Below are 115,492 nucleotides of genomic sequence, written 5' to 3'. Positions count from 1 at the left end.
ATATATATATATATATATATATATAAAAGATACGACTCGACATTGTACATTTGTGCATACAACAATACACTGCAAAATAGGTAGGTATATTTCGGTTCACAAAGAAGATTACATATTATACAAATTTACAAACCCATCAACACATACTTATCTTTTGCAGTTTTGATTACACGACTATTGAAAATTAGCAACAACAAAATGTACTACATTTGATTTACTCTTGAAACAAGAGAGTGACATGTATATGACAGCCACCAGTTTAGTAGCTGAGGTGAAAGAAAAATGCTGCAGATTATTCCATTCGAACTATCGTACTTGATCGCCAAAAAATTCGTTCATCATGTGTACTTGGACTTCCGCGCAAGTAGGATGCGGATTAAGCGAAAATATGCCAATTTTTTTCTGAATGGATTAGAAGCAATAGTATGAGAAAACCGATGACGACGAAAAAATATTTCAAAGCAATTCGTTTCCATTCTAGATGAGTGGACTCATAATGATGAAAACCATGGAAGTAACCTCCCTGAAAGGAACTAGAGAACAGATATGGAACTCTCGATGTTGATCCATACACAGTAGCATCATGGAATCCATGCATCTGAAGGTTAAAAATCGCAGGCATCACACCAAAAAAAGCAGACAGCGTGAGATCACCAAACCTTGTTGCAGCCATTCCCGGGATGGAATCCAACTCATCTTGTTGGATATGCCTTAAATCTACACGTGGGGCAGTTTGTGGTTGCTGAACCATTGCTTGACCGCGAATGCCAGCTCTAGTTACAGATCGAGATCGAGGGTCATAACTTGTTTTACCCCTCCCATATATCGGGATTAGTTTCTCCTCATGCACAAGAGCTTTGCAAACTGGGCATTCATGAGAATGTGAGTGGATTTGAAGCCATTGGTAAAGGCAGGACCGACAGTAAAGGTGGCCACATAGCTTAACAGTAGGCTCTTGCGCCAATTCAAAGCAGATATTGCACTCGAAATTCCCCGTGTCACAAATTGTATCAGATGAATAAGAAACATCATTTGATTCATGAACACCCTGAGTTCCATTTCTCGATCCGGAGCCTCCGAGCTCTATTTATTATCCAAGAGGAACAAACGTGTACTCAATCAATAACTAATGTACAAACATCAATTCGAAACAATACATGCAACATCCAAGAAACACCATTTCCAGGAGGGAAACATTCACCAGCAATAAATCCATAAAATAAGAAGGCGTTGAACTCAACAAAATCAACAACCAACTACAACAGTATCATGCAATCAACATATCTATTTTAAAAAGAACAATACCAAACTGCCCAACACTTTAAATGTGTATCTTTTTTACTCAAAAAACACCACATGTTTTTATCTTTTGGATACATAACAGAAACAGCAAGATCAGATTCACGTGAAGCTGAAATACGTAGATTAGTCTAAAAGCAAATGGAAAACGAGAATCAATTAATGTCAGATCCTTACACCACTAACAACTTATTCAAATGAACACAATTTATCGATCTAATCCCAAATCATCGACGCCAGAAGGTTGCAGCTAAGCCCTAAATTATAGCGCAAATATCAACAAAACTAAATAGAATACAGACATTAATTAGTTCAGAAAAAGATACTACTCACCATAAAGCAATAAAGGGAATCCAGAATTGAGGAAATTAATGCACAATTAGGTATAATAATGTTCCACGAATAATAACTTAGAATGTAAAGTTCATTGCTAAGTTGATTCGTCTAAATAAACAAATGAATTTATTATTATGAATTTGAAATTCTTATCTATCTAATTGTTAACCTGAGAATCTGTACCCTACATGCAATATATTTTCACAAAGTCAAATATTTTTACCCCTCAACGACAAATAAGAGGAGTTTCAACTTTCCACCCACACCTTTTTATTAACATTAAATAAATGCAATATGTGCCAATTAACTAGTAATTATAAATTTTCAATTTAACGAAAAGACTTCTAATTAAAATTTTAAAAGCTGAACCAAACACCATTATTCAATCTAAAAGAGGTTTTTGGGGGAAAATAATTAATTCAGCTTTTCCATCCTAATATAAAATCTTTCTACCAGTATTATGTCTTCTTCCACCACCACGTACGTCTAAAAAACCTACGTAAGTCATGAATATGGTAACAAACATTTAGTTAATATTTTGAACAAATTTTTTGTTTGAGCCCGGCCAATTAATATTATTTCAATGTTCTATAGTTTGGCCCACCAAAAAAAAAAATTTAATAAATAAAGCAAGAGATCTCCCCAGAAAACTGAAACCTTTCTTGATACGGAAGCATCTCAGAAAATATTACTAAATATGGCCTACACATTTCCGGGTGTGTACATATTTTCAAGTCTCTCAAGCACTCGCAAGTGACTCGCTTTTGGTGTCATTCTGGAAACAAAATAAAACCTTGCAACCACGCAAATGAAGAACTTTTTAATGGTCGTCTTCCACATTCAACTGCAGAAAATTTGCGAAGGGTCCAGAAACACAGATTCAACCCTGTATTGCCACCAATTCTATGTCAGCTCCAACTTCAGCTATCTTAGTTTCTTTAGACGCTTTTGCAGCTCTGGCCACACTGACAACATCAAAATCCAATGCCACTTTTTTCACTAAGCCTTCAAGCATCTGTTACAGAAAAAAAAGAAATAATGTAATGTAATAGAGGAAAAACTTGGAATCCAAACAGAGATTAATGATACAAGAATTATGGTCTAATTGTCATTGCAAACTATGTAGTGCAATGTCATTCTCATGTTACTATGTTACATCCGCAAATTGTCTATCCATACATATTTTAAAAAGCCATATTAAAGTGAGAATTTTTTAGATGCCATAACAAATTCAATGCCGGAGATAACCAGAAAAAATTGCATGCACACAAGGGTGACTTCAAGACTTGGGCGCATTAAAGCAGATATCAAACATAGGGCTGAGTCCTTGACAGAAAACTTTATCCACACATCAAACTATTATAATTTTTTTTCCGAGGAACCAAAATATCATAATCGTGTGCAAGGGATTGGCCTCTTTTAAGACATGGAATGCGTCGCTCAATAATGATATTGCCATATAGGGGAACTGTTGCGGTGTTAGATATCATACCAGTGAGCCAATGGCCACCAAAGCTCGGAATCTTGAATCAGAATCAACAGTTTCCTCTTCTGCCATCTTCAGGAGATAAAAAGGCAGAAATACAACAGATGAATTATTAATAATTTAACATCATAACCATCAGTTTGATGATATAGTCACGTCATCCTTGAGAGGACAAGGGTGTGTCATTTATTTTTTAAATAACTTTGCCTACAAAATTATACCTCCAATGCAGCGGAAAGAACTTGAGACTGCCCTACCTCATCATTCATCTCAATCAAAAGAACAGAATAGCTGAAGAGCACAAAAAAATGCAGATAATGACTAGGGAAACAAATGAATAAAGCCATTGTTTAAGGAAAAGACAAATAAACAGATCTAGGGTAAAATTTGTTTTTTTATGGTAACCATAGGGCTAATAACTTGGCGAACATCGGTCATCCCCAATCAACTACTTACTTGAGTAACAATGTTGCATAAGATAATTGCACGTTCTTGTTAGCAGACAGCCAACAACTTGAGAAAGCATCAAGAATCTACAAAATCAATAATGGAGAAGTATCCGTTTACTAACCAACCAAGAATAAATAATAGGTTAGATAAATTACGGCATTTGCCACATACATCCAGAGATACTAACCTCTGCTCGATGTATTTGTAACCATCCGTTATGATATGAATTTTTGAAAAGATTAGTCACTGCACGAAGGCTGGTCAGTAAAGTTGAGGGGAGTGGAGTTGAAGTTACCTTCTTGATCAACTCAACAATAACATCTGAGGATAGATGGGTATTCAACATCAATTTACATTAAATTTATGGGTCGCAACATGAAAATGCAAAATGAATATCCAAATCAAGAGACATGAGGCTCAGCCATCTTTCTCCGAGTATCACAGCAAGTTTTTACTGAACAATCAAGATTATGAAAAACAAACAAAAAAACTAATCCCAACTTCCCAACCCATGCATGGAAATGTTGTTAGGATATCTAATTGAGTACCATTGCCATCCTGTGATAGCTGGATAATCTTAGTCGCTCCATCAGGATGCAGCACAATCATCCTCACAACATCAATGGCTGCAAGCAACATAAGAGAAAATTACCAAAACACCACAATGTTCGATCTTAGTTCAAGGAGGGTCACTTCCAAGTTCCATCACAGACAATCGAACCAATGGATATATAAATAATAAATCATATGGCAAGATTCTGCGATAAAACACCACAATGTTCGATCTTAGTTCAAGGAGGGTCACTTCCAAGTTCCATCACAGACAATCGAGCCAATGGATATATAATTAATAAATCATATGGCAAGATTCTGCGATAACTATATAAAGATAACAATGTAGCTCAACTTGTAATCCATAAATACTTAATTTACCGACATTATAGTACAAGTGACAGCAGTATTTTCATCAGGTAAAAAAGTGCTAACATGATAGAATGGCGGTTGTGAGTTTAAATGCCTCAAGTCAAGGTAAAACAATATCCTAAAATTTCCTACGTTACGTTGATGTAGAATTAGAAGGAGAAGTAGAACAGGAGAGGAAAAGAGGAGTAAAAGAGAGAATGGAGACAGAGATGGTGCGGTAAGGTGGCTACGAGGGAAGAGAAAAAAGAAGAGACAAAGAAAATCAAAATAATATTATTAATCAAATATGTCCATTAAATGTAATAATAAGCCAATTTATAGGCTTGTTAGATCAACAAAAAAGAAACGTGGATAACTGAAAATAAGTATTAGATAAAACAAAACAAATAGAAGCTTGTTTATAATCCCGCCAAATCAAATTTCAACTCTTCTATTATATTATTTTTCACGTCAACAATTCTCTGCCAACAGAAAATATTATCCATGTCGTAAATAAACTATATGCCTATGAACATTTTGCTTTCAAAAAATTATATTGTATGATACAGATTAATTCAGGTTCTGTCTGTCTCAATCTTTTATGGATTAGCACTGACATAAATGGCATAACAACCGCCATGAAGCTACAATTATTCATAGTGTTTCCCCACTCATCAGCAAGTCCTATGTAATATTAGAATAACCAGGAAATCTACAAATCATCAAGTTCCGACTAATATACTTCAGAAATTTTCCTTGCACAATCCAACTAACATGCCAACACGGAAGGAAAGATGATTGCATGTGAGAGTGAAAACAACTATAACTATTAGTCTAACTACAGTTACCTGGAAATAGTATGTCAAGTGGCCATGTCTTCAACAACTTCAGCAATAATGCGATGTCAACATCTGCAAATCTACTGCTGTGATAGTGTGAGGTGTCCTTCAGAATTTTAACAATGGCATTCAATCTCTGGAGATCACCCTCATTCAGTTTCAAATGTATACTCGCCTTCAGGAAAGAGTGATACAGATAAAAGTCATGCAAAAAGTTACATAGAACCACCGATCGAAATGCAGTCACCAACATTTAATGAGAGTAAGAATAATACTGGGTGTAGAACATTTCAAATCTCAGTGAACATACATCATTTAATGAAAAGTAAAATTTGACTATTTAACAAATATCATAATTACAAGGAAAAAGAAATATCCAAAATTGAAGAAAACAGAAAGCAAGCATTTTACCTGGTCAGACAGCATTGTATTGTTAAACTCCGATATTTTTTTGAGGATTCCATCAAACTGAGCAGTGTCAAATACAAGCATTCCTTTCTGGATGACAGAATAACTTTTGTCCTCAATTAATTTGTCGAAAGCTTCAACACTAGAAAAGGCGAGTGACATCTATATTGAACCGCATGATAGAGTAAAGAAGCAACAGTATAAACTCTACACTATAGGGTTCAACTACTATTATACATCAATGAGATATTTTTTTTTGTCATGTGTGTATAGCACCGGATACAAGTTCAGGAAAAAAAGAGCTCACAATAGGTAGAGATGGGGAATCCCTGAGTTAGCCCATCTATGAAGGTGTTTCCCACCACTTAATGGCCAAATGCTCAAGTCCCAAACATTACTTTAGTTCATCAAACAAATTGAGACCTCTACATAAATTCAAGAATTAAGTAGAACTCTAAAGGTGCTTTAATGGGTGTTCTATATCTCTCTCTTTCTCCCTACACACAGTTCTTGATCAACCAAAATTAACATTTGTGAATTCGTCTTTTTATTACACGTTTTCTACCCAGTTACAGTAGACCATCAATTCCCATATACTATCCATCAGGATAATATTATTCGTGGGGTACAAAAAAACTTAACACCCTTCTGATTCCATCAGATCAACATTCATGATATCACTAAGTAGCTCACTGTGTTTGCACGAATATAGCACAAAAAATCTTGGTGACAAACTGAGTCTTCGGTTCTCAGAAAAAAAGTGAAGACTAGCCTGTTACATAAATAGGATGTATCATATTATGAAGAAACGCATGGAAGCCAAGAACAGAAAAATTCAACCACAAAACGAAAGCGAAAATGAAAAAGTGGATACTAAAAAATTACTTTGGGAATGTGTTTGTAAGAAGGCTTTGATATAACATCTGCAATTATTCAAGCAATAATCACAATCTCTCTATGAATAAAAACACAGTTCATGAAAATAGAATGCAAAGTCAACAATAAAAATTACCTGACGATTTAGATGGTGCTCCTGGTATATAAGCACTGGCTGAAGTATTAAAATGAGAAGGGAAAACATATAATTAAGTGGCATGTACAAAACTAAGTTCAGGATTGTCGTGAACTGATGAATGTTTAACTCACAGCCAGTGTAAGGGTCTCGAAAAGATGGATCAAGGGTAAAATCCTTTTGCCTTGTATTTTGCAGAATAAACTCGACAATTTGTTGCCGGAAAGAAAGAGGTAAATCTTCCTTGAGAAGCCACTTATCAGCCGCAGCATATGGATCATCTGTCATCAGTCATTGCTTACAACAGTATGGAATTCAGGCTAATAGTGCAAGGCTATATATTTGGCAAATTATATCTCCTAATGGAAGAAAATCATTAGAAGGAACGATCAAATCATAACACGTGCAAGAATGTTTAATCTTGTAATACTCTCAAATTCACCTGTACGGGGCTACGAGCATGATTTTAATGATTTGGATCTAAAAGTGGCCCGTACAGTTCTCAAATGACTTCCATGGAAAATAGAAAAATACCTGCACGATTGTATGGCAATTTACGCATGGGCCCACCATCGCCAATGTCGACATCGAATACTGAAGATAGTTCAAATGGTCACTGGCAGTGAAATGGAACACATATATGAAAAGGTGAATTAAGAAAGAAAAAGGCTAACCATAATCATATTGAATTCCATCAAGAAGAGGGCGATTCGTGTTATCACCAGGTCCATCAACCACTTCACCAATCTGGATGTAACATAATGATTAAGAACAAAAATGAACATTAAAATCGAACAACCAGACATAAATTAGATAAAAGTTAAATTACATGCTTTGAACAGAACTTTACTGATGTGTAATCCTAATCCGAACTGCATTGCCAATGACAAAGTAAATTCAGGTAGGCTAATCGTACAAACCTTAGTCACAAAATGCCTAGATGCTAGATTTGGTTATGATGTATAAACCACTGAGAAGACATCAACAAAATTATTTTATAAAAAAAATTTCAAGAAATGAAATAACACATCACAAAATGAGGCCACATGGTTGTCCAACCATCTAAAAAGGAAAATTAAAGAGGAACAAGTTTTTCTTAGAGTGAACCGAGGGAGTAAATGAGCAAGGTCATGAATGTGCTCGTCTCATACCTTATCCCACTTGTGCTCCCTCATATTCCATGCATAAGCCACACCATTGTCTCCTTCTCGAACGACCTTTGTCTGCCCATCACTATTTCCTGATAATCATAGAATTGAAACAATTGGCATGTATTTTATACCTCTGAAACTTTCTAGTTCATGGTTCCTAAACTAGCCAACACATTGACAAGAAGAAATTTACTTTGCAACTCATACCTGGAATTCTTAATGCATCAAGTCCAGGTAGATCTTGTAATTTCAGTCCCCCAACTCTTTTCCTATAGCAAAATAAAAAATTGTCTGAAAACCACAGTAAAAGGACACCTAAATCAACAAGAAGCTAAAAAATAGCATCTTCCAACTGAAATCTATGCATCATCCATGATGATGATCTTGAAACATGACCATCCCTGTGTTTAATAGTTATCAGTCACGAAAATCAACTTCCCAGTTATCCAACTTAAAAATAAACAGAATTATGAATTCGAGAAATTTAACAAGAACAGATGGTGTATTACCTACTGAGCTTGTACTGAGAGACTTGACTCGCAAATGAATCGAGTTCCACAGTATCGGCAAACTTATCATGATTAGAAGTCCATATACGAACAATGCCATCAGAACAAGCTGTCACAACATCGCCATTTTCCAAGAACTTGGCATCCCAAACACAACCAGGATGCTCAATGCTTTGGACACAAACACCATCTGCACTAACATGTTTTCACGTAGAAAACAAACAACTTCAGATCATTACGTTAGTCCTTTCAAAGCAGAATAAAAATTCGAATAGTGTTGTAGAATATGATGCCTTAAGGAGCTTCAGAACTTAGATGCTTAATATAGCTGAAACCGAAATGAAATTTTCTTTGTCACAAAAACAGTACACAGGGGAGAAATTTAAAGAATAGTGGAAATTTTTGGTGACCTAAAGAATATTTATTTACATGTCCTCCCCGGAGAAGCAATACACATAGAAGCTAAAATTTGACCAGCCAGAGAATCTGAAATTTGATTGTTGCTCATAAATTATATTTTCTAAAGGATTATGACCAAAAACCCTGGTTAATTTAACCAGGTATAACGACTGCAAGAAACTGGCAAATAATCTCCAATGCTCAAGGATCATTAGAAAAAAGAAAGTCAAACCCAACAAATATTTAAATGTGGTCTCGATAAATGACAAGAGGAAGTGACCTTTCCATATCTTTGCGGAGCAATCCTCGCTAGCACTGACTATAAGCCCAGAGGCATGAGCATCAATTGAATAGACTATAGATGTGTGACCAACCATCTCCATCAGATGTTCTCCGCTAACTGCCCATAGCCTGATGGAACTGCAATGAACAACAAGAATTTAGATAGCCAAAAACTTGAGAAAACTTAATTTCCACATCAAAAGGGAGAATCAAACAAAAAAAACTAAGGAGCATATGCCTCTTTGGTCCACATCGCTTCAATCACAAAAATATTTGTTTTTTCATCTATCGAGATAGTGTAAATACATTCTTCTCCGTTCGATATTTTATATAAATAGAGACCAATCTACGATGCGCCCCAAATGATTTCTGGAGCAACACGACACTTTCATCAAATTCTTTTCTTCTATTTTGCTCAAACAAGAACTCGATTTTGAGTTAAACAGCAGTGTTGAGGCCAATTCCTTCTCAAGCATAAAATGGCTAGGTTTATCATTCTTGAGCTCAAAGTGTAAAGTTCAAACTAGGCATTACTCTTGACTTGAATTGTTTGCACCCACACATCTATGAACTTGCTATAGTCTGTATTTTAGGTTACATGAGTACGTAAAAGTGCATACAGGCACACACTGATTAACTTATCTATGCAGGCCCAACTTCTCAGAACAAAACTTTCTTGTGGAAGGGGTTTCATCCATAGTTGGCTTGACAAATAAACAAAATAATCTACAACTTCACTACTATTAAAAAAAATTATATACGTGACGAGAAATATTAGATGCTCAAGTGCAATGAGTTCAAATGAAAAAATGATTCATCATTCACAACCATGAACCATCACAAAACTCAACAACAGACAAACTGCATGTATTTAATAGCAAGCACATTGTGTAACTGAACGTAGACGACGTGCCTAACACCGAAAGAAAGTAAAATCTCACCCATCATGAGATGCCGAAAGGATTCCTAAACCTGGCATAACAGCTAATCCTCTAATCGTATCTGCAAAACACCAAAGTTTCTTAAAAACAAGCAGGGCACAAGTATTTACATAAGAAGAATGAACATCAGCTAGTAAATCCACATGCAGTTACATTCTCTAAGGAGAAGCTAAAGATTGTGTGTTTTCCTTAACTACATCCAAAGATTTGCTAGCACAACAAGTTTAATAGGTTCCTTGGAACTGGGAACAAAACAACTAAACATGAATGTGCATCCTGATATGTATTCATGGGTTAGACCCTATAATAAGATAAATCCATGTAGTCCATATAATAGAATACATATGGAGACACTGATTACGTCAATGTTTTCATCTGTGAAAAAAATGCATAAAACAGATCCACGTGCAGCCAATTCACAAAATAACAACTATATAAAAAGGAAAGAATAAAGAAAAGCAAATGTTTTCGTCTGTGTTTGCGTAAAACAGATTCACATGCGGCCAATTCATGAAATAACCACTATACAAAAAGGAAAGAACAAAGAAAAGCATTGCCAACCTAAACTGTGGAACAAGAGTAGAAAACAAAGGTGTATGTACCCATGGTCATCAACTTACATGCACATCCAAAGTATAAGATGCTTGTGTTAGAACTTCAATTTCTTCCAGAGCGTGTACAAAAAGAGGGGGAGTGCAAAGTCATAGAGAGTAAACAAGGGACAAAAAAAGACCTGTATGTCCAAGAAAGGTATGTATACAAGACTTTTCTTTCCAAAGCTTCAAGGTCATATCACTTGAACCTGGATTAAAGCAGAAGTAATTGAAATTTAATTTATTGAACAATATCTATGGCTGATCCTCAAATTTGTAACCAACTTTTAATATTTTTGCTCTTAAATACCACACTAGACGTTTTCACGATTGTAAACTTCGAGCTAGATTTTCACCATTCTATACTTCAAGCTAAATCCAGAAAATATTGCAAGACAGTAAATATAGAGATGATTGAGGTTTTTCATTTTTGCATTTCAAGCCAGCTTAACATAATATTGTTTGACCACAAATATAAGTCAAAACAAGGCACTTTCATGTTCTTCATAGCACTTGCATGGAATGAAGAACCCTGAGAAAATCTCACGGAGAAAACCCGCTATATGTTTACGTCCAGACCACCAAAAAATTTCAATTAAATTTTATTATGATCTGGCCAAAATGTAAAGCACATCAAGTTGAACGAAATTTTAAATTCCTAATGAATCATGAAAAGGATATATTTGGAACTGGAGATTTATAGATAATGATGAATTAAAAAATGAGGCAAAAAGTTTGAATTACAGCATACACCTGTTACAAGCTCGCCGGAAGGTAACTTAATAACTGCCTGAATTGGTGCCTTATGAGCTTCCCAGACCTCAATCTGTTTACCCTTCCTCCAGCGGCACAATGTACTAAGTTGAAGCCGTCACAAAAGAGAAGAATCAGAAAATGAGAAGCACATTTCATCTGTGAGCATCAGAAATAGGATATATTCTTGTCTCCATAAACAATAAAAAGTTAAATGGTCTAGGTTAGGAGCACTTGTTTCAAGAGAAACTATAAACATAAGTATTTCAAAACTGAGATAAAAACAAATGTCATGACAAATCAATGGACATAATGGTCACCAGCATATAATCTGACAATACAGATATTTAGCGACTAACAACTGTGTACCAACCACAACTAACCATCAGTGCGCATGCATTTTGAATTATGATATTTATTGATCAAACTAATTACATATTTACAGCACAATTATTCAAGCACAGCATCAATGGATAATCCAGAAAGTACAATAATCTGTATCACTTGGTCTGCACAGGTGTGGAAACAGAATTGTTCACAAGCAGGCTCAAAAAGTAATTTTTTTCACAGGCCAGATTGTCCATCCTTGATCACAAAGCACCTTTGAGGCCACCTTTTTGCATGCCAGAAAAATATAAGAAAGGGACAGAACTAATAGGAGCAATGATATTTTGAGGCAGTAACATCACCGTAGAAGTTTGTGTAACCAGAACTTGAATTTGATGAGGGGAAATATTAAATAAAATAAAGATAGTGCTCATACAGAGTTAACATCAAGACTTCCCCTCTCTTCACGCCATCCAACAATTATAAACAAAAACCATCCATACAGAATAGAGATATGACATACCAATCAACTGATGTTGAGACAATATCTTGCCCGTCCAATGCAATACCAGTGACTTGCAATTTATGACCCTTAAGAGTCTCAAATTTCTCTCCATTGGCCAAATTCCACACTAGGACAAGAGTATCCATTCCTCCTGATACAATCCCACCCTCCGGAAACTCCTCATTTGGTGAGATCCAAGCCAAAGGGCCAACAAAACTAGTATGGCCTAACAATATTTTTGACATGAAGAACTCACGCTTATTTGACTCATCCAGTGTCCAGAAACGAACCGTTTTGTCCCTTGAAGAAGTGGCTATACCCATATTGCCACATATGCAAATCCCACGAGCCTACAGATCACGAATTCAGCCAAATGTATCAATTCAATTCACACCAAAACTATGCACACTCTTCAATAAGTTAACCCAGTAATTATAACAGGGCATTAGACTCTGGATTGAAAACCTATGCAATGCATATCTTTTATATTCTGAAAAAAGATCGAATTTTTCTAACAAGTTTTTGATCGAGCAAACCACACTAATAGCCAAAAAAAATAAATGACAGATATGCAAAATAGTAATGCAAGAAAAAAAACTCAACATTAGGATGGACTGAAGATAGTGCCAACGACAAGAATGCCAGGAAACAATTCAAGGATCATAACTTGGCACTGAAAATAAATTATTAACAGAACTCAAGAAAGAGGAAACGAGCAAATCGAAATTATCGTCAAACCAAATACTTAATCCAACTCAAGTTCACTCAAAAATGGAGCGCTCAATCTAATTTCCTAATAAAACTCGTAACAAGAACTGATGGGTTACAAGCAGGCTTAAACAAATAAAAAAAGATAAAAGAAGTAACATGTAAAAAGTTTACATCGTCTTCGTGGCCTCGAAGTTGGCATCTCAATTGATACTCCTTATTATCGATTTCCATGTCAAATAAATAATTCTTGATTCCTATAAAGTAATACCGAATTTCTTGATTCTGGACACAAATCTAGGGTTTAAGGAGGCTATTTTTCTTGTGGAAAAAAATCTCAATGCATCAACCATCCATCAAACAAATAAATGACTGGAATCTGAATGGCTTGTCTTGCAAGGTTTTCGCTCTAGTCATGATTTTGTTAGTAAATGCAAAACACTCAGATTTTTTTATATTAAAAATCGAATTAACTATTTCAAAATTAGTCATTGATTTTTTTTTTTTAAATGAAATTAGTCATTGATTTTTAAAATGCCTTTCAAGGGGTTTTCCAAACAATACATCTACTGTTTTTAAGTTTCATTTTATGGATGGATTTGGCTTAAATTAAATGAGAAATTTGAAATTCATCTAAATTTTTTAATAAAAAATCAGTAATAGATTTCAAATACTTAATCCAATCACTCTTAATTAACTAAAATTTTGTAGCAATATATATTTTTAATGGAACACAATATAGTCTTGAGCAAATGAAGGAGGTGAGCGAGCGACCAAGCTTCGTCGAGCTCGGCTCGTTTAAAGCATATATAGACTAGAGCTCGGCTCGATTTGAGTTTTTATCATGAGACTTGAGCTCATGAATAGTTTAAGTTTGTTTCATCAATAGATCATTGATCATGTTTAACGAGTATGACTCGAGTTTGGCTCATTATGGAGCTCATTAAACAATACAATTTTCGAGCATGCTAAAAAAGTTCATCGAACATTATTAGTAAAAAAGTCAACTAAAATATGAGAATTTAAGGGGTAAACATCTCATTTTATAACATTTCAATCATTTTCCTTACACTTAAATTTCGACGTGGGACAATGCAATTTATTATTGTACACTCAAGATCCGAAAAACTGGTCGAACTCGAGCTTGCGAACAGGCTCGTAAGCTTACGAGCCGAATATCCTTAAACTCGAGCTCGACACGATAAAATTGTTGAGCTCGATAAGTTTAACAAAAGATTTCGAACAAGTTTTTTACTATATCGAGCTCCGAGTAGCTCGCGATGGATTGATTTGTTTACGTCCGGAAGCAACTTCAAAATAGTTTTATGAACAGAAATTCTGCGACAAGAAATAAAAATTATATCGTATTGAAGAACTATTCATACGAGCAAGGCAAATAATATAGATATCTAGCATCTAGCTTCTCCACTGCCGCCTACGCTGTCTCATTATTGGCCTCACGTGGAATGCTGTCTACCTAAGCAATATCTTATTATCTTGTTTTAGGCGTGTATGTCAGGTCTCGCTGCTTGACCTACCAAATATAGAACTTGAGGTAAGTCTTTGGTTGTAGAGCATATATCTCAAATCCCTGCTGCATTTTCATTATTTTGGACTGAAACATGACTTGATGACGCTCATCAAGCTTACAGATTCAAAACGACCCAAGTTTCTGGATCCGTAGGCGTTGAAATTCTTACGAATTTGTCGTGGTGACTAAGACGGAGAAGTTTGAAATAGTTACATTGTGCAATATGATATTACTCGTGGCTTCTAGGTGATCGGGTCTAGTGTTCATATCTTGATGTCATTGCTTCATTTGAAATTGGAAGATTTTACAAATGAGAACTTTTTAATAGAACATAGATTATTTTGTTTAAAATATAGAACAAGTTTCCAAATTCAACTGTAACTTTGTTTAAAATCGAAGAAACAATCAAATTACCCACGTAACATAAATTTAACTGTGTATCACGTTTACTTAAGTAATTATCTATATGAAACTTCGATATATAACACATTTTTATTACTGAAACAATCAAGTGTTATAATATCAAACTGCCCAAATAAAACATTTGATTTGATCCATAAAAGCTATTCTCATACTTTTATTTGAAAGCCTGGTAAAGAAAGATACATCAGTAACATATAAACTGCAAAATAAAAGCAAACTATGTCGGTACAAGAGAACGGTACAAATGCCTGGTTAAAATAGAGCTTCTTATCATTCCGAGCCATCGGGGAACGGAGTCAAGGCATCTAGCTTACCGTTCACATAGTAATCGACAACGGCCTTCATTCTCACAAGCTTGTCTGGATGATAGTTTACATGAACTATAACAGGCTTAATCTTGCTGAGTTTAGGATCCTTTCTAACGGTTTTGAAAAGAACTTTGCTGTTCATGAAGAGAAAGTAATCCATAGTTCTTTTTGAGGCATGAAGCCCCTCATATCCCGGATGTGATGGAAAGAAAAGCTCCTCGTTAAATACGGCTTGGTCCCAGGCATTCTCACGAGCTAAACGAGCAGTCACACGATCTAAAAGCTCTATTGATGGGATAGTTGGCCTTATGTAAAAAAACCCAGAATTGTACACCCATATCCTTATCGTGTGAGCATATCTTGCCCAACCCATTTTTTGTTCGTCAAAAACGTCATCGTATCCATAAGCCGTCGAGTTGTCGTGACCATCAGTCATGGACTCCACATCTGAGTCCCGGTAAAGATTTTCAAATGGATTTTTCAAGTAGACTATATCGATATCTGATAGAAGAACGCTATAGCCTAGCTGCAAGAACTCCCTCAAAAACCGAAACTTCAGTCCTGAAACAGCATGGTTTCCTCCCGTTTTTGCAATGGATTCGATCCCCTTATCTTCGTCTCCCTTACTAGTGTCTCGTTTATACACTGGGACACCGTTTGACTGACAGAAACTGACAATTTCATCATCCAAAGCAACAACTAGATAATTAGGTATACCCACTCTCTTGATACTAGTGAACCAAATTTCCAATTCTTCCTTCACATTGGAATTTGCAAGCGCAACAATAAGTTCTCGATTTACAGCAATTTTTTCCAAGATCTTGGCCAAACTCGGGTTCACTGACTCATCGGGTACAACGGTTGGGTTGGTTCGTAATCCTTTCACAGTGCCAAACGCTCCGGTTTTATGCTGTTCACCCAAAACCAACACCTGTTTCTGAGCACTGTCTTCCCCCTGTTCAGCCAATTGAAGCTTCTCCTTCAACTTCCGTATTTGCTTTTTCAACTCTGCGTTCCTCTCTGAAGCAGCTACAAACTCTGCCTTCAAAATGTTAATGCGTTCTGACGACTCGCACTGAGAGAAAATAACCTAGAACAGAAACTTAGACCAAGTTGAGAACCTCATACTCAGACAACAAAATACCACAACTTTATAATTTACAACCTCATGTAAACACAATCACACCAAAATATCANTATGAAAGTAGTCAAATAATCATCCTAGCGAGACTTAAAAAATGTAGACTTCTTTAACGTAAAATATTGGCTATTCCACAGCCATCAGTGGCAACAAACTCCCCCCAAATCGGCAGAAACAAACGATATAACTGTATGGGAGGACCCAAGAAATTGGAGAAGGGGGAGCGAAACAAGCTCAGTGATGATGTGACATATTTTAGGGGGCGAAATATGGATTTGTAGAAAAATTATATATAAACTTTGAAAATAACTCAGACGAGGGGAGGCAATTGTGTCTCCTGTTGGGAACACCTCTGTACAGAAAAAGCCACGAGTCCTCATGCTCCAGTAGTCAGTTTGACCTCCAAACTCTGATACTTATCCCAAATGCTCAATCTCATTGAATAGAGGAATCGATAGTTTTATGTTAGAATAATATCACTCATAGTATACCAAAATCGAACCTTTCGAATTTTATTTGTGTTAGTTTCAGATCCTATTTAGGTATAATTATATTTAAAGCATCATATGAGATATTTAGCAACTCATAAGATGTCTGGACAGTATTTTGTAAGTCCAAACTCCACCCACCCCTCCCCCACAAAAACAAAAAGAAACTATTCACCATAAGTTAATAAACCTGAGAAATTGCGATCAAGACTTCACATCACATCATTCTAGTGAATTAAAACAAGATCCTGAAGTGAAAACACGATTTTCAGTCACCCAACAAAGTTGACCACGGATCAACTGTAAGAACATATAGTATAAAATGAACTTGGGACCTGCGAGTTAGATTCCGCGATGAGGTGGTTGACGGGAGGTAGGGGGACCAAGAATCCGTTGGGATAAAAGAAAGCGAAGATGCAACCGGCAATAACTCCGGCAGCTACTGAGGCGACGACTCTGGATCCTTTCGGCGATAGGCCACCGCCGTCTTTCTTCATCACTATTCCGTCTCTGCGAGCGCCAATCATGGCGGAGTAGCACGAATATTTTAATGCACCATGGAAATGGAACCAGACAGCGAGTGGAGCAGACCTCTGCATATTTACGAATTATTATTATATATAATATAATATAATTATAAATATTACACGAAATGTGACAAGTCAACCGTTGTAACTAATATTGGATTTTAAAGAAAATAATATATTGTAATTGTTAATGACAAAAACATGTATGAAACGGTCTCACGAGTCGTATTTTATGAGACAGATCTCTTATTTAGGTCATCCATGAAAAAGTATTACTTTTTATTGTGAATATCAGTAGGTTTGACCCGTCTCACAGATAAAAATTCGTGAGACCAACTTACAAGAGACCTACTAATTGTTAATAGGCACTTATTGCTATTTTTAAGTTGCATTTGAGTGATGAATTCGAGTAAATTTCAAATTTTAATCATCCAAACAAATCAAAAGATTTCAAATAATTTAATCCAAACACACACAATTAATTTTAAAAAAAATTTGTTTGAACATATTTTTTTTATGGGAGCACAATACAATCTTTGGAATGAGCAAATGAAATATGTAAGATAACATCTTTTCATCTTAATAAATGTAACGTGTGCGTGGAACAAATTTGCTCCTCATCCGAGTACCTGTATAGAGATTCGAATGGATTTTGCAAGTGGACAATATCAACATCCGATCGATAGAAGAACGCTATAGCCTAGCAGCAAGAACTCCCACAAGAACAGAAACTTCAGTCCTGAAACAGCATGGTTTTCTCCTGTTTTCGCTATGGATTTGATCCCTTTATCTTCGTCTCCTTTACTATTGTCTGGTTTATACACCGGGACATCGTTTGACTGACAGAAACTGACGATTTCATCGTCCAAAGCAAACTACTAGATAATTAGGTGTACCCAATCTCTTGATATTAGTGAACCAAATTTCCAACTCTTCCTTCACATTAGAATTTGCAAGCACAACAATAAGTTCTCCATTTACTGCAACTTTTTCCAAGATCTTGGCCAAACTCAGGTTCACAAACACCTGTTTCTGAGCACTATCTTTCCCTTGTTCAGCCAGTTGAAGCTTCTCTTTTTTCAACTTCCGTATTTGCTTTTTCAACTCTGCGTTCCTCTCTGAACTCTTCCTTCAGAATGTTAATGCGTTCCGACGACTCAAACAGAGAGGAAATTACCAAGAACAGAAGTTGAGATCGAACCTCATATTAACCCAACAAATTCCCCCGATCCCTTGTTATTTTAGACTCATTATTTGTGATATTACAAATTACTTAATTTTTTGATTAAAAAAAATTAAGTATTTAATTTTGACAAGACTAAAAAGTATTATATATGTATAGCCAAATATTTTCTAGATTTTTATTTATTAGGGACACGATTAGTAATTGGGGAAAATGATTTTTTTATTTACCAACTTTTCCAATTTTGAGTTTTAAAATTTTTATTTTGATACAATAATTTTTATTTTTTTTATTTTGTTCCAATTGTTGTGACAAGTTAATAATTTTATTATCATGTCTACATTTTTCGAAACCATGTCGTTATATTATGGTGTTATACCAACATTTTCCGATGTTATGTCAGCACTCCGAAAAAATATGAATGAAATCTAAAAAATCCAAAGTTATTCTTCCAAACCCAAAAGTTGAAAAATTGGTAAACCAAAACCAAAAATAGACAAAGTTAGTGGAATAAAAAAATTATTTTTTCTAATAATTTAAACAATAATTTTAGAATAGTAGGAAATTATATCTATTATTTCATAAACTTCTATCTTAGAATAACAAAGATTCCCAATGCATTTTGCCCATGTATCTTGTTAGTTGCTATAGGTTTATCAAAGAGGAAAAGTTAGTAAGTTGGTCATAGATGCCGTGCACACCATGCAACACAAAGATATGGACCAAACATCACTCTAATTCTACTTAGTTTTTTTTTATCTACTTATTCTTTTTCGCTTTGAATTATCATCCTTTTTTTTGTGTGAAGAAAAGGAATCTATATCTAAAAATTAATATTATATGAGGTAAAAATAAAGAGCGACCTTATAAAAAAATATTTCTTCGTATCTAAACCCTTCAAGATACAAAAGGGTCGTTTAATTCGACAAGAGTTAGAAGAAATATGCCAATTTTAATAGTCTACGTACAATTATAACCTATAAGAACCAAGCCAAAGTAAATACTTGTGGCGTTGAATATATTATATAATTTATTCATTTTAAAGTAACAAATATTTGCAAAATAAAAAACATGATTTCAGTAGAGTTGTCAAAGAGGTCGTCAAATTTGCGTGTTATAATGGATTGGGTTGACAGTTTATTGATCCGTCCAAACGGCGAACTTTTTTATCTCATCAAATGATGCGTTATGGCGGGTTGCGCAAACCCATTCCAATCCGCTAAATAAAACTAAAAAAATTTGCATAATTATTTTCATTATAGTTTTTAGCAAAGCGATAAATGATCGTTCCTATCATGATTTACACAAATAAATTATAATAAACTTATAATTATTTCATACATCTACATACCAATTTTTTTTAATAATATAGATTTCTAATTAATAAAATATACTGTATTAATATTGATAAAAGGAAGAAATGTGTCATGATTAAAATAGGAAAAATATTGGTAAAATATCAAATATAAAATGGACAAAAAGTATTTTAATTTAATCCATTAATGTATAGAAAAAGGAAAACTGTCAATTAATTACATTTATTATTTTTAAGAAACAGTTACTCCCAAACAACATCATCATGATATCATCTTTTTTAAAGCAAAAAAAAAAAGGAGACCAATTTCCATCTTTCACACAGAAGATATCCATATACAACAGCAACATACTGAGAAATGGCTTCAATTTTCATCCCCATTCTGCATTTTCAGGAAATGAAATGGGATACTAGTTTTTTTTAATTATTATTATATAACAATTAATCAAATAATTTATGTCTTAGGAATAAAAAACAACAATAAATTGTATTTTAAATTTTAAGAATACCCAAACATAAAAATAAAATATTTTATCTATGTGACATCACTCGCTGGACATATTTTCACGAGATTTACCATTTGAAATAAAAAGAATCTCTCTTTTGCGAAAACAAAACAAATTTGCATCAAGATCTTTAACATATTTTCCAAAAAAAATTATCAGAAAAGTTTGTTTCGCAAAAAAGCACACAAAAAAAATTCTATACGGATTTCAAGTACGTTCAGTATTGAAAATATGGAACGATTTGGAAACAATTGCAACTGTTAGGCACAAAACTCAAAAGTTTAACATGAAACATGGAGGATTTAAATCCACATAACTACAATATATCCAAACCTTTACGAGAAGAATTAGCATAAAATGTCCTTTGTATTCCCATGTTAAGCTGCAGCTCATTTTTCAGCTGACTGGCATGTGTGGTTGTAAGTGATTAATTATCCTGATAATCCAGACATACACGACCGGATGCATAATCTCATGCCATCACATATGAGTGTTTTCGTCGGTAGCAACTTGTTCCTATTTCAATACAAACATATCGTCACTCTTCATCTTCTGATTCTGAAGTGTCCCCAGTTTCGGGAGGAGCTTCTATAGCAGCATAATTAACTCGCCTTTGCCCCGGGTGAATAATTTCCTTGACCACGTCATTAGCTGTAAGATGGAGCGAGTGGCATGAGAATTAATGTAATGGAAATTGTACCCCCCAAATAACAGCAACTTCATATTAATGAGAACACCTGATAGTAGAATCTTGAAAAGTAGCTTCTTTGCAAATTGGATTTCTGCTTCATGATTGCTTACAAATTTAGCCTGCAAGATACAGGCATAGCTGATATGAATTGGGAACTAATACATTCAGTCGCTAATTTCTGTGAAAGTTCCTCAAAAAAATGCATGTATATGAAGTGGCCGGAATTCCTACTAATAAGAACACTACACTTCCCGTTCTGCCTGCGTAAATTTCACAAGAAAAATTAGAGGTCCTTTAGGAGAAAGGGGAAGGGAGTAACACAATCAAAATGAACTAAAACATCATCTGATGGCCGAAGATAAGTATTCACCATTTCACCGTATATGAAACCCACAAGTTGATCTAGTCTTGGCTGATGCCTTTGGAGAAAAGGGCGCAGATGATTCATATATAATTTCCTTGCTCCCTGTCAAAAGAAGAGACAGAAGCGAAAGATTCACAAACAAAAGTGAAACATAATCATACAACTATTCATGTTAGAAACATTAAAATATTTAATACCTGCAATGTAAACCACAGGAATCTTTTCACAAAAGGAAAACGAAAATCACAGGGAAAAAAACACCACCATTATAATGTATTTTACAATCAACAGAACCACTCATTTGCAGTCTCGTGAACCAATAAAGGGGTATACATGGTTCCTTGGCTAGGTAAGCTTCTTACAGATGAATTATTTCATAATTTCAGGTTAATATGCAGCAAAGTTCCATCTTCCATTGTGAAACATATTTATCATGAACATGATATGGTGTTAGAACTGATGGGTAATTCCACAATTCAAATATAACTTGAGAAAAGAGCAAAGTCAAATAACATTGCAAGTGAAACAAGAAAAGTGAAATGCATGAGCTTACGTCGACAGATGGCAGTTGAAGCCATACGAGAAATGCAAACTTCATATGATAGTAGAGAGGAAACCTGAAAAGACCAAACAAACATCTAAGATTACCAAACGATCGAGAGAGACAAAGAAATATTATATTGAGGTTTCGTAAGCGTGGGCAGTGAGCCTTAATCAGATGGAAATTGAAGCAAGAAAATAGGTCTAAAATTACCAATAGAGAAATTTATCTGTGAACAACTCGACAACACTGAAAGATCCATAAGCTGCAAACATGTGATCAACTATATTCAGTTAAGGTAATAAACAGGATAAATCAATAAGATTACATGATTTCAAGGTTTCAACAGATGTAAGTTTAGTTTTAGTTCTGGAAAACATATAAGTCTGTCATCCCATCCTACAAGCTAAAATTATAATAAAAATTGTGATAGAACAGCATTCTTGAGCAACAATAGACATAAGGAACTAAAAAATTATATAATTTTTTTTTTCGCAACTCAAACACCAGGCAACAAACTATACAACTCTATTAACCTGGATATTTTAAAAAACACGAGCGTAACTCTGAAGATAGGACTAATTTGATCTTATTTGACCATAAATGTGTGGATAATAATTTTAACAATTTAACTAACCAGCCCAATACAAAAGCCATTTCTGCTGTTCATCTTGATCTTTTGCCTCGATGGCTTTAAATGTAGAATATACAGGCAAGACAATCCCCACAGAACAGCTACAAGAGACATGCACATCATCAATGGATTATCAACATTCCAGATCCCACGAGCAAATAAAAGTCTAACTCTTAACACTGAATGTGGAGAAAATTTCAGCTCCACAAATCATTGCTATAATTTTTCTAAAATTACAACTTATATAGCACAAGGAATTGAATGAGCAAACTGTACATGTCGGTGATGTCACCATGTGAGTGGAAGTAGACTTATGGTAAGAGATTCAAAGCTACATTTCTTTAACTAACACAAAATTCAAAGCTCACCATGCGGTGCGAACCACAATATTAGAACCCAGGGGACAGAGAAGCAGTCGAAGCCCAGCCTGGAATTATTAGTGTTGTGAGCAATATATCACAATACCAAGCACCAATCGCATTACTACGTAGAAAAAGAGAGCAGTAAATCACTCAAACAATATTAAATGCCAATAAATCCAACTCGCTCTTCCCTCACACTAGCACAGGAAATACTAAAACACAAACTCTTCCAAATTTCGAGCCATACCACAGCCTACCCTTCACCAATTCCAACAATCATATAACAGATCCAAAAAGGGACATATTAATTTTTATAGTTTCACATGCTTGTCAACAGATAAACCAATATCACTTGATCGACTCCAATTAGGAAAAAAACGAACAGAATATGCAAGCATCCAATAGTTCTATATAATAAGCTGAATTGAAGAGTATTCCAACAAAATTCTAACCCAACACAGTATTTCCACTGAACACCACAATATGACCTGATTATATGATCTCCGAAAACCAGCAGAAATTCAAAAGCCTTGAAAAACAAACCTCGCTGGACATGCTGGATGCGAATAGAGCCATTTTCACGATTCAATTCACGGTTAAGGCAACGTCGTTTAATCCCGAATCAACGTCGTCTATTTTGCTCCAGAGAAACAGGATCTCGTCGGAAGGATTTTTGACTCAAAAAGGGGTGGCTTAACGACAACTCTTTGTTTAATGTAAAACCCTTCTGGCTCGAATCGGAACTCGCGTGAGTACTCGAAGAAACGAGAAAGCACCAACCAGGCTTCGGATTACCCTCTTTCGATTCAGGCTCACGTGGATCCGTGTGGTTTTAAAACCAAAAAAAGAAGAAGAAATCAGAACCGAGTTATAAAGTACGGCTCGGTTTGATTTGTTTCCTCTAAACCGTGGTTTATTAAGACAATAAGAACTGTACCCAAAAACATTTTAAAAACCTACGTCATTTATAAGATTCTATTATTATTAAAGTATTATCCTTGCATAAAATGATTCTTATTCATTATAATAGGTGAAGGCCATTATTTTTTATTGATCTCAAAGGAAAAAATAAAATGATTGGATACATACTTCGGACGATAAATGTATGTTTAAACTCAACCATGTATGTGCATGTTTTGGTTAAATTTCCTGAAAACGATAGCATTTTTGGGAAATATAAATATATTTTAAGTAAAAATTTGTATGAGACGGTCTCACGGATCATATTTTGTGAGACGGGTATCTTATTTGGGTAATCTATGAAAAGGTAATACTTTTTATTGTGAATATCAGTAGGGTTAACCCGTCTCACAGATAAAGATTCGTGAGACGTCTCACAACTCTATAATTTATGGTGTTTCTCAATGTTACATCTCATATATTCTACATCGCATAACTTTTTAAAAATCACTCTTTGCGTGACTTAATATATTTCCATCCTCTAATTGAAGGGTAACAACAGGTTGCCGTGCCCACGGAGCCTCGGGAGAATAACCGGAAATAAGCTTTTAAAGTTTGCGAGATGTAAGTTTGATGATTAATTGATCAGGTCTCTAAGATTGTTTGATAATTTTACGAAAAATATTCATATGATTTCTCATATTTTATACACATAAAAACAAAAATTTTCAATTTATAGTTGGAAACGTTTATCTTCGTCCACACTTTCATAGATATTGATAGAAAATAAACACACATTACATGTGTAAAATTATGATCACAATACAATAGCTATAAATCAAGTGATAACATGAACACAAAATTTTACAATGTCGTTATTTTTTTATGTTGATCAAATGATACTAAACAATAACAAGAAATTGTTTCCAAAATAGAATAGTTGTGTTCAATTTAAAAATGAAGTTTTTTTAGATAATTTTTTTATATGTAAAAGACGGTGAAATTTTTAGTGAGACAATAGATAAGAAGTTTTTATTTAATATATAGAATGGATTCTTATTATTAATTTGGAATCATATCCATTCTTCGCTAACTGGTTACCATCATAGCTCACCGCGTCATGCTTGTCGAGCGAAGTTCAAAAGGAAAATCTGATAGCCACAGTTGGTTGACAACTAACTCTATTCTTGGCTAGCTCTTCCAGACCTATGTAATACGAACTTGCTCACCAAACTCACTAACCAAGGGACTCGTCCGGAGATAATCCTTTCAGTGGTTGCTAAAGCACGAGTAAAGATAGTTTCTTCAATGGTGCTGGCCACGCCTTTTGGTTGCCCCAGCATCCTGTGTGGAAGTGTACAAATCATAGTGATCAACATGTGACAACTTGTGGTCTTGTACAACTGAAAGAAGGCCTATGTGTAGCAAAACCGGATTTTATATTATAGAATGACCCGTAAGAGATTGTCTTCTAAACAGCCGATCACTTGAGAGCTGATCTGTGACATGTGAAATTTTCAAGAATGAGATCGATATCAACAGAAAGGTAATGAGAGAGAGACAGAAATACAGATGATAACGATTATGTACCTGTAAATACTCTTGTTCTTGATTCATATGACTCATGCGTAAAGCACGTATTCAAAACTCTGAGTTATCCACTTTCAAAGACAAACGTGAGAGCAAGAAACAACATCATTACCATCAACCACAGTTTTTGTTATGGCAATATATGCTCGGTTATATGCCTATTATGCCATTTGATGAAAGCAGAAATATTTAAAGACACATGTCCAGATAAAGATCATCGAATGTCTGAGTCTTTTTTGTCGAGGCATCTGTATCATAAATTTCATGAGTCAAGTTTCCTAGGGTATAATATATAGCCTTGGCATCTGAGTGTGATCTGTCCCCCGAGGTAAAGATATGAACTCCAGTCCCGACGTGCAACCAACTGCAACCAGTGAGCTTCTTAACTTCGTTCCCTCTCATCTTATTCATTACCCTCCCCATTTCATCCCACTTGCCCCCCGATGCATATACACTGGCCAGTTGGACGTATCGTGCTCCATTATCACCTTCAATTTCTAGTAGCTTGCTCTCTGCCATTTGTGCAAGTTCATGGTTTCCATTACCCTGGCAAGCATTCAAGAATGTGCTCCACATAACAGAATCAGGTTTAACATCTACCTTTCCAATGAAGGTTAAGGCCTTTTTGAGTTGATTTGACCTCACATACAAGTCAACCATACAAGAATAGTGGTCGATTTCAGGTGGTATTCCATAATCTCTTGTCATTAGTGAAAAGTACTTTTCTCCATCTTCAACTAATCCTCTGTGGCGGCATGCCGATAGAAGTGCAATGAAGGTGACTGCATCAGGTTGAAGGCCTCGCTCCATCATTTCCTCAAATAAATTTATAGCTTCATTTTCATACCCATGATGGGCACAACCAGCTATCATCACGTTGTAAATGACAGAATCTCGTCGGCTAATTCTTTCGAATACCCTCTGTGCATATATTATACTGCCACATTTCGAGTACATGTCAACCAAGGCACATGAGGCTTTCTCATCCATTTTTACTCCGGTTCTTATTGTATAGGCATGGATTTGCTTCCCAGGTACCATGCTGGCGAGTATAGCACTTGCTCCAAGCAAACTAATAAGAATCAGAAGATCTGGAACAGTTTTCTCCTCCGCTGTAAACTTGCGGAAGAGAACAAAAGCATCCTCACATTTTTGTAATTTTGTATAACCAGTAATGATGGCGGTCCACATGACATAATTTTTCTCCTCTGACAAATCGAAAAGCCTTCTGGCTTTTATCATGTCACCTTCTGCAGAATAACCGACAATCATTGACGTGGTAGAGAATAAGTTCCCCATTCCAAATGATTCGTGAACAATCTCAGCATACCTCATATTACCACACTTGCAATAAATATCAACAATGCCACTACTGATAAATGGATTTGAAAGCATTCCTTCTTTCAAAACCAATGAATGAACTTCCTTTCCTATCGCCAAACTCTTTAAAGTAGAAGAAACCAATAAACTAGCAAAAGTGTGCTCATTCCACTGAAATCCCACCTCTGCCATACACTTAAACGACTCAATAGCCTCCATCTCGTGCCCATTCTGTAAATATCCCGAGATCATCGTGTTCCATGACACATTATCGTTTAACTCTGGTTTGATCATGAATATATTCTGAGCCATTTCTAGCTCGCCTTCTCTAAAACAAGCAGCCAACATAGTATTCTTCACAACTAAATCCATCAATGACCCATCTCTAAAAATCCAGCAACAATCAAGAAAATTCCCACATTTAGAGTACATGTCTATCAAAGAACTCAACGCGAATGAACTCAAGTCATTTCCACTCTTTACCATGAATGAATGTAGCTGCCTTCCATAATCAAAGACCCTTAACTTTGCGATTATGTTAAGCATTGTTGTCAATGTAAACTCATCAATTCGACCCGCATCGTCATCACATTGCATCTGAATAAGCAATTCAATAGCCTCATTCTCATGTCTGCCGGAGCGTGCATAGCCAGAAATCATTGAATTATACGTAACCGTATCTCTACACGGACAAGAATCAAAAAGGGTCCGTGCTTGGCTCAAGTTTCGAGACTTGATGTAAGCGTTTATGATAGTGTTCCAAGAATACACATTTCGCTCCGACATTTCATTGAACAGTTTATGAGCAGCTTCAATCGAGCCATGGTCGGAGTACAAACCGATGAGGTTATTGGTGATGAAAATTGCATTGACAAAACCATATTTTATGGCGTGGACATGGCATTTGAGAGCCTCTCCCAGGGCTCTCATGCCCTGAATGTAAAATATGGAACAAAAAAGAAAATTTGTCCCAAGACGAGAATTTATCCGGCTAACTTCTTCACAGTACAGTTTCCCGATCCATTGCTTTCTTTCGCATATACGTATTAAACCAAGTAAAGTGGTCCGTTTATCAGTCTACTCAGTTAACTATCCGGCGGTTGTTCGTGGTGCTTGTAAATGGCAAGGCTTAGGAAAGAATTTTGATAGTATTCCGGAACTAAGACTTATCGGAACCGGGGAGAATGGCATAGTTTGGCTGAGAAGTAGCGCGGGAAGGGAATTAGTTCCTCTCTCTTTTTTTTCCCTTAATTAGTAAGCGTGANAATACCAAAATTATAAAAATGCGGATATATGTGACCAAATTGCAAGTTTCACATATGTGACCAAATTGCAAGTTTCACATATTACGCCTTGTGAAGAAATCCATCGAGCAATTTTTGCACGAATGCTAAGAAAAGACTTTCAGGTAACTTTATATATGTTTACCAATACGTCAGTAGCTTTCATGCTGCTTCACTTGATCTTCAGCTATGTTTTTACAACGCAAGGAACTAGCCATTGGAATATGACAGAGCAAACTAGTCGTAGAAGTTTTTCTAGATATTTGTTTTTCCTAGATATTGTCCCAACATAATAACAAGTTTTATATTATTCAAAACCATCACTTGGGTAACTCAGCAAATATATTGTCTCATTTTCGTTGCAGTAGACCACCAGTGGTTGTCCATTGATGTTTTCTTTAGTCGTGTTTCCGACATGATTTGTATCAAGTTCTTCGTTTTAGTTCATGAGTATTTAGTATTATCCTACATGTACGGTCTTCCAGATTTTTTCTTCCTGTATAGATATGTATTTTTCCAGTCCTCAACTTCAAAGTGTCTCAGTTTTCATGTTTTAGCTATGATCTGGACAGACTAACATTGAATGAGATGATTATCAAAGAAAAAAGATCAAGTTTCTCCAAATACGTTCCGAGAACTAAAATTTGTGATTGTGTGTTGTGATTGTTGGTGAGCTGCATGGTTGGTGATGGCAACATGATTTGTCAAAAGTAGTAGGTCGAAAATAAAGGAAAATTGTGGGAATTGAGATACTCGGTACATGCACAGGAGCTCTATAAATAGATTTCCTCTTCTTTGGTTGAGATGCATCCCAAGCTCAAGAGAGCAACTCAAGTTGTGTGTGTAAATATATTTTGAACAAAGAAAAACGAAAGTAGTTTTCAAATGTTAGATCTAAAGACAAATGTGCGTAGACAGCTGACTTTGCAACAATAGTATCCCATTTTAAAGTCTCAGAATGTCAAATTTGGGCTTATAAGGTTTTGTCGTTGCCGACATGGCTGATGACCTAGATGGCACAAAAAGTACTATTGGGTGTGTGTTTATATTAGGTGGCATGACAGTAAGCTTGGTATCTAAGTTACAAAAGATAGTTGCACTTTCGACTACTGAAGCTGAGTACGTTGAAGTTACAAAAACTAAAAAGGAGATGAATGATATGGTTGAGATCCTTTATGGAGGAATTGTGTCAGAAGCTTGAGGGGAGCACATTCTACTATGACTTTTAAAATGCTACTTATTTAGCAAAAAATCATGTTTATCATGCTAAGACAAAACATATACAGATTCGGTACCATTTCATTAGATTTGTACATGAAGATGAAGTTTTGATGCTTGAGAAGATTCATGGAAGTAAGAATCTAGCATATATGCTCACAAAGACCGTGAACATTGACAAACTGAAGTTATGTTCAACTTCAGTTGAACTCCAGTCTCCATATATAAATGAAGAGATAAGAGTAGTTGCATTAATGATGTGAAGTCATTATTGAAATCGAGTTTTCAAGTGAAAGAAATGTTAAGTGAGCTGTCATCATCCTACATTTATAATGGTTGGTGGTGGCAGCATTATTTGTAACATTAGCATGCAGAAAATAAAGGAAAATTGCTGGAATTGAGGCATTTGGTACATGTATGAGAGCTCTATAAATAAAGCTTCTCTTCATCGGTCGAGATGCATTTCAAACTAAAGAGAGTAACTCAAGTGAGAAAAAAAAAATTGAGTGTTATTTTTGAGTGAGTTAGAGAATTATTTTTTCGTTTATAATCGGGTTGAGATTGTGAGATATTGATTGTTTTGTATACACTTGTAAGTTTCTCCCTATAATAAATATTTGCAGTTGTTAAGTGAACGTAGTCTATATTGGATAAACCACGTAGATCTTTATGTTATGGATGATTATTTTATTTAATATTTTTTTGTACTATAGTATCATCACGATGACCGTTTTTATAAAATTGTTCCTACAGACCATGAAAGTTGAGCTTTTACAAGCTACTTCACCTTTCCTTTACTCTTTCACATAAAATAAAATGAGATTAAATTGGTATGGGCATTATGGGAATTGGTGAATTCATATTTTATGATTATTAATTTTCCTCAGATTTTAAAGAAGGTGGTTTTAGTGGCTTCCGGTAGTTCTTCCTCATAGTTTTCACAAATTGTCTTTTCATACGCGACAGGAGCACGTCCGAATTGGAGCTGCAAGGTTTTGCGAGCAGAACAAAATACAGTGGTTGGTTCAATATCAACTGACTATCTCAAATATGGAATTCGGTACTCGTAGTCGAAAGATGATTTCTCTGGATGATATGGTAACTGTCAGGGAAAAGAAAACGGATATAATTTTAAATAAACTTGGAGCTTTAAAAAATATCATTGTAAGCATCATGATGAGAATTACAGAAGAAGGTTATCGGGGATGAATTTGAAGTATTGTTGCAGCATTGTAAGAATGAATGGCAGGGCAATTCTCCTTTGGCAAGGAAAAGTAAGCACATGCATGGCTACCTTGCCAAAGGAGGATCGCACAGTCATTCTTTTTTCCCACACAAATCTGCCTTTTGTACTCGAACCAGGCTGCGTAGCATGCCCTTACATGTTTCAGATGCAGGAGATAACAGTTTATATATCCAACCTAGTCTGGCACCTTCACAAGTATATGCTGAAGGACATGGCATATACTTTGGACTATTCCTTCATTAGGGATTCCCTTTTGCTTTTCTAAGAGCCAAGGTCCCAATAATTTCTGACCTCTCTGCATCTTCATGTTCTTTGGATATGCTTTTTTTAATTTCTCCCTTTAAGTTACCTACGTACTTATTAGACAAGAAGTGATTAAAACATGTATAATGTGCTTTACAAGATTCTTGTTTTATAATACTACACTAAATAAGATTGATAATGGCACAAAATAATCTCGGATAGTGTGTTTTCTCACATTAGTTCCATTATGATATATGAAATCAAAATGTTTGTTTATATTTTTGTTATGAGTAAAGTTAGCCTAATTTGTTCTTATCTTTTGATGAATGATATATTCCTTTAATTTGTAGGTGGTGATCCCCCATAGTAACTAAGAATCTCGCGCGCTTTTCTGCAGAATGTGCAATGCGCTGTTCAAGATAAGCTTAAGTCCCTGATTATTTGTTCATCTTACATCCATTCAAGGCATTCGCTTTTGCATCATCTCATTCCTTTTTCCTACATAAACCGAAATTTTCTTGACTGGCTTTGTTGTTGTGTAAAATTTGTTTCATTCTTTTTTCACAGTGAAGATTCTTGTTATAGCACACCGCATGCAACTCAACAGATACTGTGAGAAAAATATTGGATTATCAGTCTCTGATGTATAGGTGAATTATTTTGCTGTCTTCTTTCAATGATTATCGACGACGTATCATCCTTTGAGTAGCAGGAAATTAAACGCTCTATCTTTATGGTAAAGCTCAAGATTGCAGTACATGCCATGATTCATAGACATTCAAGGGGGAATTGAAATATCAAGAACTTGCAATTAAGTTTTTAAGTTATCTATTGTTGTTCTAGGTCTAGATGTGTGATCTCCTTGTAAGATAAAGAGGAGAAGCCGAAATTGAACAGCTGGCAATAGTCTTAATTTTGGACAAAAGATGCATGGATCGTCTGAACTTTAAACTTCTGATATTTCTATTTACTTGTTGATAATACGATAATACTTATAAATAACATCTAACATTGATGCAACAAATCGATTCTATTTATTTCAAGACTGATGTGGAATAGTTATTACATACTAAGTAAAACCAAAAAAAAAACTATGGAAAAACCCTCTTATCAGATTGATTTTCTTGTCCATCTGCTGTCACTATTTATTCCAAAAAATATCAACGTTTTCAAATAAAATATTAAGATTTTCTACTTGACAAGATTGGACAGCCCATGTATATATTTATCTTTAATGGATCTGAAAATTTGGGTTACAATAATTGTACGTGGAATATGCTTGTCTCCCCTGAGCAAGGCCCAATAACATGGGTGCAACGCAATAATATTTGAGGGATATTTAATCTGTATGCAGGGACTGCTATATACAAATGTTAAATCTAAAATCTTTTCCTTAGAAACATGTAAAACTCGAGAGATAACATGTTATCTATTTATTTTAATATATTTTTATTCACGTATAACTATAATATCTTATCCATTTCAAAATTCTTAAAACTATCAAAATATCACTTTATTTGTATCGAAATTTTCGAATTTTTACATGATAATATAACTCCTGGATAAAAATTATTTGAAAATTCATAAATTTAAAAGTAACAAAAATCATTTAACCGAATGGGATATATACTAAGAAAATTTGGTATAACTTTATGACACCAATTAATTTTTATATAAATTCAAATACTAACACATTATCTCCTCCGGACATATCCATTTTTTAAAAAATTTAAATATTCACACATTATCTTCTGTATATGATTGCGATCCAAATAAAAAATAAAATATAACAAAATAATCACAAATCATAATTAAAAAAAAAGAAGAAGACAAATTATACAAGCACGCAATGTGATCACATGAACTCTGGTGTATATATTTATACACACACGCTTCAAAATCACCTTAGCTTGTAAAATAAATCAGTCGACAGTCGACACTATCTTGGATTATATGCACAAATTAAATATACGAAAATCAAATACCTGTTCTTCGTGGCGTACTAGTCAATTACACGAAGATGCATGCATGATTAATTTCTGCGTGCAATATACTAAGGGGCACCGCACCATCTCCTGGCTACCACAGACCCGTGGATTGATGTTCATACCAACTTCTGCATATTTGTGGGTGTAACCAGAATTCAAACACACGTGATTTGGACATTGTTTGTATTACCTTGTACATGCATGTATGTTGACCGTAACTAAAACACTCTTAACATAGTATCAGAGCTCAGGTTCCACCGTTATGTGTTGGACTGCTCACAGTTGGGTCACTCATTCTGCCCATAGTTGGGTCATTTGTAAACTTCAAGCTACAGATGTTCATTCTTGGACGTGATAAAGTATGTAATTAGTTGTCCAACATCGGTTGGATAAAATACATGGGAGTTGAATACATAGGCTTTAACAATCCTTCCCCCAAAAGCTAGCTCAAGGGGAGGATTGTCCAAGCCCATATATGCAACTCCCATGCATTTTATTCAACTGATGTGGGACAATTAACACAACCCCCTCATGCCCAGGAATGAACTCTGGAGCTTAAAGTTTACAAATGACCCAACTATGGGTAGAACATGTGACCCAACTATGGGCAGTCCAACACATAACGGTGGAACCTGAGCTCTGATACAATGTTAAGATTGAGACTTGGACATAATTCAACCCCAAAAACACTTATACTTACCGATAGATTCAATATTTACCAAAATCAAATAATCCTTTGGATGATGGAATATTTGACAAATAAACCCAAAAAGTTTACACAAGATAGTAAAATCAAACCAAATGATGCATGCACGGTTGAACAAAAAAGTTTACACAAAATAGAATGATTCAACGACAATTAAATCACCTGTAGATGCATGCAGCAGCATAAAGTAATGATCAAGTAATTTGTATTATCGATCGAAAGGTCCGTCGGGATTAAGCTGTTTGCACAATCCCAAGTAGGTCAGATAAAGCACTCGATCTTTAGCACCTGTACGATGATTCTTCGTGTGTTTGCAAAAGTACTTGAGTTGACCTAACGTGCAGAAACCCAGCATTTGGCCAAGAAGCAAGAAAAGCCAATTAACTGTCTTTTTCTTATCGGAAACTATAGGTTTCACGCAGTTTTCTTCTTTACAGAATCTGCATGGAGGTAAAGTAGGGTTCATCCAAGCAGCGGGGGCTCGATCGTACATTTGGCTCTTGTTTGCGATGATAAATCGGAAGATTTCAAGTAATTTCTGCCGCAGGTCGAACCCCATCTCGTAGTTTCGCTCGCATCTCTTGCATTGGACTTCTCCTGTTATGATGTGGATCTGGATGGAAAGTAGGTGCTGGAGGCTGTGCACCGTGGCACGGCGGTTGGTTGCCCAAGGGTACGGAGGCGCGATCTCGAGGCTCTTTCCTCCTCGGGGAAGTTGGGAAGGGTTCCGCCGAGAGCGTGGCGGCCCTGGGTGGCCATCTCCGTTTCCAGAAGGTTCTTGAGAGAGTGACGGTGGTGGCGGAGGCGCAGATGAAGATGGTCGTGGAGGGAGTACTATTGGAGAGCTGAGGGTTGCGGTGCGGAAAAATTGTTGACAAACTGGCCGTAACGATGGAGATGGAGGCGGGTATGTTGGAGAGCTGAGGTTCGGGAAAAAATTCAAATAAACTGGTCTCGACGGCGGTGGCGGAGACGAAGACCGAGGTGGTCGGTCTAGAGAGATTCTTGAAAAGTTTCCATTAACTAAAACCGGCGTCGGTGGTGGATCCGGCATCGGAATGAAGGGTTTGAGGGACAAAGAAAGGTTTAACGTGTCATTGGTGTCCTCTTTCAAGAAATCCAAATCCTGGCCGTTGATCTTTCTCTTCTTGTTGTTGATATGATCATCACCGTTCTCCATCTCTTCTCTGTAATTATTACTGGGAACAGGTCAGTAAAAACATGGAGTGAAATTCTGAAATTTATGGTGTTATAGATATAGATTTTGGTTGAATGGTCCAAGTCCAGTCCACTGGAGAGAAACACCTCTGTCTTTTAAAATTCCATCATCTCTGTCGGTTTGAGATGTAATTTTATAAATATTATAAGATAAAAACATGATCGGATCATCAGAGAGGCTCTATCGCTTGGAATTTTTTAAAACAAAAAATCTTATTCCCGTTAAAATGAAAAGTCATCCAANTCAACTTATACAATTGAAGAGTTTTTTTCTATAATAATAATAATAATAATGTAGAAAAATGTGTTATTGCGACAAAAAAAGAAATAAATTAGGACAAATACGTGCTAATTTTTATTTTCGTTTTTACTTTCAGTCCACCATAAAACTAACACTACAAGAAAAAAGGCCTACGACAACGGTTTTTCCCCGTTGTTGTAGGCCTTTTAAAACCGTTGTTAGAAGCCCTGTGGTTAAAGGGTGTGCTCAAAGACAACTGTGAAAAACCATTGTCGTAGACGTCTAAAGATGACGGTGAAAAACCGTTGTCGTAGGTATACAAAACCGTTGTTAAAGGTCATGTGGTTAAAGAATTCGCTAAAAGACAACGGTTCTAAAGTGTTGTTGTAGTTACAATTTGCGACGGTTTTAAAACAACCGTCGCAAATTAAATCATCGTTACCCGTTGCTAAAATTAGCGACGGTCGTAATTAAAATAGTCGCTAAAGAGCGACGGTTTTATACACCGTCGCTAAATTTAGCGACGGTATTTATTCAATTTCGTCGCTAATATTAGCGACGGTGTTTTATGCTTTCCGTCGCTATTTTTGTCAGAAAAATAAAAAAAATTTCAGTCGAAAATATTATATTCTTGATTTTAAAAATTTATTAAACTTTAAAAAAAACGAAATTAAAATTGTGTAAGGGACAAAAATTTTAAGTGTTGTGAAGTGGTCACAATTTATTAATCTTTAAAGATACAAACGATATTAAAATTGTGTAAGGGAGAAAAATTTTAAGTGTTGTGACGTGGTAGGGTAGAAAATGGACTGAGGGTTGGGATATTTATAGACTGTTTGCGACGGTTTTGATTAAACCGTCGCAATTAGCGACAATTATTTTTTCAACTGTCGCCGATTTAAAATTAGCGACGCTTTTATAAGAACTGTCGCTTTATTTAGCAACAGTTATATTTAACTGTCGCTAAATATAGCGACGGTTAAATATAAACCGTCGTTAATTATAGATCGGCGACAGTTTACCAAAACGGTCGCTAAATGTAGTGAGGGTTATACAAAAACCGTCGCTAAATTTAGCGACCGTTTTTGGAAAACCGTCGCTATATCTACATCGGCGACAGTTTTACTTAAAACCGTCGCAAATTTTAGCGACGGGTATACTTAAACCGTCGCAATATTTAAATTAGCGACGGTATAGTATAACCGGCGCTAATTTTAGCGACAGATTTTACTTAGGCCGTCGCAAAATCTAATATTGACAACAAAATTTGTAGAATAACCAGTTGAAAGACAACAGTTTTTTACAAACCGTTGTCGTAGCTTGAAGAAAAACGCTAATACGACAACAGTTTAAAAACCGTTGTCGTAGTCCAAAAAAAAAAACGCTCATAGACAACGGTTTTTAATAACCGTTGTCGTAGATATATCAAAGACAACGGTTTTAAAGAAACGGTTGTCTTTGAGCGGATTTTTTTAGGCTACGACAACGGTTTTTGTTATAACCGGTGTTAATGGTAAAGAGACAACGGTTTTTGTTAAAACCGTTGTCTTTGATGTTTTGTTAAATAAGATTTTTGTTGTAGTGTAAATTAACATCCAAAATTCTGACATGAGATCGTAAAATGTTGACATGTCTCATCACATTAAAATCTGATCAGAATATCCAAAAGTTAAAATTTGATCGGACGCATGTTTGTCTAAAATATATATCTTTCGTCTTTGAGATTTTGTTAACTGACAGATTAGTTTTTCCTATTAATTATAACTATAATAATGCAGAAAATTTTATTTTAGCCACAAAAAAGAAATCAAATTATGACAAATAGAAAATCATTTTTTTGCACTAACTTTGAATATTATTTTTTACAGTCTTATTTGGACGGAATATTAAAGTGAAATCGAGAAAAGATGACATGAGATCGAAAATTGTGAACATGTCCTACCACATCAATAATTAGATCAAAATAACAAAAATTTAAATTTTATCATACAAAAGTTAAAATTTGAAGTATGCATGTTTGTTTAAGATATACATAAATATGTTCAATATATCATCTTTGAGATGTGTATGCTGATGCAACGGAATAATTTTTCTTGTTATAAGTGTAATAATGTAGGAAAATGTGTCGTTGCCACAAAAAAAGAAAATAAATTAGGAAAAATAAATACGGAAACCAAATTTTAATTTTTGTGCACGAATTTTGATTTATTTATTTTTTCTTATTTCGAAATACTGAAATTACATTGAAAAATGTTACGTGAGATAAAAAAAAATTATTTACCTATCGTGCACTACAAGCAAAGTGGTTATTTGCGTTGCAGCATCAACTCCCTACAATAAAAACCTATCAAGGTAATTGAAATGAAAAAAGTCGGTGTGTTTGGTCGCAATTTCTCTAATTTTTGTTTTTCCGATGTTAAAATTGAGTTGCAATAATATAATGATAAATTGGAGTGCGAACTGGAGAAATTAAGTTGTTCTTTGGAATTTATGGAGACAGGTCATGTTGCATGACATTTCCAGATTTAAATATATTGACTGTGCTTTGCTGTTTATTAAATTGTTCAAAATCAAAAGTTTTTATGGTTTATATATATATGAACACTTGCTCTGTGTTTTGTTGCTATGGTTTGTGTTCTATATATTGCAACTTGTATTTTGTACTGTTGAAATGAAGTATAATTTAAAGCTACGATGCTGAGATTTTGACTTAAACTTTGAATCTTCATGTCCTAACCAAATAATGGGGCTTCATGTATGGCTACGGTTTCTTGATATTAATAGAGCAAAGCCTCTACCTATCATTATATCGCCTCTATCTATCATTATATCAGATTTGGATCATCTGCTGTGGCTGAACACACAGCATCTAGTACTGTACACTTTTTATATCAATATTATTTTTCACGCATGCTGAAGCAATGTAAGGCAACTGAAGAAAGATGATTTGAATGGACGGAAGCACATACCCTTTGCATTTTAAAATTAGTTCAAAGAAATTGAAGGGGACTTGAAACTAGTTGTATTACATTAACTTTGTGGTCAACACGACCTCTCTAATGGAAATGTGGTTTGTCGTAGTTTGTGTCTTAAATATCTGTGTTTATATGTTAGAATTTCTGCTAAAAACTTTTTGTCCATGGTGCAGAAACTTAAAAGTCTGTTTCCGGCCCTCGCGATGCCTCTGGATGATTAGTTACATGTGAAATTCTCTCACACAATTGCAGCTACAATATTGTAGCACATGACCTTGATATCTAAGTTATTTGACATATAATCCCCATGAGAAAAATTATTCACATATTTTTCTCATGGGTTCTATGAATTTTTGTCCAAATTGTTAACAAGTTCTATTTATATCCCATGTAGAAACTTTGTATTAATAATCAATTGCATTGTTGAACTTTTTATTGAAATTTTGATGTGCCAAATGTGGCTATCGATCCAAATTCCACTTGTGTGGGTAGCGTACTCAATTTGTTACGAAATATTTCTCCTTTCAACGTGCAGCCAAAATTTTATATTAACATATAATTATCGCACAATCCATTATAAAATAATATTCATGTTCAAAAAATTTAAAGTATCAACATATTAAAATTTTAGATTAACATATAATTATAATATAGAAAAAAAATATAATTTCATCATTTTTATTTAAATATAATAATAATTCCATTACACCACATTTTACCCTTCTCTCTTCGAAGGGGACAGCTCACTCAACTCGGTAAATCAGATCTGACGGTCTACGTTGAGCGAAATAAGATCCCACATGTTTTGCTCAATGCATACCGTCGGATATGCTCTCCCTTCTCCACTCGTCCTCGCATCCTATGATAAAACATGAAATAACTCCGTTTTCAGATCAGAAGAACTGCCCTCCCTAACATCCGTATATGTAATAGCAGCTAACACAGCAATCAATTCTATCCAAGTTTTTTCGCTTGAAAACGCAAAGATCTCAGTACAATGGCGCAGCCAATAGTTAAGAAAGACGATGATCGCGACGACGAAGGTGCATTTCAGAATTTCGATTTGGATATGTGTTCTTAATTTCGTTTTCAACGGTGAAATTTCTAATGATTGGATTACAATTTCAGTTCTCATTTATCTTCACCTGATTTAAAGTCGATTTCAGATCTGCGGTTATGTGGAGATTGGAGATTGCGGGGTGAATGATGTAGGACTGATTAGAACACTAGAGAATTACATCGAGTAATCCATTAGTATGTGGGATTCGATTTTCAGTTACGGATCTTTTAGGCCCGTGGTAAAGGCTGGATTTCGCGTGATTTTGTTTAAGTACTAGTCTTTTGGAGAAGGAACTTATATTAGATTAGGTTCGCGCACTCCTAATGTTAACTGATGGTCAAATCGGATGATAAACATGAAGCAATTGTAGCATTATATCATTGATTCGGTTGGATCATTTAAAATAGAGGAGATGATTTTTATTGAGGTTTATGCGATATGAAATGTTTGTTAACCTGTTAGCCTGATTCATGTTGTAATATTGAAACTTTTATGCCCTCAGTGGAGTACTCTCCCTTTTTGGGGATTGAGAAGGGTGCAGTATTACAGGAAGCTAGGGTTTTCAACGACCCTCAGCTGGATGCTAGGAGATGTTCACAGGTACTCTGTACTCTTAATTGTTTTAATATCAATTTATTCAACACTTTGTATGCTCTAGGAATTTGTTGATGAAAAGGAAAGGGCAAAGCTTTGAATATAGTTCTTATTTGTTGTACATTCAGGCATGTGTAACGTAGTTATGTAAATATTTTAAATTTAGCGAATTATTATGAAAAAGAGTTATTTGGAATGCCTAAAGCATAAAAAAAATGTCTCTGTGTATATGATTGCATGAGTTGTACTCTATATTTTCCTTGAAAACCCAGCCAATGATTTTATCATTTAAACTTAAAGTTTGACACAGAATTTGTGATTTGGATTTACTATTGTATGTCTTTTGTAAATAATTAGTTCCTTGAACTTTTTTTGACTTTTCAGGTGATCACGAAGCTTCTATATCTTCTCAATCAAGGTGAGACATTCACAAAGGTGAGAACCTATCTCTCTCTCTCTCTCTCTCTCTACCGCACAGGCATATAATGTGGGGCCCTAGGTCCTTTCCATATTTAGCTTGCAATTGGATTGAAATTTAATTTGCATTAGCAAATTCTAGTTTAATATTTTCTTTTCTTTGGACCCAAAAATTTGATGGTCAGTTTCAACTGCTAAAAATAATAGTAGTAGAATATAGGAATTACTCCGAAAGAACCATCATACTAGTTAGATTAGCCCATTTCAAAATACATACCATATACGGTAATAGATATATTCCTCAAGACGAGCCTGTTATAAACAAAATAGTACTAGGACATGAGCTTTGTGCTGAAAGAAATGTAAATGCATGTCTAGAAAACAACCTGAGATTCTCACATGATCTCATTGGCGGCCGCCTCCAGATGATCCCTCTCCTGGAACCAAATTTCTCATTGGCGACCGCCTCCAGATGATCCCTCTCCTGGAACCAAATTCCTCATCTTCCTTGTTATAGTCCACATAAAAAGAAAGTAATAGCCTCCTGAGATGTGAATTCAAACCAATATAAAATGGTCATTGTAAAAACGACAAGTAACTGTAAGGGAAGCAAGATAAATGCAATGCATGATCTGGCTATATCAAACCAAAATTTGCGTAACATAGCATACTCGAAATATCAAATCTCAATAAACACGAGGGTCAACAAAATCAATTAATTTATGCATGGGCTTCAATGTTTTCGAAGCTTTAAATTTATTTCTTTGTGGCGTAGCAAAGGTGCTCTGTTGTATTTTAAATGTTCATTGTTACATAGTTTTTATGACGTTTATTTGATATTTAATTTCACTGAGAATACTCAAAGTGAATTCTGACGGATGTTGCACTAATTAATTTGATTTGTAGGTTGAAGCTACAGAAGTATTTTTCGCAGTAACAAAGCTGTTTCAGTCTAAAGATAATGGCTTGAGAAGAATGGTATATCTTATGATAAAGGAGATTTCACCCTCTGCAGATGAGGTAGATCATGTGCATTTGTCACCTTCCCTTTACTTTCTTTTTTTATATATTTGATTTTTTTAGATCAATTCATACTTTCGACGTGGGAGGAATGAACTTGGATTTTTTATGATCAAAGGTTATCATCGTCACAAGCTCCCTAATGAAGGATATGAATAGCCGAACTGATATGTATCGAGCAAATGCTATCCGTGTCTTATGTCGAATCACTGATGGAACGCTTCTGACGCAAATTGAAAGATACATAAAGCAGGCTATTGTTGATAAAAATCCTGTGGTTGCCAGTGCTGCTCTTGCAAGTGGTATTCATTTGTTACAGGTACAAGATGATGTTTGGGGAATCATATCAATCTATCATAAATGAAGATTTCAGCGTTTAAATTATTTAAAATATTTATAACAGACAACCCCAGAGATAGTGAAAAGATGGAGTAATGAAGTGCAAGAAGCTGTTCAATCACGAGCTGCACTTGTGCAATTCCATGCACTCACTTTACTCCACCAGGTACTTGTTTTGTCGTTCGTACTTGTTTTGTCGTTCATTGCATCTGTTTGATAGTTCTATCACCGTATGAACCTTTTGTTTTGCCTGGACCATGTTGCGGGACAGTGATACTATTCCAGTTCTTATAATTAGAAAAATTTACAGAAGTACTTTTCAACAATACGGATTTTGAGCTGGGAGCTAAAATTTGAATTTTTAAGTATTGTGGTTCTGTATACTGGTCCCATGTAAAATTTTGCTTAGCAGTTTGTTTGGCTTCATTTCCTGATTTAATCATGAGTAAATCAAATTCTCTTCTAATGTTTCGCCTTCTGACTGTATTGATGGGCATAGCATTCAAATGTTAATCTGTCTCAGAAGCATGAATCATGTCAGATTAATTCTTGTTGTTCCTTTTTCACTGCCCATGAAAAGGGGAAAAAATATTAAACTCAGTTATTCTTTTGCATGGTCGCCCAAAAAAATTGTTGGTTTTTTTAATATGTCGCCCAAAAAAATTGTTGGTTTTTTTTATATGTTTATCAATTTATAAGAGTGAATAATCTTGCACGGCAATTATTCAACTGGCAAATTTTTCTTGGTTCGTGGGGTCATTGTTTTGTGGAGTATTTTCAATGTGGAAGCAGTCTCAATGTGATTCAAGTGGATTGACATGTCTGTTATTGAGTTGCAGATTCGACAAAATGACCGACTGGCTGTCAGCAAGTTGGTTACCAGTTTGACCAAGGGGACTGTTCGTTCTCCTTTAGCTCAGTGTCTTCTAATTCGTTATACTACTCAGGTGTTTTTTTCGTGATATCGTTCTTAATTGCCTTGTTTTCTTGGTTTCATTTGACTTTCGTTTCAGTATTAGGTGAGCATTTGCTTCATTGATATATGTAGGTCATCAGAGAGACAGCTGTAAACACTCAAACAGGAGACCGCCCGTTTTATGACTATCTTGAGGGCTGTCTTCGTCACAAAGCTGAAATGGTTATCCTTGAGGCAGCTAGGGCAATTACAGAATTGAGCAATGTGACTACCCGAGAGTTGACTCCTGCCATAACTGTTTTACAGCTCTTCTTAAGTTCTTCTAAGCCTGTGCTTAGGTTTGCTGCTGTACGAACTTTGAACAAGGTTTGTATCTACATGAGGATTATCATATGTTATCTTTACACCAGTAATTGATTTTCTCAGTTATGCATGAGTTGATGATGACCCGCCATTCTTTCCTTTCGATTTCACCTCTATATTCTCCATATTGGATGCACACTGCCTGTCTTCTTAAGGAAGGAATTAACTAGTTTTCATCTAATATAAGCTTCAAACTACTACAGGTGGCAATGACACATCCTATGGCTGTGACAAATTGTAACATTGACATGGAAAGTTTGATTTCAGACCAGAACAGAAGTATAGCAACACTTGCCATCACCACTCTACTGAAAACAGGCAATGAATCTAGCGTTGAACGCTTGATGAAGCAGATCACCACCTTTATGTCTGATATTGCTGATGAATTCAAGATTGTTGTGGTAGATGCTATTCGATCCCTGTGTCTGAAGTTCCCCCTCAAGTACAGATCATTGTGAGTGATTATAGAGTTTCCCTGGAAAATGTGATTAATAAATTTACAAGTTCCTTGTCTTCTCGGAATGTTTTCTTTCTTCATATTGTTTGAATACAAATTTCACTAATTATGTTAATCATCTGGATTTACTTAGGATGAATTTCTTGAGCAACATTTTGAGAGAAGAGGGTGGATTCGAGTACAAAAAGGCAATTGTTGATTCAATTGTGATTTTGATAAGAGATATTCCAGATGCCAAAGAAAGTGGACTACTGCACTTGTGTGAGTTCATTGAGGACTGTGAATTCACTTATCTTTCCACCCAGGTTGAATTTATCTTCTTAGGATATCGATTCATCCCTTCTTCGCGGTCATCTTATTTGGATAAACTCTCAGTTGATTTTTTATTGTTTGATGTTCAATTAGATACTTCACTTTCTTGGGAATGAGGGACCCAAAACTTCTGATCCAGGTAAATATATTCGCTATATTTACAACAGAGTGATACTTGAGAATGCAACTGTCCGTGCCAGTGCTGTTAGCACATTGGCAAAATTTGGTGCCATGGTTGACTCCTTGAAAGTAAGTCTAAACTCGAAATTGTCTATCTCCTTTAATATTGTTGTTAAGAATCTAGAGCGATTAACTGCAAAAAACCATTTATTCTTGCTACAGCCCCGAATATTTGTTTTGTTGAAGCGTTGCCTATTTGACAACGATGATGAGGTTAGTTTTATGTCCATATGAAACTTGTAACTAGTTTTGTTTCATTCTTCAATCAATATTCAGTATTTCATGATACATTAATATTGAGATCATCTATTTAAGTTGAGGTTTCTAATTTTATGTGCTGATTGTAGTATAAACTATTTTCTGCATTCAAATGGGAATGTTCTGGTAGAACAACAGTTTGCAGTTTTATTGTCATCAGTAATCTGAATATTGAAAATCTGTTTGCTGCTGGATGCTGGCCAATTGGATGGCGTACCTTCTTTATTGAGCTCACTCCAATGTTCTCCTCACCTTTTAGTTCGTATTTTTTCTTTCTTTACTTCAAATTTTGGTTGTGCTTGAGTATGGCACTCATTTACCCTTTGGTGTGATTATGCTCGTCTATGTGTCCTGGTTGCTGATTCAGATAATGGAAGACTATTTAGGTCATGCTTTTAGTGATCGAAAAAATGATGAGAAATGTAGCCGAAAGAAAATCTTAGTGGTCACCCTCCGATGTTGTAGACAGTTCAACATAGTTGGTGCTTACTGCACATTTGCTGTTTCATATGTTAGTCTGCTTTCTGAAGCTATGCTCAAGTTTTGCTGTCATCTTATAGGTTCGTGATAGAGCTACTCTGTACTTGAGTACCCTTGGTGATGGTTCGGTTACGGAAACTGCCAAGGACGTGAAGGAATTTTTATTTGGCTCCCTTGAGGTACCCCTGACCAACTTGGAGACAAGTTTGAAAAACTATGTAAGTTTCGATACTTAAATCGGTGCTTGTTCTGCTGTTATGCCTTCTGGATTTGTTTTACTTATTGTATGCTAGAGGCCACTCATTTGTTCATTTGGAACAGATACAGGATCCCACCGAGGAGCCCTTCGATATCCAGTCTGTACCGAAAGAGGTTAAATCTCAGCCTCTTGCAGAAAAGAAAGCCCCAGGCAAAAAGCCTGCTGGCTTGGGTGCACCTCCTGCCACCCTTTCCTCTACGGTCGATGCTTTTGAGAAGCTCCTCTCTTCCATCCCTGAATTTAGAAATTTTGGAAATCTTTTCAAGGTTTGTGTTTCGATGTATTTGAACTTGCTGTATTGTTTTTGATTGATTTCCATAATTTCTGACCACTTGAGCTCTCAATAAATTTTTATATACCATGGTCAGTCATCAGCACCAGTGGAGCTTACAGAAGCTGAAACTGAGTATGCAGTTAATGTTGTCAAGCACATATTTGACCGCCACGTGGTATTCCAGTACAACTGCACAAATACAATACCTGAACAGCTACTTGAAAACGTATGGACCATATTTTCACAAATATTTGTTTCTTTTGGGCATCCGATTCAGAATTCTTGATGTTTCTTCTCGTGCTAGGTGACTGTGCTTGTTGATGCTTCTGAAGCCGAGGAGTTTTCAGAAGTAGGATCCAAGCCTTTAAGATCTCTACCATATGATACACCAGCGCCGACATTTGTGGCATTTGAGAAACCTGAAGGTGTACCTGCTGTTGGAAAGTTTTCAAACTCGTTGAGATTTATTGTCAAAGAGGTACTTTTGTTCCGTAACCTGGTTCAACTTTGACGTGATATTTGCATTTCAACAGTCTTATATTCTTGACATGCACTACCAGTTACATTCAGGTGGACTTGTGGTATGACGAGAAAAATGTTCTTCTGTGGATGAATTGTTTACTGCTTGAAATGCTGTTTATTACTTTGTCTTGAAAAAAAATTACATCATCAGTTGGAAATTTTACGTCCACCAATAATATGTACACTCAAATGCTTTTTATCTCAGACCTTGCGGATGATAGTTTTGAGTACATAAAAAATGTGCACTTCTAGTACAATTCTTTGAATCATCGTGCCTTTTGTGACCCTCGAGGTGGGGAACATGCCCTTTGTAAACATATGATTGTAGTGATTCTTCTATTACTTGTTAGGTCGATCTCGCAACTGGTGAGGCTGAAGATGATGGTGTAGAAGATGAATACCAACTAGAGGATTTTGAAGTTGTTGCTGCGGATTATATTCTTAAAGTTGGGGTCTCCAACTTCAAAAATGCCTGGGAAACCCTCGGGCCTGATTTTGAGCGTGTAGATGAATACGGTCTTGGGCCTAGGGAAAGCCTGGCTGAAGCTGTTAATGCTGTCATCAATCTTCTTGGCATGCAGCCCTGCGAGGTTGGTAACTTTATCTGATGTGATTTTTTTATTCTCGTAGCGACTAGGATTAATTCAACGAAATTCCTATTATCACTAGCAGATTTTGAAGGCTGACATAAGTCGCATCATCTGCATATAGAAAAAACGGTATATTACATAGCTTTGGTCACTCTTGACCTCCAAAAATCATAAGTATCGAAGATACAGTCCAATATTGTGTTACTGACACTGTGTAATGGAATTCCTGTTGAAAAATTTGGATGTGCAAGGGAAGTTCACTAATCATGAACACTACCCCAGCCAAATAACGTCTTTTTCTGCTAAGAAACTGAATGCATTTTCTTTCATTTGTTGCTACAGGGAACAGAGACCGTTCCTAGCAACTCAAGATCGCATGCATGTTTATTATCAGGTGTATACATCGGTAATGTGAAGGTGCTTGTCCGATTGTCTTTTGGAATTGATGGGGCAAAAGAGGTCGCGATGAAGTTGGCGGTGAGATCCGACAACGAAATTGTCAGCGATGCTATACATGAAATTGTTGCCAGTGGATAACCCAACCGACCCCGTCCTGTGTTTGTTGGTCAAGATTTGGCTTCAGTAACCTTGTAGTTGAGGGTTTTATGGTTTGATCACATAATTTTGCGGTCTAGATTTACTTCCAGCTTTACCCTTGGCGGATTATCTGCCAGCACACGAAGTGATTATAGGTTTCATATAATTTTTATTTAATCACATTCTTCTGAAATTAAGAAAAAAAAATTGTGCTTGATGTGTTACGGGTACTCGATAGATCATGAACTTGGCAAATTGGATTGCGTTATTGATGTCGAACGGATTTTATTTCTCTTTTATGGCAAATAATTCTATTTTATTTTCTTAGATTTCTATTGAGTACATCATTATTTATTATCGAGGATGAGTGACATTTGAAATTTGACGACACTAAAGAATAAACTAAACAAAAGTTCCTGCTTTGATTATCTTTGTTGCTTGCCGCAAAACTAGCATGATTACTCTAATATCCCTTTTTTTTTTATTTTGACCTCTTTTGTCTCCCGTCTCCCACCTATCTACTAGGAGCATTTCTTTCTTCCTTCATTCTTCGTCTCTTTTTTTTTTAGCAACTCTTTCTTTCACCTCATAGAAAAATCCAATTTTGATTATGTCCTACTTTGTTTCGTTTCTTCTTATAAATTTTATACATTTTATGTGTATAACTCAACACTGGTTTGAGTATTTAATTTTTTTAATTAAACATATTTGATCTTATATTTTGTATTGGTGCTTGGTAATATAATTATAATTTATTCAAAATTTTAGTTTATTTAATATAATACATTATGCACCGGAAATATGTATAAATTAATTAGTGAATATATTTAATTAAAAGTATTGTACATAATATAATACTATATATATTGTACGTATGATATATTTTATAATTCATTTGTCACCAGGAAGGAATTCTGTTATACATTATTCCGTGAAGAAACAGACTCAACAATAAATTATATATGCCCATAATAAACTCTTTGACCTCTGTTGATATTTTAGAATTAATTTGCGACAATGCTCTTCGACATGTAGTATTAAAAAAATCTTGAGTCTCACAAATCAACTTGCTTCCAGTTTTACATATCATTCATGATTATGTAACAACTTTCTTTTCCAATGAAATTTTTATCAGAATCAATATAAGAAATGCAATTATTACAAGAAAGATTTGGATGGTTTCGCAAGTTAAAATATTAAAGTCAAACCAAAATCACATGTTTGTGTGATACAGTCGTTCCAGATACCAACTGTTAGCTGTGGAATAGCGATGCGATTGAATGGATTGTCAAGTGGAATCTGGAAATGGAGGGAATTATGAGAAAACAAAATTCAAGGGGAGCGTGGTACTTTAGTTCTTCAGTGTCTGCTCTGTAATTAGCCGGTGTTTTAGGAAATAGAATTCCTTACCGCGTCTGCCTTGAAATGGAGCAAGCAAAACTGCTGGCGGAATCTCTGGTAAAAAACTCCGACAGCCCCAGATTTGCATGGCTACTTTTTAAGCGTACTCTCGTTAATCACAACGTGAATAATCTTTCTTCTTTCCAACGTTCCCTCCCTGTCATTACCCCCATTCTCATCCGCGCCAAAATGTTCTCTGAAATCGAAGCTCTGCACCAACGTATTCTTCGTTTTGATAGAGTCCCGCGACGTGTTTTGTATTACTTGGTTAATGTGTTGGCCAAGTCCGATCATATTGACAAGGCTATGCATTTTTTTCAATCTATTCGAACCCATTTCCTTGACTACCCGCCTTCGATATTCTTGTACAATTTGCTCATTAGAACTTCTCTTCAACACTGTTGTTCGGATTATGTATCGTGGCTCTACAAAGATTTGATTTTTTCCAAAGTAAAGCCGGAAGCTTACACTTTCAATCTTCTGATTTCTGGGTTGTGTGATTCAGGTCGTTTGGAAGATGCCCGTGAGTTGTTTGATAGAATGCCGGAAAAAGGTTGTGAACCTAATGAGTTCAGTTTTGGGATTATGGTGCGTGGGTATTGTAGACTCGGGCAACCGTATAAAGGGTTGGATCTTCTGGTTTTGATGAAGAAAATGGGTATCTTGCCTAATGTTGTGATTTACAATACGTTAATTGCGAGCTTTTGTAATGAAGATAAGAACGATGAGGTTGAAATGTTGATGGAGAAGATGAAGGAAGATGATATTGCTCCAAATGTTGTGACTTTTAACATTAGAATCTCTGCCCTTTGTAAGGCCGGGAAGGTTTTGGAAGCCTCAAGGATTTTTCGGGACATGCAAATAGATGAAACATTTGAACTGCCAAGACCTAATGTTTTGACTCATAACTTGATGTTGGAGAGTTTATTCAGGGAGGGGATGTTGGAAGAAGCAAATACTTTAGTTGAGTCCATGAAAAAGGATGGTATTTTCTCAAATTCTGAGAGCTATAACACATGGCTGTTGGGTTTGTTGAGAAATGGGAAACTCTTGGAGGCTCATAAAGTTATGCGAGAAATGGAGGACGATGGTCTAGAGCCTAATTTGTATTCTTATAATATCATGATTAATGGATTTTGTGAACATGGCATGCTTGCTGACGCAAGAGCCCTTATGTGTTTGATGCTAACTCGGGGAGTTTACCCTGATACAGTCACTTATAGTGCACTGCTCCAAGGGTATTGTAAAAAGAGGAAGACATTTGAGGCTAATAAAGTTCTTCAAGATATGATTAAGGATGGATGTTTTCCAAATACTTATACTTGCAATATACTGTTGCACAGCCTATGGGAAGAAGGTAAAACAGCAGAAGCCGAGAGGTTATTGCAAAAGATGAACGAAAGAGGTGATGTACTGGATACTGTGACCTGTAATATTGTCATTGATGGTTTGTGCAAAAGTGGGAAGGTTGATAAGGCAGTTGAAATTGTGAGTGAAATGTGGAATCATGGAAGTGCTGCTCTTGGTGCTTTGGGGAACTTGTACATTGGCCTAGTGGATGAAAATAGGAAGAAATGCTCACCTGACTTGATCAGTTATTCGACTATCATAAATGGTTTATGCAAGGATGGACGGCTTGGTGAAGCTAAAAAGAAGTTCGTTGAGATGTTGGGTAAAAACTTGTACCCGGATTCAATCATCTATAATATTTTTGTATATAACCTGTGCAAGAGAGGGAAACTATCATCTGCATTTCAGGTTCTTAAAGACATGGAGAGAAAGGGTTGTGACAAAAGCTTACAAACTTACAATGCCTTGATTATGGGATTGGGTAGTAAGAACCAAATATTTGAAATATTTGGGCTAATGGATGAGATGATAGAAAAAGGCATTAATCCTAATGTTTACACCTACAACCTTGTTCTTAATTGTCTATCTGAAGGAGGAAAAAGTGAAGAAACTGCAACTCTTTTAGATGACATGCTGCAGAAGGAGGTAACACCTAACATATATTCCTTTAAGATGTTAATTAAAACATTCTGCAGAGCCGGTGAGTTCAGACCAGCACAGGAGGCATTTGAAATAGCCATCAGTTTATACGGTCACGTGACGATTCTTTATAGCCTAATGTTCAATGAGCTGCTCGCTGGAGAGGAAGTCTTGGAAGCTAGAAAATTAATTGAAACTGCAGTTGGGAGGTGTCTTGATTTGAGCAGTTTCCAGTGCAAGGCATTGATGGAAACATTATGCATAGATGGGAATTTAGAATGTGCCATTGATATTCTTAACAAAATGGTGCAGAAAGGATGTAGATTTGATCCTGCATCATTCATGCCAGTGATTGATCATCTGATTAAGAGTGGAAGTAAGCGTCAGGCCAATAAGTTGACCGAGCAAATGCTGGCGATGGATTCAAAAGATGAGATGGAAAATGAGGTGCATAGAAATGATAAGCACTCTAAAAATAAGATACGACGTAAAGATGGCGAGAGAGATTGGCGAAATATTCTACACAGGTGTGAATTTTTCCAATGGCTTCACAAAGTTTTCTTATATTTATGCTATTCTTTTATATTTATGCACTGAATTGGCCATCTGAAATGCTATGGCTGGAATTGTTTTCTGCCACATGAATATCTTGTGATATCTAATGACTCGATTTTTCAGAGATGATGGGAGTTCAATAGCTATGAAAACTTTGAAACGAGTGGAGAGAGGGTGGGGTCAAGGAGGCTTATCATATTCTCAACCTCCACAAAAAGACTTTCTCGATCTTTCCTTCATGTAGATGGATGAGAATTAGTCGGACGAATGCCAAACGTAGGCTGGGAATTGGCCATGGGGAGCATGGCTCTGGTATGCCACCCCACGAGGTCAGCACTTTCCACCAGAAATTACAACTTCTTTGTTCTTGCCGAGGCTAAAGAGTCAAAGAGTCTTCCGTTTCAGCAGGGTATGAAGACGACGGCCCAACGCTATATCAAACATATTTATCGATTGTGTATGTTGTATTCTTTTATTCCTTTCAAGGAACTTTGGCTCATAACCGTTTTATGTTTTGAATGGGTCGGCCGTACAAAATGGAACTAATTAATACACCTAAATGTTTAAGAATAGGAACTATACATATGTATACTTTCAGAAAATATAAGATATTGTTTAAGTTTTAGCAAAAAATATTTCCAGTTTCTGTTTTTATTGTTGACAGCATAATCGACAAGAATGCATCTCGAATATTAAAAACAAATGCACATTTTTCACACTTCATTTCTGCAACGACTTCTTTATTGTTTAATGATTTATAGTTTGTGCACCATTTTGAACCCTAATAAATAATAATAGATTATAGGATAGAAATTCAAATGGCTAAAAGGATATTAGAGAAGAAAAAAGAAAAAAAAAAGTTCCATTGCCGGGAATCGAACCCGGGTCTCCTGGGTGAAAGCCAGATATCCTAACCGCTGGACGACAATGGAATGTCGAGGAAGGGCTTGTCAAAGTAATTTATATACTTTATAATATTTGGTTTGATTAGTTTATAAACTTTAGCTAGAACATGAATGACATATTTTGAGGGATAAATATTTATTTTTGGTTTAAATAACCATATTACGTGGTAGAGAAGCTTAAATTAAATTGTGAAAATTTTAGTTTGACGAAACTAAAGTATTATACATGTTATAAAATTATAATATATGAAAATATGAGATAAACATAGAGAAAAATTTTTAACATATATTCTTCATGTTTCGTCATATCAATCGGACAAACGATAAACCAAGAAATATGTCGTTTTCTCAAGAAAATGGGAAACTGGACACTAGACTGATATATGCATTTCAACCAAAGGTCACATGTACATACGTAATCTCAGACGAAAATATTATCCCAACAAACATAAAATTTGGAACCAAATGTTATTTACAAGCTCATAAATCATAATCATAGCTACATGTAAAAAATTCAATACATAATAATGTTTTAGAAAGGGCTGGACTGACATGAAAACTTGCCAACACAATGGAAACTGCGCCAATCACAAGTCCTAATTCTTCGCCTTTGTCTTTCTTCCATCCCAAATGAACATTTTTATGGTAATCGAATCCTATTTCCACCAGTTGTCTGTGCTCGCAGGGTAGGTGTTCAACCAGTGGGTCGAGGACTCTATAAGATGTAAGAAAAATACAAGTTTAAGAAGTTCGCATGATATTAAAAAAATCCCATGCCTGAATTCCAGTTCAAAACAATGCAAATTCAGGAATGCACAGGTCATCATATAGTGGGGACTAAAAGGGGTTTAAGATGGCGATTCTGGCTCAAGTATTGCTGACTTTCATTATTTAGCAATCAAATAAATTAAGTACATCAACAAAAGCCAGTTAAGGGAACAGCACCTTCATATTACTACATCCAAATATTTGGAAGCTATGGAACACAGAACAACTACAGGATTAAAAGAGAACGGGCTCCCATACATAAAACCAGAGTGTATCGCTATCTCTTGTCAAATATTAAAGCTCTCTAAGATATTCAAGAGCGGTAAAATTAGCGTTCCTGCACATGTGAAAAGAACTAGTTATGATTCCAACAATTGAGGCAACCTTGATTGTTACATCTAACCAGTCAAATATTGGTTGTTATTTCGAACACAATTCGTTTATACTATTATGAGAATACTGATTACTAACCAGGATCACAAGAACTATCACTAGAGCTTATTTAATAAGTACAGCAATCAGAGAGTCGAAGCTCACCACATGGTAAGGAAATTCATCTGCTTCAAGCATGTGTACAATCTGTCCCATCTTTGGGCGTTTGTCGGCGTCCAAATCAACACAACGAAGGCAAACCAGTAACATTCTCTTCAAAACTCTCGAGGGAGGATGAACATCAATCAAGGGGTCAACCAACTCTTCACCACGACGACTTGTTATCATTCCTTTTACCCAATCAATCAAATTCACCTGAAATTAGGAAAGAGAGCTCTAATTAAAATTAAACATCAAAATATTTTTGAGATATGTAAGACATCCGGTAAGGTTAACATGTAGTCCGATTTCAGAGAACACATTTTCAACCTCTCCAGGTGGTTTCGAATAGTCTACGGGGATCCTTCCAGTGATAATTTCCATGAGTAGAACTCCATAACTGTATACATCATTTCCTTCATTAAGCATGCCAGTACTTGCATACTCGGGTGAGACGTATCTAGTAAATAAGCAAATCAAACTTGTGAGAAATGTTCATAGTATTTTCAGCTGGGTTACTTAACCTAAAATCATTCAACGAAATGTTCATAGTATTTTCAGCTGGGTTACTTAACGTAAAATCATTCAACAAAGGTCAGAATAGAATATACCCAAATGTTCCCATCACTCTTGTTGTAACATAGCTTTTCTCAGATCCCAACAGCTTTGCAAGTCCGAAATCCGATATTTTAGGATTCCATTTCTTATCTAAAAGAATATTGCTGGATTTCACATCTCGATGGACAACTTTGGGCTCTAATCCTTCATGCAAGTACGCAAGTCTGGAAAAAATGAACAAGTACTGACAGGGGTAGAAGTAGAGAGACATGCGGAGATTCACAAAATGAAACTTGATCTTGGATCTTGAGAAGGTATTTGATGGCTTTGAAGTTGCCTCAGTTTGCGCTTAGCTCAGTGGATTTAAATTTCGTGAAAGTATTTAAAATCCATTAGAATGGTTAAGACACAAGCGTAAAATGATAGTATAAGAATTTAAATATCCAAAGAATCCATAGTTATCCAGACAAGAGCTGGTGATTTAAATGATGAATTTGCAATATTTTAATTTCAAATGAATCAATCCAAGCACAACCTCGAGGACCTCTTTCACTGCCATAATTACTTCTCATTGCAAGTAAGCCAAGACAGGATGATGTTACCGATTAAACATAACAAAAAATGAATGAAAACATCAAGCAAGCAAGAATAAAAGCAAAACGCTGCAGATCAATTGTTCAATGTTGGTTTTGGTATCAGCTTCAAGAACACAAAAGAAACCAAACAATTTTGGATTAAATTTTACACAAAAATGACATGCTGAAAAATCAGTCAATACACATTGAACAACAGTAAGCCTCACCCCCTGGCTGTTCCGATGGCAATTTTCATCCTGATCTCCCATGTTAAAGTGCTAACTGGCCCCACCTCACCATGTAACCATTGCTCCAAATTGCCATTATCAACGTACTCATAGACAAGCAAACTGAATCAGAATAAAAAGATCCAGTTACAGTTCAAGAAAACACGGTCATATCTACAATAAATCAAAGTTAATTATGGGTACCTTTGAGCGCCTTCTGCACAATAACCTATCAAGCCTACAAGGTTTTTGTGTCTTACTTTGCCTATTGCTTCAACTTCCACCTTAAACTCCTTCTTTGCTTGGCCCCTATTCACAAGAATAATATATGACATTGATTCACACTCTGTAAGCAAAGTGTTTGTTTTATTTTTTGATAATGCATAAGTTCGTGCATAAAATTGCTGCATTTTCTATGAAGGCATATTCACGAGGATGTAGGAATTTCGCAGCACATCAAGATTGTGATTAAGTCCAATCAAGTTTCCATATAGTCATTGAACTGTCTTTTGTTGAAATAATGGACAGAAGTTATTTTATGCCCCATACACAAGATTCTCATTTAGGAGCACATTTTGCAGCACATCGAGATTGTGATTAAGCTCAAATCAAGTTTTCATATAGCCATTGAGCTGTCTTTGGTTGAAATAATGGACAGAAGTTATTTTATGGCCCCATACACAAGATTCTCATTTATGAGCACATTTAGTAATCCCTAGAGAAATTAAAATATGGTTAATTTTCGACATAGATAATAATTGTCCTCCCTAATGAACTTCTGTGAAAACTATACTCGAGACAAGGATTGTGTTCACGTTCGAAGACAAACTGAAAGCTACTGCTTCAAACTACCCGACATATGTAAAAGAACTAAATCTCGTGCATTTTGAACTAGTTTTCATATATATTTACCAATGCAAAGATATATCAACCGATCCAATTAGCACACTAACATCCTCGTTGTAATCCAAAAATTATTGTGAGGGCTAGCACTATACCTACCCTTTTCCAATACCAATCATAACAAACAAGTCGTGGCCAAATGGTTCGTTCCATGAATAGAATTTTCTCTTTTTGACGCATTCTAGAGTACAGCGGAATATCACTGTAATGAACTAATATATAATAGAACCAAATAATTTGCTTAATTGAGAAAACGAGGAGTTAGGAGTATAATAAGTGAAGTCGGGCAAAGAGCATATAAACGTAGAAATAAAGGCAAAACGACAGAGCTAAGCAAGATTGAGTAAAGTGACAGCCTGATAATGCAACAGCTACAATAGATAATCAGAAGTAAAAAAGGAGGCATCAAGCTTGCGTTCCATAATAGAATATATACAAGAACGGATAAAAGATATAAAGAGAAAAAAAAAATATCATCGTTTTTATTCTTTGTAATTTTATAGAAAAGAGATAAACTCAGTCACCTACCGACTACAAAGTGAAATCAATAGAATCCAGATGTCTGATGCTTTGATCTGCTTTCCAGTAAGCAAAAGAGTAACCACCAAATAGACATACAATATCCCATTTGCAAAATATTAAAAAATAGATAACTTTGTCACAAAAAAAAAAGATTAATTAGAAACGAGGGCTCCATTTCTGAGGGCCCAAGTGAATACCGGAGCACGCCTTCCAGTTTCTCGAGAAGAAATTTATAACCATATTAACTTTTAATTTTATCTGTAGTAGTGATTTTTGTGATGTACTTATTTTTTAAAAAGTACAAAAAAAATAAAAAAAAATGATGGAACCCAACAAGAATTCGGTTTCAACTCAAACTTCAAGATTCTCAGCCTTGCATAACATGCATAATTGTGAAAGTGTTTTCCTATTTAATTCAAAGACGAGTAAAGCGTGATCGTATAATTCTTATCCTTTTTTCGTCTATTTCCGACCCAAGACTTACTTCTTGTTTAGAAGATTTTTGACGGCAACAACGGAACCATCCGAAAGGACACCTCGATAAACAATGCCAAAGCCTCCTTCTCCGATAACGTTCTCATCACAAAACTGATTCGTAGCGATTTGAAGCTCCCTTAAACTGTACCACCGTCCCCACGCGGAATTCCCCATATCGTCGGTAGAGGCCGACAGTGCCGAAGATGACTCGCACTGAGTCAAACTCGATTCATTGCTCTCTGAGCTCCTCTTCTTGCTCTCAGAATCAATTTCCACAATCCTCGCCACAGCACCTACTAGAACTATCGCCTTGCTATTTTCATCCACTTCTTCGGTTGCTTGAACTTTATCGGACGCTTGAACTTCACTGATCTCCTGGAAAACCAGCGGCAAAATCCCCGGGCCGCGTTTCACGCCAATGCTGCTTCGCTTCGACCTCCACTTCAGACTAAGAAAAACGAAAATTATAGAAAAAACGGCGAGCACAACCACAATTGTGGCGATTACAATAACGTACAGTTTTTGGCCGAAAATCGGAGTTTTGGAGTTGAGAATACCGCCGGAAATTTCCATTTTCACGGCGAGATCGTACTCTCCAAGCTCTTTCTAGGGGGAAATGCAGTGTAGACTGAAAAGGTGATGCATTTTGGCAGCTTGGAGCCAGTGGGGATGCAACGGTTAGTCAAGTGGAAGATTCATATTTATTTATAAAATCGAGGACTTCAAAATAATAGGCTTTCTCCCCCAAATTCAGGCCGAAAAATATATATCAATCCAATAAAAAATTTTAAAGTAAAAGCTTGTGTGAGACAATTTCATAAATTATATTTTGTGAGACGAATTTCTTAATTGGATCATACATGAAAAAATATTACTTTTTATATTAAAAATATTACTTTTTATTGTGAATATCGATAAAGTTGACCCGTCTCACGGGTAAAGATTCGTGAGACCGTCTCACAAGACACCTACTCAAAGTTTAAGATGTTTAAAATTTTTAAAATTAAAATTTAATTTATATTTTTAAAAAGACGGAATTTTAAAAAATAAACTTTCAATTTTCTAGTAATAGACAAACACTTAAAATTATTATGGTTCGACTCGAAGTCAATCAAAATTGAATTACATTCAAACTTTGATTGATCGGTTAGCTTCTTTCGAATAATTCAATTAGATTGAGTCATATCAAATTCATGATTTCGGGTGTATCATCCATCTCTGTTTAACATGATAATAATTATAAATGATTTCAAATACACAAACAATTTATGTTTTTCAAAATCCATTATTCATATTAAATCTCTTATTTCGAATCAAATTATCTCATCCAAGTGCTGATTTGTCTCTTTCACAGACAAATAATAAACATGTTTTTCAATCCGTTCGAACATCTCGCGACGAGCGGCTCGATTTGATTCCACTTTGCAGCAAACCATTTGGCCATCATTTGAAATACTTAGTGATTGTTTTATGGATTGATATGTTGTTTTGATAATCAACAAAGTAGGAAATACCAAGTGTCGTGGCAAATAAATCCTTGGATTGCGTAATCAATGTAATTTGTATCATATGTCACCTGTGGCTTAAAATGACCACCACATTGTTCCTTTCTGATTTGTGAAGCTGATTGAATATTTTTGGGTCTTCTTGCACAATTTACAAAAGAGTAAGTCTTATGTGAGGCGCATCAATTATATCGATATTCACAATAAAAAGTAATATTTTTAGCATAAAAAGTAATATTTTTTTATGGATGACCCAAATAAGATATTCGACCCACGAAATTGATCCGTGAGACCGTCTCACGAGAGTTTTTGTGTTCACAAAAAGGTTACACATATAAAATAATTTCATATTTTATATTTTATAGGTAGTGAAAATCCAAATTCATCCATCTAAAATTAACTTATTTATGCGAGATTAAATGTAAAAAAGTTTTCATCTATCCTAATCAATATTATTTTTTTTTCACATATGAAAGCCTGCATTAGAGTGTAAGTGAGTCAAGTAACTCGATGATATGAGAACAAAACAAAGGAAGAAACAAAGAAATATGAAAAGAACTACGTAATTTTATATTTATATAGTGTTTTATGTTAATTATGATAGATTTTAAAATTCAATCAAATCAATAATGAAAGCACTTGCAATACATTTTATTTTATGTAACTAGTGTGTATATAATTAAAATATGAATTTAAGATTTTATATATTGTTTCATTCTTAACAATAAAAAAATAATCAAAATTTATATATTTCAAATTCATCCATCCAAATACAACATGATAGAAGTGAACTTATTTGTTAGTTCGATTCGATTTCTTCCATCAGATCTATATTTGATTATCACATCTACTGAGTGTTTTTGTGTCATCTAGAACCAACTTCATTAGCTCAGTTATTGCTAAAACTTAGTTTGATAATTATATATTCAATTTATTTGATTACAATTATGTGACAAAACTGGTTCAATTTGTTGGGATTTTTATTAATTCGATTATTTCATAAACTTTGTGTGATGGGATGTTATTGGATTTTGGCTCCATTTCAAACATTATAGTACCCAAATAGTAACAATGTCTTACGTTTTGTCCAATTTAAAATCTGTTCCAAATAAATTGGCTAAGGCAAACTAACTGGATACATTGGGCTAAGTTTATGTGCTCTTTTTCTAAATTATTCTAAGGCTTTTAAACTTTTTAAAAAAGGGTTCGATGGAAAAGAGGTTATAAAATTAGAAAGTAAGTTGTTTTAAATTTTAGAAAATATTAAAAATTATAAGTAATTGGGGGACTAATCCCAAAATCATTTCCGTAGCGTCATGGGAACATTGGAGAATATTAGATTTAGTCAAAATGTTTCAAAACAATTGTTTACCTCAAGTGCTTAATTAATTTGTTTTAAAATAATTTTTGTAGAAAAAATTTATTTAATATATTATAATATATTAAATTATTAGCGAAATCATGTAGCCACCACGGTCCCATGGTCTAGTGGTGAGGACATTGGACTCTGAATCCAGTAACCCGAGTTCAAATCTCGGTGGGACCTCTCTCTTTTTATTTATTACCATTTTTTTTTGTAAAGATATTGATATATTCGCAACAAATTGGTCTGTTCCTTTTTTTTTCCAATTCGGAAAGACATAGCAGTGTAATAATTTACAATTCACCAATGGACAAATATAAAAATATCAATAAATTGCCAAAAAATTTCAACACAAATGACTCCCTTGCCACCTCTGCACTCTTAGAACTCTCTCCCAGAAAATAATGGGTCTCTTAAACATGTAAAGAACCTGTTTTCGCCTTCTGAAATCCAGCAAGTCCCTTCCTTGAACATCAATGAACCGGGGAGGAACACACGCCACTAAATTTCAACCCCATACCTCAGAGATGAAGAAGAATGTACAAGGAAACCAGCAATCAAAGATTTCCACCAAGAATCAAGAATAATGAACTTCTGTTTTAATTATCATTCCTTCTCTCTACATCATGCTCGTTCTGAGGTTCTGGGAAAATCTCGACAGAGTGTCGCCTGGTTGAGGATGAATGACCATTACCATTTCCATCAACATTCTGACCACTTCCTTGAGACCCCATTGTCCCCGAGTGTTTGAAACTTCCAGCTCGTTCAACTTTTCGAGAAGTCCCAACTGCCACATCCGACGAGCTGTGCCGCCAGCTGCTGAATAAAGTAGCATGGAACGACCCTCTGGATGACACGGTTCTAAGCCTAGCCGAGCCTGTATTTTCTTCCCTAACGACTTTCAGTGGATTTTCCAAAGCCTTGAGTATATAACGCATCGGTGGGCGTCTAGAAGGCTTTGGATTGAGGCAAGACCTCGCAACAATTGCCATTGCCCATACTTCCTCGAGAAGATCCTCATCTATGACAAGTGATGTATCCACGATATTTGTGACGAGTTCTTTGTTGTTTGTACTGATGTAACGTAGGGTTGATTCCAACCACTCTTTCATGTTGGAATCAGGGGACGAACTGATGTCAAGTTTACCAGTTACGAGCTCAAGCAGAACTTTCCCAAAACAGTACACATCATAGGCACACGTAGCATAAGGCATACCTGGTCATTGAAATCAAAGAGTGAATGACAATACAGAGAAAGGAAAAAGATGATGACACAAACAAAACCACAGTTACAGGAGCTCGCTGATGTACCTTGGTCCAATGACCTGCAAAATATACCGTAAACAAATTGAGTCAGGTTCATAGACAGAAATAAAAGTATTGCATCATATAATATTCTTTATATGTTGAAATCACCAAAAACATCTTATGATTAAGAACTACAAAAATAAGTGAAAAACTCTTATGACTAGTAATAAATAAAAAAATATGTGAAAACCATGAAAAAATATGCACATGTATGTCGAGACAGCTATTATTAACACCACCACAGTCAAAGACTCGAACTTCACTCTTTTTTTAACGTCAAGCAACAGAAAATTTAAAGCAGTTTACTTTACAAGAAAATTACTTACTGTGGCAACCGTAGCAATTTTGTGATTCTGTTTTGATGAGCATCTCCTTCTTGAGCACAAACTTTACTCAAGCTTCCTAATCTTACTTCAAATTTATCATCAAGTAGTATGCTGCTGGCATGTACATCCCTTCAAGAACACAAAACCAATTCCATCATTAGAAGAGGATTGAGGATATAGAATTGCATAGATATCATTCCATTCAAGATAGACAACATATGTGAGTCACTCCGAACTCATACGTAGTATCATGTTTCGTATTTTACATTTCGCTGATATTTTTTCTAAGAAAATATTTTGTACTTATTTACTAGTATAACATTTATGATAACGGAGTACTTTTGCTAGTTCTTTACCCAAACTAGTAAGAAAAGAGCAAAGTTAGTTCTAACGTGTGTTTGTCTACTGACCATTCTACTGGCAAAGAGCTCTAGTTTCAGAGTTCTGATAAGACGACAGAATCAACCATGAAGGCATACAAATAAATAGGTACCTGTGAACAAGTGGTGGGGTGCACTCATGGTGTAGGAAACACAAACCCTCGGCAGCTCCAATCGCTATTTTGAGTCGTGTTATCCAATCCAGTGATTGCAAACCATCATCGTCGGATTTCGTTTTCTTGAACAAAGAACTGGTCAAGTCTCCATTTGGCATGAATTTATAAACAAGAAACTTCTCGTTCTCGTTCTCCAAGCAATGCCCTAATAGTTGTACGAATCGAGGGTGGGATACTTTGTTGAAAAACTCAAGTTCTAACATGTGTGCTTCTTTTTTTACCATTGAATTCAAATCCACTTTCTTGATGACTACCGGGATTCCACCTTCAAGGATTCCACGGAAAAGATCACCAGACTGACCATTCTTGATTAGATTTGAGTCACTGAATTCATCAGTGGCCTTGAGAATCTGATGATAGGCAAATGAATCACCAAGAATTGAAAAATTTAATGATGTTCCGGGAGGTGGTGGACTTCCACTGGCAGGAACAGGCCCCACACCAATGCCACGTCGGTTTATTGTGTCTCTCCTTCTCTTGCAATAAATCAGCAGCACAAATAAAATTACAAGGAGAGAGATTATCCCGACACCACCAAGAACAGCAGCCAAAATGATTAATTTTCTGTGACTCTTCTCATGGGATTCAGCAGGAGGAGTTTCAGTGCCATTTGTTGATCCAAAATCATCAAACACTAAGCCCCTCTCAGAATAAAATGAGGCGCATTCAGATGCACCTCTCTGATTAGTGACGTTCTGGAGGCAATTCAAACCAAGAGAAGTGTTGCCACGAGCATTACTCGGAACTGTGCCTTGGAAATAGTTGCTTGATGCATCGATAAAATTGAAGCTTCTGAATACAACAGGCAGATTCCCGTAAAACATATTATGGGAAATGTTAAGTGCTAAAACACTAGAATTTGTACTTGAAGTCACATTTGGCAGCCCACCAGTAAAGTTATTCACAGACACATCAAGGAACTGCAGTGTAGGGATAGACCACAACGCAGCAGGAAAATCATTGGTGAAACCATTACGACTCAAAACAAGAATCTGTAATCGAGCCAAAGGACGAAATAAATCCTCCGCCAGTGAACCTGAAAGAATATTGTTCCCAATTACCATTCGCCGCAAGTTTCTCAAACCCCTAAAATCCAGAGGAAGCGACCCTGTGAGAGAATTAAATCCGAGATCAAGCTCAACCAGACTAGAAAGATCACCGAGTTGTGCTGGTATTGAAGACGAAAAACTGTTCCCAGAAAGATTCAAGAACTGCAACATAGACATAGTCCCAATACCCGGAGGAATAACCCCAGACAAGAAATTTGCAGACATATCAAGTAAAGTAAGGTTCCCAAGCACCGCAAAAGACTCCGGTATCGAACTTGTAAGCATGTTTCTCGAAAGATCAAGAACAGAAAGGCGAGACAACTGACCTAAACTGGACGGAACTACACCAGTGAGATTGTTATCAGATAAATACAGTTCAGCTAATCTACTCAAATTGCCTAGTGTGGTCGGAATGACACCAGTAATTGAACAAGAACTGAGATCAAGCACTTGGAGTGAGGCAAGCTGCAAGCCCAGCCATCCCGGAATCGACCCAGGAAGCAAGAAATATGACGAGTTAAAAGAGGTCAAAAGGGTCAAATTCTGGAGGGCATCCACCGAGAATTGAGGGTTTTGGCTTCCTCTTCGAGTTCTCCTGAACCCCGAAATGTTGATGCCTGTAACCCGGCCATTGTTGCACTGAATACCAACCCAAACCGTACAGGGGTCGGATTTTACCGGCCACTCTTTAGCCCTCAACCCTAGTGAAGATCTCAGCTGAAGTAAAGCCAATCTATCTTGCGTTGAAACCAAGAATTGCTGCTCTAATGTACAACCAAACAACGACAACAACAAAACTAAAACAACAAAAGCCACCCCGCTCCACCGATCGACCATTTCTGCTGCACCTTCATTGAACTTCAAGAAAAAGCCCCCTCTCATTCATTTACACATACACAGAGCAAAACACCCAATCCCATACAAGAATTCAGGGATTCTTGCCATACAAATGAGCATGCATTTACTTTATTCAAGATTAAAAATAAAATAAGTCGAAGAAAAGCACAGAACTCTCGTTGGTGAGTTTAACTTTCTGAAAATGAATAAAAATGAATCAGAACCTCCGAGTTGATTCTTCAAAATCTATTCTTTTTCCATTTGCTTGAAAAAACAAAACCTCTTTTTCAATTTTCTCTCTCCACCGCACTTCCTCTTCTCTCTCAACCCCCTACAATCTTTTAGTTGACGAAGGATATAAAGATGAAAAGGGTTTGCAAGGAAAAAAAAGTCAAAAACTGAGATTTTAGGTAGGCGGAGAAAGAATTGGGTGACTATACTGAATGCTTGATGGTTGGCACTGATGGTTCGTAGAGAGAGAGAAAGCGTGATTCAAAAAGGCTAGAAATACACCATGGACCCTGAAAACGGATCCGATCAGGATCCAGATCCATATCCGGATCGAATCAGAGTGGTTTGAGTACTGAGCTATTGAGAGAGCTACATGTGACTGTTGACAAGCATAAGTAACATGGTTAAAAGTACGAAAAATACAATTTAAGCACAATTAAAAACGAACATTTGATCAAAAGAATGAAAGAAGCAATCAAGTTTTTGATTAACTATATTAGGTAAGTATATAAAAAACATGAAAAAACTTTACAACCTTATATAAAAACGAAAAACCGACACGATTGTAACAGGGTCAAAAATAGGGGTTCTTGGGTCGGGGCAGATATGGTCGATAAGTATGAAATAAGGCTGTGGAATATGGACTACCGAATCGGGTTTGGATCTGATTAAAACGCCGAAAATCCCGCCCAGTACAGCTAAGCTTTTAAACTACTACCGCTATTCTATATTGTACTTTCTCTCTCTGCATTTAGTTGTACATCATGGACACCTATTTATTACACAATCATTTTTATTATAATAATATATATCATATCATTTCACATAATAAAAAAATTCATATAAACATAATAATTTATTGAAATATTTAATTCAAATCTCTATGTTGTCTATTCAGGAAAGGGCCAATCTACCTTTCCCAAATGGATTACAATTATATAAATTTCATTTATAAAACGAAGTCTTGTCTTTTATAGACATATCGAATAGATTTTTTATAATACATACATTATATATAAAAACTCCTATGAAATCGACTAACGAATGAATTTTGTGAGATAAAAAAGTCGTGAAAAGTACTATTTTTAATCTCTTATTTTTTATTCTAAATATAGATCGGATTGACCCGTCTCTCAGATATAACGGTTCACAAGAAACATACTTTACATTATATTTTTACAATTTAATATAACTTCTGCTCAATTTAATTTAAAATGACAACCATTGTGGTTCGGTCAACACTGTAATGAATCTTGTCACCAATGTCAAATTTGTATCATATTGCATGGAGATACATCACGTTTTTAAAAACAAATCAAGACAATTAAGCAACCCTTTTTTAAATTAAAAATTTTGACAATATATATAGTTCTGATATGTTATCCACAACCGTGTATACTTACGTATACATCAATGAGGTGACTCGTTTATTGAATGTAGTGAAACATATCTAATTCTACATCTAATATGTTAGTGTTACCTCGTTGATGGACATGGTGGGTGGACATCATATCAAAATTAAATATACATACTACACACACATAAATTTGCCCAAAGTTTAAAATTAAACTTAAAAATAAAGTATAATTATTTATAATATAGAGTTCATTTAAAGAGTGTATATGGTAAAAAAAACAATAATTGATTATTATTTTTTTCGAAAAGTTAGTTCGGATTTAATTTGTGCAACACAATAAATATTTTAACAGCCTGTGGCACATGCTTGTTGATTTATTTTACCAATAATATCACAAAAATAGTAAAATTGGAGAGTTTGGTGGAGATGGTAAAAGGAGAAATGTGACAATAATTATAGGAAAACGATCCCATTTATTTTTCACTCAACCACAGTAATCAAGCATCTAATGTTGCCACCTAATTTCCTCTTTTCCATAAATCTATCGCATCAAAATTAATGTTTATTGAAATTATGTGTATTTAACGTAACAATTAAAACTAATTAATGCGTGTATACAGGGGAAATTATCGAGTAGTTTTTTCGAAGAAATTTGTTAAATAACTTATAGCTCGTGCTACAATGTATTAGAAGAAAAAAAATTGTATAAATCACATTATTTTACATGAATAATATATTATTAAATATTATTTGATAATACACGCAACGTGTATTCAGAGAATATTAGCTGGTTATACATGAAAATATGAGGTTGATCTCCATTGATTAATAGAAAATCAAGTGTCTAGATCTAATGCTTAAAAAATTACAAAAATAAAGAAGGGTAGATATAAAATAATCGAGGAAATTTAGATTATAAATAATTAAAAACAGGGAATTAATTCGTTTTCAATAGTAGATCAGATCAAGTGGTTTGATGAAATATTACAACTTGACACTTCAATGCATGTTCAAATCAAACCTTTGAATAATTTTGTGGATTGTATTTAAATCACATTATTTCTACTTTTTAAAATTTTTGCTGTGATTTAACACCTACTTTACAAATAATTCTATTACCCAAATCATTTCGTTGAAGTCGAGAAAGAATTGAAGACAAATAACAGTCTAAAAGTAAAACAGGAGCATTCAACCTTATCTAATATTGATTAAAGTTTGAATTTTGGGATTCAGATCAATATAATTTAGCATTCAAACTTTCGCCAGTATTTATAAAAATAATTCAATTTTTAGCACAAACAAATACTTGTTTGATTATATGGATAAGATACGGTCAAATATTTGTCGTTTTACCAAGAATTTTAGTTAGCTATAATGACATAGCTTCAATATTATAATTATACATGATACAACTCAAGTATTGTTGGTGTCTGGTGCAATATCTTGATATATAAATATGAAAATAAAGAATAAAATTGGACACCGAGATTTAAACATAAAAATTATTATGGTAAAAATCATGGATAAAATGAAAAGAATTCAACTATAATATTTTGTGGTATATAATCATTTACTTGTTTCTAAATATAACACACACTATTAATACATGATAATAAAACACCTTACGAAAATTATAGAATAATACACTCAAATAAGAATGTATTGAGATGAGATAATAACTCGAGAATGATAGGATATGAAACTCATAACTGTGAAAAGCGTTTCACACTAATCGAAACATGTTTTCTTCATCAGCTTTCCCCCAACAGATTTTCCTCCAACCACTCATTAATCTTTAACACCTAATAATTACTGATATTTCTCTCAATTGAAGATTTGATTGAAAATTAATCAAATATTCACACGTCTTTTATGTTTCTTCTAGGCCATTTGAGTATCTACACCACTCAAACTTATCTGTATTCGTTTACTTTGTCAAAAAATCAGATACATTGTTCTTTGTATGAATTTTCTACATATTCATATTTCATTATTCTACTACTTCTCGCACAAAATGAAATTGAACTTCAATGTGTTTAGTCATTAAATGAAAGGTTATTTTCCTTGCGATGTGCAAGACTATATGATTGTCACAAAACAAAAAAACTTTATCTTGTTTGTGCCCGATTTCCTCCAATAATCTTTTAATACATATTGTCTTATTGCAAGTTTGAGTGGTTGTCATATATTCTGCTTCTATTGTAGATAACTCTCGAACTGTTTGCAGTTTTGAAACTCATCTTACTACTCTCTCTGTAAGTGTAAACACATAACCAGTAGTGAATTTTCTCTTATCAGGATCATCTGAATAATCTGAATCGAGATAGCCTCCGAGCGTAAAATCTGACTATCCATAAATAATGTAGCATTTGAGGTACCCTTAATGTATCTAAGGATCCTCTTAACAGTGCTCCAATGCTCACGTCCAGGATATACCGACTAACTGCTCCCACAGCTTGGGCAATGTCAGGTCTTCTACAGATCATGGTAAACATCAAACTTCTCATTGCTGATGCATATGCTACTCGAGACATCTCCACCGTCTTTCCTTTATTTATAGTACACATATCAGTGGATAACTTGAAGTAAACAGGAAGAGAGATAGGAATTGGCTTATTATCTTACATGTTGAAGCGTTGCAAAACTTTCTTTAAATAATTATTCTGGAAAAGCCAAATATTTTTGTTACTTCTGTCTAGGTGAACTTGCATCCATATAATCTTGTTTGTTAGTCCCAAGTCCTTCATATCAAATTCTCTAGCCAAAGTTGCCTTCAATTCTTGGACCTGATATTTGTTGGGGCCTGCTACTAACATATTCATATACAACAGCAAAATGATATAATTAGCATCATACATCTTTAAATATGTACAATGGTCTGTACTCATTATGTTTTATCGAAGGCTCCTGATATATGAATCAAATCTCTTTTATCAACACCCGGCGCCTGTTTTAGACCGTACAGAGATTTGTTCAACATGCAAACTAAGTTTTCTTTGTCTTTTTCCGCAAAAATTTCCGACTTGAACATATAGATTTCTTATTCAAAATATCCATGAATAAATGTAGTTTTCATAACTAGTTGTTTTAGATGTAGGTCAAACATTATACACAATACCAACACTACTCTAATTTTTGTAAGATGAACCACAAGAGAAAATATCTCATTGAAGTAATTGCCTTCATTCTGAGCATATCATTTTGACACCAATCTAGCATGATAATGCTCAACTTGGTTATTGTCATTGTACTGGATCTTATAGACCCATATGTCATCATTGACTTTCCTCTCTTGTAGTAATGTAACAAGATTTCAAGTTTTATTTATGTCTAATGCCTCCAATTCTTCCAGCATTGCTATCATCCACATGAATATATGAGAACTTTGAGTAGCCTCATTGATACTCGATGACTCACCACTCTCTGTTAATAGGCAATATGCAATATTACTTTTAGTGACATAATCTGAAATCCAACCTAGTGGTCTTCTGTCTCGAATTGACTGCCTCACATTGGAAATCTCATATTTAACATGCTCTTGTTCCTCGTTCTCGGGTATTGTTTAACAAGAAATTTGATATTCGTTTGTCTTGTTTTTCACCAGAATTTTTATAGTTTCTGAATTTCGATGTGCATTTGTCTTCATTTACTTTGTCTTTCTCGCATATAACATCTCCATTGATGACAAACTTGTGGACAATATGATCCCACAAGTGAAACCTTTTTTACTCAATCAGCATAACTTAAGAAGATACACTTTCTGGATTTTGAATCCAACTTCGATCTTTCTTGATAATTGTACAAAACATATACACGACTTCCAAATGTATGCACATGAGAATAATCAACAGGTTCCCAGTCCACATCTCCATCATAGTCTTCACATCAATCGCCGCTGAATCAGAACGATTGATGATATAAATAATAGTCTTGATTGCTTCCGTCCAAAATGACTTGACTAGACCCGCAATCCTCAACATGACTCTTGTTCTATCCAATAAGGTCATGTTCATCCGCTCCGCCACTCCATTATGTTAAGGTGTATAAGTCATCATGATCTGTCTTTTGATGTATTCGTGTTGATAAAATACATCAAATTCGTCATCGGTATATTATTTCCATTGTCTATTATCAAACACTTAGATTTTCTTTTTAGAATCAAACTCAACCCAGGCTTTGAAATCTTTGAAGACCTGGAAAACTTATGATTTATTATTGATTGGATACACCACCATTTCCTATAGAATTATTAATAAACGAGACAAAATATCTCGCTTCTCCAAGTGATACAAGCTGTGATTGCCAAATATCATGATAAATCAGCTCCATCGCACTTTTACTTTTGACAGTGGAAATGTCAAGCTTTAATCTGTGTTGTTTACTGGTAACACAATGCTCACAAAAAAGTAGAATCACTCTCATAAGGCCCTAAGAGTAGCTTCCGTTCTGAGAGAATTTTCAACCATCGTTATGACATTTGAGACATGCTCGAGCTTTCTATGTCATAACACTGTTAATTATTCTCTTGAATCAATCGATGTAACATTTATTTCCGTCTCTTTGTGCGTTTTTCTCAAAAGTACATACATATTTGCAACAACATTTTTCACTTTCATGACCACAAGCGCGACCTTCACAATTTTCATGATCATGTACTCAATACGAGTTTTACACCCGATATCATCCAATTGCCCAAAGACAAAATATTATTCATTACCCCTTCACATGTCATATATCATGTATGGTGCGAACAGTGCCATCAAAATATTTTTATTTTGATAATATCAACCCCAAAAATTTCTAATGCATGATCATTTCCTATGAATACATATCATCCTGAAATTGTTTCATACTGATCGAACCATTCTTTCTGAGATGTCATATGACGTGTCGTTCCTGAATCCATAATATGTGTGCCACAAAATTTTTGTATGCCTTCTACAACTGCTGCTTCGCTATTTAATATTTCACCAATGCCTCAGTACTGACCACATTTCGTTGAGATCTCTTCTCGATACTGGTAGAATCTTTCTTGAAGTGTCATTTACGACCACATTTAAAGAATTAAATATTTTTATTCTTAATTCTTAAATTTGATATATCTCCCATTTGGCTCCCACTAGAGTTACGATCCATAAATATCTCTTTTATCATTGGTAAAGCTTATGTCTGCTTCAAAGTTATGAACCTACGTTCCTTATTCTTGTGGCAACTTTTTTTCTAGAAAAACCGAAGTTAAGACATCGTCCAAGTTTAAAAAGTTTATGAGAATATTGTGGGTTAAATTGATGATAGAATACACACTCTTTTAATATATTAGAACAAAACACCTCACAAATATTATAGAACAAAACACTCAAATAAGAATATACTGAGATGAGAGAAAGAATCGGGAATGAGATAATGAAATGAGAGTAGAGAACTCTATTTAAAGGGTTCATTCATTAACGTGAAACACGTTTCACATTAATTGAAATGTGTTTTCTATGTTAGATGTCTCCCAATAGCTTTTTCTCCCAACCACTCATTAATTTCTGACATTCATTAATTGGCGACAAATGTCACATGTCAATCACTCTTATAACATGACAATTATTGCATCTAACAAAACATATATTAATTTTATTTAATTCCCTCCAGCTTTCATTTTCTTTTTTCTTTTTAATTTTTTTTAATTTAATTACTAAAAAAATGCACAAGTATATTGCATCATGCTCCACACTCAGTCACGTCTATGATTATGTCGATGATTACCAGTAAGCACTTGCTTACAAAATTAAAGAATCAAGACATCATTAGCTCACTTTGCTATGGTTTATGAATCATTCAATTATATTATTATTGACCATTAATATTAATGAAGTGATTATGCTCATTTGGTATTTTCTTTCAATAATACCAAATCAAATAATCAATTCAGGATTCTAATTCTCGACCATAAGATACAAATATTTTAGTAGTCAAACTTTGAACAATTTGAATTTTTTTCTCTCTAATTGTATTTGACAAGTTTAATTGTCGGCATCGCAAAGGCTTTCGTCAAAAGTCAAAAGCCTCCTTCCAATTTGCGTACTAAATAATGGTCAAATCTAATTGTTATTTGATTTATAATCACCTAAATTTGGTTTGATTGCGATATAAGACATAATTATAATCCAAATCCATTTAGAATTCAACTTGTCCATAGATAAAGTCGGCATTATTAAAAATTAACTAGACTCATAATATATATGGCTTGTAAATATATATTATCATATAATTTTGATATGTTCACTTATGTGGCTATCACTGATATGATGTTAATTTATTGGACGTGATGAACTATATCGAAATTATACATCCACCAAGTAAGCGACATCTCAGTTGTGGACACACAGATGTGGACACAGTTGGGAGCGTCATATCAAAATTATATATGTGTGTGCAGGGACGATTGTCACATCAATGATAGACACATAAATGAGCAAGATTGATGAACAATATATAAAAATAAAATTATTGCGTGATCTGATTGGTAACTATACTTATCTTAATTGTACATCTTAATTTGCCTCCATCCCAAGTTCGGTTATGCCAAGACTCAATTTTGAAAGGTATGTCTACAAGTGAGACACGATTTCACACGACCCATTCTCTTGTTATTCTTGCTTTATGCTTCCTAACATATAGCTAATACAAACACGATTATCAACGTGTAAAAATCTTTATTGTTGAATTTTATAATATTTCACATATTTAAAACGATGCATATTAGCATTTTTTATCGTAACTTTTTTTGTAAATTCAAAAGTATATAAATATATCAGCAGTATTAGTGTGAAATATGTATCTAATAATTAAGTAAGTCTATTGTGAGACGGTCTCACGAATTTTTATCTGTGAGACGGATTAACCCTACCGATATTCACAATAAAAAGTGATACTTTTTAATGGATGATCCAAATAAGAGATTCGACCTACGAAATTGATCTGTCAGATCGTCTCATAAGATTTTTTTGTACCAATAATTTGTATCAAATTAAAAAGTAAGGAACAACCAAAAATTATTAAAGTAATATATATAATATACATCCAAGAAAAGTCCAAGGTCAAAATCTAAACTATGGATTTGTGCTATTTTTCTTGCGTTATTGGCGTACTTTAATAGATAATAATTAAAAGAGAAGATATTCTCAATCGACCTAACAAATAACAATATGATCCTATCCTATATTCCTATTTGTTTAGGTTTCCAAAAAATACTTTAAACTTTTTAAGTTAATATTATTAATATTTTTTTTTCTTTCCTTTAAATACACTTTTTTTTATATCACTTGATCTGATTATTATTTTTATTTCAAATTTTGAGCAGTTTCAGAAAGTAATATCTTGTTGTACAACATTAAAATAATAAAAAAAACATATTGTAATATTTTAAGAATAATTAAATAAGTTTTGCCATCTACAATAATAATACAAATTCTCTAGGTTACATTTGTTAAAATGAATTTAAATTTTATGGATTTTGAAAAAAGAAAATAAAATAAAATAACACGTATTAAAATAAATAAAGGAAATTTTTTAGAAACAATTAAAAGATTACAAATTTATTCGAAAGATAAATTATCTAATATTTTAAAATAGATATATTTTTCAATTGGTTGATCGATTCAACGTTTTAAAGTGATTTCTTTTAAATTAGTCCACTTACAAAAAATGGGAGTAAGAATTCAAATTAGTTAGTTTGAGAGATCTACACATACAGGCCTGATTATTATTATTATTATTTTTGGAAAACCGAACCAGCCTATATCTAAAGTAAAAAAAAATTGTTTAAAAAATAAAAAGAGCAAAAATGCAAGAATTTTAAGTAAAATAATTCAAGAAATTTCATATTCCAACTATCATTATTAACTTTTTTTATTAATCATATTATTAGTAAAAATAAAACCAACACATATTTAAATAAATAATTTTTTTAAAAAAATAAAAATAAAAAATTTCAAATTTTTTTGAAAGATAAATTACTTTATATTTTACGAATAAAAGATTTTTTGGAAAAAAAATGGTTGATTGATTCACCAATTTTAGGTCATCTATCTTTCAAATTATTAAGTTCGAGCTTCAACTCTCATTTTTAGTATATGGTATCAGGTCCTATTTTATAAATAAGAAACGTGTCTAAGTTCCAAAAAAAAAAACTAATAATAATAATGAATTTTTTTTAAAAATATGGCTATTGCAGCATACGTTGTATATATATAAAAAGAGCGCGCGCACACACAACATGACTTTTAAAAAATCGGCCATTATTATCCTTTAAAAGCTAAAGAGAAATAAAGCAAATTTCCAAGAGAATATGTATAGAATAGTACTAGAGATGTCAATGGGGCGGGTATGGCTAAACCCAAGACCCGCCCCATGAAGAAAGCTTGGACCCATTACCCGCCCCACCCCGGTTAAATATCTTCGGACCCACCCCACCCCGAAAACGAAATGGGGCCGGGTAGACCCGCGAAACCTGTGAGACCCGAATTTTTTTAAATGAAAACAATAATCTTCTTATCATATGACTGAATTATGAAACAAACAATCCTCTAAATACAACACAATAGAAAACTAATTCATGTCTTCGACCACACTTAATAATAACAAACAAATTATTTTTACGACATAATGAATCACATAAAAAAAAAAGAGTTACTAGCTCTCCAATAAAAAAGTCTTGACATCCTCAAAAATAAGTCATAATAGAACTTAAACAGATCAATGTAAAATCAGCGAGTAAACAATCTTTCAGACACATTATTCAGGAACAACTTCCTCTTCATCAAGAATGGTGGGACAAGTTGATAAATTACTTGAAAAATTACTTACAAAATTAAAGAGAGAAAGTACATTGAAAAAATAAAACTGTAATTTAAACCGTAAAAAAAATGTAATTTTAAAGAGAGAAAGTATAGTAACAAAATTAAAATGAAAGTACAATGAAAAAATAAAAATGTGATTTATTTACCTTCCACGTCACCTCACAACCATCTTCGCGAGCACATCAATTTATATCTAAATATATGGGGCGGGTATGTGTTGGGTATTATAGGACCCATGACCCGCCCCATACCCAGACGGGTCTCAAAAATTAGACCCGAGACCCGTCCCATGACCCATTTAGTATGCCCAAACCCGCCCCAGATGGGGTGGGTACATTGCGGGTCTGGATCCGGCCCATACAATTTACTTCTCTTGACCCACTTTCATGCCCAATTTACCGGGCTTCAGTTTCATGTAGCCCAGTCTTAATACTACTTTTGCTCAAACCCATCTAGCTCGTCGCATTTTTTTTTTTTTTAAAATATATATATATCTCAGTGAAGGGTCAGGTGGGCTTTATATACAATCACTATATGTAAAAAAAAAAAAAACATTCATTTCTTTATCACAAAAACTATCTGAGTAGTTCACAGATCAATTTTATGAGATAAATATTTTATTTGGGTCTCCCATTCACAGGTGGACTTTAAATGATTTTTTTTCATATTTGTTTTATTAAAAGTGACTCAATCGTCCAAAAAGTTCGAAAAAATAATGATTATAAACTTATTTTTTGAATAAGATATGTTACACAGTAAAAAGTTAAAAATTTATTAAAATATCTTTTTATGATATGTTGTTTAGTAAAAATATTCAATTTTTGTAAATAGATATGTGCATTTTTTGTACTTAAAACAGGAGCACCAAAAATAGTTGCTAAAGAACATCATGCTGTTGTTTTATTCGAAGTATTATTTTTGTAAAATATATTATTTATTGTTTTTTTATTTTTTGAAAGATATATTATTTATTGTTACTATTAATTGATTTATTAATTAAAAAAATACGTTTTTAAAATGTAAATAAATAATTATATACAATACCGTAGATGTGCTACCCAACAGTTGTTACGAATAAATAAAAATCATTAAATAATGTAATGATACATCGAGATATTGCTAGATTTAAAGCATATATTTTTTAATAAATATAAATAAAAAATTTAAACGTCCCAATCCCAATAGTTTTGTTTATCTTTATATCAGTGCAGCATGTGACTTAGGCCCACAGAATTAGCCAATTCGTCAACTCTTGTTTAAACCATGGTTATAAGAATTGGTTACATCTATTAATCTAATAAATATAAATATCTATTATAATTATTAATTAAATATTTTTTTGGAAAGGATTAAATAAACGATTTTCATTAAAAAAATATCGGATTGTAGAAATTATTTTAAGGAGTAATTGGGGGAAAAAGACACTCCTTAACCATAGTTCCCCGATAAGCCAAGTAACGTAGGCGCAGTGCGCACCCGGCTTACTTTAACTTAGGCACCCCCAAAACCTAGCTCCCCCACTTATATATACCCCGCATTCAACCGGAAATTAACATTTCGAGGCGGCTCCCAATTTCTCATTTCTTCTCTTGAATTATAATAATTTCTGCATCAATGGCGGCCGAAGATGTAGAATTCAGATGTTTTGTAGGTGGTCTTGCGTGGGCAACCACCGATCAAACTCTTGAGCAAGCCTTTTCCCAATTCGGCGATGTCATCGAATCGAAGGTCCGTTGTCGCAGGGGATCGGATCTGTCCCGATTCGATCCGATCTGATCTGTTACTAAAAATGTTACTGTTACTGAGTTACTGTTACTATTTGTGTTACTGTAATTGCTCCTGAAGCGGTACGTTTCATCTTCCTCTTTTTCATCAAAGGGTTGAAGATTGAATCTGCTTTTCAGTTTTTCCTTCGCGTTTGTTTTCCGTTGGATTCGGATTTGTGTTGAATATGTGTGGATCTGACGTTATTTTTGGTGGATCTGTCTAATTCTTGCTCAGGTTGTCAACGATCGAGAAACTGGGAGATCCAGGGGTTTCGGATTCGTTACTTTCAAGGATGAGCAGTCGATGAGGGACGCTATTGAGGGAATGAACGGCCAAGATCTCGACGGCCGTAATATAACCGTGAATGAAGCCCAGTCCCGCGGTAGCTCTGGAGGTGGCGGCGGCGGAGGGTTCCGCGGGCCTAGGCGTGAAGGAGGAGGCGGCGGCGGATACAGTCGTCGTGATGGTGGTGGTTATGGAGGTGGAGGTGGCGGTGGTTACGGTGGTAGTCGTGATCGTGGGTATGGTGGAGGTGGTCGCGGAGGCGGAGGAGGAGGATACGGCGGAGACCGTGGATACTCGAGGGGTGGTGACTCTGATGGAAACTGGAGGAATTAGGTGTGTTGTGTCTAATATTGTCCGTTATGAATTTGGAAAGTGCAGTTGTTGTGGTTGGATTGCGTCGTCGTTTGTTTTTCTTAGGTTGTTGGGTACTGTTCAGCGTTTTGGGTTTCGTGTTTTGTTGTATAAATCAAAATATTTACCACATTTCAGTGGAATGAAGTAAATTGAGGTTTGTGCATTATTACTCTCATCTTATCACTACTATGCTCATATTTAAATCTTATTAAAAAAGAGTTATTTTAAGCTAGAAAAATTGGTTTCTGGGCCATCACAAAATAATGCAGTTTAGCATCCTTCTCAAAATAAAAAAATAAAAATACCTCCTGCAACCTTTGATGTTGTAGATTGAAAATGTAGCTATCAATCAAAAATTAAAGTGAGTAATCAGGCCCCTACTGGTATGTAGCGTTGAAGCTGTTCCAAAAATCGATTGGGCAATCAATAACATCAATAAAAATGCAAAATTCAACCTTCCAAAGGAGGTTTGAAGTGGACTTGCTGTCCCAAAATCAATCGGGGACATCTACATAAATATATGTGAAGATAGAAATAGCTCCTCAGGATTCAAGAAAACTACACCCTTGTTAGCGAGTAGCGACCAATCGTCGCCAAGTCTTTAATTCAATAGTCAATAAATAAGAGTGCTCTGGGCCGGTGTGATTTTGCCATATAATAACTATATTATATATAAAAAAAATTATGGGAATCTTTCGTGTCATCACAGAGAATCTGCACTTTCGTATAACATATGGACCAAGAGTCCCATATATGGGCTCTCTAATCAAAACAATCGTTTCATTTTTTTCGAGAGTACAATTTGTTACATATGTCCACATATATTTTGCTCCAAAAGGTGAAATCGCTCACCTTAGGCGCCCTTGAACTCCGGCCCGACAGGAATGTGAGAGGAGGTAAACCATGGTGACTCAGTTAACCAACAGCAGCTAGACCTTATGCTAAGCCGCGCACATGGAGCTCCCCCACATTAGAGGGAATTAAACTCCCACACTGCCGTTTGCGAGACTCGATCCCTGGTTATTGTTCCAAAATTCACTGCTGCTGACCAACTGAGCTAAGCCTATGCGGACTGTCTACATATATTTTGATTAATAGATGAGCCAATATATTATATTTTACACATATGACAAAATTTTGAATTTTAAAATTTTGAAGAACTTATAAAGGAGACCAAGAAACATTGTTTTCATAATTCGGAACTCTTTCTCAAGTCTTAGCTAGGCTGAGTCAAATTTTTCTTCAGAGTTGGTATAAATTGAATAATAGTAATAAAATTTGTCAAAAGTAATATTTTATTATAAGAATTAGACTCTTTTTTTTCGGTATTTTCAAGGTTTCTCTGAAGGCAAAAACTTGTGTGAGACGGTCTCACGGATCGTATTTGTTAGACGGATATCTTATTTGGGTCATCCATAAAAAAATATTACTTTTTATGCTAATAGTATTACTTTTTATTGTGAATATGGGTAGGGTTGACCCGTCTCACAGATTAAGATCCGTGAGACGGTCTCACATAAGACCCACTCTTTTCTAAAATGTCGATGTTAGATATTTCTAATATGAGATGTTAGATATTGGTTACATATTCGACATCATTATTAACACTCCGTCAGCTTGTCGTACTATGACAAAATTTTCGTCAATTAGATTATCAAAATCCATTCAATCCAATTCTGTGCTAACGAGTAGGACAAAAAATGCTGTTTTCCCGAAATTCATCATCATTCAACTTAGAATATCCCTCAAAATTTTGCACAAACAACTTAGAATATCCCTCAAAACAATAGATTCGTTTAGAATATTCAAACCGAGGTCCCTCGTCTTCTCAAATTGCGACAAGGACCATCCTACGCATGCAGCGAATGTAAGTCATGGTATAGAGATTCACATACGCTATTTCTACAAAAACTATAAACTTGTAAATCATTAAAAATCTTGTAAGGTGTGAAAATGGTTAGTGAAAAAATAGTCGAGGTAAGAGTTTGATTTTTTTTTTTATTAAAACAAAATTAATCTACTATGATGTTCATGGTTGTTGGCGATTCATTTCTAAAAAATACAATGACTATCGACATTAAAATAGTAATACTATAAAATTTAAAGTCACACGAACCATGAAATGTTTAAAATACTATTAAAATGATATACAATTTGTCTAATTTCGGATTATAAACTTAAAAACCCGAATTCAAGAGTTTATATTTTGCATGCTTGGATTTAACCATACTTGTTCAGAAAATTCGAAACTAGAAGACAACTCTCGAATTTAATTCCAAAGTTCGAATAAATTCATATATATAACCTTGAAAAATCCAGACTCAAGATTTTGTGTATTGCAAATTTGAATTTAGAACTAAACTTAAAGAGAAAGAAAAAAATTGCTGTGGAAATAAAAATGAGAACCCTAAATAACCTTATTTTTGCTAGATTATTATCTATATAATCATAAAAAAAACTTATCTTACAATAATGAATGAAAAACTTTGAATCAAAAGACATAATATTTCATGAAATGGTGCCACTTGACACCAATTCAATTGGCCTTTGGGCCAAGTGGTGAGGGCGTGGCGCCTCTTCAATTGATGAAGAGGCGTAATTGAAGAGGCGCAACAACATTCATGCATTCTCACAGCAATTCAATTGCCTGTGTGAATTGTTAGTTATATATATATATATATAAATTTTTTTTATTCAATATTTTTCAAAAATTGGAACTTTTTATTATAATTAATAATCGAGAAATAAAATCGTTTCTTATGTACGTTTGTTATGTACGTATATATAATTCATATGAGAAAAGCTAGGATATGATTACGTAGACATGCACGACCAGATTTTGTTGCTCGCGGTTCCCTAATGTTACATATATATAAAGCATGAATTTTAAACCATGATAATGAAGTGGTGAAGTTGTTAAGATTGGAACTTGGACCTAACTCAACCCCAAAAGCTAGTTCAAGAAGGGATGATTGTCCAAGTCCATATATGCAACTCTCATTGATTTTATCTCATCGATGTGGGATAACTAACACACCCACTTCACGCCCATGAATGAACATCTGGAGAATGAAGTTTACAAATAACACAATTAAGGGCAGAACGGGTGTCCCAACTATAGACAATCTAACACATAACGGTAGAACCTGAGCTCTGATACCATGTTAAGATTGAAACTTGGACCAAACTCAACCCCAAAAGCTAGTTCAAGTGGAGAAGATTGTTCAAATCTCTATATGCAACTCTCAAATATTTTACCTCATCAATGAGGGACAACTAACAAAAGTATCAAACTATACCTCATTCACACACTCGAATGAGCTTGTGAATCTGTCCCAAATCATCACAATTGTTATTACGTGCTCATTATTCATGAAACGTCTGCCTTTCTTTTCCTTAAAACGTGTTAGAATTTTTTTTTTGAACCTCACATAGCATTCGGCCGAACCCTTAATAATACATAAAAATATTTTTATAAAATATTTTGCTTCATTTTAAAATAAAACATCAACTATATATTTGAGAACTACAGCCCATACTATAATCTCTCAAAAACCTCTCAAAACATAAATAAAAGTCGTAAAAATATTCTTAACATAACTTAAAATCATAAATAATAACTAGTGCGGAAAACTAGCGTCGGTCCTCGGGTTATGTGCACCTCCAGTCCAGTCAAATCAGGCATCCAAGCCTCCCTCAACGTCATTATCATACACGCCTGCATCAATCACACCTAGTGAGTCTAAAGACTCAACACGTCATATCCTTGATAACAAGTAATACATAATACAGATCACATGCAACAGTGAAAAATACTTGTACTTAAAATATCGTTTTTATGAAGATGCATAAACTTTAACCATAAACGTTTTCAAAAATATTTTCATGATGCATAAACTTTAAAAGAAAACATTTTCATAATGATGCATCATCTTTAAACATAAACATTTTCATAACCTTTATCATAAACTTTTGCATAAACGTTTTCATATCATCATAAACATATTCATATTCATATCATCATCAACATATAAGTATTCATATTATCATCAACATATACATATTCTTTTTTCTTTTCGTTGAATTCAGATCGTTAATTGTGACTTTCGTGTTCATCTACGTCTACGTCTACGTGTTGGGCGATGGATCCATCTACATGTAACCACAGTACTGGGCGGCGAGGACACCAGCAACACTCTCACCGGTCAACTGGGCCTTGGCCTTACGTATTAACATATTATCGTATACATATACATATCCGTATCCAAGGAAACACGATCGTCGGGCTCCCACTGGGACCATAACCCTCACGACATTTTCAACATATCATCGTATTAGTCACAATTACTTCACTTCCTTCAACGTTTCATATTATCATCACTTTATAAAAATCATACATTTAATATCCTTTTCTTTTAAAAAACAAGCATGCAACATACCTTTTAACGTTATCGTTTCCTCATAAAAATCCATAAATATTTTAAAAGAAACTTTTCAACGTATAAAAATCCATAAATCTTTCTAAATAAACATTTCAACATCATAAACATTTAAAATATGCATTTAAATCTCAAACATTTAAAATAAACATTTTAACATATTAACTCATAACCTTATAAAATAACATTTTGACAGAATAAATCGTAAACATTTAAAATCCATGTCATAAAAATTTATAAACATTTGAAATAATCATATTAGCACATAAAACAGCATTCAGGGCACTACCATGACGTTTACTAAATTTTTAGGTGTAAAATGACCGTTTTACCCCTAGACGTAAAATTTCACATTTTTGACATTTTCTTAATTCCATTGGCTCTAACATGTCCCAAATAATTATTTAAGCTTACATGAATTTTTCTCATATTTTTATTTAGCCAAAAACGAGGACTTTTAAATAAATCTTTAAATAAGACGTATTACTGCGTTTTAATCCCGAATTAACTCAAACCTTAATATAAAATTCCCAAATTCAAAACTTAGACTTTTAATAATTATTTAAGCTTAAATATAATTTTTCATAATTTTATAAAGCTTAAAACTAGACGTTTCAATTAACTCGTTAATTAACGTTACGTGCGGCAATTAAATCCCGAATAAATCCAAAACTCGTTATTTTTAGCCCAAACTTTAAATATAGCATTTTTATGATTTATTCTACCCTTCCATGTCATGAGCCACCCCCGTGGACCCATGGATCTATTTTTCCTTCTTTAATTTTCGTTTTTGACACACTAACGAACCCACCGAGCCAACTCCCAATTACTCGAGCCACGCCCGAGCCACCTTGAGCCAAAACCTATCCAACCCATCTAGGGACCCTACTGACCAAGCCCAGCCCGTAAAACCAGCCCTGGCCCGACCAAAAACTTGCTGGAACTTGCCCCAAAATTCTGCACATGTGTGTGTGTCTCTTCTAACCTTCACCAAGACTCCTAGCCAACTAGGACACCTCCAGCTGGTTAACCACCGACCCAACCTGACCCTACCCAACCTTGGACCACTCCTAAACTCAGCCCAGACCAGCCCAAACCCCTGGACGCAGCAGCGAGCAACCTGAATTCAGAAGCACAACCTGCGCACATGCTGCCTCCATAGTGCCTCCCCACGTTTTCTGTTTTCTCTCGCACCAGCAGCCACCCAAGCCGCACAAGCCCTTGCCCAGCCCTTCTAGGAACCCTCCTGGACCCTTAGAACCTAAGGACTCGACCCCAAAGCTCCAAAACCGAAGCTCCACCAGCAGTAAGCATATTATGGCCGAGAAACCCACCTACCATGAACTCCACGTTTCTGTTGCTAGGACCTAGCCAACCACACCAAACCCTGAACCAGCCCCCTTTGCACCTTCCTAGGACCCTAAAGAGTGGACCTAGCCCAGCCCAGAGCCCCGTGGCCGAGCCTTTTAACCCTGCACAAGCTGAACACCATGTGCAGCCCCTCGATCACCTCTCGGGTGGGAGTCCTAGCTTGCTAGGACTCCTCCCCAACCCTGGTCTTCGAGTCCTATCCCTCCTAGGACTCTCCCTAGGACCTAACCATGACCCCTAGGACCCAACCACCGAACCTGGTCGAGCCCTCTTGCCCCATGCACAATCAACCGAAATTTGCACCTTGAAAGATCACCCAATGCCTACGGCTTCTTCTTTCTGTTTTTGTGCAGCGTTTTGTTGCTTTTGTGTGTGATTCTAGACCTCTAAATTCATGTAAAACAATGTCTAAACATGTCCTAATCATGGAAGCCCCTTTAACACATATAAAACATGCTTTTGGAATTCAAAAACACAAATTTAGAACACATAGGCATGTAGTTACGAAAATTCAACTTGTGTGCTATGTTTTTCCTTTTCCTTAAAAATCATGCATAAAAAAATTACTATGGTGTGATGATGTTTGAAAGAAAGAAATATGGCGTGCCTTTGCGTTTTAAACGCACGAAAAACCGTTGACGATTGCGAAGAACGACGACGAACGATCATGGCTTGAATTTACATGACAAAACCAAACTCTCCTTGATGTGATTGTGGGTGCCGTGGGTTTTTGGAGTGTAAAGAAATTCTGAATTGTGTTGCTAGGTGGAGGCGTGGGTTATGTTTAATTTGGGGTGGGGTTTAATATATTTTATACACTAATTAACTACTAACTAGGCTTTGGCCTAATAAGCCAATTAAATTAAGCCCATTAGTCTAATTAGGTTTTAAATAAAATATTAACAAGGTTTTGGTAAAAATAAAATTTTGAATTTATTAGCCGGATTGCTAAAAAGCTCGTATTTTATTTGAAAAACCAATACCGATAAAATTTACGTCCTGGTGTATAAAATCACCTCAAAACCCCATATTTTCAAAAATACTAAAAAGCAACACTCATATTTTAAATAATTAAAAACAATTATTTAATAAAACATTTTACGTTTTTCAGCCTTCGGTTCCCGTTCCTCGATCGCAACTCGAATAATCTTTAAAAATACATTTTAATGCAACCATATAGAAAAATATATTTTAAACATGCAAATATGCACAATATAATTAAATAATGCAATTAAAATAATTAATTAAAATACAACATAATTTAATAATTGCATGCATGTGGTTTACGTGGACCTTAAAATTTTCGGGGCGTTACAATTCAAATCTAATCTTTTGGCCTAGAATCAAGATTCCCACTTCCTCAAGATCACATATAAACATATTCATCGAATTTTCCAGAAATACGATCAAATCTCCCGAATATTGAAAAGGGAAGCGATGGAGCCATGAAGGGGTAGGTATCGTTTGTTAATTCCATGGATCAAAGCTTCAATTGTCTCACAACGATCATTCTAAGTAGAGAAATTTCCATCCTAATTAATTTAGCCTAAATATAATGGAAGGAGACGAAACTCTTTTTTTTCTTTTTCTTTTTCTGTTTTTTTTGTGTGAAAGAAATTCTAATTTTAAAGATTATTTTTTCATGAAAGTTTCACAGCCAGAAACAAGTTGAGGGTTGAATTGAGAGAAAAGCCAAATGATTTCGTATAAAAACTAGATCAAAAGATTTTTGCACAGAAACTTTGCAATATCTGATCTGATTATGTCATCAAGAATGGTACATTGATTTCAGCGTGAACCTAACCAAAAAAAAAAAAAAGGAGAAAAACAATTATTGGGCTTTCACAATCCAACCAAGGTCAATTTTTGTTTGTAAATTTCATCTATGTGTGGTTTTTTAAAAGTATTATCAGATACATACTTCTTTAATTTAATATCAAGAAGAATAGAATTTATAATTTTTCCCATGTGACAAGTGAATGTCAAGGGAAAATATAACACGAAAAGCTATTAATTAATGTGTATGCCATATGATAACATTAATTGCTTCTTTCAATCTAGCTTATACAAAAACTTAAACGAGATTATGCATCACTTAAGCCAGTTTTTAGAAGAATGGTGCAAACTTTATGTGTTGCACTTGCACGTGTTTAACTTTTTATGGATTTGTTTGCATACAAAATTGGAGAGTGAGTGTTGCGGACGTGTAAGGTATATGACGTGCCAAAATTAATAAAAATTGAAAATCTAAATTCTAAATCGAGCAATTGCGAGTCCCGGTTCAACCGTCGGTTATAATATCCTCGGTTAAACATCGAAATTGACTAAAAATGCTAATAATGGAAATTAAATAGTTCATAATAGCAATCGATATTAACTTTCCGATTAAGAAACCACATATATTACAAAGAAAAAGCGATGAAAATAAAGCTGGAAACATGTACTATAAATTGAAAACGAAAAATAGAAAACTTGAATTATGCAGAAATTTTGCTGTAAAGTTGTGAGAGTATTTGACCTTGATTTGGATGATTGTCGAATGTGACCATCTGTTTTGCTTTCATTTCTTCTTTTTAATCCGACAGTTCTTTTTAACTACTCATATCCGGACATGCAAAGTGCCTACTGCCCAGGATGGAAGAAAAAGAGAACAATGTTAAAATGGATCATCAATCTTAAAGACAATAATGAAAAGTTCTTTATTATTTTCAGTAAAATAATCAATATCTGACAAAAGTATAGCTCAGCCTAAGAAACATAACTACACCAAATTCAGTTTTTATATCGTAACATGGCTTATTGTGCACAATTAGGTGAAATTTCAAAATAGAAACTCAAATGATCATACGATAGCCTCTTAAAAGCCCATTTATTCACACATCTAAAATCTGGTGTTGGCAGTCTAATTCTAACCACCTAGTATCACAACCTTATTCAGCCAATGTTGTTTGAAGAGGCAAAGAACTTTCCACTTCCTTGGTCTCAGAATTCCTTTCTGCAACTATTTTTGACATGCCAAACATCTGAGAATGCATCAAATCTATGCATCAGAAACACGCTCAAGTAAGAGCAAAGGAGACAATACATACTTTCTTTGAGTAAAACAAACCTTCTTGATTGTCTTCTGAAAGCAAGTCTTGTGTTCGTCCATAGAAGCATGAATAAATTCATCAATATGGTCTCTCACGTCTTCTAGGAAAGTTGCATCATCTCTCTTGTTCCTCCGACACGAGGTCATGGCCTGGGCCGGAGCTGTGGAGGATGGTAACTTCTCGCTTGGGATTTTTTCAGTTGCCATTATCGACCACTACCTGACAAGATCTCCCATAGCTCATTATCACATGAAGACAGTTGCTCATACATAAAATTACAAAAGCGGAAAGGAAGTGGCACATATACCACTGGCTCGTTTCAATTACTTAAAACATGGTCTTTATGAGCAATCACACCCAACCAAGACAAGCTATTTCAATAAAACATGATAATCTCACCCTATATGAAACACATGAGAGATGACAATTACATGAACAGTTAACAAATGAGGGGTTGCGGATCTTGCCAACACCAAGAGGTTTCCAATATCAACACCAAATTCAATTTAATTACTTTCTACTGCGGACCAAGACACATTACATAAATCGCTCCATAAAATGAGCCAGAATATTAACAAAATTTAGATTATTCATAATCATAACTTCAATTTCTGTTGTCTCCTAAATCACATCCATTAATTTCTCGGGAATATAAAAACTGAAAAAAAAAAAATCAAAATAGATCTATCTAATTCCTACTAATCAGAACAGGAACTCTGAAATATTGCAGTAATTCAGATACAAAAAGTGAAATACATACCTAAAAAATTCAGAATTTTCCAGAGAATCCTTTTCCTGTGCAATCGGTTGGCAGAGTCGCTTTGCGCCTGTAGAGTGTGCTATAATAGATTTTGCTAGAGCTTGGGAGACAAGTCATCTGCGTTAAATGGGCTTGGAAAGGCCCAATAAGTAAACTACGTCTAGGCAAATGGGCTTTTAACGTTCGCACAGAGATTGAAATAATAATTTACCATACTCCTTTGAATTTAGCACGTGATCGTTTTCCTTCTCAATATTTCTTGCCTTCAGTTGTCAAATATATACGAAGTAACATAAAAAAAAAAAAAAAAAATTTGGTCTCAGTGTCGATTTTGTGATATACATCTCCAATCTGACCCGATCAATATAAAAATATTATTTTACAAGTCAAACCGATTCATAAAGATTAATCCGTCTGATATAAATCATACTCACAAAATTGATAAAATTTTAGATCTGATATTTTTAAAAACCAAACATAAAACTTTATGTTAAAAGATATAATTATGTCTGAAACTTTTATAACATACAGATAAAAAGTATTTAATTTTTAAAAAACAAAAATATATTAACATATCAATATTTTTAAGTGAATTTAATGTCATATACACTGTTCACAGAGTTATGTTCTCTTACTATCGTGCACAGACAGATTTCAAGTGACTAACGTTAAATTTAAAGTTGTAGCTATTGATATAATTGTAGCACAAGTTCAATTTATTTTTACGTACACTTCTGCAGAAGCAGATTATTCACTTTCACAGCCTCAAATTGATCCCAACATTTCACAGCAGCCTCAGTCATCAGTTCCTTCACCTTCACACAAACTGGGAAACATGACTTCGCATCAATAACTGCACACACCGCTCGATTTGCACCAGGTTCAAATGACCATTCCATCGCATATGGTCGCCTTTTCGAGTATGATTGTGATTCCAGATCGAATGTAGAATCCTTTTTCCCCTCTATCAGCTTCTTCGACACCCTAAGAAGCCAACGAAAAGGCACAGTCTAGCATGAATGTCTTGAAATATGAAATATTTTCTATTTAAATCGTTGTGCGGCTAGTGCCCGTCTAAAAGTAAAAGAAACCTAGAGATGAGAGTATTTGAAGCTTACATCTTTGTTCAAAATCATCACATTCTTCCCTATTCTTGCGTTTTTGTCAATAATACAGTTCCTACAAGAAAAAAAATCCACGAGCTTTTTATTAGCATAAGTGTGCATAGAGAGATGTTGGAGTGTTGTTTGAATCTCAAGGTAAACTAGTTAACCTGATTTTTGTATCTCTACCAATCCCCACGGGAACTCTCCCTTGTGCTAGCAGAGAGGCAATCTCCGATTCTGTTTGGTAGTAGTCGGCGCCCATCATCAAAGTATCCTATATTTGATATTAAAGTAAGTTTTCAAGATAGCTTCTTTTTTCCTCGCATTCTAAAAAACATAGCTCATGCTTGAGAAAGATGTGGGCTTATTAGTCACCTTCAGTTCGACTCCGGTGTCTAGACGAGAGCGTTCCCCTATTATGGAATGTTCGACAATGCATTCTCGTAGAAAACACCCATGTGAGATTATTGCATCTTTAACCTAAAATGCATATCATATATTAGATAATTTATAGTTTGACCATGTGGACAACATTAATATCGGCAAATGATACAATTTACCTCGGACTTGTCAATTTTGGTTGGTGGTAAGAAACTAGGAGATGTGTAGAAAGGCGTTTTCGGATCATAAAATTCAAATCTTGGAAACTGCCAAATGAAAGGAATAAGGATAGAGTTGCTGGCTCAAATCCGAAGAAACATTGAATTAATAGATAAATGTTGTTTTTTGTAGTGAAAAATGGTGATTACAAAGCTCTGATTAAATGAATAAATTTACTACAGAAATGTGGAAAAAATAAATTACGTTCATCTTCTGAATATCTAATTCTCAGACGTTGGTTACAACTTTGTTTAGGCCCCAAAATCCATAGAGTACAGCGACGCCACCTTTAATATAGACAAACTTCGGATTAAACTTGATGTGTTCTATGTCAATCTTAATGTCTGATGACTCGTGGGATCAAGAAATGACATAATTTTTTTTCTATCTTCTAGTTTACAAACGTAGCAATTATGACAAAGATGCAAACCTCATCCGTAAGAGCCAAATTAGCATCGTAAAATGATTTGATTGTTCCAATATCCTCCCAGTAATCTCTAAATATATATGCCTGTAAATACATTAACAAACTCAACGATAGGAATGAAATATAATTGTTGTATTCTTTAATGAATTCAAAGTTTCTTCGATACCTGCACGTTTTGTTCATTGACAGACGAGGGTATGATTTCAGAACCGAAGTCATTTGAAGTCGGGTATCTACACCTCAGGAGATTCAACAATATTTCTTTCCTGAATGCATACACTCCCATCGAAGCAAGGTATGGAGATTTTGCAGCGTCAATTGAAGACAATCCTATTAAATTACCATCTATTTGCTGCAGGAAGATAGAAAGAAAACAAAATTAATTTTCCAAAACTAGTCATATAGATGATTTAAAATGTTTTAATTGCGCATTTCTTTTAAAGCCAACGTGTAACCAAGAATTTAAAGCTCACATAGTAAGCAGTACCATACCATATCTTTCTGGTCAGCACCTTTAGGTTTCTCAGAAAATTGAGTTATCTGACCCCAGCTATCGATCTTCACCAGTCCAAAATCCGATGCTCGGCTGAGAGATTAATTGGGTTGAATGCAAAGCTGTTCATAAGTAAAAAAAAATTGTACAAAAGATGGAAACAAACCTGTCACCAACTGGTACACATGAAAGTGTAAGATCTGCATTTCTGTCAAGGTGGCTCTGTTTTAGCATTTCAAAATATTTAGCTACCTTTATATCATGGAAACACACAAACATTCGACATTCGAAACTGTACACACACATGAGATTGTGCGCGTGTGCGTGTATGTGCTTGCCTGAACAAAGTCCATATAGTCCATTCGATAAAGATGATCCCCAGATAGTATTACTATGTGTTCGATATCTTTCACCTTGGCATCCTGCGAGAATCACCAGTTTCAACAAGCAACGAGAATTCCATAAACCAACTTAAGAAAAAAAAATAGCAATATGAAGACAATACTGGATATGTTAAAGTCCTGAGGATTGACCTCAAATAGCCATAGAAATTGCCTAACAGCATCAGCAGTTCCCTGAAACCACTGCTTCCCCATTTCTCCTGCTGTTTGTGTCGCGGCCAAGACCTACATCCATTAAGAATTCAACTATCACTACCAAGTTAGGGGGATATTTATGCACGACCGGTTAGCTTGAAAAAAACTTTATTAAATAGGGGTCGTTTTCAAATGATGTTCCAAAGAGTAGTAGGAGAAACCTTAAAGCCAGATTTTATGTCCTTAGGATTTCGGCTTTAAAGAGCACTTCCAAACAAGTAAAACCCAATGACACATAACCAATTTATACTAACACACCCCTTTTTTTTAACACTTTTTTAAAAGCTGTTCTCCTAAACACTCTCATATTTATATAGGTTTCGATCACCTCAACGCATCCATCACTGAAGCTGATACCGTTCCCAGTATATGTACGAGAGATGTGGCGATTGAGAGAGGCAGAATTGAACTGTGTCAGCACGAAGATCTTGTTAATGCCACTGTTGATGCAGTTGCTCATTGGGATGTCTATTAGCCTATAGCATCCTCCTAGTGGAACCTGCCATTTGTATCACACAAGGATGTCATAGACTGACAACTCGTGGAATCAAGCTGGATAACCTAATTCATACAGCCACAAATCGTAATCTGGACGATTTGGTTCAAACTACACCAGGTGATAAATGAATGAATTGGGGTTCAATTACCGTCTCACCCCGACTCCACGGTTCGGTAACAAATAATTCTCATGCCACGAGCCTAATTTAGAGTTCTAATGGAGGGGCGAGATACAACAAATTAATGGTTGATCTTGTTTTTTATTCGTGAAAAACTACACGTTGTCGTTGATCATCGACTTATTTTCATTTCAGAGGTAAATATCACCCTATTCTAGCAAACAAAAAGCTGCATGATTGAAAGAGTAACCACTACTTAGCATCTGTACTTGAAAAAATTGTTAAAGAATAAGGATTAAAAATCTAATTAACGTCTCTCAAAATTGATGATACGAAACTACGCGGTATCCTGTCATTTATGCCACGCTTTTATAAGAAAAATAACAAAAGATTTAACAAATCAAATTCCCCCTGTACCCATAGATGCTCATTCGATGTGTAATTTAGACATGATCAAGAAAATATTTGATTCTCACAGCTGGTGTTGCTGCTCTGGTTGTGAGGGGGAAAAGCTGCGTGCCCGCACCTCCTCCTAGAACAACGGCTGCCACATTTTTCGGATTCGCCCTTCGTCTCTCGAACCTTGGTGAATGAATTGTCTGAAACGTAATTATCTTATTAAACTAAAATAATGACTCAATATTTTCAAATTTGCAACAAAATCAGGCATGTGTCCGGAAAAAAAATGATCAAAATGAAACAAATTCGAGGTTGAATGGAATAATTACCGCTGTTTCGTGACTGTTTTCTCTGGTGAGAACAGAGTAAGCAACCCCATGTTTAACTTTCCTCCCATTTTTCCCAAGACTCGAACTTTTTACAAATTTATCAACCCATATACAGTTATGTAAACTCCCTTTTATTTTCTCCCCAAAAAATCCATTTTCTCCTTTGCAAATCTGACTTCTACAAACTGTAGCCAAATGGGCTTTCAGCGTAAATGTTGCAGAGCAAGCATCCATCAGGGTTTTAACTTTTACACACAGATCAGTAATTTGAAGACGCGAAAATCTTGAAAAAGAAAGTGAAGGAAGTTGCAAAAACAAGAAAGTGGGGAGATCTTAACGATTATGGCCTCAGAGATCTCGCAGAAAAGATGCATGAAATATCACTGAAATGGAGGTGGCCGCTTTTATTGGCTTCTGAGCTTTCACGAGAAAACTGGCAGAGTTACTATTTATACCGTGACAAATGGCTCTCCGTATGGAAGAAAATGCATAAAAAATGTGTCACAAACACATGCAAAGAGTCTGTGTTTTATTGTGATTGGGAAGCTGATAGGGAGAGATTGGATTCTGGTCATCGTCCACGTAGCAAGGGTGCTGCTGCAGCAGTTGAAGAACTGGGACCGAACACATGTCCAAATTCGTAATATTTTATTTTAAATGTCTAGGGAATGTGCGCATATAACGTACCAAAGTCTTTCGGATTACATTACGTTTAATTTTTTAATCGGTTAATTAATTGAATTTATAGATTGAAAAGCTTATATTATATAAAAAAAAACTATGTCCATATCCAAAAATTTAAAAAACTATTTGATAAAATATAAGAATTTAAATACAGACCTATCCACTCCTTAAAAAAAAGAATTTATATATGTCATTGAAAAGAAGACGTGGAAAGTAGAAATCATAAATAAACACATTCATTAAAAGAAAAACAAATCAAATTTCGTGTAGAATCAAAATTATGTCGCTCACCAGAATTTTTGTTGTAAAAAAAAGTAATTTTTGACGCAACCTTTTTCCCAATCTAAAATACATATTTCCTTGAATTTATCATTTAATACTAAATATGAGTATTAATTCATAATACGGTATTATGAATATGTTTTCTTGAATTTGATTGTTCTTTATTGGATGATTTCAATGTTTCCCTTTGGATTTATATTTGGTTTTTATAAGTTTCGATTATTATTTTACTGATAAAAGGTGCAATTTATTTTTATTTTTTTTCCATTTCATTTTATCCAAATTTTCATGTTCTTTTACTTGCCTGCATAATTTTGCCATCAAAATGAACATCATTTTGGTTTTTGTTAAAGAAATTATAGCTCGGATAAATTTAAAATTCTGGCTCGGTCATTTCTCATTCTCTCTAATTAAATTAAATATTGAAGTCTTCCCTCGAACTTGCTAATGCATGCAATAGCATTATATAAGGCTAGAGATACTATCTGAAGATCAAATGTGATCAAAAGTTCCTGATTGTAGAAGTTGCAAACAAAGACCATAAAAAATATAAACAAACTGGGCAATGAAAATAAATAACTCACATTATTTGGTAAGCGAAAACTTGTGTGAAACGGTCTCACGGGTTGAATTTTGTGAGACTAATCTCTTATTTGGGTCATACATGAAAAAATATTATTTTTTATGCTTAAAGTATTACTTTTTATTGTGAATATCGGTAGAGTTGACCCGTCTTACAGATAAAGATTCATGAGACTGTCTCACAAGAAACCTATTCTATATGTTAAACTGGACTAAACCATCGATATTGGGTAATAGAAAAAATAGAGAACGAAAGAAGTAAAGACGAGAGAACAAATACACACCCATCACAAGAGCAGAAAGCTCGATATCCTTGTACTATTGCTAGAGACGGAGCGTGGGTTGGCGGGCGCAGTGCCCTCCAATCTCAACTATTTTTCCCAAATGTTATTTTGGCCCACTATTTTTTTTAATAAGTTATATTTACAAAATATTTATTTAAAAATAAAATATCAAATAAGATTCAGCGTTCCTATTAATTTTTTTAATTTCATATTTTAAATTAGAATTGAAAATTTATGATCTCAAATTCTAAATTAAAATTAAAAATTTTCAAGTCTAAAATCATGTATATTTTCTTATTTTTCCCTATTAACTATCATATAAATTTTTTATTTTTAAATATACCATATTGGAATAATTATTTTGTGAATTTTACTGTTTGATACCTCATGATATAGGTTTAGCCCACTCTCGACATTTCAAACGAAGTCGGGCCAAATATGTGATATCTTTGTCCCACATATTAAAAATCAAAGATTTAAAATGAGTTTATAATGACTTACAATGAACTTATATAGCAACTTGGGTTAATCATTTTCGTAAAACGAGGACGAATATGAAGTAATTGCTATAGGGGTCCATTGTGCAGTCACGCAGACGCGGGCCCGGGCTCGGGGCGTGACAGAATGGTATCAGAGCCTGTCACCGGCATGGAACACCAGGAAATAAGTGCTATGCGAGGCAAAGTGCTACGTGCATGAGAGCCACCTCTTGAATCTGCGGGACAAAGTGCTACATGACGGGAGTCACCTCTTGAACCTGTAGAAGCCACCTCTAGATTCTCGGTGCTGGTGGATCGAGTGGTCAGGCCGCGACGAGGACGTCACGTTTTGAAAGAAGGGTGATTGTGATACCCTTGTCCCACATCTTAAAAATCAAATATTTAAAATGAGTTTATAATGACTTACAATGAACTTCTATAGCAATTTGGGTTAATCATTTTCATAAAAGCGAGGACGAATACGAAGTAGTTGTTATAGAAGCCCATTGTGCTGTCACGCAGGCGCGGGCCCAGGCTCGGGGCTTGACACAATATAGGTAGTCCCGGGAGGTTATCCCAAGAGCCAAGTTGCACTGAGAGGTCATCACATTCACCCAGATATCAGGTTATCTAAGGACTCATATTGGACTCTTTTTACCTAGATTCGCTTGGAGGTCATTTGGGAGCTCAACCGACCTCCCATCCAAAATTTTATTGATTTAGCAACGTGTTGGCGACCTCCCGAGCCGACCTCCTTGCGAGGTCTTCTCCAACACCCAGTACATATTATCACAGCGATTGAGAAAGTCTTGGTCGATCTCCCGATCCGAGCTCCCATAAAAATTCTTGATTGACTCACTACATGTTAGACGAGCTCATGTATCAAATGAGCTCCCACTTAAATACATCAATTTGCCAATTTTGTATCCATAAAAATATGACTCAAAAAAATTTAATCTAACCTTATCTAGGATTCTGAGAATCCAGAGTCCAACAAAGTAAATATTCCAACAGATTTAGAGTCCTAAAAAGACTAAAGATTTAGTCGTCAAATAACTCTACTCATATAATAACTCTTATCCTATAAACACCATGTTCCGATAATTGTTTAAACATTCATATATTCACCCATATTTAGCACACACAAAACTCTCAAACTTGAACACCGGATTAACTACGTCAGAACAACCTTTTGGTACCCTTCTAGCGCTCTTGTTCGGGTTTCCAAATCCGACTGTCTGACCTGAGCCTCCAAAATGAAATTTGATCTCTTGACAAGTCACTCACTGATTCAAATATAATCTTCCACCAAATATCGCGATTTTCACAAACAATACTGCTGTATTTTTTTATTACATTATTTATATAAAAAAAATTAATGGCACTTCAACCTTCGCTCTTTGTTTTATTTAATAAATTTATAAAAATATTATACACAGTGACACGTCCCAAATTTTTTTTTTCAAGCGTGGAAACCCTGGAAACAGAAGATCAACACGCAAGAAATTCTCATATTAAATAGAAACAGAATTATCATACGAGTTTAAAGCAAAAAAACCTATGAACATAAATAAATAGACCCACTTCACTTAGTTTACCAATAAATTTTTTTATTGGTCATTTGTTTTTCATCATAGTTTACGTATTTTGACTCTGTTTTTAGTGGTATTTTTATCTTGTTCTAAAATAGTCGAATCATGTGGTTCTATTTCGTTGGTATTTCAAATTAAATTATTGTTGATATGTTTACACTTCCTATTTTATTATTTAAATTTTATATTTTTATAACCACACTTTCAAAAAATACTGCTAGGAATTATCGAGGGTTCTTGATGTGAGTTTTGTTGGTTATGTATTAGTTTTAATTATTTAAATTAGTTGAAATAATTCGTTAACTGAATTATAAAAATATTTTTCATTTTTCTGTTGTATTTGTTTTCAATTTTTAAATCCATGAATTGTAAAAAAATAAAATTGCATAGTTTTGTTGGAGTATGTGACAATTATTTTAGGAGGTTATGTAGATTAATATTGAGAGGAAAAAAAATGAAAGGATCGAGTGTTTTTTTTTAATTTTCTAATTTTGTGACCGATATATAGTGCTAGGTTATTTATATATTTACTCTTAATCTGGCATAATATAATTAATGCACACCGATCAGGTAGTGAAAATTACTCGTCCTTAAGTGATATAAATTTTGTTCGTTGAATTCATATCGGTTACACTTTAATGCGTGAATATACATCTAAATTGATTAGCATTGACCATTTGGCAAATGACACTGATGTGATCCGGGTGAATCGGTTGAGTTGGGTCGGAGCAATCCATCGAATCTGATAAGGTTGTTTAAAGGGAAAAATGAGCAAGGAGATATATCTTGAAGAAAATATATCTATGTGGTATGGGTGCAACTGTGTCCTGCAAACAAAAAGATGAACTCGTGAATGAGCGTCGAATGAATGTCTGACGTGGTCATTCTGATGCTTAAGTCAGCAGGTGAAGTGTAAAAGGAATCAGTGTCGAGAAGAATAAATGCTACTGGTGATAAATGCTACTGGTGTGTATGTGCCAATATCTCTCAATCTCATAAATGCAAAGCAAACCTGTTATTTATAGGAAGGAAGATGATGATTTTTCCTTGTTTTCAGTGCCTACTTGCCACCGGTAGCCGCCACCTACTTGCTGTCACGCAGTCTTTGACTTTTTCATCACGTCAAATCAGCAAGATTTTGTCATGTATACCTATCGAGAGAAGATATTATCTGCTTTCGCACTCGAGTGCAATGCTATTATGATGCATCCCGAGTAGAGAGTCATCACCCGGAAATTTGCCCGAGAGCTCGAGTCTCTGATTGCTCGGTGAGTGATATCTCGAACATTCTCATACCCGGCTACTCGTGAGCCTCGCCCTTTTTGTAAGCTTACCCCAAACATGATTACCCCAATGACCCGGGCCCATCCAAGGTATCAGACACCATCAAGTCTATAATCACCATTTATTATTATTTTAAAGGTAGATGTACATCTTTGTCTATAGTTATTGCTTCACTAGGGCAGTTTGTATTGTTCAAACATGATATTAATTCTTACAAATGTGTTATTGTGATCGCTTGATTGGTAATAAATTGGTGTAGAAAACGCCATGACTTATTTTAGTGATTAATTTCTTTCTAAATATGAGTAAATTATATTGCAAAGATGTGTAGGTTAAATCCAATTACAACAAAAAGAAAAACGAGATTTTGGACGACGATTAGTGATGGTTTTTGTGAAAACCATTTATAAAAAAATTATGTATCTTGTGAGACGGTATCACGAATTTTTATATGAGAGACGAGTCAACCCTACCGATATTCAAAATAAAAAGTAATACTCTTAACACAAAAAGTAATACTTTTTCATAAATGACCCAAATAAGAGATCCGTCTCACAAAATACGACCCGTGAAACCGTCTCACACAAATTTTTGTCTTATAAAAATTTGGACGGCTTGCAAAAACACGGTTGTTAAACCAGTCCTGTTCAATTGGAACATGAGTAAACCATTGTAAAATTAACCCTTGCTATTGTAGAAACTTATATTCTAAAATAATAGGGTTGTGCCCTCACAGACTAAATATCCAAAGAAAAAATTTGTTAAATTTTTTTAAATTGATATTCCATAAATTAATAATTTTTGTAAAATAATATTAACTACATCCGTATGGGTGTTTTCTGTACGATAATATATCTATACTATTTTTTTTTTATTTTGTCATTCGTTAATTAGATTGATTGTTTCGTGCACTCGAAAAAATTATAATAAAATCAAAGTTTTAAATTAATGTTTAAATACTATCATACTTACATTTTTATATTATATTTTATATATAAAAATGTAAATATTTAATTAAATCATATGAAATATGCAGAAAAATATATTAGTAACTAGTAGTAGGTATGATATTGAAACTTCTCAAATTTAATTAAATTTCCATATATTAAATTTTAAAATATTTATTTGTATTTCTTAAAAAATAAATAAAAACAAAAATTTAGTCATGTGCTTGTATACTGAAGTAGCTGATAGGTCAACTGTCGATGAAGGCCCAACGCTCAGTAGTTGAACCGTTCACTTAAATCTATTAATTACATTCTTTTATTATTATTATTATTACTATTTATTTATTTGTTTTTGCTAACCTCCTTTTATTAATTATACCCCATCCCATACTCCTTCCAAATTAATCCCAATTCCGATGGCCGGAATCCACGCCACCGCCCGCCGAGTGTACCTCACCCTTTACAACTGGATTTTATTCTCTGGCTGGCTCCAAGTACTCTACCTCTCACTCGTCACCCTCAAAAAATCAGGCCACCAATCCGTATACTCGGCCGTCGAGACCCCGCTCCTGCTAGCTCAGTCGGCCGCCGTCATCGAAATTCTTCACAGCTTGATCGGACTGGTCAGATCTCCGGTTAGCGCCACGCTTCCCCAGGTCAGCTCCAGGTTGTACGTCACATGGGGTATTCTGTACAGCTTCCCTGAGATCCGAACCCATATCCTGGTCTCATCATTGGTGATAAGCTGGTCGATCACTGAAATCATCCGATACTCTTTCTTCGGATTGAAAGAGGCATTCGGATCGGCTCCGGGTTGGCTGCTTTGGCTCAGGTACAGCACTTTTCTTGCACTTTACCCCTCTGGAATCACAAGTGAAGTGGGTTTGATCTACAGTGCGTTACCGTATATGCTGGAAACTGAGAAATACAGCTTGAGAATGCCCAATAAATGGAATTTCTCGTTTGACTATTATTACAATGCCATCTTGATTTTGGGAATTTACGCTCCGGGTAGTCCCCATTTGTACGGATACATGCTTGGTCAGAGGAAGAAGGCTCTCTCCAAGGCTAAACGAGATTGAGCTGCATCAGATTCAAGGCGGCGACGGTACTGTTACTTTTTATCGTTATTCTGTTCAATGTAAATATGCCGAATATTTTTTTCAAAAAAGGCATTAGTTTGGTTTCCTCTTCTGGTTCTCGTATGAAATTTGCTGAAATGAGCAGCAAAATTTCTTGCTGTAACTACTCTACCTTCTGGTTGCTGATCTATACAAATAATTGCTGGAAATGTGTTTCTTCGTGTGAAAATGTATCCGTCTACCGTTCTATTTTACACCATCAATGTTTCATCCAAATTTGTTTTAGCGGTTTCTTGTTTTAATCAATCGATGACATTAACTTCTTGTTTAAAATTTTAGCTTCATGATTTCATGCATTAAATCACTTCCAAGATTTGCTTTTCTTTGATAGATAACCATGACTCTATAAATTGTTGTATACTTGTATCTACCAATTATGAGTTCCTTCTGTCAACTTTTGGATGCATGTGATGTAATCACTTTGTATAACATAATCTGGTATTGTCATCAGAGGATGCGTATATATATATGGATATGAATAATCTTGAACGACACTATGATAATCGATTTGATCCTGTGTTTACTCGCAGATTCGTATGGTGTGAGCTCTTTCTGGGCAGCAGGTATACGACAGGGCCACTCCTGGTTGTGTCATAATTTGGACAGATATTTGAATTAGTTTTACAATTCAGATTTCTTTTAATTTTCTAGGACTTTATTTGTTGTAATTCACGGCAACAATGTTTCGGCTTAAACTGCTGCAATTGTTGTACCTCTTATGAACTATTTTGGCTTTTTCATTTAAAAGAGTAACTATAGAGTAAACCGGACAAGCTGAAAATGGATACTGCTCGAGTTGGTAGGATGTGATAACGAAGGTAGAGAGAAGAAATTGGGATATATGGATGAATAATGTAGTGGGATAATTGGGCGTAATTTACAATGATGTTAAAATTACCCCTACCATTGATACCCGGCTTTAGTTCAATGAGCTCACCCGCTAGATTAGTTGGCTCTCTCCTCGGATTCCATCCCTCGTGTGTTGTAATAAAAAAAAAAAAAAGAAATCACCCCTACCATTAATGCACAAGCTATGAGGTGAGGAGAAAATATTTCTAAAAAATATTTTAAATATAATAGACTGCTAAAACTTAATATTTTAAAATAAAATAAATTCATATATAAATCTTAAAAATTCGACAAAAGAGTCATAAAAACTTAATTTGGTTAGGACTAAATTTTAAAATTCTAAAACAAGACTGCTAAATTTCTACTTAAATTGAAAATTGTAAGAATAACTTCTAATTCCTAGCTTCTCACTTGAACGTAAAATTATTTGTGCATCCTTCGAAATTTTCAAAATAACATTAAAATATTAAACTGTCAATAAATAATGATTATTAATGTTAAAATAAATGTGTTGAGTATTTTAACAAAGCTAAGGTGTTAATATAATGAGTATGTCATATGTGATGTGACATGTGCCCCCCATGTTTTTTGAAGAAGTGACATATGTTAACTTTACAACCAGTGTGGATGCCTTTAGAAACAAAATAGTGATTTGATGTAATTTTTAGAATATGCAAAATACCTTTCTTAGTTCTTTAACCCTCTATTTCTTTTTTATATGAAAAATTAAATTTATGTACAAAAATCTAAAATACTTATTAAAAATAACATATATTTTAAATTTTAATTTTTTTAACAAAATTATTTATTAAAAAAAATCGACTGCATATGCACACAAGACAGACTAGTGTTTAAAATCTGGGAGATGCAATCCGGAAAATGGCTAATAAACTGAAGTTTCTCGTTAGCTATAGTGCTTGGGTACTTGGCCGAAATGAAAATTTTCCGGCCCAAAGTAAACGCAACTTCCTAGTTTATGGTCTGGCCCAACCTAGTAAACAGACTGACGTTAAAAGAGGAAGTCCAGAGAAAGAAAAAAATTTATGTGAGACGGTGTCACGGTTCGTATTTTATGAGACAGATCTCTTATTTGGGTCATACATGATAAAGTATTACTTTTTATGCTAAGAGTATTACTTTTTATTGTGAATATATGTAGGGTTGACTCGTCTCACAGATAAAAATTCGTGAGACCGTCTCATAAGATACCTACTCCTGGAGAAATTCTCAGTAGCCACTAAAAAAGTGACGTGCGACTATTAAAAAAAAAGAAAAAGAAAAAAAAGTGATGTGACGTTTGAGAAAACGAGAAAATGTGAACTACATAAAAATTATTTGAAAAAAAGAGAGATTTATGATTTATCATTGCGTGATGATCATTCAATTTATTTCATGTCTGTAAATCTGATGGAAAAGCATTGTAACAAACTGAGAGTGACGATTTCATTAAAAAAAATTCGATGAAATCTTCTTACACATTTTCTCAATCTGTTTTGTTTTGTTTTTAATTTGGAAATGTGGTTTACTTAGGTTTTAAACTCGAGAGTGTTAAAATTTAGACGATAGTTGTCACTAAGCCTTAAACGTTTCTTTATAAAATATTTATAGTGCATTTCTAAGTTTTTCCAAACACACCATGTAAGGTTTGGAATAAAATTGAATATGATATATGGCGTTGTTTTATCAAATTTTACTTTAGTGACTTTCGCACACATGGAGTTTATTGGTTTCCAGCCTATATATCATCTTCAAAACAAACTGAGCTAAAAAAAAGAAACATTTAAATTCTAGAATAATAATGAATATAAGGTTCTTATATGGAAGTTTTACAAAACATAAAAAGATTTATTAAAGATATGACAAAGAAATTAAACAACAAGATATTTTACCGAGATACCTTAAAAACATAAATTCATAAAAATCACTCCGAAACGCTTTATGCTATTTCTCGGTCAAACAAGTTGAAAGACTACAATATGAATTGAATATACATTAAATGCGTTAAATATAAACGAGAATATTGCAAAATTTAAAATAGTTATTCAAAAAAGTAGGGCCAACGACTAAGATTCTTGGTCACCAAGTAAGAACAAAAACCCTTTGTAAATGTCTACAAGTATAAAAATAATAAATCTAAATTCTCTTCTGTAATCACACTTTATTTATTTTAAGTAAAATCAATGGCCATTTTAAATAACTATAATCCTATTTTATTATAATGTTGACTTTTAGCCCCTAATATGATCCAATAGTCATCAAGTCCCCCACCCACCCCCACCCCCACCACCTAATCAACGCCAGTTGAATAATTCAGCATTCTAGTAGGGACAATTAAACAAGACAAAACAATATGAAAATTTACAGGAAAACATCCAAACTTGTCATTTTCTTTCCATCCAATCCTCGGTTTCAACTGTCCCAATCCACACTGTTGAAAAAAAAAAAAAGTAGAATCGATCGCAAGTAATTCTGTTAGGAATCAGAGATAATTTCTTTGTCATTATTGCTATTTGAAACGTATCAATATGGCTAGAAACTTGTTACAAGGGCATGTTAAAGACTAAGGAGCTAGGCGTATCGATTAGGCAAAAAAAAACTTGTTGCGCATTAAATAGTATTCAAATATGTGTTATTCAATTCAATATGAAATGAAAATATTGAAAATGTCATTATTTTTTAGTTAAAATCATTATTCAGCCTCAACGTATAGGATGGTAGTGGACAACTTCCCATTTCCTGGAAAGGGGCTCGTTCAAACAATGTCCCAAGGCCTTGTGGAATCAGAGGTCAATCTTTGAGTCAATCAAATATGTATATTATACGAAAGGCTAAAGGAATTGAAGATTCCTCAAACGACATTAAAAGTACTTTTTGACAAAAAAAAAAATTTCAAAAAAAAAAGATGAAAAAGACTTGCTTGACAGATTTTCTGATAACAATGTAATAGAACTTCAAACTATAAATTCTACCTACCCTCCATTTGCCAGTGGCTCATCTCATTTCCTACAATACAAAGCCTCCTTGAATTCAATAACTCTGCCAATTCCTTATATCTATACATTCATAACTCCGTTTCTCAAATTTCATTCTTGATTTTGATCTACAAAGAATCAACTCAAGAATCCCACCTTAAAAATTCCTAGAATCAGAAGTTTCACCGTAAATTATTTTTAAAACATCAAGCACTTGAAAACCCGAAGACAGAATGTTTTCGAAGATCGAATTACCTTCGATAAAAACATTGGTCTCAACTGCTGCTTCAGTCGCGGCCACGGCCATGTTAATCCGATCAGTAACCAAAGACGTGGTACCTCCCGAGCTCAGTCAGTATATCTTCACCAAATTCCACAATTTCTTCGCAACGTTCAGCAATGACATGACCATAACCATCGAGGAATTCGACGGCATAGCGAGAAACCAGCTTTTCACAGATGCAGAAATTTACTTGGGCACGAAAATTAGCCCCTCCACCAAGAGATTCAAGGCATCAATCCCTGAGAAAGAGCAGAATATCCAAGTTTCAATGGGAGGAAACGAAGATCTCATCGATACGTTTCATGGTTTGCAACTGAAATGGAGAGTAATTCATCAACAAAATCAACCTCGACGTGTTCAATTCGATGACTATCATTCCACCATGCAAGTTGAATTTAAATACTTGGAGTTAACCTTTCACAAGAAGCACAAAAACAAGGTTCTTGATGAATACTTACCTTATATTGTGGAAAGATCGAAAGTTGCAAAGCAAGAAAAAAGGACCCTGAAACTGCACACTTTGAAAAATGATGGGGTTCATCATTATCCACCTAAAACTCCATGGCAGTCTGTGAATCTTGATCATCCAGCAACTTTGGAAACTTTGGCAATGGATGATGATCTGAAGAACATGATAATTGATGATCTTGAAAGGTTTGTTAAGAGGAAAGATTTTTACAGGAAAGTGGGGAAGGCGTGGAAAAGAGGGTACTTGTTGTTTGGGCCTCCGGGGACCGGAAAATCGAGCTTGATTGCTGCAATGGCCAACTATCTGAAATTTGATGTTTATGACTTGGAGCTGACTGATCTACGGTCCAATTCGGATCTGAGGAGATTGCTGCTTTGGACTGCAAATAGATCCATACTTGTGGTGGAGGATATCGATGCGTCAATAGATCTGTCCGAAAGGAAAACAATGCAGCCTCAAAGAAGGTTTTCTTATCATGATCAAATTCAAGAACCAAAGGCAAGTTTTAACCACTTCCACATCGAAATTTGTAAATAAATTATCGGTTTTTATAATCATACTATGATTTTTTTATTGCTTTTAGCTATCCAAGGAATTGCTTTTTGCTATTCAAGATAATCTGTCCCAGCAGAAAAACTTATATTTAGTGTTCTATGCTGCAGGTTACCTTGTCAGGATTGCTGAATTTCACAGACGGGTTGTGGTCGAGCTGTGGAGATGAAAGGATCATCATATTCACCACGAACCACATTGATAAGCTAGATGCAGCCTTGTTACGCCCTGGACGTATGGACGTGCACATCCACATGTCATACTGCACACCTCGTGGCTTGAAAATGCTTGCCACCAACTATCTTGGAGACGTGGAACACCCCCTATTATCTGGGGCAGAGGAATTGATAGGGGAAACTAAAGTGACTCCTGCCGAAGTGGCGGAGCAGTTGTTGAAGAGCGACGATCCTGGCTGTGCCCTTCAAGGCTTGATTGAGTTCTTGGAGCACAAGAAAGAAAGTGACAAACTTAAAGCGGAAAATCTGGAAGACACTAAAAAAGAAGTTGTACAAATAGCGGAAGAAAATGAGGATGACAATGAAGTGCTGACGAATGATGAAGGCCAGAATGGGGTCAAAGTGTTGAAAAAGATGACTCCTGCAGAAGCGAGGGATCAAGTTCTGAAGAATGATGAAGCCATGAAAGCTTTGAAGGTTTTGATTGGACTTCTTGGAGGTGAAAATGGGATAAAAAATGTCAAAGATTCCGATTCGGGTTTTCTCGCATCTGAAGTAGTGTGTGCGCCAGAATCCGGGAAAGGAGAAGAGACTAATGCCGAGTGATTTGAAGGGACCATATAGTACCATATTAAGGCATAACTAGTTAACCTATCTATGCATTAAGGGACCATCTATTTCGTTCATTCGTAGAACGATTGGGTTCCCAGAAAGAAATATGCGATAAAATTATGTCATGTAATACTCCATAAATACATTGACAAGAAGTTCAAATTGTTTTATCCTTACACAATGTATTTCTCTGCAAAATAAAAGTATTGCTTAAAATCTATCATATATGGAAATTTACTTTCCAGTGCCATCTACATAAGGAGCCAAGGCCGAACCCTGAGCCAAAGAAGTCGACCAAAATCACTAAGAAAGAAAAGGTGATCAATGATCTCTAAGCAAGAGGCTGAGCAAACAACACAACATGCATCTGTTATCCAAGAGAGGAATTCTATCAATCAAAGTTTAGTGCGTGGAAAAAAAGGGCGAATTCTGTGTCTAGCTATAGGCTCTGCGCAAACTACATATTAGCTTAAAGAGTGAGACTTTATAGTTTATTTGGTTGGACTTCATATTAATCCAACAAATAAAGTTCAATATTGTTATTTATTTAATTAATATTTATGTATTTCAAATCAAATAAAGAATTTTTTTAAAAAAAATTAAGGATAAAACGAATAGGAATGAGTCGTCAGTGATTTTTTTAGAAAGAATTATATATGATTAAATTTTACCGCAGCAATGTTTTGGTGTAAGCTGCTGCAATTGTTACCTGTTTATGAACTTTCTTCGTCTTTTCAGTTTGAGTTTTTGAAGGAATGTCTACGGTATGAACCGGGCAAAGGTTGAAAATTGGTTGATGCAATATGCATCTGCGCCGACGTGCAATTTTTGATCAAAGATAATGAAATTCGTGAAATTACGACCTGACGTAGTTATTTGAAATTGGGGTATTGAGAGGGTAGATAAAAAGCCATAGACAACTTTCAATGGGGAAATTTACTTGTGCACGAGAAAGCATCAATCCCAGAGAGAACAGAATATTCAACTTTCAATGGGGAAACGAAGATCTCATCGATACGTTTCATGGTTTGCAACTGAAACGGAGAGTAATTCATCAACAAAATCAACCTCGACGTGTTCAATACGATGACTGTCATTCCACCATGCAAGTTGAATTTAAATACTTGGAGTTAACCTTTCACAAGAAGCACAAAAACAAGGTTCTTGATGAATATTTACCTTATATTGTGGAAAGATCCAAAGTTGCAAAGCAAGAAAAAAGGACCCTGAAACTGCACACCTTGAAAAATGATGGGGTTCATCATTATCCAACTAAAACTCCATGGCAATCTGTGAATCTTGATCATACAGCAACTTTGGAAACTTTAGCAATGGATGATGATCTGAAGAACATGATAATTGATGATCTTGATAGGTTTGTTAAGAGGTAAGATTTTTACAGGAAAGTAGGGAAGGCGTGGAAAAGAGGGTACTTGTTGTTTGGGCCTCCGGTGACAGGAAAATCGAGCTTGATTGCAGCAAGGGCCAATTATCTGAAATTTGATGTTTATGACTTGGAATTGAGTGATCTACGATCCAAATTGAGTCTGAGGAGATTGCTACTTTTGACTGCAAATCGATCCATACTAGTAGTGGAGGATATCGATGCATCGGTTGATCTGTCCTAAAGGAAAACAATGCAGCCTCAAAGAATGCTTTCTAATCATGATCAAATTAAGAACCAAAGGCAAGTTTTCCGGACTTCCACATAGAAATTTTTAAATAAATTGTGGATTTTTTTAATCATACTATGATTTTTGATTGCTTTTAGCTATCCATGATAATCTGTCCCACAAGAAAAACTTATCTTTAATGCTCTATACTGCAGGTAACCTTGTCAGGATTGCTGAATTCAACAGATGGGTTGTGGTCGACCTGTGGATGAAAGGATCATCATATTCACCACGAACCACATTGATAAGCTAGATGCAGCCTTGTGACACCCTGGACGTATGGACGTGCACATCCACATGTCATACTGCACGCCTCGCAGCCTCAAAATGCTCGCCACCAACTATCTTGGAGACGTGGATCACCCTTTGTTATCTGGGGCAGAGGAACTGATAGGTGAAACTAAAGTGATTCCTGCCGAAGTGGCGGAGCAGTTGTTAAACATCGACAATCCTGGCCGTGCCCTTCAAGGCCTGATTGAGTTCCTGGAGCACAAGTAAGAAAGTGACAAACTCAAAGGGGAAAATTTGTAAGAGACTAAAAAAGTAGTTGTACAAATAGTGTAGGAAACTGAAGTGGTTAAGAATGATGGAGGCCAGAATGGGCTCAAAGTGTTGTCAAAGATGACTCCTGCAGAAGAGAGTTATCAAGTGCTCATGAAGAAAGATGAAGCCGTGAAAGCTTTGAAGGTTTTGATCGGACTTCTTGGAGGTGAAAATCGGATCAAGGATGTGAAAGATTCGGATTCGGTTTTTCGCACGCCATCTGAAGTATTGTGTGAGCGCCAGAATCTGGGAAAGAAGATGAGGCTACCGCCTAGTGAATCGAAGGGAATATGTGACAACATTATGTTATACTCCATAACCACATTGACAAGAAGTTCAAATTGTTTCATCTTTTACAAAGTATTTCCCTGCAAAATAAAAGTATTGCTTAAGATCATAGATGAAGTTTACTTTTCAGTGCCATCTACTCGTGGAAGGTTATGATAGAAAATCAATTACGTTGAATTGGTCTCACGAGATTTCAATACAATCGCTAACTTGAATGAATTATGGACGAAACATAATTTGAAATACTTTACAAGCAGTACTAAGTAGGAACACAAAGGGTACAGAACAAGGGGGAAACCTCAAAGAAGTGCATGCAGGAAAAGAAGAGAGAAAGAATGGTAGAAACTCTAATCATGAGGTTAAACTTGAATTATTTTATTCAATAATTTCTTAATGATGGTGCACTCACAAATTTTAATCAGTAATTTATAAATAAATCTCTATTTAACAGAAGTTCATAATAATTATACAGTTTTGTTATATTGTCCACCAGCTTTGTAATCTCTATGCCTACTGATAAGTCTGAACCTACTAATGAGGTGACACTCATTTATTGGATCTGAAGAAATATATCCAAATATATCACCTTATTAATAGACACGAAGATAGATATGAGGTATAAACAACTTATCAAAACTAAATAATTACATTTTTTAACAATAAAAAATATTTCTAATTTTAAGTTTAAATATAATTGATGATTTATATATCATTTTGTTCCCTATGTGTCCGAAATGGATTGATGCAACGTAGTGTAGAAAAAGTTTAGCCAGCTGACACTAATATGACAACCAAGAAAAAGCCTCGTTTTAAATTATTATATTTGAGTGTGTATATATATATTATATATATTATTTTATTAACGTTAAGGATAGAGTTATTGTTTCGTTAGGTTTAGCTTATAGGTTCAACTCTTACTGAGATCATTTTTTCATTCTTTTATTTTTCAATTTATTTTTTAATTTATATATCAAAATTTCAGTGTAGTCTCTCACTATTTCTTATAATTATATTTTGATCTTCATTTAAATATAAATCAAATGAATTATAAAAATATTATACAAACACGCAACGTGTGCGTCGGTACATATATATTATTTTCTTTAGACTAATATTTGGATTTGAATGTTTTAAGATGCATAAAAATTCAAATATAAACTTTGAAGCAAGAAATTTAGTTTATAATGCAAAGTTGTGCCATAAACTATAGAAAATCAGAATATGAAATAGTAAACAAAATAACAAATGGCAATAATCAAGACCCTCCATTCCGGGAAAAAAAACATGTGTACCTTATTTAACTCCGTTAAATTTAGCAGCCGCATTTTCCTGTAAATGTGGGCAGCGTCGATTACTGCCAACTGTAGCCGTTAATAAATCGTCACCAAACCCAATTTTTATTTATTTATTTATTTATATAAATTATTTAAGATTTTATCTTGTTTTTATGTTTTCCCCCTTTTTAACTTAATTATTTATTCTTTAAAAAGAATATGGATTGCTTGTGGGCAGCGGCTACTATATATACGCTCATATTCGAGGGCCGTTTGTTGTACGAGTCATTCTATTACACTCATCTCTCGCCTTAGGGTTCTGCCTCACGGTTTGATCACGTAACTTTCATTGTTTTTTGATGATTTCCTGGAAAATATTTGTTTTGTGTTTTTGTTGATTACGTTGTGTGAATCGAGAGGGAGTTGTGTGGATTGGAGAATCATGATCAATTTTGGGTCCGATAGGCGAAGCAATCGGAGCGTGGTTTCAAGAGTTTCGGGAATGAATATGGAATCTATGTTGTCTGAGATGCGCTACGCTTTCTTCCTGTTTATAGATTATTGATATTTTTGCCTTTTCCCCTGTTTAATTTTAATTGGTTCATGTGTAATTTCACTTGATTGAATACGATCGTTTGAAGTTAAGAGAGTGTAGTGTTTGTTGCTTGAGTTTCATGTGTTTTTCGTGTTTAGTGTTTTTGGCGTGATTTGTCATAGAGATGCGTTAATTGTAACGTTGCTTGATCTGTCAATAACTTGGTTTACTGAATGTGGTACAAGTTAATGCAAAACCGTGTTTTGTAAAAGTATATCTTGCTCTGTTTTTTCTCACTTTGGCCTTTGTGATGCGATTAATGCGTGCGCCATTGTTTTTACATCTCCCGATCCTTGTCAGTTTGTTTTCGGTTTTTTCTATTTCGAGGAAACCATACGTGCTAATGAATTGATAAGTCCAGTTTTGTAGAAGTTGTAATTGGTTAACAGATATTCATTGAATTGTACTTTATTGCTGCAGATATTGTGTGTTTGGTTGATATCATGGATCTGAAAGACTGTTAAGGATAATTTATCAGTTATTTGGTCTCTGTTTAATAAAAAATGGGAGCTGCTTGTTGTGTTGCTGCAAAGGTTGAAACTAGAACAAATGGATCGGCTTGTGTCACAGCAAAGAATGCAACTGTAACAAATGAATCACCTAATCAACATTTATGGAGGCAGGTCCGCCATTCACCATCGTGGAGTTTCCGATGGGATAATCGCGGGCGAGTAGCTGGGGAAGAAGTATCTACAATGTGCTCCCGAGATGGAGGATGCACGAATGACAAACAGGAAGTAAAAAGTGTTAGTACTGGTGAAACTGCATGTGCTTCTGAAGAGTATAGTTCATTAAACAGTTCCCAGTCGCTTGCATGCCAAAATCCAACTGTTTCTAAAGAAATTGCTGGTAATATATATCTAGCAGTTACTGTGTTCAATTAACGGAATATATGATATGTCTCATGTAATTAAGGAAAGTAAATTGGTGAAATGCTATTTCCAGTTCTGAAAAAATAATTTGATTATCTTCACATGGTTGAAATCAAGGAGTAGTTTTCATGTTTAGCTAGCTGAGCGTGGAAGAAACGGGTGCTTGTAGTATATAATCAAATAAGCTACTAGGGAGGAAAAAAGGTCTCTTCAGCATTAAATTGCATGATATCAGCCCAATAGCCCTCAGACAAGGTTTATGTACATAATTTTAATCTTGATCTTAGCATCAGAGCAGCTCTCGCGGGAAGGAAGTAATTTTTCGTTTGACAACAATAATTACTACAGTTCTAGGCTCAGAAATGTGTTGGCTAGCCTAAATTAATTATCATTTAGACATGTGAAAAGGCTAGCATATATTTTGTATATTTGATATCTCTTTTATTGTTTTGCAGATCTATCAATCTCACTGAAGCCAGTAGAGGTATGTAGAGAGTGTTAATTTGTGAAGCATGGATGTGTTGCATAGAAGTAGTCTTCTAAAATGTGATATTTTCTTTTTTCCTGTCCAGGCTAAGGAGTCAACAGAATACCCTTCAGTTTCATCTCCACCGACAACTTTGCTGCCTTCCCAAAGTCATCTTCATCCTCCAATCTCCACTCCTTCAAGGCGTCATGACGATTCTCCAGAACATCACTTGTCACAACAAGTTTCTGATACTCGGATTCCAGAATGCAAGCCACAAGCATTCTCAATTTCTGAAGAGACACCTTCACTTCAGCCTTCAGCTTTGGCCAATGAATCGACCAGGGGATCCAGTGATGGATCTTCAGAAAGTGTGTCAATCCCTGCCTCCTCCGAGCTCATGAAATCTCGGGGAGAGAGGTGGTCTTTTGATAGTGAAACGTCAAGCTTCAGTTTGGAGAAAGTTAACAGATCCAGTGGACGAGATTCAAAATTTCCTTCGTTCGATCTTCAAACATGTGGTATTTGTGCTAGGCTTTTAACGGAGAGATCTGCGTGGGGGTGGAACAACCAAAAAATAATGTCAACAAATGAACTAACTGTTGTATCTGTCTTAATCTGCGGACATGTTTACCATGCTGAATGCTTGGATTGTATGACTCCTGATATCCACAAGTTTGACCCAATTTGCCCAGTGTGTACTCTTGGGGAGAAACAGACTTTGAAGATTTTTGAAAATGCATTGAAAGCTGCCTTGGATTTAAAGGCTCGAAAACTTTCAAGAAAGTGTCTTGCTGATAGTAGTCCAAATAATATTAGTAGTGGTGCAGAGGGAAGGGCTCTGAAGACAAGCTCAAGTTCCAATACGAGAATCTCACTAGGAAAGTCTTTCTTCAGACGTCACTTCTCATTTGGCTCAAAGGGTGGCATATCAATGTCGGAGAATCATTCCCCTAAGATAAAGGGTTTTTTCTGGTCAAGATCGAGCAAGAATTGAGCTGAAAAAGAAGTAAGCATACATCTCTTATAGTGGTTTACATATCTAGTTTTCAAACATCATGATATTTGAGATTTTTTTACAGATATAGACTCCAAATCAGCTGTTAGTAACTGTGGTTTTAACAATATTCTTGCAATTGAATTCTTCGATTGGATTAAAGATATTTTCATGGAACCATTTTGAGATGTGTTTTTCTTTTCATGTTTTGTATTCTCAGATTTTACAATCTGTTTTGGCTATGTAGGAAATGGGGTGCGGGTTATCAGCTTCATCATCAGGAAGAACCGCATTGTAGGGTAGGTGCTGCAGACACCATAAAAAGTTATTAGAGCATCATAATACATATGAAAAATGATTGAATTTGAAATTGTATTTTTCATGTTTGTACAGAGTTTATTCTATGTCCTTGTAGTTGAAGAATTCAGTTTTTTTTAACATACATATGTAACGGGCATTTATGCAGTTTGTGTCCTCTTGGACCATTCTTTTTATTTGTTTTGTAAAGGCTGTGGTCAGATAAATTTCTTTTATCTATACATGTACATCAGTGTTGCTCCATATTTCGTTGCTTTAATATTTTTTGCATTTTCTGTTGAGGATTTTAATATCTGGTTGTCCCTACCTAAGTTTCAAAAATTCACAAGACATACATGTAATCCAGCCATGTCCAGAGGCACAAGAACACTCGGCCCTTTTGACGAGGCTCCTGCCTTAGTTGCGAAGCCCCAAGTTCGTAATCTGTATTCTTCATTGACATCTCGTTCTTTTTTCTTTTTTCTTTTTTCTTTTTTCTTTTTGCTTTTTGCTTTTTGCCTAATAATCTCTATAGTGTGTCTCAGGCGTAGTAGGCTTGCAGAGTGCTTCACGGACACCTGTACTAACTAATTCATATCTTTTACGAATAATAGAAGTTGGTAGTGATACATTTTGAATCATTTTTAATTTTTAATTTTAAGCGTTCGGACAAGTGTAAATGCTTATGTTCTATATTAGTGGGGATAATCTAAACAGTTGAGATGTAACTTCCAGTCTTACGGATTGTACTAAAATCTAATATTTTATATGTCTAGCTTATCAAAGTGCTTGTGTATTTTATTCATTTCGGGGAATGATAGATACGTATCTTTTATACAAATACACGCAACGAAATATTGAAATGATATTGTTTACATGTGAGTTGGCTGTCCGCTTACATGTGCTTTCATGAAAATTGCTATGATTGTTTTTAATGGCTCTGATTTTGCTTTGGGGGATTGTTTGCTTCCATGGCAATTCGCACACCAAAAAATCATTTATTTTTAAAAAAAAAAAATCATTTATTATGTGAATTTTGGGTTTTGAGGAATCGTATTTTTTTTATTTGACGTAATCTAGTCAAGTATCTTAAAGTTTTATGTGGTCATAAAGTTGTGTTTAGATCGATATGAATTTAAAATTGATGTTTCTTATTTACTCATTTGATAAGAATAAATCTTATATTGTAACACATATTTAAAAAATGCACAAACAAAAATAAAGAGTAACAACAAATTTTTTCTTCTCATTTTGAAGTATTGTTGATCATTTTGCTTTTTTTTTTTTGTCAAATAAAATTTAATGTGTGTAATATATTATTTATTCTCCTCATATGTGTTACATACGAAAGAATCAGTGTCAAGTAAATCATCCATATAGATCAAGTGGTTGGTTATAGGCAAAAAAAGATCAAATAAAAAATCTAAATTATTATATAAAAACTAAATTTTGACAAGTTATATAACTAAATTTAAGACAGTCCTCATGAAGAATTACCCATGATAGAACTATATGTTTCTCCACATTCTCAAAACTTGCTCATAAATGTTAGAGAAAATTATATTTTTAGTTTAGACCGTTACATGTATATTTTGGCAAAAAAAAATTTTAATGTAACGATGACATATGTACTCTTCTAACATTTAATTATCATGCAATCAAATATTTATTAACAAAAGCAGGGGGAAATGGTTTAAAAGAGACTTTGGGCATAGAAAATGTTTGACATTACCTCTTTGTAAATTGGACATATCGAAAAATCACAAACATTAATTTTATAACAAAAATTCTAGGTTAAAATCCAAGATCACAAGACGACTAAAATCACATGCATAATGCATATTCTCGGATTTAGATCATCTGCTGTATTTGAAAACACAACATATGATGATTTGCATTTTTATACGAGATGATCAGTTGATCATCTGATGGACCTCACACAGTGTCAGATAAAATTGAAAAATTGTCATTAGAAACGTGATGATCATCTCGTGTAAAAAAGTACACAGCACCAGGTATTATGTTTTCTGCACAGCATAGGATCCAAATCTCACATTCTCAACCACACTGAAATAAAATCCAAACAATACGAATAAACTTCAAAAACCATACAACTACTCGGAACATATACCCGATAATTAAATGTATAAAATCAACATAATATACATGGAAGACTCCAAATTGGAAACAGATTTTTTTAAAATTTATATAAAAATAAAACTGGCTTATAAAAATACATCAGCTCACACCAATTGTGTGCTATAAATCGAAGCTCCGACCGCACTACACTCTGCACAATTTCAGTTTCATTATTAACTTCCTCCTGATTGAATGTGGAATTTATGTAGCACAAATTTGTTAATTCACGGGTGTTGATCAAATCAGAATCGCTGTTATATATTGAATATGAATAGGACTATTATTATTTTTTTAAAAAAAATTATAAAATTTTAAATATATATATATAACTAACATAAATCCAGAAAAGTCTTTTGCGGATTTCGAATTGTACTACTTTTATAAATGTTTTGAAAGTGAATTTTTTATATATTATTTTTTTTTAAAAAAAAGCTGGAAATTCTATGACACACCACATACCTCTGTCCTCTCTGAAGCACGCGTGTTGGATTCTCTAGTACACGTGTGACCACACCAGCAACATGCATGCATGCATCCTCTCCACCGTCTTCAGTTCTCCATCAATTTAAGGCAGAATGCATGCGATTGGCTTTGCATCTTTTATCGGTAATCGGTGGCTTCCTTTTTTATATAAATCTACATTCTTGTCCTCGAACCTTTGTGATAATATTCAAGTGGTGTTGTTGATCGGAAATATAAGTTTAAGTTTGTGTTGATGGCGGATTTAAGGGATGAGCATGGGAATCCCATTCAGCTGGCGGATCAGTACGGTAAACCTGTTCAACTGACTGATGAGTACGGAAACCCCATGCATTTGTCGGGCGTGGCCACCACCACCACCCACCCCTATCCCACGGCGGAGACTGGTGGCGGCGGAGGTTTCGAGCCTCAGACACATGAGCCAACGCTGCCGCCAACTATCCAGGAGGAGCAGCCACCGCACAAGGAAATTCAGCGATCCTCGAGTTCGAGCTCTGGCTCGGTCAGTTTTTATGTTTCCTTTTTTTTCCTTTTTTCTTTTTTTTTTCAATTTTAAAACATTGTATAGGGTACTTAATTTACTCTTTACATATATATATTTTAACTTTTGTTGCCTTCAGTATGTTGTTCTGTCTTCGCATGCGTCCTCGTATAAAAATGTGACAGCCAATTATTTGTGAAACAAAAGTGTTATAGTCTTATAAGCTTCATGAATCCAGTAAAATTCCATACGGCGGATTGATGTTGATAAGTATATTTACAGTCTGAGGATGATGAACAAGGTGGGAGGAGGAAGAAGAAAGGACTGAAGGAGAAGATAAAGGAGAAACTGAGCGTAGGGAAACACAAAGACAAGGATGAGGCCGCAGACAGCAGCACCCCAGCTGCCACCACCACGCCGGAGAGCAGAACGTCCACCACCACGCCTGGGCAGGCGCCAGAGCACGAGAAAAAGGGCGTCTTTGAGAAGATCAAAGAGAAACTTCCCGGTCATCGCAGTACTACTGATTAGTTATCCTACTAAGTATGTAATAATTTTAGGATTCAAGAAGTTAATTTGTGTGATGTTTGGGATTTTATTAGGGGTATGTGTGTTTGGTTGTTGTAGTTGTTTGGATTTATACTATAGTTTTTGAGTGTACGATTTCTTTAATGTCAATAATAATTTGTTTGAAAATTGTATATTAATTGTTGTAAATGTTAAATTATTTAAAGACTTTAAACAAATGTTAGTTAATCATGGAATTAACTAAGAAGATAATTTTATATTTTAAAATATATTTAAGTTAAATAATTGTCCAGTCCAATAAATCGAATCTAAATATAATGGTTAGAAAACCCCCAAAAAATAATATATAATTGAACCATACCGACCAATAGATAACTAACCCCCAAAAAATAATATATAATTGAACCATTAGATAACTAACCCCCAAAAAATAATATATAATTGAACCATACCGACCAATAGAAAACTATATAACTCGAAATCGAAACAAATCATCCAATATGTAATGCTCTATAAAAACGAGCATGTCTGTGGAAGTCCTAAGTACGTATATATTCTAGAAAATATTATGTATACTAGTTATGTTGTACACACGGTGCGTATGTGTATAGTTTTTTTTATAATTAAGTGTATAGTTTTTTTTATAGTATGTGTATAGTTTTTTTTATAATTAACGAGGGACTAAAGTGAAATTTGATAAATTATTGAAAGACTAAAGTATTATTTGAATTGATGAAATTAAAAAAATAAAAAAATGGTTTGTTGAAATTAAAATTTTTTTTTTATTTTGATATAACATAACGGGCAAAGTTGGGAAAAGAAATTTGATTACCTATTTTGTCTCTATGAGGCCCAAATTTAATATATAGTATAGATAATATGATTTATTAAAATAATAAAATTGAATTCTCGTGGTTGCAAAAGTTATTAGTTTTGACGTCATAAATAAAAATATAATTGAACGAGCTACAAAGGCCGATTATTTTATTTGGGCCTCGTTGAAGCCCAACTAAGAATCGCCTTCACTGGCCCAATTCTTATTTACTTGACTTTTACTCCACGATACGTATAAAATGCAATCTTGGTTATGATTGGGTTTGAAAAGATAATGTTTCCTTTATTAATCACAATGGTTGCTTCCCTTCAAAGATTAGACACACTTAAGCTTCACATAATACTTCCTTATTATCTATATTACTAAATTTTCAGCTCAAATTCGACCAAAATAAAACAAAGGAAAAGCTCGAAATTACATAAAGCAAAAAAAAAAAAATTGCAAGAATTGCACTTTACTTTCGATTTGAGAAAATTACTTTGCATCAATGCGGCAATGACGTGATGGTCAACACGTGCAATGTCAAATGAATGGTGATCTGATAAATAATTAAAATTGTTAAAAATCGAAATATGTAAAATTAAAACTGATACTAAAATCACAAAAATTAAATATATAGAACCAAAACTGTATGTTTCAGTATGTACTTTTATTTTTGAGGTTTTAAATTCAAATTAATTATAGTTGTTAAAAAGTCAAAATCATAATAAGAATACAAATGGCTATATTTATCTAAAATATTTCAAAAATTCAAGAGCTCATTATATTTTAGATACATGTGACGTGATTTTAAATTGGTCGAAAAATGTTTCTTATATTTTAATTTGAAATTGCAATTATATTCGAATTGATTTAAAAACTTACTAGACACTCGATCTGTACATGGTTTCGATGTGGTCCATATTATCAATTTGTATTTGAATAATATCGATAAACTTGGCAGCGAGTAATATTAACCATTATAATAAAGATGAGATATTATATATA

At 34.8% G+C, this 115,492-nt stretch overlaps 16 protein-coding genes, 2 non-coding genes and 1 pseudogene across 23 annotated transcripts; 9 read left to right on the top strand and 10 right to left on the bottom strand.

The window, feature by feature from the left end:
• Positions 1–95: 95 nt before the first annotated feature.
• Positions 96–1,087, bottom strand: LOC140985758 (uncharacterized; the record flags this gene model as incomplete). Its single annotated transcript, XM_073453672.1, has 1 exon — positions 96–1,087. A coding segment is annotated over one exon (711 nt), but the record flags the coding sequence as incomplete, so codon positions are not given.
• Positions 1,088–2,247: 1,160 nt separating this feature from the next.
• On the bottom strand, positions 2,248–13,339 carry LOC140986112 (uncharacterized). The gene is made up of 22 exons (XM_073454117.1): positions 13,076–13,339; positions 12,212–12,543; positions 11,362–11,465; positions 10,749–10,817; positions 10,016–10,076; positions 9,073–9,212; positions 8,394–8,583; positions 8,092–8,153; positions 7,885–7,973; positions 7,408–7,480; positions 7,268–7,327; positions 6,868–7,014; positions 6,734–6,772; positions 6,607–6,644; positions 5,725–5,811; positions 5,323–5,488; positions 4,120–4,197; positions 3,759–3,892; positions 3,578–3,654; positions 3,343–3,412; positions 3,128–3,193; positions 2,248–2,650 (listed from the first exon to the last, which is right to left on the bottom strand). Exons 1-22 carry the CDS (start codon positions 13,133–13,135, stop codon positions 2,516–2,518), a joined length of 2,277 nt encoding a protein of 758 aa, XP_073310218.1. The 5' UTR covers positions 13,136–13,339; the 3' UTR covers positions 2,248–2,515.
• Positions 13,340–14,909: 1,570 nt separating this feature from the next.
• On the bottom strand, positions 14,910–17,401 carry LOC140986477 (arabinosyltransferase RRA3-like). Its single transcript, XM_073454739.1, has 2 exons — positions 17,128–17,401; positions 14,910–16,253 (listed from the first exon to the last, which is right to left on the bottom strand). Exons 1-2 carry the CDS (start codon positions 17,389–17,391, stop codon positions 15,126–15,128), a joined length of 1,392 nt encoding a protein of 463 aa, XP_073310840.1. The 5' UTR covers positions 17,392–17,401; the 3' UTR covers positions 14,910–15,125.
• Positions 17,402–20,510: 3,109 nt separating this feature from the next.
• Positions 20,511–27,983, bottom strand: LOC140986416 (putative pentatricopeptide repeat-containing protein At3g18840). 2 transcript variants are annotated; one of them, XM_073454650.1, is made up of 8 exons: positions 26,144–27,964; positions 22,922–22,980; positions 22,557–22,654; positions 22,133–22,184; positions 21,932–21,995; positions 21,385–21,480; positions 21,061–21,133; positions 20,511–20,974 (listed from the first exon to the last, which is right to left on the bottom strand). In XM_073454650.1, exons 1-8 carry the CDS (start codon positions 27,653–27,655, stop codon positions 20,862–20,864), a joined length of 2,067 nt encoding a protein of 688 aa, XP_073310751.1. In that variant the 5' UTR covers positions 27,656–27,964; the 3' UTR covers positions 20,511–20,861. The 2 variants fall into 2 exon arrangements, 1 of the variants encoding a protein (XP_073310751.1); XR_012176938.1 differs by lacking the exons at positions 20,511–20,974; positions 21,061–21,133; positions 21,385–21,480; ... (2 more) ...; positions 22,557–22,654; positions 22,922–22,980 and adding an exon at positions 24,909–25,314 and having other exon boundaries at positions 25,406–27,983.
• Positions 27,984–33,617: 5,634 nt separating this feature from the next.
• LOC140986242 (uncharacterized) lies at positions 33,618–34,475 on the bottom strand. The gene has a single exon (XM_073454348.1). The coding sequence runs from the start codon at positions 34,461–34,463 to the stop codon at positions 33,618–33,620; it is 846 nt and encodes a 281-aa protein (XP_073310449.1). The 5' UTR covers positions 34,464–34,475.
• Positions 34,476–38,689: 4,214 nt separating this feature from the next.
• On the top strand, positions 38,690–46,746 carry LOC140986118 (coatomer subunit gamma-2-like). Its single transcript, XM_073454126.1, has 18 exons — positions 38,690–38,886; positions 39,406–39,503; positions 39,882–39,932; positions 40,821–40,934; positions 41,053–41,253; positions 41,338–41,439; positions 42,113–42,220; positions 42,322–42,555; positions 42,756–43,006; positions 43,143–43,314; positions 43,415–43,570; positions 43,664–43,714; positions 44,320–44,457; positions 44,561–44,764; positions 44,867–44,998; positions 45,077–45,250; positions 45,645–45,884; positions 46,227–46,746. Exons 1-18 carry the CDS (start codon positions 38,841–38,843, stop codon positions 46,419–46,421), a joined length of 2,667 nt encoding a protein of 888 aa, XP_073310227.1. The 5' UTR covers positions 38,690–38,840; the 3' UTR covers positions 46,422–46,746.
• Positions 46,747–47,455: 709 nt separating this feature from the next.
• On the top strand, positions 47,456–51,075 carry LOC140986100 (uncharacterized). Of its 2 annotated transcripts, XM_073454098.1 has the most exons (3): positions 47,458–47,879; positions 48,328–50,338; positions 50,490–51,074. In XM_073454098.1, the coding sequence occupies exons 2-3, from the start codon at positions 48,363–48,365 to the stop codon at positions 50,608–50,610; spliced, it is 2,097 nt and encodes a 698-aa protein (XP_073310199.1). In that variant the 5' UTR covers positions 47,458–47,879; positions 48,328–48,362; the 3' UTR covers positions 50,611–51,074. The 2 variants fall into 2 exon arrangements, with proteins under 2 accessions (XP_073310198.1, XP_073310199.1); XM_073454097.1 differs by having other exon boundaries at positions 47,456–50,338; positions 50,490–51,075.
• Positions 51,076–51,226: 151 nt separating this feature from the next.
• TRNAE-UUC (transfer RNA glutamic acid (anticodon UUC)) lies at positions 51,227–51,298 on the bottom strand. Its single transcript has one exon. It is a non-coding gene; the product is annotated as a tRNA-Glu (tRNA).
• A 339-nt stretch (positions 51,299–51,637) lies between these two features.
• LOC140986102 (probable receptor-like serine/threonine-protein kinase At4g34500) lies at positions 51,638–56,543 on the bottom strand. The gene is made up of 7 exons (XM_073454099.1): positions 55,840–56,543; positions 54,135–54,239; positions 53,931–54,053; positions 53,182–53,352; positions 52,901–53,030; positions 52,577–52,786; positions 51,638–51,986 (listed from the first exon to the last, which is right to left on the bottom strand). The coding sequence occupies exons 1-7, from the start codon at positions 56,403–56,405 to the stop codon at positions 51,966–51,968; spliced, it is 1,326 nt and encodes a 441-aa protein (XP_073310200.1). The 5' UTR covers positions 56,406–56,543; the 3' UTR covers positions 51,638–51,965.
• Positions 56,544–58,811: 2,268 nt separating this feature from the next.
• TRNAQ-CUG (transfer RNA glutamine (anticodon CUG)) lies at positions 58,812–58,883 on the top strand. Its single transcript has one exon. It is a non-coding gene; the product is annotated as a tRNA-Gln (tRNA).
• Positions 58,884–58,935: 52 nt separating this feature from the next.
• Positions 58,936–63,232, bottom strand: LOC140986295 (probable LRR receptor-like serine/threonine-protein kinase At2g16250). Its single transcript, XM_073454443.1, has 4 exons — positions 60,828–63,232; positions 60,335–60,463; positions 60,012–60,025; positions 58,936–59,916 (listed from the first exon to the last, which is right to left on the bottom strand). Exons 1-4 carry the CDS (start codon positions 62,819–62,821, stop codon positions 59,300–59,302), a joined length of 2,754 nt encoding a protein of 917 aa, XP_073310544.1. The 5' UTR covers positions 62,822–63,232; the 3' UTR covers positions 58,936–59,299.
• An 11,494-nt stretch (positions 63,233–74,726) lies between these two features.
• LOC140986707 (glycine-rich RNA-binding protein-like) lies at positions 74,727–75,785 on the top strand. Its single transcript, XM_073455032.1, has 2 exons — positions 74,727–74,941; positions 75,215–75,785. Exons 1-2 carry the CDS (start codon positions 74,828–74,830, stop codon positions 75,596–75,598), a joined length of 498 nt encoding a protein of 165 aa, XP_073311133.1. The 5' UTR covers positions 74,727–74,827; the 3' UTR covers positions 75,599–75,785.
• Positions 75,786–83,794: 8,009 nt separating this feature from the next.
• Positions 83,795–85,497, bottom strand: LOC140986678 (uncharacterized). Of its 3 annotated transcripts, none has more exons than XM_073454993.1 (4): positions 85,282–85,497; positions 84,539–84,740; positions 84,359–84,452; positions 83,795–84,054 (listed from the first exon to the last, which is right to left on the bottom strand). In XM_073454993.1, the coding sequence occupies exons 2-3, from the start codon at positions 84,725–84,727 to the stop codon at positions 84,360–84,362; spliced, it is 282 nt and encodes a 93-aa protein (XP_073311094.1). In that variant the 5' UTR covers positions 84,728–84,740; positions 85,282–85,497; the 3' UTR covers positions 83,795–84,054; position 84,359. The 3 variants fall into 3 exon arrangements, with proteins under 3 accessions (XP_073311094.1, XP_073311095.1, XP_073311093.1); XM_073454994.1 differs by having other exon boundaries at positions 83,795–84,051; XM_073454992.1 differs by lacking the exon at positions 83,795–84,054 and having other exon boundaries at positions 84,065–84,452; positions 85,282–85,494.
• Positions 85,498–85,951: 454 nt separating this feature from the next.
• LOC140987002 (glucose-1-phosphate adenylyltransferase large subunit 1-like) lies at positions 85,952–90,339 on the bottom strand. Its single transcript, XM_073455424.1, has 14 exons — positions 89,849–90,339; positions 89,597–89,719; positions 88,832–89,002; positions 88,441–88,533; positions 88,246–88,329; positions 88,074–88,129; positions 87,907–88,000; positions 87,581–87,766; positions 87,418–87,498; positions 86,948–87,034; positions 86,763–86,867; positions 86,555–86,661; positions 86,400–86,460; positions 85,952–86,265 (listed from the first exon to the last, which is right to left on the bottom strand). Exons 1-14 carry the CDS (start codon positions 90,080–90,082, stop codon positions 86,164–86,166), a joined length of 1,584 nt encoding a protein of 527 aa, XP_073311525.1. The 5' UTR covers positions 90,083–90,339; the 3' UTR covers positions 85,952–86,163.
• Positions 90,340–96,336: 5,997 nt separating this feature from the next.
• On the top strand, positions 96,337–97,847 carry LOC140985536 (very-long-chain (3R)-3-hydroxyacyl-CoA dehydratase PASTICCINO 2-like). The gene is made up of 2 exons (XM_073453375.1): positions 96,337–97,090; positions 97,655–97,847. The coding sequence occupies exon 1, from the start codon at positions 96,399–96,401 to the stop codon at positions 97,062–97,064; it is 666 nt and encodes a 221-aa protein (XP_073309476.1). The 5' UTR covers positions 96,337–96,398; the 3' UTR covers positions 97,065–97,090; positions 97,655–97,847.
• Positions 97,848–100,949: 3,102 nt separating this feature from the next.
• LOC140986734 (AAA-ATPase At3g50940-like) lies at positions 100,950–103,281 on the top strand. Its single transcript, XM_073455064.1, has 2 exons — positions 100,950–102,195; positions 102,360–103,281. Exons 1-2 carry the CDS (start codon positions 101,179–101,181, stop codon positions 103,029–103,031), a joined length of 1,689 nt encoding a protein of 562 aa, XP_073311165.1. The 5' UTR covers positions 100,950–101,178; the 3' UTR covers positions 103,032–103,281.
• A 682-nt stretch (positions 103,282–103,963) lies between these two features.
• Positions 103,964–105,697, top strand: LOC140985978 (AAA-ATPase At3g50940-like; annotated as a pseudogene).
• Positions 105,698–107,014: 1,317 nt separating this feature from the next.
• LOC140986466 (uncharacterized) lies at positions 107,015–110,306 on the top strand. 2 transcript variants are annotated; one of them, XM_073454724.1, is made up of 5 exons: positions 107,015–107,154; positions 107,831–108,259; positions 108,738–108,766; positions 108,855–109,757; positions 109,993–110,306. In XM_073454724.1, the coding sequence occupies exons 2-4, from the start codon at positions 107,914–107,916 to the stop codon at positions 109,743–109,745; spliced, it is 1,266 nt and encodes a 421-aa protein (XP_073310825.1). In that variant the 5' UTR covers positions 107,015–107,154; positions 107,831–107,913; the 3' UTR covers positions 109,746–109,757; positions 109,993–110,306. The 2 variants fall into 2 exon arrangements, with proteins under 2 accessions (XP_073310825.1, XP_073310826.1); XM_073454725.1 differs by having other exon boundaries at positions 107,028–107,144.
• A 2,465-nt stretch (positions 110,307–112,771) lies between these two features.
• Positions 112,772–113,838, top strand: LOC140986725 (uncharacterized). The gene is made up of 2 exons (XM_073455052.1): positions 112,772–113,163; positions 113,425–113,838. The coding sequence occupies exons 1-2, from the start codon at positions 112,897–112,899 to the stop codon at positions 113,671–113,673; spliced, it is 516 nt and encodes a 171-aa protein (XP_073311153.1). The 5' UTR covers positions 112,772–112,896; the 3' UTR covers positions 113,674–113,838.
• The last annotated feature ends 1,654 nt before the right edge of the window (positions 113,839–115,492 follow it).

The sequence above is a fragment of the Primulina huaijiensis genome, chromosome 10, assembly GCF_012295235.1.
Source record: "Primulina huaijiensis isolate GDHJ02 chromosome 10, ASM1229523v2, whole genome shotgun sequence".
NCBI classification, from domain to species: Eukaryota; Viridiplantae; Streptophyta; class Magnoliopsida; order Lamiales; family Gesneriaceae; genus Primulina; species Primulina huaijiensis.
This window is presented reverse-complemented; position numbering and strand designations above follow the sequence as displayed.

Excerpts from the sequence above, each read along its gene's own strand:
- LOC140986707 (XM_073455032.1), top strand. The coding sequence starts at position 74,828 with ATGGCGGCCGAAGATGTAGAATTCAGATGTTTTGTAGGTGGTCTTGCG. Across the intron at positions 74,942-75,214 it reads GCGATGTCATCGAATCGAAG|GTTGTCAACGATCGAGAAAC; the intron begins GTCCGTTGTCGC and ends ATTCTTGCTCAG.
- LOC140986416 (XM_073454650.1), bottom strand. The coding sequence starts at position 27,655 with ATGAGAGCCCTGGGAGAGGCTCTCAAATGCCATGTCCACGCCATAAAA. Across the intron at positions 22,981-26,143 it reads CATGCCGCCACAGAGGATTA|GCTGGGCTTCGACTGCTTCT; the intron begins GTTGAAGATGGA and ends TAATAATTCCAG. Across the intron at positions 22,655-22,921 it reads ATTGTGGTTCGCACCGCATG|CTGTTCTGTGGGGATTGTCT; the intron begins GTGAGCTTTGAA and ends TGTCTCTTGTAG.
- LOC140986102 (XM_073454099.1), bottom strand. The coding sequence starts at position 56,405 with ATGGAAATTTCCGGCGGTATTCTCAACTCCAAAACTCCGATTTTCGGC. Across the intron at positions 54,054-54,134 it reads TGTGCAGAAGGCGCTCAAAG|TTTGCTTGTCTATGAGTACG; the intron begins GTACCCATAATT and ends ATTCTGATTCAG. Across the intron at positions 52,787-52,900 it reads ATTCGAAACCACCTGGAGAG|GTGAATTTGATTGATTGGGT; the intron begins GTTGAAAATGTG and ends TCCTAATTTCAG.
- LOC140986477 (XM_073454739.1), bottom strand. The coding sequence starts at position 17,391 with ATGCAGAGGTCTGCTCCACTCGCTGTCTGGTTCCATTTCCATGGTGCA. Across the intron at positions 16,254-17,127 it reads TCGCGGAATCTAACTCGCAG|GTTATTTTCTCTCAGTGCGA; the intron begins GTCCCAAGTTCA and ends TTTCTGTTCTAG.
- LOC140986242 (XM_073454348.1), bottom strand. The coding sequence starts at position 34,463 with ATGCCGGATCCACCACCGACGCCGGTTTTAGTTAATGGAAACTTTTCA.
- LOC140986118 (XM_073454126.1), top strand. The coding sequence starts at position 38,841 with ATGGCGCAGCCAATAGTTAAGAAAGACGATGATCGCGACGACGAAG. Across the intron at positions 39,933-40,820 it reads AAGGTGAGACATTCACAAAG|GTTGAAGCTACAGAAGTATT; the intron begins GTGAGAACCTAT and ends TTTGATTTGTAG. Across the intron at positions 43,007-43,142 it reads CCCCTCAAGTACAGATCATT|GATGAATTTCTTGAGCAACA; the intron begins GTGAGTGATTAT and ends GGATTTACTTAG.
- LOC140986725 (XM_073455052.1), top strand. The coding sequence starts at position 112,897 with ATGGCGGATTTAAGGGATGAGCATGGGAATCCCATTCAGCTGGCGGAT. Across the intron at positions 113,164-113,424 it reads CGAGTTCGAGCTCTGGCTCG|TCTGAGGATGATGAACAAGG; the intron begins GTCAGTTTTTAT and ends GTATATTTACAG.
- LOC140986100 (XM_073454097.1), top strand. The coding sequence starts at position 47,847 with ATGGAGCAAGCAAAACTGCTGGCGGAATCTCTGGTAAAAAACTCCGAC. Across the intron at positions 50,339-50,489 it reads TGGCGAAATATTCTACACAG|AGATGATGGGAGTTCAATAG; the intron begins GTGTGAATTTTT and ends TCGATTTTTCAG.
- LOC140986112 (XM_073454117.1), bottom strand. The coding sequence starts at position 13,135 with ATGGAAATCGATAATAAGGAGTATCAATTGAGATGCCAACTTCGAGGC. Across the intron at positions 5,489-5,724 it reads ATACAATGCTGTCTGACCAG|GCGAGTATACATTTGAAACT; the intron begins GTAAAATGCTTG and ends TCTTTCCTGAAG. Across the intron at positions 2,651-3,127 it reads TGGTGGCCATTGGCTCACTG|ATGCTTGAAGGCTTAGTGAA; the intron begins GTATGATATCTA and ends TTTCTGTAACAG.
- LOC140987002 (XM_073455424.1), bottom strand. The coding sequence starts at position 90,082 with ATGGATGCTTGCTCTGCAACATTTACGCTGAAAGCCCATTTGGCTACA. Across the intron at positions 88,130-88,245 it reads ACTATATGGACTTTGTTCAG|AGCCACCTTGACAGAAATGC; the intron begins GCAAGCACATAC and ends ATGCTAAAACAG. Across the intron at positions 88,001-88,073 it reads TGTGTACCAGTTGGTGACAG|CCGAGCATCGGATTTTGGAC; the intron begins GTTTGTTTCCAT and ends TTAATCTCTCAG.
- LOC140986295 (XM_073454443.1), bottom strand. The coding sequence starts at position 62,821 with ATGAGAGGGGGCTTTTTCTTGAAGTTCAATGAAGGTGCAGCAGAAATG. Across the intron at positions 60,464-60,827 it reads ACCCCACCACTTGTTCACAG|GGATGTACATGCCAGCAGCA; the intron begins GTACCTATTTAT and ends GTGTTCTTGAAG.
- LOC140986466 (XM_073454724.1), top strand. The coding sequence starts at position 107,914 with ATGGGAGCTGCTTGTTGTGTTGCTGCAAAGGTTGAAACTAGAACAAAT. Across the intron at positions 108,260-108,737 it reads TGTTTCTAAAGAAATTGCTG|ATCTATCAATCTCACTGAAG; the intron begins GTAATATATATC and ends ATTGTTTTGCAG. Across the intron at positions 108,767-108,854 it reads TCTCACTGAAGCCAGTAGAG|GCTAAGGAGTCAACAGAATA; the intron begins GTATGTAGAGAG and ends TTTCCTGTCCAG.
- LOC140986678 (XM_073454993.1), bottom strand. The coding sequence starts at position 84,727 with ATGGCAACTGAAAAAATCCCAAGCGAGAAGTTACCATCCTCCACAGCT. Across the intron at positions 84,453-84,538 it reads TTCAGAAGACAATCAAGAAG|ATGTTTGGCATGTCAAAAAT; the intron begins GTTTGTTTTACT and ends ATGCATTCTCAG.
- LOC140985536 (XM_073453375.1), top strand. The coding sequence starts at position 96,399 with ATGGCCGGAATCCACGCCACCGCCCGCCGAGTGTACCTCACCCTTTAC.
- LOC140986734 (XM_073455064.1), top strand. The coding sequence starts at position 101,179 with ATGTTTTCGAAGATCGAATTACCTTCGATAAAAACATTGGTCTCAACT. Across the intron at positions 102,196-102,359 it reads ATCAAATTCAAGAACCAAAG|GTTACCTTGTCAGGATTGCT; the intron begins GCAAGTTTTAAC and ends TCTATGCTGCAG.